Source organism: Neolamprologus brichardi, chromosome 3 (assembly GCF_056152115.1).
Source record: "Neolamprologus brichardi isolate AB-2024 chromosome 3, ASM5615211v1, whole genome shotgun sequence".
NCBI lineage: Eukaryota > Metazoa > Chordata > Actinopteri > Cichliformes > Cichlidae > Neolamprologus > Neolamprologus brichardi.
In genome coordinates this window covers 31,512,317-31,655,085 of record NC_142106.1, presented here as the reverse complement: position 1 = coordinate 31,655,085, position 142,769 = coordinate 31,512,317, and the positions used below count along the sequence as shown (strand labels likewise).

Below are 142,769 nucleotides of genomic sequence, written 5' to 3'. Positions count from 1 at the left end.
TTGAATTAGAGATTTAACAGCTACACACTGAGCAAAAGAAAGATACGTTGATTTAAAAATATTTTGCTTCATCACTGCACCCATGTGTCAGCTGAAATGCAGAAATCCTGGAGCCCTTCAGTCTAAAAGCCAGGATCCCCATGTGCATGTAAATAACACTAAATAAGGCTAATTATGTCCATCCTTGACCCTTGACCCTGATGAGTCAGCAGGAAGCAATTTTTTTTACAGAAAAATGAGTGTTATTCCTGCTAATTGTCATGAAATGATCATCTGCAAAGGTGCAAACAAATCAGCTCAGGGCTTTTGAGAAATCAAGAAAATAAGCAGAAGATGAGATCATGATGAAGACGTTTTAAAAGCTTTTTATAAAAGAATTTAAATCTATTAAATCTATGCTAATTTATGCTGTGCACCACATTCAAAAATAATTCTCCCCCACACAGTATAAGTGTGTGTTCAGCTGCAGACAGTGCCACTGTGTGCCCATCATGACCAGACAGCCTGCTTCCTCTGCTGACATGACCCGGGGACGCTGATCAGCCGTCTGTGCCACTTTGTGCCGGGTTCAGCAGACCGCTTCCCCTCTGACATCATCACTGTAAGACGGTGATGTAGCTGCTGTTACAGGGGACAGGGTAAAAGCCAGCAATGGAGGACTCTGACACCGTGTCTGGAAGGTCGTTGGGCGTACAGTGACTGACGCGTTGTTTCTTCCTCAGTCTTCAACTTAATATCAAGGCAGAATTCACACACTGTGGCCTCACAGCGAAGCAAAAGCGACTGTGGAAGCAGAGTCAAAATGTTATATTCCAAACATTTTGAAGATTAAATCTGTGACTTTCATGTTTTATTTATTTATTTATTTATTTTCTGAGATTTGGGGCTCAGCAGAGAATCAGCAGAGGGGAACCTGTTGAGGAAGAAAAAGCAGAGCAACAGGTGGCAGATCACAGAGTTAGAGTGACACCTACAGAGCACAGGGGGAAAACCTCAAGACGGACAAGGCTGGACAAACATATAACGTAGTTTAATTCAACTAAAAGTGATTTACAGTGTGGGAAACAAATTTTTAATCACTTTTTAAATTTCATTGTCCATTTTTTAACATCCTATGTTATCTAGTAAGGCGGAACAACTTTGGTATCATGTATGAAATTATATGTAAGTTTCAGTAGTGATGAAACTTACATAAAAATTAATTTTTTTGTATTGTGAAAAGGATTTTTTTTCCTATTTTCAAAAGTGTTGCTATTATATATTTCTGACAAAACAAAACAAAATTCAACTCGTAATCACGTTTTCCAAAATAAAATATATTTTAAAACTGTCTAATTGAACGGAATCTAAAATACATTACAGACATCTTAAGAAGCAATCTGTGTGTCTGCGAACATGAAAAGATGAAAAACACAAAATAGGACCAACATTTTAGTCCTGTTGAGTCGCCCCATCTCATAAACAATAGAGCGAGGGATAACTAATATAACAGATGATAAAATGGAATAGAAAACGAGAGCCAGGAAACCGACATTAGTGTAATAGTCGGCTCTCTTTTGAGAGCTGGATTTGCCCGTTTTTGAACTTTTGAACCCGCGTCGTCTTTAAAGTGGTCAGCATGAGCAATATAGTTCACGCATATATATTGCACTCACATTTTGAGTGTTTTCTCTCAGTATGTGTCTGTGTGTAATGCGTGCAGGGGCCTAATCACAGGAGAATATTGTCATTTACTCACTCGAATAGACTCGGTCGACATCCTCTGGTCTGAACTAATGCAGAAACGAATCGCCCCGCTGGGAGCTGACTCACAGGCAGCTATTCTTAGTCAGAGCCAACTGGACTCATACACTCACACCTGCAGATGCAAATATTTGTGTCCAACAACAGTAGTGTAGTAGCGGATTATAAAGCACAGTTCCATGAATGCACACAAATCCATGATAACATCAAGTGGTACACGTGGCCCAAATCCTAATATCCCATTAATCCCTTCTGGCTCCTACCAGATGGTCAAAGGGTAGTTTAGGGTCATAGAAAATTATGTTCTTCTGCTGAAGGTGATGGTGTGTGTGTGTGTATGTTTGGACACAAATATAATGGTTCGCACGCGGCTTTTATGAAAGGGATGGGAGAAAATGTGAGCGAGGATGAAGAAGAAGAAGAAAAAAAGGGAAGTCTCACATCAGAGAGAGTCGGTGGAGCTGGTGGCGGCTTCCCTGTTTGTTTGTGTTTTCCGAGTACAGTGGAGTCACCAGGAGGCCAGCAGTGTCTGTGAGGCTATTCTGTCACAACGCATCCCGTCTCCCATCTGCAAACACACTCCATCTTTGCTCCCTCTTCCCTTTCGCCGGTCGGAGCATCCTCCTCTCTGAATTCCCAGAAATCGAATCTGTCATTGTTCTGCTAAAAAAAAGCAACCCAAAAAACCATTTCCTTCTTACTATTTGTCTCTTAAATGTTTTATTCCCTCCCTCTGCTGCCTTCCTGCCGAAAGCCTTGTCCTAACGCAACAGGTCACAACCCGGCTGGCCTCTTGTTGACCCCAGCCTGACCTTTTGTGGGTTAGCATCTCTCCCTCTTAGCTCCAGCCGTGGTATTGCTAAAAGCCTGGATAATCCAATCACGCTGTCATTAGTACTGAGCGGGCCCCAGAGCCGGAGCAGGTGAGTGGGAGCATTTGTGTAAATGTGTGTGTCCCTTTCCTTTTTTTAATCTTTCCCTTTTGCTCAGATTCAGCTAATTTTCAAGCACAAACATGATGTATGTAAACCAGCAGATAATCACAGCCTCCACACCCCCACCTATATCAGATCAGTGGTGTTTAAACCCCCAATGATCACCTCAGTGTGGTGTTGTATCCTAACCCATGTGAACGTCGTGGACCCTCTGCTTTTTCAAACAGCACAGTCGACGGGAGCGGATGCAGATGAGGGCGGTGTTGCCAGGACTGAGATTTTCATGGCAGGCATGTGTGGCGCTCCAGCCAATCACGGAGAGGATGCTCACAAAGACTCGCAAAATCACCATGATCTCTGCCTCCGTGAAGAAAAACTTTAATCCCCTGAGTGAGAGAGAGAGCCGGTGACTCGTAACGGCTGTAAAGAGCAATTAAAATTTTTAGTAAGACGCTGCTTTTTTAATTGGATCTCTATTATTGTTTTATGGCTTTCACCATGGCAGAGTCTCCCTTTTCGAGCTCAGTGGAACCTACCTGATTAATTATGAATAAAGCAATAATGAGCATAGCCCTCTTTAACCCGAGTGCAACCTGCATATGACACATTCTTTAATTAAACCGAGCACTTTAATTACATTAAAATTGGGCATACTATTTTTACTGTGTAGACACAACTCCTTGCTTTGTTCTTTAGATACTCTTTATGCAGTCTTTTTTTCAGTCCTTTTAGTGTCTCATGCAAGATATAATACTTTATTGGCTTGCTTCTAAAAGACCTGACCAGATCACTGCAAGTGGTATTCTATGTGAATTACCATCCAAGGTCTCAGTGATGCGAAACCTTCTCTGCAAAACGAGTTGAACTCCTGTGGGGAAATAATGAATCATTTATCTATTTTTTGGATGACAAGAAAGTGGTCAGGTCTAAACCACCACTCACATCAGCCTCTAAACTAGCCACCGTGGAAGCGTGAAAATGATAAAGGAAGCCGTTGGCTTCATTTCCTGTATTTTGTTCAAAGTTTTGTAGTTTTGTTTTGTGATAGGCTGAAACACACAAGGCACAAACTCACAGCTGGATGCAGACTACAGCATCCAACCTCCACGTGTATTGCGCTGGAATATTTCAGAGCTGGAAGCAGTACAGGACAGTATCACCGATATCATTATGCGATGAATCATCATTTATTTGCAAATATTCTGAACACATTTTAATGAGCTCTAAATCACTGTGATTTTTACTTTCAACAATAATTATTTTAAACAATAAAACACATTGATATTTGAGGTACATTTTATTGATTTCCAAATAAATTAATGAACATCTTTGTAACACAGTTCAGTGTTAGTAAATATCGATAGTATAAGTCTAGTATCGATCCAGAACTAATAAGGCGCAGGTATCGATGCTATCGATCTGCCCACCTCTGCTGTGTAAGCAGCGGCAGTTACACAGCAGCCCTGTCACATTACACCGTCGAGGTAAATGTCAAACGGCTGCAGGTTTGAGAACGAGCGTGTCTATCACGTGGTAAACGAGCAGCAACTTGAACTTTCGCTTCCTTATCTTCACAGGAGCGGCTCGGTTGACGCTTTCAGCGCCTCCTCGCATTGTCTTTTATCTAAATGTGCTACAGGCAGAACCGTGGGAACGTCCCATCATCATATACCCACTGTTCCGTTTCTAAAACTTGCGCTATTACCTAAGTCAGGATGGCCGAGCGGTCTAAGGCGCTGCGTTCAGGTCGCAGTCTCCCCTGGAGGCGTGGGTTCGAATCCCACTTCTGACAGTATCTTTTCACAAGCAGCGCGAACAGCTCGCTCTCCTCGGGGTTGGTTAGATACTGTTAGTTAACACGCTGCCGTGTTCAGGGTTAAAAATGTCGCATTTTAGTCAGCTGTTCACGGGATGGCATCAAGTGTCATCCGCCAACAGTCTCAAAACACAGGTTCTGGCACTATGTGTTTAAATCTGCTATAACTTCGCTCTGTGAGAATCAAGTCCGATTGATTTTAAGTGATAACCTGTTTATTGAATTTGTTAAGAGGAAACCTGAGCGGCTTTTGACAGCTCTGGCCAGTAACCAGTAGCTCCAACCTAAAATAGAAAACTTTCCAGCTCATGCACACATGCAGGCTGGGAAACACAACTGACAGCATGAAGCACTGTGGCTTTACCCCAGTGAAAGAATGAAAGGGTTTAATGTAGCAGAAATATAAAAATATGATTGTCAACGAGGATAAATAAATAAATAAATAAATAAATAAAGACATTCAGTGAACTAAGAGCATAACAACTGACATAAATAAAAAATGCTGCATTCATAAAACAGTTTGACGGGAAAATTGTGGACCCCTATTATTATTATTATTATTATTATTATTATTATTATTATTATTATTATTATTATTATTTATTTATTTTAATTATTATTATTATTATGCTTCAGTCTAAAAATTCGGAAACCCAAATATAAAGTATTCAGATGCGTTGGGCCTGAAAATCAGGTGGAAACATTCTTATTTATTTACAAAGTAATCCTAAAAATATTTATTGTATGATGCCATTACTTTCTTTTTTTTTGTATTTTATAATATAACATCTTAATAACTGTATATTAAGTTATTGAGGGATATTCTTACATGTGTATTTTGTTATGTTGTCGTTTATCGTCTTTACATGGGGATGCTCACAGCAGGCGTTACAGTTCCTGTGAAAACACTTTTATCTGCTCATGATGACACTGTGGTGAATTTCTTTGTTAAGAGATCAGACCAGTGTTGCCAGTTGGGTCGTTTTAAATTATACGAACGTCGACTCCCACAAGATAGTTTTAAATGCTTGAAGTCGTTGTTGGTCATGCTTTCAACACAGCTGTATTCTATCAGATAATATGAACTAAAATAACCTGCTATAATAAATAATCATTACATGTTGATTAGTAAACTAGTAAAGGAGCATTTCACCAAATCACAGGATTCAGCTTTTTATGTCTAAAACTGTCCTGCACATTTTTTTGTAACAACTTTTCCTCGTGTGTTTGACAAATGAGAGAAAAATTAAAACAAAGAAACATGAGTAATATCAGGACCAAAGGTTGAGTGAGACCCAAAGCCATCATTGTTTAGTCTCTTTGGATGAAAAATAAAACCTGCTGGTTTTCTAATCTGTCTCTATTTAATCAGAAGATTAAAGATTCTGATTTTTAATGAGGTTTTCTGACACTGATGCACACTGTGAGAAACACCAGACAACGGCTAATGTTAAGTGACAATTTCACCTTTATTAACATGGTGAAAAATCATTAGTAAAGGTCATGGTGACAGGCTGGAGGAGGGCTTGGTGCTCAGGTGGTGCCTGTAAAGAGAGCAACACACTGAGAGAGAGAGACGACAAGGATGTCCCTCTGCAGTGAACCACAGCACATCTCTGTACTTGAGCTGCATATGCGCACCGAAAGTGATTGAAAAGCATTTCAATGAGATCCTTTGATTAGCGTCCTGCTTTCATCAGGAATTATTGAAAATAATCATTGTCCCAGTGTTTGTGCTGGAAATGATGAATGCCAGCGTGTCGAGGGATTTAAAGAGAAACTACTTTCTGATTTTAATTGACATAAAATAAAGAAGCCAGTGGACACTTTGCTAATTTATTTCACAAGCTGGCTTCCTGGAGCATTATTTGACTCTCTTCCAACAATAATAGCTGTAATTATGGAATAAATAAAGACTCAAAGAAGTGCTATAGATTGTTTTTTCTTTTACCTTATAGCTTAAAGGAGACAACGAATTGTGGACAAGTACATAACTAGGTATGAAACATAAGGTTTGAAGGTCAATATTAGATAATTTTATACATACATACATACTTCAGAGAGACTACATATATATATATATATATATATATATATATATATATATATATATATATATATATATATATATACATATATATATACATATATATATATATATATATATGTATATATATATGTATATATGTAGTCTCTCTGAAGGCAGCATACTGTGAAAATGCTCAATTTACTACGCTTTAACTTATGACATCTTGTGACAATCTGCTAAAGAACCCCTGTAAAAATGTGTATTTGTTACTTTCAGGAGAAACGAGTAGACTGAGCAGGATGGAAAGCCATGTTTTTTTTTCTTTGCTTTGTTTCTGGCAGTAGGAGAAACACTAAAAATACTGTGATCTCCATGTGACCCCTCGTGCACCCTGAATCATCGACCCGCCCAGCTTGGAACTCCTAAAAATATACTCCTAGAAGGCAGGTGGGTGAATAAAACAGGAGTGAGGGTTCAGAAATTAGAAGTTTCTATATGATTCACAGTAGAGAAATACGTGTCATCAGCATCACCATCATGCTCCCACCCATCGCTGTCATCTCCTGAATTATTACGCAGAAACGTGGCTCCTGTGGCAGATGTCTGATGCCTCAGAGGTCATGAACTCTGAGTGCAGATGCTGATAGAGGAGTGAAAGCAGCTTTGCCTTTGCCTCGGCTCCTTGAGTGACGTTGATCGTGCAGCAGAGAGACAGCGTCCTCCCTTAGAGACCACATGCATGGATTTTCCCCCTTTATATTATATGAAACAAAAAGGGATGGGTGGGGGGTGTTATCTGTAATATCCAGCATCATTATTTGCATTAAGATTTAATCTCATCCTTTTCATAAACTCTGGAGACGTGGTCTTGTGATTAGTAAGAAGCTTTCGGCCGTACGCCAGGGGAAGGTTCCTCTTTTTCGAATCCTGGAAGTGGGGGAGGGTTTAAGCTGAAATTCCCTTTTGCTTCTTTCATAATAAAGCCATTGCTGTTCAGGAGAAAGTTGTGTTTTTGTGTGTGTGCTGGAACGTGTAGCTCTTTTTTTTTGTTTACTAAAGAGCGAAAAGTTGAAAGCATTGCAGGATGTGGGTACAAGATGAGGATGAGGACACTGCGGCTGCAGGTAAGACTCAATAATCTGGCCCTAAAGAGGTGCTGAAGGAGCTAAATAAAAGTTTCAGCGTTTAAAACGTCAGAAAAATAAAATACGTTTACGTTGCGTGGATGTTCATTGTGCAGGTTTTCTAGTTGATGCACATTTATTGTGTTTGATTGTTTACAACAGCTTTTGTTACCAGCTAAATTCTACTGCGTAAAATAAAATAATGCTAAACTTTCACTCACCCTGAATCCTCTGTATAATTAACAAGAATGCAATTCTTATTATTTGCTATATAATTTCAAAAGAAACGCTCCAAAAGGCCCTGCGCACAAAACATGGTCATGCGGTCCAGTTTGGTAGATTTCATTAGAGCAGGTGGGGCCTAGCAGACAGCTATAACCTCCATGACTTTTGATCTCATTGCAGCTAAATCCTTTTTGACCCTCGCACAGCTGTCATGAAGTCGTACAGAGATGAAAAACAGTTTTTCTGCTTTAAAGCTCAGCATTTTAATGTGAGGGTCTGTTGGTAATGACTTGCTTTTGGAGCCGGCCTCTCTGGCAGTGAGTTTCTTACACCTCAGTTTTTAAACAGCTTAAACAAAAGACATATGAGGGATTAATCTGTGACTTTTGGAGGTGCTGCTACACGTGTTGTTTAACCTGCACAAGCAGTGTAGTAGTTTTGGTTTCATAGGTAATGTGCTGCAACAGGAATCACTATTCTGGTCTGACGCTCAGCAAGAAAGAGGATTCTTTATTTGATTTCAACACTGCTGACTCCTTAGTCTGTAGGACAAAGTGAAGTAACAATGGGAAACTTCAGTGAGTCACAGGCCATGGAAAGCGAAAACCTTTAAAGGTTCCTCATGTGATTTCCACTTCCCGTATTCCTCGCAGAGCACAACAACCTCATGGAGTTTCTCTTCTATTCATTCTGATCTTTGGTCGTCTGCCAGTGTCTTTTTTTTTCAGCTGCCATTTCACAATATAAAGTGTCATGTTTTTGCCCGCAGACTCGGATGAAGAGTGTGCTTTCTCCTCCGAAGATGAGGAAGACCTTCAGGTACTGATGTGACTGATACCTTTCACAGGAGGGATCGCTGAGCCCTGCTCAGGCTGGTGTACTGCTAGCTTGATGGAAGGAAAAAATTTGACTGACTCTGGTTTAGAAATCTTCCCCGTGTGCCAAGAGCCTGCTATTATAGAGAAAGGATAAAAATGAAATGACACAAAAATTAAACAAAATTGCCAAATCAAAATGGTCTAAAAAGCGCATAAACGTGATTACGTTGAAACGTAATTTGGCACCTCAGCTGTCTGATAATGGAATAAAATGTGAATAAAAATCAGCTGCGTCAATCTGCCGTTGCTTGATTGATCTCTTTCTTCCGTTTTGCTGGTTGACATTTGATTGCCAGTGGCACATCCTGGAGAAGCAGAGGGACGAAGCCAATCAGAGGCTGTCGGAGTTGGAGGAAGGTGAGACTCTTCACTTCAAATATCAACGTTGTTTACATGTTTTTTAAATGACAGAACTGTGGGACAAATAAATGAGGAGCTTTCGCACAGGAAATTGTTATGAATGTGTTTGTTTTGTGTGTTTTCTGAATGATTGTATCCTCTTCAGTATGCTTATATGAAGAGCTCGTGACTGACCACTGTGCTCTTTATCAGCTTCCAATCAGCTCCTGAAAGAGATCAACGTGCTGGAGATCCAGTTCCAGATAGAGCGCTCCTGCAGGGAGAGCGCTGAGGCACTGGCTCTCACAGTATGTCTGTTAACTACTGGACTCTTTCCTTTCCTTTCCTTTCCTTTCCTTTCCTTTCCTTTCCTTTCCTTTCCTTTCCTTTCCTTTCCCTTCCTTGCACCTGAATCATCAGATCTCTATTTGATCTGGTTTTTCCCCAGGTGACCAAAGAGAACAAAGTCCTGAAGAGAAAGAGCCAGATGTTCATGCCACTCATCGCTGAACTACCTGAGAACCTGCCTGATGTGACCTTTGACCCTGCGGTTAATGGTGATGAGGTGGATGGTGACGAGGTGGATGGTGCCGGAGGGAGCAGCAGCGAGGAGATGCTGCTGCTTGAGAGTCAAGCCAAGATCACAGGTTAGCTGGCACTACCCATAATATGAAAACAGCTATTTTGAAATTAGAATGGGAAAAAATAGAAAATAAAATCTTGTTATTGGCTTTGTTTTGTTTTGTTTTTTGTTCCTGTCATGTGTGTCAGAGCTGCAGGCGTCTGTTGACGGTCTGCTGGCTGAGAAGCTTAAACTGGAGCAACAAGTGGAGGATCTCTCCAGTGAGCAGACGCAGCTCAGAGAGCAGGTAATGTAGACAGTGTTTTTCTATTTGTGGAGTCTGAGCACTTAAAGCAGGGGTGGGGAACTCCAGGCCTCAAGGGCCGGTGTCCTGCAGGTTTTAGATCTCACCCTGGGCAAACACACCTGACTCAAAGGATTAGTTCATTACCAGGCCTCTGGAGAACTTCAAGACATGTTGAGGAGGTCATTTAACCATTTAAATAATCTGTGTTGGATCAAGGACAAATCTAAAACCTGCAAGACCCCCACCCCTGTCTTAAAGAATCCTACCAAACACAGTATGTAAAGATGCCTTAAAGCTACATTCTTTCTAATAGCCAGCAGGGGCCGACTCATCTAGCTATAAAATAAAATGTAATGGAATTAATGGGAAAATGGCCTGTGGCTCCCTTTACCCCGACCCTGAGTAAACACTTTTTCACTCTATGGTCTCAATCATTTGTTTAAAGTCTTATTGAATAATACATGTTGTCCATTTAGCAAATTATGGTTCCAATTAGTGTTCAGGAGGTCAATAAACAGCCTTCTTTCACCCGTTGTGGCTGTTGCAATCTGCTGGTGTGAGCTTGTCGTGCACTTTTTTGATTTTTATCTCCTGGTGCTTTTGCCGTGGCCAGGTTGAAGACATGATTCTGACAGTTTTTACCACGCACAGGAGCTCAAAGATGATTCAGAAGGAGATGTTGAAACAGTATGAATCAGATTCTTTGGAGAAACTTTAAAAAAAGGTTTGCATGACGCTGTAATGAGTGGTGACACCTACCGTCTCTCCCAGCACTCAGAACTGCCCTCGCTCATCAAGTCCAGTTTCAAAAAGCTCAATGCTTTAAAACAAGACTTTGCAAACCAGCGAGTGACATCCATCTTTCATCTACAGTCAAAGGGACTGGCTGCTTTGTGAAAGTGAACCTTACAGCTGCTTCTTTGTTCCAAAAAAACAAATGTAAATCATCAAACCATAAGACTATAACATATCATAAAGTTGAAGTTTGTGTTTTCTCTGTGTATGTTTGTGTGTGTGTGTGTGTGTGTGTGTGTGTGTAGCTTGCTCTGGAGGTTGCAGAGAAGGAGGCCATTCTGAGGAAACTGAACAAACAAAGCAAGACTGTAAATAAACTCAAACGAGGTAAGTCCTGATTAGATGAGACTGAAGACTGAAGATTACTTTCATTATTGATTCACTTAAAAAATCCTTTCATGAATCAACAGACTTGAGATTATTCATTTTTGTGGTTCATTAATTTTTCAGTGTAACAACAGTCCAGCTTTTGAGTGCAATTAAAGGAGCATTTCGCTGAAATTACACACAAACCAACACACACACACACACACACACACACACACACACACACACACCACTTTTTTCTAGTTATGCAATTTTTTTCCCATCTTATAGACATATCTGAGCCATATTTAGTACATTGTGTATTTTTAATTCATAAATGACATTTATCCCAAACCATTATGCAAACAGGAGTCTGCTTGCTTCTAAATCAAAAGCATCATAAATTCGTCATTAATATTTGTTTTGCGTGTCTCCCCCTCCCCCTCGTGTGCACACCCAGTGTCCCAGCTTGTCACCGATGAGTTCACAGAAATGTCTCAGAAGCTGGAGCTGGAGCAGGGCCTCCGGCAACACGCTGAAGTCTTAGCCACCCAGGTGCGAGCGCATGCGTGTGCGTGTATTTGTGTGTGTGTGTGTGTGTTTTCAGCACTGGACAAAACATTTTGTCATATATTCACACCTATATATACTGAGGGTGACAGGTCGTGCCACAGGAACGGGACAAGGAGTGTTAGCGCTGACCTTCGGGCGGGTGTGGGGAACCGACGGACACTCCAGTGAAAGGGGAGGGAGGGGATGCAAACACACCCACCCACACACACACACACACACACGTTTCTGCTGTCGCACCGCAGCTGATGTGGCGGGACAGCACAAGGGGTCTCCATTCATCGTTTCTCACACCGACGACACTTTGGTCAAATGTGCGTCGCCTCTATGAAGAGACAAGACAAAAGCGCACACGCACTTGTACACATTGACGAAAAACATCAATTCACTTAAAAAACACACACATACCCAAGCAGAATACACACAAACACACACACACAGCACAGTTGTTGCAGTCCCAGCTGCTCCCATAATGAAGGGCTTTTCTTTCCCCCAAAAAAAAGCTGTCTCTCTTCCCATTTAGCCCCTCCCTGCGCCATAATTAGTGGTCATCACTGCCGCCGAAGGAGAATAGTGGTCTTTAAGCACAACCTGTCTTCGCCTGACACCTTTATGTTTTGCCGAGCATATAGCAATTGTCGCTTTTGTGCGCAGCCTCCTCCATTTACTGGACAGGCGCACAATGGGCTTCCTCACAGGGGTCCTTACCTGTGAAAAGGACCCCCGACTCTCCACACAATTCAGCCCCTTTACTCTCAATTCATGGTAAAAGACCCCCCTGCGCTGAATGCCTCTTGTGTGCACCACTATTTGTCTGTTTTCATGTGTTTTGAAAACAACAACCATTCACACCTCTCCTATGTGATGCACGGTGGTATAATGATGCGGGGGCCTCAAACAGGAAACGATTTGGAGCTTTTTTTTTTTTCTGTGTGTGCTTCTTTGTTCCTTTGTGTTGCAGTGTGTGTGTGTGTGTTTGTATGTATGAAATAATTGTGCTAATTGCTGTGTGAAAATTGCTCTCTGCTAAAGGGAGCCCACAGATTGAAGCGGTGTAATTTGCAGCGCGGAGCCTCGTGCCACATGCTCCGACACCAAGCTGCTGCTTCAGTTTGTCCCGATAGTAAAAACACAGAAATGAAAACCTCATTTTCTCGCACTTCCTGTTCTCTGATCACGGACCTGCTCTCAAAAAAAATCTAGAAAATCTATCAGAGAGACGCCCATTATAAGCAGAGTGCACCGAGGTCACGTCCCTTGTATTGTTTTGGGGGGAATTAAAGGGTATTAGGGGCAGTTACACACAAAATAACACGTAGCAGGTTTTCTTAGCTGATTTTATTTTGGATCTGGATATTTGTGTCATTTAAATTAACCATCACCACCACACCAGACCATCTCTAAGGTTATAATTATCTCTGTCAGGACACTTCTTTAGGTGTGGTCAGCTTTTTTTTTTGTGTCACTTACAGTGATTTGGTTGGGGAACACATTACAAGATACACTATGTGGACAGATGATATCAACAGCAGCTGCTCAGCTGTGGTCCTGTAATGTAATGCAATGTAACACAGTAGGGTTGGTTCTCGGTTTTGATGTCATTGTTGTTCTTTTCCCATTGTTCATGTTTTGTTTTTGTTTCCTGCCTTTCTTTGTCCTACATGCTTCCACTTCCTGTTTTACTTTGGCAACTGCTTTTCCTTGCGCGTCTCCCGTGCCTTGATTTCCTGTCTCTGTCTTCTCTCTGAATGACTGATCCTTCCTGTGTCTAATTCAACAGTCTGTGTGCATTAGAGGCGGGCTCCTCGATCCAAATATCAATAGCACCGATACCAATGCTGGTATTGGTATTCGATCGATACCAGCATGACACAATTGTGCTAATTGTTGTGGAAAATAAAAACACAGTAATTTAGTGGTTATAAAAATGTGTTCAGAATTAGCATCCAGCTTATAAATCACGACAAACTGCTCTGTCCTACATAAGCTGTCTTTATGGTACTGTTATCGGTATTGGTATCAGCAATCCTGGCTTTGTATTTACTTGGTATCAGATCAATAGTAACATTTGCAGTATTGCGAAGCACGATCATTCTGCACTTCTTTTGGTTACACATGTGCATTACTTCTCTTAACCACTTATCCAAGTTGGGGATAGAGGAGCTTGAGGATCACAGGGGCCCAGCTCACCCTGGACAAGCTGCTGGTTTGTCACATGGTCAACACACGAATACACGAAAGCTCCCAGCCGTTCAGAAGGTTCAAACCAAGAAGGCTCTTGCTGTGAGACAACAGTGCTAACTGTGCCTCCGTTATCTGTTCGAAAACTAATCAAATCTGCTCAAACCCAGCATTTTGCCTATATAACTGTGTGCGCAACTAGCACAACATTAACACATGTCACAAACGCCTGTGCAAAAGAGCAAAAGGTTTGTTTAGAGCACTCTGCTGATTGAGGAGATCTACACAGCAATGATTAAGCACAGCTGGTGTATTCATTTTCCACAGCAGAGAAGAAAGAAGCACATTTTCCAAACGATTCAAGGCAAAGTCTGACATTTTTTTTGTCACAATGCGAGAACAATGATGCTTTGTCTCACAGCAAAATAACCCTGTTCGCATTGCCGCTGCTCTTCAGTGAAGCCGATGAGTAATACGCAACAAAGCTTCCAAGTCATTGTTCAGTCAAACGCTGGTTTGAAAACCACCTGCTGGGAGACAATCAGCAACCAGTCCTTTAGATCTCACTTCATCTTTCCTCTAATTATGGTTCATTGTCAGTGATGTATTTTTTTTCCATTTTCTTAGAAACAAAGAATCCAAATATGTGTTGAAATTGTCAAAGCTCCATTTGTCCCCCATCAGATGATCCTGGAGCAGAAGGCGGCCCAGGCCTCAGAGACAGACCTGAAAATGCAGGTGCAGCTGGAGCAGGCACTGCAACAGATATCCCAACTTAGCACAGCCCTGTGTGACATACAACTCTACTACCAGGACCGGGTGGGTAAACGTGATCACTGAGAGTGTTACGGTAACAGAACATAGTGGAAATAACTGATTTCTTCATCATGCCTCTCCTGTCATCAGTTAAAACAGAGCCAGAGCGCTGTGGAGGAGAGCAGTGCCCTCTCTGAGCTGCAGAACCTGAGAGAGCAGCTGGAGAAGAGCGAGGAGGAGAGGAAGACTTTAGAAACTCAGCTATCTGACGCTAACAGCTTGGTCACCCAGCTCCAGGAAGAAGGTACTCCCTTGTGCCTGAAGATACGACCTTATCTAATCACAACAAAATAACTGTACATGACATGGAATACATTTTAGAAAAGTCTTCTGATGTCTTAGAAATATTCAGGTTCTCTTGAAGCAGTGATCGGAGGTCATCACCTTCAAACGGATGTGCAACCAGTGATTCGCTTCCAGCGTGCCCCTGTGCCTCATCAGTTTGAGCACCGGTGCATTAAAGAGGCTTTTAAGTGTCATCTCAGCTTTTGTTATTTCCCATTCTCTATTCTCTTTCTTTTTAGTGAAAGAGTTACAACAGACACTCAACAGCGATGATAAAAGTGACGAACCAGGAGAGAAAGCCATTCCTGACTCCGTTTCACTGCCTCCTCTCCCTCCTCCGCCTCCTCCACCTCCTCTGCCTCCCACTACTGTTACCAAGTATGAAAAACTAAAGCCATAGCTTCGTCTACTACTAAGAATACAAGTCTAAGTTTCACAGGATGGTTTCAGATATTGAATACACATCAGCTGAGTTAAGTTGGTTGTGATTATGCTGGTGAGGATGATGTTTTAATATTAAATGTCCATATGTAAAACTCAATGGTCGACTGATTTCAGAGACTTAATCCCTTTCTTTGCCTCCCGCTAGCTTTAAGGATTTCCTGAAGAGCAGGAAGAAACATGGTGCCAAGGCTGCTGCTGATTTAAACAGTACGTCTAACCACACGCAACATAACCTTCAGCATAAAGCACTGAGATTTAACAGGGACTCTGCTTTAATCTTAGATTATCGATGAGATCCCTCATCTTGATATATGTCCTGTGTTCTTGGAAAGCATCTTAATTTTTTCAGGCAGTAATTCTACAGCATCTCATCTTTGCATAAAACATTTGATGGAACAAACATACAAAACACGCAAATATACACAGACCCCTGACAGTGCAGTAAATAACACTGATTATGTCTTCATCATGACACCTGTTAGTAGGTGGGAAATATTTGGGTGCAAGTGAACATTTTACCATGAAAGTTGATGCTAGAAGCAGAAAAAATGGGCAAGCGTATGGATTTGAGTGAGTTTGACTGACTGTGATGGCTAGATGACTGGGTCATAACATCTCTAAAATTGCAGCTCTCGTGGGGTGTTCAGAGACTCCAGTGGTCAGTGTCTATCAAAAGCTGTCCAAGGAACAGCGGTGATGCGGTGACAGGCTCATGGATGGCCAAGACTCATTGATTCACATTGAGTGAAGGCTGACCTGTGTAGCTGAAAAAAATAGCTGAAAACGTTCTGATAGAAAGAGAGCATCACAATTTGTTGAGTATCGTCCGCAAAGTCACAGACCAGTCAGGGTGTCCATGCTGACCCATGTCCACCTCTGAAAGTACCAACAATGGGCATGTGAGCATCAGAACTGGAGCGTGGAGCAATGAAAGAAAGTGGCCTGATTTGAGAAATCACATTTTCTTTCACATCACATGGATGACCAGTTGTGTGCATCAGTTACCTGGGTAACACCAGGCACCAGGATGCACTATGGGAAGAAAGCAAGTTGGCGGAGGCAGTGTGATGCACTGGGCAATGTTCTGCTGGAAGACCTCAGGTCCTGTCATCTATGTGAATGTTACTTTGAAATGTACCACCTACCTAAGCATTGTTGCAGACCATGTTCACCCTTTAATGTTAACAGTACTCCCTGATGGCTGTGACCACTTTCAACAGGATAATCTGTCCTGCCACAAAGCAAAAATGATCCAGGAACGGTTTGAGGAGAACAACAATGAATTTGAGGTGTTGACTTGGCCTCCAAATTCCTTAGATGTCAATCCAATCGGGCATCTGTGGGATGTGCTGGACAAACAAGTCCATGGGGGCCCCAAATCACTTTTTACAGGACTTGCAAGATCTGTTGCTCACACAGCTACAGGGTCTAGTGGAGGCCCTGCCTTGATGGGTCAGGACTGTTTTGACATCAAAAGGAGAATATTAGGCAGGCGGTCATAATGTTATACCTAAATAGTGGAAGTTGTCAAAATAGGGACAATACACTACACTGATTTAAAAAAAACTGTCATAGAAGACTAAGAAAGCCATCTCAGCACCAATATTCATTTTCATTACTTAAGAAGCAGCTCCCTTGTTGGACATGAAGGCAAGAGCAGTGGATGAAATGATGGAGAGAATAAAGAAAGGCATCGTCCTGAGACCTATGAAGAGAATACAGGTAGAAAAATCGCACTGTGAATTGACATTTGATATATCAGTGTTTTCCAAAGAAACTGTTAAAAAAGCATAACCTGCAGAAATAAATATAAACTCTGTCTCATAACTACCATCTAACTTCTTCCCACAGGAGGACGACAGTTCCTGGAAGGTCAGTTATCCCGCCGTTGTTCATTTTCTGTTATAACACAGCTGTGATCTGTGTCAGTGACAGATTTTTTTTTTGCAATCCACACTTTTCTTACAGGACCAGAAAAGTGACAACAGAAAGTCAGCCATCCTGGAGTTGAAAGGAATGCTGGTAATAACTATAAAATCAAATTTCACTGTGGGCTGAAAGTCACATCCGTGTTGCAAAAGAAAAAAAAAACCTTACAGCCGTGAGCGATGCATGGCAGCTTGATCTGCTGTGTTTGATCCATCTTTAACTATTTAATACATCAGGACAACATGACGCGTCAGCACCTCCGCAGAGTGCCATCCAGGAGGGGAACTGGCCGAAATGTGGGCGAAGCAGAGCTCCTGATGGTGCTCCAGAGGAGGAGGAGAGCCATGGGAGACAATCAGGAACCACCACCCTCAAATCAACCACAGGGTACACTGACAAGCATGGTGTTTTCTTAACCATATACTATACCTTCACAGTGTGACGCTGGCTAATTATAAATGGCCTGTCTGCCATTAATACATGAATGATTAATGCTTAATTAAGGCTTCAAAGAACAGAGAGTGATTTTTTAAAGGTTTTACAACACTTGTTTTTGGAAAAAAGCATCTATTATCACACAATATCCGATTTTGTTCTATCTAAAACATGAAAACATAGCTGCCAAAACGAATACTGGTTTTGTGCGTGTGCTCCCACACTCAGCAAAATGACAGCTCAGGTGCTTTTATAATCTTATGACCTTCTAGAACTCTTTAATCAGCTTAGATTACAATGAGATCACAATAAATTGATTCTAATTTGTTTATTAGATTGTTTTCTTACATTATTTGTGCTTTCAGGTGCAAAGCACGAGCACAAACAGATGAATACACTTTTTTAGCCTTACAGAACACTCAAAGCTCTTTTAACTACAAGTCACACTTTAACTGTGTGCACTTGAGGCTCTTTATTTACCTCACATCCATGACCAATTTAGATCGCCATTTAACCCAACACGTCTTTGGAGTGTGTGAGGAAGCCTTAGTCTCCAGAGAAAACCTGCTTCAATGGGTTTAACATGCAAGCTCCACACAGAAAAGCCCGACCAAGGATAAACACACGAGTCTTCTTGCTGTGAGGCGACAGTGCTAACCACTCCACCACCATGCCACCAGTTCTGATTGTATGTCTGTGCCAAGGCACTGTCTCTCAAGGCACCCTCTGACTTCTGTGTGTCCTCTGTTGCTTATGTGCACCACATATCATTTCTATGCCAGGTATTTCAAACATAAGGTTGGGGGGACCAGAGTCTCCAATCTGGATTTAGTTCAAATGTTTGTCATATATTAAAATGGGGGCGCATCAACCTGAACTATAAGGGTTAAGTGGATCGGTCTTTGCCTTCCATATGTCCCACTCTGATGTCTCATAAATGCTGTCAGATTGGGCACAAACATTCACTTTGACTCAAAGATGAGTGGAACTTGGTGGTGGACGGTCAGCGTTACTCTGACCTCACAAAACAGCTTTGGACTTTACATGGAGACTTCATTTACCAACTAGACACAATTTCACAGAAATGTCTGATAGTGTAGAACGATGAAGATGTTACCATTTATATCAACCTGCTCTTATCTCAAGACATCGGATCCTGCCGTTTTGTCTGAAGCTGATGATGTCAGAGAAATGCGCACAAAGGGCTAGCGCCTAAACACATCGGCCAGGGCAATACTGGACGTGGGTCCGACAGTGGGTTCTGTTTGATAGGTCGAGACCTGCGAGGAAGTAGGAGTGACAGTGATGCAGATCATCAGTTTGTCAGTGAGCCATTTCTTACCATCTGTTTAGGTTTGCTTTCACTTGCTGTTTATCTTAGCGTTGGAAATATACCCATTAAATCACAAACCCTGCACAGTGAAAAATAATGCATGTGTGTGTTCAATGCACATCAAAACTAACACACCCACTGCATTAAAATGTTTAATAAAGAAGGGTTTCTGTGCATAAATGACAAGCTGGGAGTGACATTTGTCTCGTGATTGCTGTGGGTGGCGTCTTGGCACCAAGACCTAAGGACACCTTTGTGCTTGTCTCCATGTCGCTAGCGGCTTGTGACAAAACTAAAAAGGTCAAAAGTCAACTTCACTGTGGCTACATTTCACATGTGGTAGGGTACTGAATAGGTGACGCTGATTGGTTGTAAAGATCTTCTGTGCTGCTGGGTTGAAGACGTATGCGAGCCAGCCCTTCTGTAGTATTGATGGCTCTGTAGGTACGCATATTTGAAGCATGATTATAACTTAGTCGTCCAAAAATAAATGCACGTGACACGTTTCATTAAACTCAAAGTGTTAGCGCAAATAGCACCTGAGTCTAGGGCAGATGTGAGTGGTCGGTGGCTTACAACCAGGAGGTTAGTTACAAATGCAAAGTGCCTACCAGGATGTAACCAGGACATATGCTTTTAGATGTTTTTCATTAGTTAAAAAAAAGAAGAGAAATTCTAGATGCCAGCTTTTAGTATTTGTTTGCATTAATACTTCTGGTGATCTTCATCCACTTATTTTAAAAAAAGGAAAGAAGTTATGCAAATTCACTGTTAAAAGGGAAAGATACAGACACAAAAGGGAGAAATAACTGGCTCCCTTTCAGGCCGAGAGCCATTTCGCTCCCTCTGACTTACCTATATTTCCTAACCAGAGAAAACCTCTCTATTCTCTACCTGCTTTCAGTGGTTTTAGCCCACCCTTTAGCTCCCATTTTCAGACTCGTGCCTAAAATGAATATGCGGTGATCTCTGTGCAGATGTCCAACCAGGTTTGCTGTGTGTTCCAGCGGCAGGCGACGCTCCCTGGGCAGGTGAGAGCGGCAGCGCCCCTGTGCTCCGGAGGCTGAAGCAGAACCGAGAGAAGAGAGACTCTCGCATCAGAGCATCAGCACTGTTCATCAGTCACCAAGCCTGAGAGCTGTGAGAGGAGGACATGCTGGTTGCTATTATTATTATTATTATTATTATTATTATTATTATTATTGTTATTATGATACTGCAGGTTTATATGACAATAGACCAAAGATGATTGAGCAAACTACGCATGTTTGACTTTAAAAGAATCCATTTGATCTTTACATCTTTGCACTGACTCAGTATTTAAATGCACTGCCTCCTTGGTGTCTTACAACAAACCAGCACTGCCTGACTCTTCTTGAAAATTTTAAATAAAAAACTTTAGCTGTCAGCTCTCTATCCGACAGCAGTTGCTTGTGTTTGTTTTATCTCCTTGAGGGAATCCGAGGGTCAGGATTATATTGTAAACGAACATTAAATTTTGCATTTCCAGCTACAGAAAAACAGAGAAAAGCCTTTTTCAAATGCCGTTTAACCCAGGTCTATAAAAACCTCGTTGCGTGTCAAAGGAAATGGCACTCTTTCAGCCGTATTTAATAGCCAGCATCATCCCTTTCAGAAACTGGAATTTCAGCTGATCTAAGTGCAGAAAATAGATGGAAAATAGCCCGAGCCATTAAAGAAAACACTTGCGTGAATGTGATTGCCTGCTCCTCTCCCAAGGTGTCTGTCTCTTAAAGCTCGATCCAGCAGAAGAATAGTGGCTGCCATTCATTTGGACACATTAAAGCTGTCGCACCGAGAGCCCAGAGGTGCTGCTGAGATAAGAGCCTCGGGTGATCTGTGTGTGTCCCCCCTGAAAGTTTCTTTAAAATGTAGCAGGCTGCCTTTTGTTTTCTCACCTCCACACAGGTCCTGCATATATATCTGCGCATGCATGCATGAATGAATCCATGCACCTTCACACTGTGCTACCTGCCTCCCTGTCTATCTGCGTTTGTTAAAAGCGTTTGAAAAGAGGATGAAATTACTCCCACCTTTGACTTTGACACCATTTTACTGTCTTCACACTGTTTCACATTATATATTTACTTTATTTAGCTCTTTACCAGAAGGTCTGCCTTTTCACTCTTAATCATGCATTTTTTATTGGTTTATACCTCAGTCTCGGAGGTGTCAGGCTTTGAGACATAGTGTGTACTCGCGTCTTTCTAGCTGTTGAATCCATGCACACAAAAGCTCGTGTCTAAGTGCGAGAGAAAGAAATGAAGCCCTCTGAAAAGAATCCTATAGATACAGATGATATTAAAGATGTGTCATTGACTCACACTGAGGTGAGATCCAAATAATATAAATTAATTTTCCTCTTAATGTGTTTTTCTTTAACTATAAATGTGCGCTGATTTCCTTGCAATGAGCTCTAATCGTGGCTGCTATTAAACCCACTTCTAAGTCTACGAATCAAATTTAACTGAGCCAGTGGCCCATTCTTCAGAAACAAACACAGAGATCGGGTCTTCTTGGTTAAAACTAATTTTTGTATTCATCAGCTTCCTACAGGGGAGGCTTAAAAACTGCTTTAAGCTGTGGAATAAAATAATTACACAGATATTGTTCATCTAAAGTATATACAATGTGGCTACTTGGGGACCAAGAGAAACGAGGTTTGACGTCCTACTGCTGCTGATGTCTGTGGTTTGTATATTTAATTAACGGTGGAAATACTTAGAGCACACATTTTCCTCACTTTTTCTTACAGATTTCCCGCCATCATGAGCTATAGTAGGAAAAATGTTGACTTCATAAGGACACATTTGGTCTTACAGCTGTGGAAGTCTGAAACTGCCATAATTAAACACGAATAAATAAAAAACTAAATAAAGAAGTAAAGAATACCCATTAAATAAATCTGCTTCTATTAAAAGCCTCAAAAATATAAAAATGATAAAATCTACATTTTAAATAAATTAATACAACTGAAAATGAAATGTTAATGTCACTAACAGGTGAATTAATGCTAACTCTGAGATTCTATCTCAGCTGTCACGTGGTTGCTGGTCTGCAGCATGACCAACAATCATGCACACTCACACCTACTCTTAATTTAGAATCACCAGTTGACATGAGATGCATGTCTGTGGACTGTGGGAGGAAGCCCATGCAGCCCATACAGAGCGTCCAAACCCGACACAGCTGGCTGGCAGGTTTGTACCACTGTACGCTCGTGCTGTGAGGCTGTAGTGCTAACCACTGCACTGCTGTAACGGTGGAATATAAACATTCATATCACATTTTTGGCGCATTTAATTGCATGTTTGTTTGTTTTTGACCATGCCAGTACAATTTATCACGATTTTGACCTTTATTAAATAGTTGATGTAGTAATTCTTATTTAGAAAGAAATACTTTTTGACTTGATTTCTTAAAGATTGACTTGAACATTTTTGCAAAAATCTTGACTTACTGTATTTTCTTTCACATTTCTATTTTTTTTGTGTATTTTTGTTGTTGGCACAAATAGATGTACATGCTGAAATTTAACATATTATCATAAAAATATATTTGGACGTTTGGAGAGGGTACCCGGAGGACACCCCCCCCCCCCCCCCCCCCCCCCCACACACACACACACACACACACACACACACACATACACACACACAGACACACACAGAGGCACCTGTTCTGGCGTTGCATTACTCCTCCCACCACAGATGGGGCTGTAACTAAACAAGTCTGTCCTTCCGGGCTCTGAGGCCTTTCTTTAGGACTCTCCTCAGCTCGTACTGAAACACCAGGGGGAGGAACTTTGACCAGCGCTAGTTAGCTACCAGCTAGCTGCTCTCTCTATTATTTTCTTATTTTGTGTGCTGTTGCATATGCAGAGCAATGTGGTTTATTTATTTACTGAGCTGGCTGTCGCTGCTCATCCAGATATCCTTCGTCACGTTAGCAATAGGTAAGTGCTTGCTGAAATCCCCCTGCAGCTGTTAGCCTAGTTAGCTCATATTTGCCTGCTAATGCTAGCGGATCAAGTCAGCAGATTAAGGTGCGCCAGCGAGTGATAACTGAGCTCCGCTTTGCCAACAGCTATCGACTCAAAACTAATAATAAAATATGCATGTAAGCCGTGTTAGTGAACGAAGCTGAGTCCTGAAAGCTACCTACTGGCGTCTGGGCTAGTTAGCTTTAAAGGACAGGAAGTTAAGAGGAAGAGCATTGATTAAAAAAAAAAGATATCATTAGATATTTTGTAATGACTACCTTTAAATGTAAACAGACAATCTTTATTAGGTAAATGTTCAAATTTTCTAATTTCAAAGTGTTTTTATTTTGGGCCAGTAGAATCACTTTCTCTTTGTCTTCAACTCCTAATCGATACTAACTGATCAGCCGATTCAGCAGCACAGAGTTCGGCATATTTTTGTAATCTGGTGTGAAGACGGACTCCAACTGCAGGATTCATGCTAATCTAACGTGAAGGCTTTAAATTACGCTCATGTATTTCTGTTTACATCAGAGAGGAGGATGTTAGCGCAGGAGAGGAGCAGCCTACATGTACGAAACTTTTAATGAAGGCTTGGCCCAAAGCCAGAGGTCCGTCCACGTAGACTTTTACCTGGCCACGTAACACCTACTGCATGGCACGCTCAGTCATGTGACCTGAGTGTAATACTGTCAGCAGATGAGAAAATAAAACAGCAAATATTCATGACGTATATTGTTTTCATTTTCAATCAGACAACTCATGAAATGAGTTATCTCATTGTGTCCTCATTTTTTATAGATCAAGGCCAGCGTACGCCAAGCTTAACTGTTTATTAAGTGTTCATTAGTTTTAGAATTATTTGTTTTAATATTTTTGGACATGTAACAGTGTTTGTTATTAATGTTTAAGGACTATAGTTTGAGTAAGTTTAATTGTGTGTGCAAGCTGCAAACACATGGCCTTCAACACACAAAGCCATTACTCATAACTCAGATGCTTGTTCTGATTAATAACGCATAACTCCTATTTAAAAAAAAAATCATACTTTAGCCAATAGTGGTTATAGAAAGCTGTTATATTTAGTGAAAGAAGTACAGACATGTTTTATGTCTTGGCTTCTCCCTCACAGGTAGTATCCAGTTCACACGTATTGACAAGTCTGATCAATTTCCTGTCTGTTTGGCCTTCCTTCCACATGAGCTCAGTAACTGTGGGTCGTGTCAGTGTTGCTCAAATGAACCTACATTATTTGGTCCGTCTTTGTTGCTCTGCCACGGCTGTTCACGGGAGCTAGGTATTGAATGTCGATAAAGCCTTTGCAACAAATCTTGAAAAATATCACATACTCAAAGTTTGCCTTCAGTAAATTTTAGCTGCTCAGGTGTTGACTCCTTTCTCCTCGTGGCTCCAAAACCTAAACTGTACCACCTGCTTTTCCTAAATTTATATGTAAATGTTTTATTTCTTTATTTTTTTAAGCAGAATGATTTACAGCAAAAGCGACAGAACAAATTTAGCAGTCTATAAAAAAAACAAATAAAAACAAAAACAACCCTAAAAGTAACGGTGTCTTAACCCCCCCCCCCCCCCCCCCCCCCCCCCCACCCTTCCCCAAAGTCTTCTTCTTTGGTTGCTCATTACCTTTCATTTTCTCCCAGCTGCTGGCCTCTACTACTTGGCTGAACTAATAGAAGAGTACACAGTAGCCACCAGCCGAATAATAAAGTACATGATACTGGTGAGTATTTGGGTATAACTTAATGATGAGATTGTCTTTAGGTACTTGTTTTAATGATATGCTGTACATGCAGGTCAACAGTGGTTTTTACAGTTTCTGTGGATGTGTCCAGTTCTCTACAGGGGTGCTGGTATGCCTCTATATGTTTGAAGGCTTTCCAATGTTGATGGTGGGAGTCGGCCTCTTCACAAACCTGGTTTATTTTGGACTCCTGCAGACCTTCCCCTACATACTTCTGAGCTCCCCAAACTTCATCCTCTCCTGTGGTAAGCGTAACACGCATTTGCCTTGAATTATTTGGTAAAACTAAGCAAATACAATCTGAATAGGGGGGAAAAGTTAACAAATCAATAAGGATGCCATCTGCTATTAACACTGATCAGCCACAAATGCTTTAACTGTGTTTTATTGATCATATCATTACCAACCAATATTACACTGGAAAGCCTTGAGTTCTGGTAGTGGCCTCCACTGGCAGGATAATGTGCTTCACTGCACAGCAAACACAACAAACAGCCTGAGGTTTTGTTCACAGGGTTGCACTATAAAGCCAGATTAATGGCTTGGCGAGCTGTGTCAAGCTTAAAGAAAAGGTTTTTTGTGTCACAAAAGCGGCTCTCTTTTTCTTGGCTAAATCGCCATGGTAACTCATGCCGAATACTGATTCTTGGTTGGAGCAAAATCATGTTCAATTTCAGATTTAAAAATCACCTGGAAGCGCCGCATTTTTACTGTTTCTTTAATTTAGAGCTCGTTTTAAGTGCATTAAAGATTCTCTGTATGATTTAAATAATTAAATTGTTAAGCTGTACTTTACTACAACTGCTGAGTGAAGCGTAAACTGTGTTTTGCAATGTCACTGGAATGTGCATTTATTAATTTGGTGATGCAGAAAATGTGTAAATGTTGTTGTGCTTGATTTGAATCTGCTGCCAAGTCTCTTTTACTCTACATGAAGTGCAGCTACTCGAACAGAGAACACGCATCAAGAGTACGTGCTCAGTCAAATTAATGTTGCTTTGATCTGCTGACAAGCTTCAAGTCAATTTCTCCTTTATTAGGCATTGGGACAGTACCATTTAGTGGTTTAATTGGATCATTTTATGGTTTCAGAGCTCTAATGTGCAGCTGTCACCTTAGAAAATAAGCACTCAGCATACTCAATGTTAAAATAAATAATTTGAATAAAAATGTTATCATTTTAACACTCTGTGTGACAAATCCCATATGTTGATGTCAATGTTCTGCAACATTAATCTACTATTTGTAAAAAAATTGCATTTTTGATTACCATTTTTATCATCATCATCATCATCATCTAATAATGTCTCTGACTGGAGTAGGTGTCACTCACAGGGATCATTTTGTGCTGAAGAAGAGTCACATGACCTGTGAAATGCTCCTTTGTAACTGAGTGCTGAGGGCCTGAAGCAAACTTAACAGGAGTTTTTATAGCTGCCATTTGTGATAACTGTTGTTGAGCCAGCTAAAGTAAAGAAAGCCTGGCTTTGTCAGACTTCTTGTATAGTACACCCCTCTGGCCTCCAGACTCCCCAGATCCAAATCAAAGGAAACGTATGCAGCATATCCTGAAACAAGCCCAATCCACTTCCCCAACTCTAACTTTCCACTACCAACAGCCCCGTGCCAGGATAGGTCAGAGCTGTTTTGGTGAAACAGTATTTTGCAGGAGGTTTTAATATTTTGGCCTGGTTGCTGTGTGTACATCTAGTCATTTAGTCCTAATATGGACTTCTTACACATTAAACTGTGAGTCAAATGACAGCGTTTGTCAGTGTAATGAGTGTAAATTTTCTCGCTGCAGTGTTGGTGGTGGTGAACCATTACATGGCCTTCCAGTACTTTGCACAAGAGTATTACCCATTCTCAGAGGTAATGTAATCTCAGATTCACAATACTGTGTACAGTTTTGGATATAGATCTTTTTATATTTCTCTTTCTTGTATAATCATGTGCCATTTATGCTCAACTGGACATAGGTGCTTGCCTACTTCACCATCTGCCTGTGGGTGATCCCCTTTGCCTTCTTTGTGTCGCTGTCTGCAGGAGAAAATGTTCTCCCGTCCACCATGCAGCAAGGAGGTAAGTCTCAATCCTGCCGTTGCTTTTAACAGCCCGGCTAGCTCAGTCGGTAGAGCATGAGACTCTTAATCTCAGGGTCGTGGGTTCGAGCCCCACGTTGGGCGTGTTTTTTTTTGCACTTGCTCTTAGTTTCTGAAATACATTGTAAGTTTTTAAAACCTGTTTCCTGCCTTCTATGTGTCAGTGCAGTCAGAGGACTCTTGTTATAAATGACATTTCCTGTTTCCCCCTCCCCCCCTTTTTTTTTAGATGATGTAGTATCTAATTACTTCACCAAGGGCAAACGGGGGAAGAGGTCTGGGATCCTCCTGGTGTTCTCTTTCCTGAAGGAGGCAGTGCTGCCCAGCCGACAGAAAATGTACTGAGGGCTTGAGAGTCTGGGGCGCTGCCTCGGGGGTCGGTGGGGACCTGCGAGTACGTGTTGAAGATCAAAGGGGAAGCAGGAAGGACAGTGGAAATTGTTTCTGGATGGGACTAAAACGACGCTGTGGCCAAATGGGGAAGAAAGGCATGTTAAGAAATAAATAACTTGAAAAAAGGACGGACCAATGAACAGATCAGAGCTTCCTGCTGGACGAGCCCGGCGAGTTTACCCAGGCCACGTCTGTCTGTCTTTGTCTTTCTGTCTGTACTGACTGCCAGCAACACCCACCAGAGACCTCTTTGTGGGGATCCTATGTGTAGCGTGATGCTTTCATGTCAAGTTGGACTCATTTTTTAAAGCTTTAGTAATAAAATATCTACACGTGGGGTTTAAAAAATAACAACCAGAGATAAATACTTGTTTTTCCTTTCTGTCGTACGTGTGTCAAAGGCCTCACACTTCATCTGATTCCATACACAGAGTAGTGTTAAAGATAGGAAGAAATTCTGATGAAGAGGATTTCCTAGATATGAGGCAGATCAGAGGTACTTTATGATTAATTGCTGCTGTCCAAACTTGGATTTTGGTTTAAAAAAATGGCATATTAGTTGCTACAGGTCGCCAAACAAACATTTTAATTAGATTACTTGAAATGAAGAAGTCAAACTGTGGAGAAGTCCTGCTCTGTTTTACAAAGTATGACATGGTATAAACAATATCCCGCCTGGCATATAATATCTCAGAAAATGAATTCAGCAAAGGCACTTGTGAAGGGTCACTTTTAACTATTGAAGTGAGCTACGAGGCACATTTCCTGCACTGGATCTCAGCATGCTCATCAGCATTTGGCCACAGAAACAATAAGATTTGATGTGCTTCTACTCATAAACCACCAGCACTACATATTCCTTTGTTTGTTTTGTTTTTGTTTTGGACTGTTTGTAAGAATTTAAACTGACATACCTGACATCAAAGAGAAATGTAAACACTTGTAGAGATCAAACTTTTGCAGTGACTTTTTTTAAGCTCACTGCTGTTGGGGAGAAAAGCTGCTCAGTGTGGTATAAAGAGACAAACATTAAAAAGGATAAAATTCCTTTTATCAATTCCCCAGTGTGATTCACTGCAGGCTGATATGCTCGCAGCTGTGTAATTAAAAGAGTTTAGTGAAATAACTTTGGATTAAATGGTTATTTTTTTACAGGCTGAAATAAAGGGGACAGAAACACTTACTGATGTTTATTATTTACAGTTAAATCGTGTTATAGCTTCCAGTCTGTTACGTTGTATTTGCACGGTGATGGATTTTCTAACTGCTGTCACGCCCCGACCTGTCAAGTGTGTGTCGGGGCAGATGGCTTTCTTATTTAGATCCCATGTGGCCTAGATCACAGAGTACACCCGGTTGATGCTAGTGTGCACTTTGACCCCCATCAAGGTGTGAAGTGCTCCATGAATTCAAAGGAAGGAGGAGAAAAAATAATGCATGCAGACACACACACACACAAGCCTTCAGCTGACAGGCCACAGCTCAGAGTTCACACTCTAATGCTGTTGACAAGCCCTCACCTGGATCCCGATTCACTTCCCTGGGGGAGATGAGTGAGAGTGCAGGGATACACCTGTGACAGGTGACCCAGTTCACGGAGGTTTTGTCACCTTTCGTTCACCCCTCTGTTCACCCCGCATTTATAAGTTCAGCTTCAGGAGCGGGTGGCATTTTTAATTTTTGTCACTTGCAGCTGAGATTGCGGTGCAGGTGGAAGAGTGGGTTGGCCACCAATCGCAGGTTCAATCCCCCCGGCCCTTCCCACACAGAGTATCTCCTGATCTATGCTGTGGGTGTGAATGATGACGGTTGCTGGCATTTATTTGAAACTCTCAGGTCTAAAAAGTAGACAGGATAAAGAACATTTAACACTCCGGGATGCCTGGATATTCTCAAAGAGAAGGTTCAGTTTTGTGCCTGCTGAAGCTCTTGAAAATCGGCAACGTATCCGTTTTCCCAAATGCTTTTCAATTTCGGGGGGTTGTTTCCAACCAGGGCCCAAAGATTACTAGACACTTTAAATAGTTCCAAAATAAGAAAAATAGCAACAACAGCTTTATGTATTACTTTTTTATTGATATTTTTTACTTAAGTTGATTTAAAAACTATTAAAGGGGACCTTATAACTTTCAAGTTATGAGTACATGTACAGGTAATCCCCTGGAGCAAACGCTCATGTTTCAGAGAATTTCTTTCTGCTCATGCCTCAGTGTGATGTTAATGGGATCAGATATTCCTAATCTAGTCATCTCACTTACATCCATCTGGTTCTGGCCACCAGCTGTCTAAATCTGCTGACGAGGGGCTGCCAATCAGAAGAATGGTGTCCTTAAATGGAGAGGAGCTGAGAACGGCTTGTTTCAGACATGATGATCTGAGGTGCTGCACTAATGTTTAGTATAAGGATTATTATGATCTATGAGTCATGCAAAGCTACCCTAGTAGAGTTCAAGAATGAAAAAATATGAAGCTGGAAATGAGCTTAATAGTTCCACTAAATGTTTTTCACATATGTTGATGTCAAATGTTTCTATTTGAAAAAGCTATTTGACAAACTATAAACATAGTGACACTCAAGCTTTTAATGCATTTCTTCGGAGCCTGTTCCCCAGTTTCAGGTTAAATCTCTTCAGCCAAGACTGGGAAAGTCAGTACTGTCTAAACTCCAGCACCTCAACCAGACACATGGCCACCTCTGTCCAGGGGGAGGTGTTGTGCTCCTGAGGGCATCCTTGATGCTTGACCTCCACGATGTTCTGTGGCTCAAAGTCCTGTGGCCAGGTGATCCTGGAAGGGAAGGCTCTGGGAAACAACACCCTCTCAAGGACATCCAGAGGCAGGTTAGGAGTGGGGCGAGGCGTGCTGTCCCACCTGGTGGTGTACTGAAGTTGCCTGCTGGAGCTGTCCCTCCAAATGGTGACGCTGTCACGGAGGTCGGGTTCTGCGAGGGGTTTCTTTGGCTGGAGGCCTGTGAAGATGCTCCATGGTTTGAAGGGTGGCTTAGGAAGGGTGTTCCTGTCCTCTTTAATGCCTTCAGGCTGCTGCTCCTCACAGTGGGCCTTTGCATGCTTTGACTCACAGCTGCTCTGATCTGCTAAGAAGCACTTGGTGTGATACTTGCTCACCTGCCCCCTGAGGGAGAAATCCTTCAGGAGGGCCACGCCTTTCTTCTTTGCCCACTCAGCCACCTTTTCATCAGTGAGCGTCTAATGATGGAGGGAGAAAGTGCAATCAGCATAAGAAAGCTGTTCATAAAAACCTTGACTCTACTATAATAAAGCCCCCATTTACACTGCAGAGGCCTTCCTGCCTCACGGGAGCCGCAGTTTTATACGTTATGAGCCAGTTTAAGACAAGGCGTTGATAATGTATGTGTATATTCTTTATATTTAAAGAGTATACACATACACATAATATTCTATTTAACTTTCCATGTCATATAAACAAACTCCTATAAACTAACCTTTCTGGTGAGATTATTCTGTTTGGCCATGCCCACAAGATCAGTGTATAAGACCTGAACCAGCACTCTCTCCTTTCTTTCTTTCTCTTTATTCACATGCCACATACAGCTCTTCAGATACCTGCCCACACACACACACACACACACAAAACAAGAGATCTGTTTAAAGGAAGTATGTTTCAACTACAGCAGTTTAAACTTTTATTTTGGTGTGAGCTCGCTCTACCTCGCTACCTTCCTGTGGCACCAGATGCAGGCTGAGTCCAGAGGTGTCTGCCCCAAGCTGTCCTTGGCCAAAACATCTGCTCCGGCCTTCACGAGGATCTCTGCACAGTCGAGAAAGCCCTCAGAGGCGGCCAGGTGCAACGGGGTCTGCCCCAAGTCTGTGGTGCTGGTTTGAAACACCCCCCCCAAAAAACCTCAGCTTTATTTATTATCATCACCATCATAATTATCATCATTGCATCATTATCTCTTTTAAAAAGCTTTTCTTTGGTAATTTGAATGTTGTGTACGCAGCAGCTGAGCGTGAACAATTTCATATTTCTAAAATAACCCAAAATAGAAAATACAGCTGCCTACGCAGCCTTCTTACGCGTTAACGTCGGCATCATGCTCCAGCAGGTATCTGAGACAGGCGCAGGTTCTGGGGAAGCTCTGGTAGGACAGGACCATGTGGAGGGGCCGGCGACCTTGGGAATCACTGCTGTTGATCCACTGTTGCCTGGACTTCACCAGGAGCTGAACATCACCCAACTCGCCATAAAGGCAGGCCACGTGGAGCGGCGGCAGACTCTGGAAGATAACGCTTCTACTCTTAGCACTGCCCTTTAATTTTTGTTTTTATTTTTTAAACTTTTCTTCTAAAATGACCGCCATGCCTTCAAGGTCTTTTATATTTAATTTTATTTTTTACAGAGGACGATTTGATGTCACTGCAGAAAAACGAAAAGGTGTAATTAAGAATATTAATAACAGTTTAGATATTTCAAGTTCAGGGTCCTTGGCCTGGAGAAAATTAAAAATGACTTGATTTTCTTTGCCTGTTTCATCATAGGTAGTGATGTATTTGGAAAGTAATGTTTCTCAAAAATTACATTTTCTCAAAAAAATTTTAAATCCCAAGAATATCATTAGCGTTGTTAAGATAGTTTTGGAATAAGTGTATGAGTGGGTAAAAATTTGATACCTTTTTGTGCAAATGTTTAAGAAAAGACAACATGTTACAGTTTTGCTAATGATATCTTGGTCACAGCTCATTTTTATATACACAAAGCAATGTTTTTCAAAGTTCTTCCAATTGTTGTGACAATTTAAAAATCTTCTTTCAGTCCCTTAAAAAGACAAACTTCTGACTTTTCAATATCAGCAGTTCTAATACTTTGGTCCTAGGAGTCAACAACTAGCTAGCAGACACCAGCTAGCAAGAACTTCTGAGCTGTTCCAGCTGGCTGATTTGGGTAGCTGATTAGCCAGCTGCTGAGCATGGACAAAAGTTTGAATGAGTCCACATAATCTGATCCAAACCAGATAAATGGTTGTTAGGATTATGAGGACGCTCTTGGAAGATTTTCTCCCCTGTAAGGGGCTCCTTTTCCCCAAAAGTCTGAGAACCACTGCTCTAAATCACTTACAATAGCTAGTGATTCACCTTAAGTGTTAATTCTATTTATATTTTAGTTTTCTTTACAAATATATGAATTCCTTTTAGAAATCTGTAATCCCCTCCCTGATTTCTCTTAGTTGTTCTGAATTACCTTTCAGTGTGTTTATTGGCTTGATAGGTATTTTTTTAAAAAAATTCCTTTTAACTCTTCTGTGTAAGGTGATCACGAGTGTTTTGAAATCAACACTTCTCACTCTCTAAGCGTAATATTTTAGGCTAGGTGACAAATCCTCAAGATTTTATGCTTTCGGGTACCCAACACGTTCCTAAATGATGACATCAGAAAAAGTAGAACACATGAATCGCTTTGGAAAACACTAGTTTGCGTCCTTTAACTGCTGGTTAATGTTAGGAATAAGGTTATGGTTAGGGATACAGTTAGGCTTAGGGCTGGAACGTCTATTACCGCGGGACCGTCATTCCACTGGAAGTCAGCCATAACCCGGCGCGGACCATAAGAACGCGGAAGGTCACCTTTCGCTTTCCTCAGGAACGCCGCGGGACGTGATAAAACGTCGGTATGCTACGCCTCGGGAGTGAGAATGGGCTGTTTGAAATATGCCTAAATAATAAAATCTGTTATCATTATTATTAATAATAATGCCTATGTTTTACCTATTTTTCCACAGGATGTTGTAATGTAGAGACAACTACTGCTTTACATTTTCTTATGCACAAAAGTGGTCTTAAGATTTTTGAAAGTCCTAATGTTGATCAGCTGTTAATAACTTTACCTGTTGGTGCAGGGAGAGCTGGTTCTCATTCAGATCACACTTCTCCGGGTTCCCAGGAGCCACAGCTGGGAACATCTGCCTGCTCAGCGCATCATGGGACTGTTTCCTGCAAGATTAATCCACGCAGAAAAAATGCTGTGAGAAGTAAGCCGTGAAACCTCAAATCATCCGAGACATTTAAGCTAAATATTTCCTTACATATCCCCCCTTTTAAAGTTGCTATTAGCCTACTCTTACAAGATATAGTTTTCTATTAAAAATTCGTTACAACGTTTAAAGCGGCTGTTTTGACCAGCCCACGGCGTGAATTTACACTTTAAGTGCATATGCACTGAAAAACAGCACCCAGGCTTTCAGTATTGACAAAGTTTTTACCCTTTTTTACATCTTCCACGTCTCCGTTTTCCGGGCTTGTTGACAGGTTCCATGGTTGCCATGGAAATGTAAGCGGGAAACTAACCCTGCTTTACGACATCCGGCGCAAGAAGGAGAAAAAGCGTTGAATTGTTATATCCGGTAACAATATGTGTTAAATTATTATTTTTAAAACTGTAGTCATGCTTAGACAGTGTTTTTCAACCGATTTAAAGATGTGATGTCACGCGCTGTTCGACACGTGATTTGTATTCAGACCAATGAGTGTATAAAAGTTTTCTACAGTCATTGGTCATTCAAACTTTTTAACCCCTAAAATAGGGGCGACAAACATATGTCCCCAGGATCGCCTCTGGAACAAGTGAGCGCATAAATTCTGGACTTTTAACTATATTTTCCCACTGAAAAAGACCTCTCCCATTCCCATTAAGTAACACTTAAACAATAGAAAATACAGAAAATGTCTGTTTTTTTTTCATTATCAACAATAGAAATTTCTTGTATACAACGAGGCTACAGTAAAAAAACAACAACAAAGAATTTAAGAGAAGAAAAGTAGTACATTTTCTATGAATTCAAGTATTTTTGTTTTATAATTACAGGACAGTCTGGGCAATGAGATACCTGAACTTTTTCTTTAAGTTTAGACTTTTATGTCCTACAGTTTAAGCCCAAACAGTCGCACTGACTTATTTCTTCATTTGCCGGAGCAGTTTTTTTTTGTATGATGTAGAAGAGCTGGCACATACTGTTTAACTTGCTATTCTTTTTCATATCCTGAGATATCTCAGGATATCATATTTGTAATTTAACTTCTTTGCACTGACAGAAGGAGGAGATTCACTGGTCTGGCCCACAATGTAAAACGAGTTTGATACCCTTGCTTTAGACATTAGATACATTCAAGCAAATAATTTTTTCCTCCATATAATTCAATAGAGGTGGCAAACATTAAGCACTACTATCCTAACATTATAAATAAATTCCATTCTCATTTTTATCACAATAAGAGCATGTGAATTAAACACATAAAACCATTTTCAAACTTATTAACATCAATTTTCTATTAGCTGGGCAACAGCTTGTTAACATGCACATCAGAGAGTGATAGTAAATCATTTTGTGATAGCAATACTGGCCAGTGTTTTCATTCCCTGCCTATCTTCCACACATTGTGCAGGCCTGGTCGCTCTCCTTCTCATATCTACATGATATACTTGCTCTTTTATCTTTTCAATAAAACTGAAATTAAAAGTCATTTCTATCACATTTGATAGCACCAGTTATGTCTGAGTGTAATAGCTTGTGACAGATAAAGGTAGATCAGTGGTTGCATGCATGGCAGAGGCGCACTTCTACCCTCTCACGCAGAGTCCACAGCTCTCTCCTCATATATCCCTGGTGTGCTCATATTGATAGTTCATTACGAGTCCCTGCTGGCTCTTGGCCTTAGCAAAGTAGATCAATCTTGCTCGTGCTGCGCAGGCCACATGTGAGGCCGATATAAATTAAACAGTTACTTTATGGTCTCCATATCTCTGTGGCAGCAGGCCTCTCTGATCACAGCTACTGACCAAAGTGAATGTGACGGAGTGCAACTCAGTAGACAGATACAGTATGTGCAGAGAAGGGAGAGTGGACACACTGGACAAAGGATGTTGAAGATGGAGCTGCCAGGCAAGAAGAAAAGAAGTGAGGGCAGATATGCTGAGGGTTGGTGTGACACAGATAGGGTGAGATGGTGGGAGATAATAAACTGTGGAGAACCCTAAAGTGAGCAGCTGGAATAAAAAGAAGATACAGATGTCACTAAGAACTCTGTGCCGTGTCAGAAATACTGAAGTGAATTAACAATTTCTGGAGCAAATTAGAAACACAAGCGTATAAATACAAGAAAAAGACCAAAACCAGTGGTGCATTAATTTTAACATTATAGAGTAGATTTCTTCTTCTTTCAGGGTCTCCATTATACCCTGTCCCTGACATCCTCCTCTGACACACCAACCCTTTGCACGTTCCCTTTCACTGCATCCATGAATCTTCTCTGTGGTCTTTCTCTCTTCCTCCTGCATGGCGGCTCAATTTTCAACATCCTTTGTCCACTATATACAATATAAAACAATACAATACAAATTAATTTAGCTAGCACGTTTAAAACCAGGGGTACACAAAGTGCTTCACAAAGCAATAGACAATAAATGATTACACTGAGCAATGAAAAATTAAAAACAGTAAAATGAAGGATAACAAAAACAAATTAGTGAGTAGAGATAAGGAGAATACATAATAATCTAGGGAAAGATGCAGCAATTAAGAAACGGAGAGAATTAACACTATATCCACTGTCCCTCCTCTACACATGTCCAAAAAGAAGTCGTTTTTAGACAGCAGGGAGGCCAACAAGAAAGGAAAAAAGTACATCAGGTTTTGACTTATGATCAATACATTTGAGGACTTTTATTGTTTAGTTTGGTTCTTTTCATTAGACCTCTTAACAGTAAGATAGGAAAAAAATAGTGGATTAACATAACCTGGAAACAGAAAACTTATAAAACAGCTCACAGAACATCAAGAAAGACCTCTGGCACTGAACAGAAGAAAGAAACGAATCTATGAGGGAATCAGCTTTACCAAAACACAGATCCTGGCAAGTCCTTTGTCAGCTGTAGTGAGACAAAATGACTCATGACTCATCCTCTGTATTAGACATTTTAAATTCATTTCATTTCTTTTTGTAAATACTTTCCCCATTGTAAGAGAACAAAAAGTGGAAACACACAGGCACAGGTGTACTGATAAAAATCAGGCTTTGATTTTACTTCTAAATATTGCTTTAGTTAAAAAATGCAAAGCAAAGAAAACAAGATAACAAGTTGTGAGAAAGACAATTACCTGTGTACACAATGGAAGCAAAGAAAACAGGGACAACTAAAAAAAACTCAATACAAGTAATACAAATGAAAAGGACTGCTGCACCAGGCAGGTCAGTGAAAAGTCAAAGCCCACAGACAAAAAAGTATCTTAATCACTCTTCTTAACCTTTAAATTCAAGCACATAGCCATTCAGTCTGCCTTTACAAGCATTTGTGAATGAACGAATCGGTGTAAAGAGCCTACTGGGATTACTGGGTAACAGGATGCCACTGTTGCAACAAGTCAGTCTGTGAAATTTCTTTCCTCATAGATATTCAATAATCAACTCTAAGTGGTGTTATGGTAAAGTGGAAGTGTTTATGAACCACAGCAACGCATCCAAAAAGGGTAAAGTTACAGAGTGGGGCCACTGAGTGCTGAGCTGCAGTCACAGATCATAAGAATTATCATCAGCATGAAAACTGTGCACCGGGAGCTTCATGGCATGAGCTTCAACAGCTGAGCAGTTCCTGTAGGTGTAATCTGTAGGTGGTCCAGAAGATTTGTCCTTACAGTGTATAAATATATGAAAAAACAATATAAATCATGTTGTTTTTATGTTGTTATTTATGGTACAGTGCAGTGTTCATTATGCTGAAACAATTTAACCTAAAATAACTAACACAACAAACTAAACATGCACAGCAAAAATTAGCTTGGTGTGAAATCTTAAACTCTAAGGTTGTGCGAAGAGTGTGGATGAATATTACCTAATTATACTATCATTATATAATAACAGTTTTTATTATTATATAATTGTTATGTAAATATAATTATTTAAGTCACACAAATACACTTCTTTCAGAGCTTTTCACCTCACATAACGATAAAAACATCATGAAAAATCACAAGTTCGTAACTTAACTAGCTTAAACGCATTTTTATTGACCCTTTTTCACATTCGTGACTCCTCCTTTCACTCTGTGGCGTTCTCTGTTAAAGCGATCAAGGTGAAGGGTCAAGGACGAGCCACCACCCGCTTGTCCTCCCCCCCCCGAGGTGTTTTTCGCCTTTGTCACAACATGGCCTTGAAGCTTTCAGCTACTTTGGTGACGTAGGTTTGCGTGTAGAGAAACAGTGAGTATATGTGAACCTTGTGTGCGTGCGTGTTAATGTATGAACAGTGTTTGTGTGTGTGCACGCCAGCATGTGCCGATTAACAGTAAGAGAGCAGCACAACCCCCCTGTGGCTTTAGTGGCTTCCTCTGACCTCGGTCACATGCCGTGGAGGTTGAGTGGAAACTTTAGTGTAGAGCTCTTTCATGTTTGACTTTCAGCACAAGTCCCTGGACAGTGACCCCCAGCATGACCATTTCCTTTTGACAGCTAAGTGTGTGTTTGTTATGTGCTGTCAAATTCTCTCTGTGTGCCCAGTAAAATAGCTATGTTTCTCTCTTTAACGTTGTAAGGTCTTGACCTTACTGTGTTGTGTTTGCCCTCAAATGACTAAACAAATTTAAGATGAACTGAATGAAATGCTCCCCCCCACAAAAAAATCATAAGAGCTTTCTGACATATGATGGTCTGGAGATTAAGTTACAGATTAGTTTCTTACTCTAAGTTCAAAGGTCAGTTAAATATACTCTCTGATCTTCGTAAATGCTCACCAAATTTTAAATAGTGCAACAAAACCTGTGAATGCATGCGTACAGCTCATCCATTTGGTGCAGTGGAGATTAGCACTGGGCTGATCAGCCATGTAAACCTGCTTAGGGTGAGGATGAAAATTAGATCATATCCCAACAGCCTCGCAGCTGGCTCTCCCATTGGTTTGTTACATCATCCATTCACAACCCATCTGTTTTTCTTGGTTTCACAATACAAGCTCCTTTTTGGCTAGTGGCACTGGCTATTGGAATTGGAAGAAAAACACTCACTTAACTTTTTTCTTTTTATATATTTAAAAAAAATAAATACATTTTTAAAATGGTAGATAGTGCAAGCTGGCTGAAAGTATTGGCAGACTGTTAATGTGATTACAGCTAAGTGAGATGCACATGCAAAAATCTGTGGGTGTGAAAAATGTTGATTTAGTTCTAAAATGATGAGCGCTACTGTGTTATTTATAAATTTAGTTTTTAAAGGTACTGTGTCTAAAATGTCACCACTAGATGTCAGCATATTGCACATTGCAGTCCACTACGTTCTGCTTTCTTTCTTTGAAGATCGGACACCAGCGAGGGAGGATAAGAAGGACAGACGCAACAACATTGTCATCCCCTATGTTGCCGGTGTATCAGAAAAACTCAGGAGGGTTTTCTCCAAGCATGACATCCCGGTGCATTTCAGACCCAGCAACACACTCAGACAAAAACTGGTTCACCCGAAAGACAAAACACCAAAACACAGACTTAACAATGTGGTGTATGCTGTACAGTGCAGCGAGGAATGCCCAGACCTCTACATTGGAGAGACCAAACAGCCACTTCACAAGCGCATGGCACAACATAGAAGAGCGACCTCCACAGGACAAGATTCAGCTGTCCATCTGCATCTTAAGGATAAAGGACTCTCTTTCGAGGATGCCAATGTTCACATTTTGGACAGAGAGGACAGATGGTTTGAAAGAGGAGTGAAAGAAGCCATCTATGTCCACTGTGAGCGACCATCTTTGAACAGAGGCGGTGGTTTACGACACCAACTCTCTGCCATCTTTAATCCAGTTTTGAGATCCCTTCCCAGACGCCTTAACGCCCACTCACACCCTGGGCCATCTGACCTCAGGAATTCGCATGATAAGGTGGGGCCAGGTTTCACAATGAACTCACCCGAAACTCTGGCTGATTGGGACTCACACCCAGTTTCACACCTTGGCTCAGGCGATTAGAGGATCATCAGGGGGTCCTTTTGTCCCTCTGTGGGGGGATACTCCCACTGGGTTTAAATCTGGGACTAACCACCATTTGACCTTAGAACTGAAGAAGCTTCTCGGATGAGAGGTGAAACGTCTTCAAGTAACTTAAAGAAGTCCAAACGCTTTTCTTTGCAAGCTCCTTTGACTACGATGACCTGGATGACTGAGAACCTTCACAGACATCTGTTTTCTTTCCCCTCCCAATTTAAGTGCATTCTAGCTACGATGGCCGATGTAATGAATGTAGCTGTCTGTTACTGTTTACCTCAGCTGTCAATATGCGGGGTGGTATGTCCGGAGGAGGCTGTAAAACATTGTGAAAGGAGTCGAATTCAAGTCATGGAGTGAGTGACCCTTACTTATGTCCAATGACAGTGGTACTAAAGTGTTCAGGATGATGGAACTTTTCTGTTGGTAAGCACTGCTGTTAGCCTCTGTTATCTGCTGTTAGTCTGAGTTAGCTGCTGTTACTAGGCATTAGTGAAACTTTCTTTAAAGTGGATCTAAGTTTCTTGGACTTAGGTGAAACAAACTTGGATCTGAAACCAACTTGGATCCAAGTCATATCAGAGTTTATTCACAAGCTTAGTGAATAAAGTGAGGATGTAATCTAACTGTTTATCAGAGGGAAAGTGTGATTTTTAGGACACCCAAGCTAAACAATAGCTGGCATAATGTCAGGTTACAATTAGCTGTTGTTGTCTGGAGATGGTTAAGATGGGTGGCACGTTTAATCTGTTGACAATAAGTAATTGGGAAAATATCAGGAATTGATATGCATGTTAATGCATGTGCAGTTCAGGAGGTGAGGCTTGAGGAACAAGAGAATGAAGCCAGACTTATTATCTCTTTCCTTTCCATTTTTGCTTCCTTTGGTGAAGGCGACCCCTTCTCAAATAATAAAACCTTAATATCTTGAATCTGAACGGTCAGGCAGAAATTAAACTACTTGAACACCTACAATCTCTTCTCTTTCACCTTTGAACTACGAACTACTATGTATGTGATTGGTCTTTAGTGACAAACATAAAACACGATTATGTAGAACGTAAATGTCCGACTATGTATTTTTAGTACATATAAAGGTACCCCAATTTTTTAAATGGATTCATTCTGAAAACACATCAATTTGTTGAAAGATGTAATTATACACTAATTAATGGATTTTAATATGTGCAATCTTCCTTCTTTTTAATAAATAATCTCAAAAAACCAGCTGACATTGCTATGTGCAATAATACTGACTGATTATAAATAGAAAAACAGATGTAGAAAACACTTAGTAACAGTTCGAAAAAAGCAATGAAGTGGAGAAGTGAACAAGAGAGGGACTGAGCAACAGAGAGGAGAGAGTCCTGAGGAGTTAAGAAGTTATAAAGTGACACTGTGGAAAAAAAAGAGAGAACACAGAGAGAGAAGTAGGAGTTGAGCCAGCACACCCTCAATGTGCCTTCATATTTGATGAGCCCTCTTACAAGGACCCTGTGCCCCTGGGGCTTCCAAACTCTGCGTGTGTAAGTGCGCTGATGCCCTCACTTTCCTCCTTCTCTTCCTCTCTTTTCCCCTCCTCTTTTCGCTGGTTCTCCTCCCTCTTCTGGCTTCCCTGTCTTTCTGCCTCTTAATCCTCTGCTTAGCTCCTCCTTGTCTCGCCTTCCCCCTTCTCCCCCCTCCACTCCTCCTCTCTTTCTGAGCCTCGTGCTCAGCCAGGCGGCAGTGTGCTAATGCACCATGGCACATTCTGCAGCTTCGAGTCACAATGCAACCAGGCTTTATGCAGTGACCGCACAGCGACCTCCCTCAGCATCGCTGCACAGAGGCACTGTGCTGTACCAGGGCCTGTTTAGGGTGAGGATGGAGGCAATGGGTGGAGGTTTAGCGAAGGAGAGAAGAGAGGAGAAGAGTATGGAAAAGAGATGAGGTGCGAGTAAGCAGGATTCTGCTTCTCACAGGTATCACCTCAGATGAAAGTAAGATTAATTAGCTGAAAATGGCTGAAATATCCTGAGCCAAGTGCTTATGTGTGCAGTTGTAACACATAGTTTCTTACTTTTCACCCAGAAGACCCACTCGAGTCACTGGATATTAAACCTGATAAGGATAAGCGGAAGAGAAGCTTATTATTTAATATCTTATTTATTTTTATTTTTCTCTTGCTGCTGCAACAGAAAACTGTTTTCTTTCTTTCTTCTTTGCCTTGGTCAGGTCATGTTCTTTTGTCCCCGAGGTCCCGACAGCTTCCTGCCATCACACCTTCCCATGATCCTGAGTTTTTTTCCCACATCCCTCAGACACGTTCTTCTCAGTCCTCACAGCTCAGCAGAGACAACCAGAGGGAAGGAGAGAGATAAAAGGACTTTGATAGTGAGAAAAGGAGTGGTGAGACCTTAAAGGTCAATATTATGAGGGTGGGTGTGGAGCGCAGGAAGAGAGACAGCAGGAGGGAAATTTATAATTTTTGTGCGTAAGGGAACTCAAATATTTCACGGTAAACCTGTCCTGTTTTATTTATTTGTTGCTCGTGAATATTCTCAATATTGATGGGGAGTCTGTCCATCTTTATAATTGCTCTGCCATAGACAGTACTACTGAGTATTGAAGCTCTACTCCATTTCTCCACAAGTTTTTTTTTGAATAAAAATGATTGTAATTGAGCTACTCTGATTACAGAAAGCTAGTTATACATTTTTAAACAGTACATAATTTGCAGTAATTTCCTGTAAATCTACAGGTGTATTTAGTTATTTGATTAAAAAAACACATTTCCTGTGTTACCAAATCAGTTTCACCCCGGTTCTTTTTATTCGTCGGGCATACCAGAGACGGCACCGGATTCAGTAGTCATTTTCACAAAAATCTTTATTCATCTTTATTCATCTTCATTTAAGCATGCATCTTCTAGAAGGGGAGATGTGCAAGGCCGGTGTCCCTCTGCAAATCTTCACTCCTTTGTTTGTTACAGTCAGCTTTATAGAAGCGACCCCATCATAAAAACCCCCATGGTGTGCTGCAAACTCTGTGTCTGTGTGTGTATGCACGAGCACGTGAGTGCCTGTGTGTGCGCGTACCCGTGTGTCTATGTGAGTGCACGTGAGTGAGTGTGCATGTAGGTGTGGGTGCGTCGTAACAGTCAAAGCACTGTGTGTGTGTCTCTGTATACGTGACTTCCTGGGAGTCATAAAAGTAATCTCCTCACCCAAGCTACACCAAATTCCTCTACACAACATACAAAACAGAGTTAACATATTACAAACACTGAGAGCCCCACTCTGCATCCACTGGGCCATTGGCCTCTTGTTGTCTTACATTTACAGATAAGCATGTGGAGAGTCTCCTGCAAACCTGCTTCTAAGTTATAATAATTATGACCGTTTATTAGATTCAGGTTAAAGCATCAGCAACCCCCAACTGTAGCTTCCTGTCTCCTTTTATGACAGCAGACCCCCAGTGTCCATAAATTCCTTTCCCTCTAAACAATTACACACTCTCAGGCTACAGCTAAGCCAAACTAAAACACACAGACAAATCCTGGACCCTCTTCTCTAAGCAAATTTAACACATTGTATTCTAATAATTGAGTGAGATGTACTTCAGTACTCTTATAACACTCTTGTTCAGCAGATTCGTTTCTAAGTAAACTGTCTGCTAGTTTTTGACGAGGACTTTATTCAAGCAAACAAGCAGCACGTCAGACCATGTTGTTAAAGAAGTTTCATCCAAAAATCCTCTTCAGTTCATAAACTGAAGATGATGAAGAATTACACATCAGTATACATCAACAAAGAAGTGTTTTCATGGCCATTAGAATAGTTTTCAGGTTTTCCAAGTGGTAGCTGCATAGACAGAGACCACCCTCACTAACGTCCGATGAACACCATGTTATTTTGTTGTATAAGCAGGCCTGAAACACGACACAAACTGCTCTGTTGACAAAAGAGCTTCTAGGGTTACCCCGGGTAGGCTTTCAAGAGGGAAAGAGCAAAGACAACCATCACCTGGATGTATAGGAGAGCCTACATGGCTTTTTCAGTCTGAGTAACCACATCTGCTCATTCTAGCTGAAAATGACTGAATATTTGCATCAAGTTCAATCTGAATTATGTAAATACTCTTTTGCTTCTCATTACTTGCTCCACTAGATCATTAGTAAACCATAAATTATAATCCATGTTTTCCTTTTAATGAAATTTAGTGCCAGTGGTCAGGCAATGTCACTAACTGTTAGCAGGGAAACGTGGGTTTTAGCCTCAGGGTAAGATAGCAAACTTAAATTTAACTTGCATTAAAACAAGCACATGTCTCTCCTAGCATCAGGGACTAGTCTGAGGTGCATATATCATATGGTTGCTTTGAAGATGGTAAAAGAACAAAGGAGGGCTTAAATAAAATCAATAAACCATACAAAAGCACTCTGAAGACAGATTTCTTTGAAACTCATTGACTTTACGGTCTCATAGTTTACTCGCTCAACTCCTGCATGCCGTCAGTGTGTGTAAAGCTGCAAAGATCAACCACTCAGCAACATCACAGACAAGGTTGAATTTACATGTACTTTATATCTGTCAGGGGAGTGCGCTTTAGCAGCTGCACTGCAGATGAACCTAAAACGTTGAGACACTAAAATGAAAACAACATGACTTGGTGTACGATAACCAGTCTGCCCTGTATGCAGAGTCATATGTTGTGTTGCAACTAACACTCTGATCCTTTCTTATAGGATCACCTCTCCTCTTCCATCCAGGTCACAGAGCATTGAGTCAGCCCGGGTCATCGTGAGGGCAGCGCTCCACAAAACTCATTGCCCTTCTGACACACATCCTGATTATATTCATAAAATGGTGTTGGAAGGGACACCATGACGCAAAATGCTAATGCCACTCTGGGACAGTGATACCATAACAGCTTCAGGTCAGTCAGCCACTTTATAATGTGTGCACACAACGCTTAAACAAACATGATACAACCAGAAGTGAAAGACACACACAAGCATGCTGGCCAACACAAAGTACAAATGGTGTTTTCTGCCTGAGGTTTTTTTTTTTTTATCTATTCAATTAAAGTGCTCGCATTTTACTCATTTTCTGAAGCCACAGTGCTGGAATTAGGCCAAAGCAAACACAGTGATGTTTGTGGAGGATGGATAGATGTGTGTCTAGTAGATGGACAACTGATATGATGATTTAATTGATTGGATCTCAGAGTGTTATCGCTACAGGGCACGGTGACTCATAGCTAAGGAGTCTGCAAAATATTTGGGTTTTAAAATATTTAGTATAGTAGGATAACTCAGCATAGCACAAAGTCAAACTTCTGGGATATGAATATGTCCAGGTAAATAAATACAGTAAAATTAATTAATCTCATATCTTTTAAGATAAATATCACAAAATCCTTAGAGGCCAAATTACTGCAAACATAAACATAAAAAGTTACAGATCAGGTGGATCCACAGAGCTTCAGAGTCTGAGGGGCATTGTTACAAAAGGTCTGTCACCTTTAGCTTCAGTTTTCAGCCTCGTATGATCATTTCGAGGACTTATTCAGCAGTGATGTTCTGAAGAACCTACAGACGCTCTGAGGAGGTTTTGTTAAGACAAGTGGAAAGAATATCCGAGTATGATCAGTGCATGATGCTCGACTGTGAGCACAGGTCCCACTAAAGGACCTCATGCAGTCTGTTTATGACAGTTTTGATAGAAACATCCAGATGAGTAGCCTGTTGGAGGTCATTGCAGGGTTCTAGCAGTGGTCCTCATGTACCCACAAAAGAGCAGATACCAGTCCTGCCCTGACCCTGTCCAGTTCTGTTTGTGTGGTATCTCCTCCACACTTTGAGGCTGTGATGGGAGGAACAGCAAACTTTCTTTTGATGGATGTGGAAGAGCTGGTCTATCAGTGCAACTTGAGCGGGCAACAGGTACCATGTATATATTTCATGTAGTGAGAAGAATGCTAGCAAAAAGAAAAAATAGAAAAACATCAGTTAGGAAACTCTGATGAGCCACTGTTCCTTTAATTCTTTTGTCATCAGTGTGTATCCATTACAGCCTTGCATGTCATCATTGAGTCAGCAGAAACACTGTCCTCTGTCACTTCTCTCAGACTGCAACAAACCTCTTGGTGTATTAGCAACTAGTAAGCTGGTGGTAAGCACAGAGGAATGTTTGCGTCAGTTCACATGAATCAGCTAAGCCTCCTTTAGGAATAAGAGGAAGTCTGTGAAACCCCCAAAAGTTTGACAAGCCCTCACTTATTCTTAAAAACAAAACCTAAGAGTATTCTGACAGTTACTTGCCACTCACCAACCCCAATCACCCAGTTACCACCTTAAACGATTCAGTAGGATGGAAATTACATGCAAAATAAAATGTCCATTTTCAGGCTAAAATGATGTAGCTTCACACCACGTGTATCGCACGCTGATTGCTGTTTTATTGATGCTGGATGTGCTGCCGGTTTTATCAGATAGAACTGAGGAAGACTAGCATTTCACCATGACTAAAGCGCACATAAATAAAAAAAACAAACAAACTGAAGAAGTGTAAGTGAATAGCATCGCAAATAAAACCTGCTGAATCAGTTTATTGTTGAGCAAATCTTCTAAGGCCACATTTACTTGTGCTCGAAGAACTCTGATTAAACTCACATCACTCCTGCAACATGTGGGAGGCTCAGATGTCTTATGCAGAAATATTTAGCGCACCAAGTTCAGCTGAGGGTAAACTAGTGCAGCTAGTACCGGTTGACTCATGAAAAGCCAACATCCACTTTGGAAAGCAATTTAGCGTGCACTGAAACTGAAACAGTGCATAAATGTGTAGTTCTTATTGCTCTTCATACATCAATCTCTGAGTACAAGTGGCTGGTCTGACCACGGAGAGCAGGCATGTTTTAACTATGGTGCTTAGAATAGAGGGTATTAGTGCTGGGTATCGTCACTGATTTCTAGAATCGATTCGATCCACGATTCGATTCCATTCAATTTGATTTAAATCTGGGAAATTTTGCCTCAGACAGTCAGAAATATTATAATTCAGATTAGTACATTTACATATTTTTGTATCTATAAAAAGGAAGCTGACACTCGCAAGACTTTATCAAAGGTGTGAGCATCACAGCAGATGCCTTTGTGTCAAAATAACTGAAACACAGAAAAACATGAAGGTGATTTTCCTGGGATTTTATAAAAATATTCTGCAGTACATCAAAAACGAAAGAAAACCATTAATCAACACATGAACATTACCTCTAAAGTTACAGAGGTTTTATTAGAGACACAGCTAAGCGTTTTGCATTTTGCATAATTTTAAAAAGTTTACATTTGTTCAGAAGCCTATTGAACAGCAGAAATGAGGCTTTCTTTCCGGAAGTAAGTAAAAGGAAAAAACAATGGTAGACTTGTGCGTAACAAGCAAGCGAATAATGCAGAAAACAGATTTTTAGACGGGAAACTGTTCTTGAAGTATACAGAGAGAGAGAGAGAACAGAAACAGCAAAACAGCAAAAGTCAGAGGGAATTCATGACGATGTTTTTGTGAAGCGTAGTTTGGATCTTCTTTTGCTGCTGGTTCAGTCAATATTGTTTGGAGAGAGATAAAACTAACAGCTTTAGAATCACCACAAAAAAGGGCGTAAACGCTGGCTTTTCTGGGGGGGAGATGAAAAAAACAGAACTTTGGTTTTTAGTTTGACAGCAACCTTTTTTTTTTTGACATTATCAGGTTGATTATGAAAGGGGTTCAAAAATTCAAGAGGTTGGGAAGGGACAGATGTAAAAATAATCAGTAGTGAAGTAAAGAGACTGCAGTTTCAGGCTGCAGAGCACGAGGAAGTTCAAACAAAGGTCTTCCTTTTCTGAAAGAAACAAAAATAAAAGCAGAAATGAAAATTATCAATCCAGCGTTCCTCTGCTGGGCATAAATAGAAGGTCGTCAGTGTTCAACCTGAGCACTCCTGGTGATTAAAAATGCTGAAAACATTTGATAGATTATTCAAAATGTTTTTTTTACTCAATTTGTGTTACAGCTGCTTATTAGTTTGAGGTCACGGTGAGTATTATTTCCACACATATGTAAAAGATTCTCCCAATAATATTATTGTTTCAGTGTTTAAAGCTAGATTTCCCCTTCAGTTTGTATTATTATTGAAAAGTCATTATTTCATAACTGATAAAGACCCATAAAGTTCAGTATAGTGATCAGAGCAGCTTTAACTAACAGTACTGACTCAAATGTGAAAATGTGATACGCTGCTTTCTCAGATACAGTAAGAGGAGCCGGGCTAAGATGTTTTTTCTTCAGCAAGTGTGTGATCCTCACCTCCCCTGGCATTCCCTGCAGTGCCAACGCTGAGGTCTGCCACCCTTCCTGTCCGGCTCCTCTTACCGGGGGTCTCGATGTTGGCGGGGCACAGGGCAATAGATTTTGATGCCGTCTGGCATGTTTGGGTTTTCCTGCACTTTCAGTCAGTCCGCGTGAAGACACCTACAGCTTGGTGCACGTCTCGTTCCTCTTGTGCGTATAGTTGCAACATGTGGTGCTCGTTTACACTGTCACATGATCTGTATATCTGTAGCTGCTTGTATTAATGTGTTGGCATTGCAATATATATGATCTTATTTAATCTAGCCTGAAAACGTGTGGATGCTATGCGTGTGTGGCTTCACACGGTCACTTCTGTCTGTTTCCAGCTTGCGCTGATGGGTTATGACCCATAAATTCAGGTGAGGGTTTCTCCAGATATTTGACCCAAGGTCGACTTAGCAATTGTGATCAAAGTGTGAAAAGAAGTCTGGGCATGAGAAATAAGGGTTGAATCGCACCCTGGACCCGGAGTCTAGCTCCTCTGTTCTCAGGTGTTTTCTCACCTCAGATAATTCTAATGTGCAGAGAAGAGAGGAGCGTTGAGAGGGTGTTTTCATAAAATCAGTGGACAAAGAGACACTGTTAGAGGGCTATTGTTCTCTCACGTTTCTCTCATCTCAAACACCGGCGAGTCACAGATTTGAAAGCAAAGTAAAAGTTTCCCCGGAGACAAGCAGAGTTACATATTATCCAACATTTGTGTGTAACAACTCCAGAGTTGCAGATATGAATATGAATATATGCACAGAAAATAAAGAACATGACAAGACAGAAACGTGCAGGGTGAAGATACAGAGCGGATCATGGGGGAGGATGATGAGCACTGCAGGGTTTCTTTTGAGAGAGGGGGGAAACGTTTTTTGTGGAGAAAGCAGCTTTAATATTTGGTTTGTCCCCACACATATTTAACTTTATAAAAAATGACTCAGAGGTACAGCATGTGCACCATATATAGATGCTAAAAAGGAAAGAAAAACTGATAGAGCAGCTCGTGTTTCTGTTGTCTTCTACTGTGCTCTGACAGTTAATCAGATGTCCCGACATAACCTGGGGTACACCACTACGTCACCGCTGCTGGATAGCCGGTTAATCCACTAGAGGCCAGCAAAAACTGCATTTGCTGCTCCTCACGAAAGTTTAGTTGAAATTAATAGTTGCAAAGATGACGGTTAAAAAGACGAGACACTAAACTCTACATATTTATTACTACAGAGCTGTTTTGGTGTAATCTTTTAAGTGCTTGTTGTGAGATAAAGAGTCATCTTAGTGCTCGTGGTGTTCAAAGGTTATGCACAAAAGGACCTCGTGCAAAAGGACGCCTGCCATTTGTCTGTTTTTCAGATTAATCTACTGTTGACTTAGATTTGTTCTCAAAAGTTGTCACCCTTCATGCTAAACTAAACTAACCAGTTGATGGTGAAGAGGTTTAGAAAACACCTCATTATTTGGCACAGAACTTTCCTGGGTTTACTCAATCCATTAAGATTTTGGTTAATGTGACAGTCAGTTACACAGAGACCGCAGTGAAGCTGGGTTGGATGAAAGTCCAACCCAGCTTCACTGTGTCAGAAACTAGTTACAGCTATATAAAAAACAAAATTTTCAAAGGAGACCAATTCTGAGGAAAATTAACTACACACCATAATTCACATTTAGCAACTACTTGACGCAACCTGAAGTAATTGCTTCTTGTATGTCTCGGAGTCTCTCACATCTTTGTAGAGCAGTTCTGTCCCACTCTTCTTTACAGCATTACTTCAGTTCACTGATGTCTAGTGACATTCATTTATGCACAGCTGTCTTAAGGTCCCACCACAGCGTTTAAATCAGGCTCAAGTCTGGACTTTGACTGGACCGTTGCCTGTGTTTGGGATCATTTTGCTTTTACATGACCTCACATTTGAATCTAGAATACTTTGGTATACAGAGTAGTCCATGGTTCGAGTCAATGACTGCAAGGTGCTTTGGCTGCAGATAAAAGCCAGACTCATCACCCCTCCACCACCATGCTTGACAATTGCTGATAGTTGTTTGTGTTGATATGCTGTGTTAGTTTTTTTTCCTAATGTGGCACAGTGCATCATTGTCAAACTTTAACCTCCTAGGACCTGGCGTCCACATATGTGGACATCACATTTTGGGTTACTTAGACCAAAATACTCAATTTTGCTGCTCTACAAGGGCCTGATATCCACTTACGAGGACGTTATACTGCTACTGTTCTATCAAAATTTTAAACGAATATCCTCATATGTGACATTTTTCTTCAAAACAAAAATAAGGTAAAAAAAAAATCTGGTAATTCGTTGTTTTTACATTCATCAGGACCCAATATGCCCAAATATCAAAGAGAAATTAAAAATGCAAACATTCTTTTTTACATGATGGTCTGTTTTTATGTTGATGACATCTTACTCACTCCACCTCATATTATAATCCCAGACATCCCCATTAGGATAAGCTATATATTATATGTATTATAGGCTGCTAAATGCCCCTTTTGCCTGTTATCTAAAAGTCATTCTAGTAGCACCAGCTTTATTATGTTATGACTTTGTAATTACACAATATTTACCCTTTATTACAGCACTATTATGAAAATATTACCCCACTATTCCCAAGTGGGCTCTACTGTAATGTCCTACCAACAATTCATTTGGTGTTGCTGCTCCTATGCAGCAGCAGCTCCATCACATTCTGTCCGCCCGTGCAAATGTCAGAATATCCTTTACCCTCCACATCATCTGCTCCCCGCCAGGTCCCTTCACCCTTCAGCAGCTGCAGAGGAACCGCACGCTTTTATATCACTGCGATTTTGCTCTCAGGCAGTGAGAGGAAATGACATCTCACCTCACCTACACAGCCAACAACACGGGCTTTTAAAAACCTCCCCGGTCCTTTCCTCAGCTGTGTCCTCTCCAATATTACACCGCCAGCCTAAGAGCTGTGCTCCCTGCTCTGCTCTGACCTAATGGGCTGTAAAGCATTGAGGGCGGGGAGGAGGGGTAGGGGGCTGGCTATCTCACACCTCTGTCTCTCTATTTTCTCCTGTGCATGTTCCGTCTTTTCATATTTTTGGTTCAGTATTTGGTCCTGCCTGTATTTTTCCTGTGAATTTGCTGGTCTACAATTAATCAGAAGAAGAATTCGCCGACAGGCACGCGCTGGGGTGAAGCTACGCGTTTGATGCTTAGAAAGCGAACATTTCACATGTTTGAAGAGATCACAGTCAGACTGGGTTCAGCCTTGGGATGATGGTTGGGGACAGAGTTCATTTACTATTTGCCCCCCTTTTGTGTAGATGTTACCCCTTTGTGGCTTTTTCTCCTCATTAGCAGCGTTAATGAGGGAGATCAATTAATTCACTGCATGACTGAAACAGCACAAACCGATCACGCTGGAAATGCAAGAAGTGATTTGATCCAGGATCATATCAGTCTAAAAGAAATGGAATTTGTTACTTTAGGTGTTTGTGTCGGTATAATCAGCTCATGTAGTCAAATGCATTTAAAAGGAGCAGCCAAAACCTGTATGCCTACTAGATCTTTCAAGACCTGATTTGCACTGGTCTGAAACCCTTTGCTGGTCTATCTATTGAACCAGACTGACCTTGAAATCCATCTTATGAAGCTGTCCTATGTTAATATCACCAGACCAGTCCAGTCTGGGCTCTATGATTAGCTTTCTGTCCGCTGGAAAGAGGATTTGGTTTGACAGCTGTTTGTCGCGCTCTTTAAATGCTGACCTTGCACAATCACAGTACAGGGAAAAGCCTTTAAGTGGCCCTACAAACTAACTGTATTAATAGCAGGACAGCCTCTTCAGTCTTTCTTCCGGCTGGATGGGCAGAGTGGCAAAGATGGCATCATTAGACTAGTCAGTTCAGCCAAAGGCATCAGAAAAGAGATCTCATGATGGATTATAGTGGAACTGAAAGCTTAGACCAAGGGGGACTTTTGCCCGCAGGACACAAACAGCAGCACCTCAGTACTGGTCCAGCTCAATGGTCAAAGTTTGAAGATGATGCCTGGTCAAAGGAGCCCTCTCACATTGGCCTGTTTTTGTTAGGCGTCTGCGAGCTAAAATGACCTGACAGGACTTGATGCATTTCGCTGCCCGGAACATAAGCGGTCTGAAAACGTGGAGCTATTTTTGCTGATGTTAATTTGCTCTGTGTTAGGGCCCTGGTTCACAGCTCGGTCAGCCTTCCCTGATACTATATTCCCGTTTGTTTCTGTAAAGGTTCTCCCGTCACATCGCATTTAGGTCGAGATGCCTGTGAACTGTGAAAGAACCGCACGGAGGGACTTGGCCACGCTGAGGCTCCCGGGTCCTGACGGCCGCCGAGTTCATGGGAAAGTTACTGTGCTGAGGGAGTGTTTTTATAATCATGCCTGAGTTTGCCGAACGAGGAGTGCAATTATTCCCTGTGTCATTTAAAAAAAAAAAAAAAGTAGAAATTTTAACACATATGTTTGCATTCCCATTAGATTATAGAGCCTTAAAAAAAAATATATATATATATATCTATTTAATAACAGTTAATAAAATATTAACAGCAAGCAGAATGCAATAAAATATGAAGGTGACTGTTTTGTAAATTAAAAAAAATACAAATTGTTATTTAAAAGCAGATATTTGTATCTAAAAAATATATTTCCACGCAATATTTCTAAAATAATTATAAGCACTGCAAGTGCTTTAAGGTAAATAAGCTGTCTTATTATTTAAAAAGTATTGGTTAAAATAGATAACAACAAGTCAGGCTGTAAATTGCCACTAAATTATAAATTATGATATTTGTTTGAGGAAAAAATAATAATTACCTGATTTCTGTCTCCAAGCAGCAGCAGCAGGAGCATCAGCAGCCTGAATGTGTGTCCTCTCAGAAAAGGCAGCCTCCTGTCTTTATACCAATCTCTCCTCAGTGGGCAAGCTGATCCCTTCATTCTGCGTCTCGTTAACTCTGATTTCATGAATAATTCATCACACAGTCAGAATCACAAATGATAATTGGTTGCCTTTTTTTTTTTTCAAATATATCACAATCACTATTATTGTTATTATTCCCATCTCTGCTGCGGTGCAATTAAACACGAAATTAAATTAATGTGATGGTGAGAAAAATATTTTTCTAATAGCCCTGCATTAACCCTCTTGTTAATTTGAAAACACATTCTGGGAAATTAATTTCAAATTTGAGCACAGTTTGCGAGGGGAAGACGACAAACTCCAAACAGTTAATTTAAGTATTAATTTGTGTAATAGCTCTGCTTATTTTTGCCAGTGGATATATGCTAATATTTCTTTTCGAGCCAGTGTGTTGGGGAGGAGCCTCAGAGGATTAAATAAAGTCAGCGTGAAGCTAAATATTGAAAACAAATTCTGATCAGCATTTCATGTGTAGGAAGAAAAAAAATGCCAGAAGTCATTTTTCTTCAATAGTCACTTAAGGCCCATATTAGAGCTGCTACTTTAGCCCACTTCCTTCACTTTATGTCTCTTGTAATTCTTTAACGTCAAATTAGCATTCCAGTGGAGTACTCACAAACACAGAGTCGCATTAGTGTGTATTATGTGAGTGTGTGTGTTCTCCTTTAAAACACCCGACAGCTGAGTGTGCGCCTTACAGTGATGCGGTTAAACGGAGGTTAACACGTGTTGAGGCTTAATCCAAACATAATTAGGTCACATTAAGTTCATGACTGAGTAAATATATTTCCTGGATGTACTTTTCTCCCTTCTTTCACACACTTTTATTGTTTTTTTGGGGGGGAGGAGAGATTCGCACTGACATAAAAAATACACTTCAGGTTACATTTAAAATTGATGGAACAACTACACTTACTGCTCGATGCTAAAGGCCCAGCTGGTTTACTGCTACTTCTTTTCTGCGTGCACGGATATGGATGCTAGCTGCATGAAACGTTTCATATGTCGCAACCCGGTTGTATTTCTTATTAATTTGAACTTTTATATTTCATAAGATAGTTGAATAAATGATAGTTTACCCTTTTCAGCGTATCACGTAAATCCAAATTCACAACGTGACCACTTTTACAGCTACTACGGTGGGTTTTTTGAAACTTTCAAAAGATTTCAAATAAATAAAAATGATTTCAAAACCTTTCGGAGGTTAGTTTTTCAATATATAAGATTGACATGAAATGGTGCGTCACAGGCAGAATAGGGACCAAATGCAGGGTTTTGAAGACGCTGAACTTAAACTCAGCTTTTTTGCTGGAACTGTCTTGAAAATGAAGAGCAGCAGGCAGGAATTCAAAATTAGGCTGGAATCCAGGCAGACACAGCACTGAGGGAGGACATCACAAAGGATGAGGGAAGAGGCAGACAATAAATACGCCACGTAATGAAAGAAGAGTAAACAGGTGAGAAACACAGCAGCAACAAATAAGGAAATAACAAGGCAGCAGAGGTAAAACTCAAAACTAATTGCGCGAAACAACAGACTACCAAAATAAAACAGGAACTAATCAACAGCAAGACACCGACAGCCAACATCGAACATCAAACATCCGAATACAGAAACAAAAGGTAAACAAACATGGAGACAAGACTGGGACAGAATAGAAACAAAAGGGATATTACCAACATAATCTAAACCACCATCTAACAAAGGTATAACAATTTAACAAGACTAAAAAGAACTAGGAATGAATACAAAATTGGAAGGATCAAATAATATTGAACTTAAATTCTTTAGCCCCCAAACCCCCAAAGAATCACAAGTCAGATACCAAGAGACCATAACATAGATAGATAGATAGATAGATAGATAGATAGTACAACTGACATATATGGACCTTTAACTAAACAAAACACCCATTATATTAATCAACAGTATATAATGAATCATAGCAATATTCATCTCATTTTCAAATGACCTGCCTATGGCCCATATACTCTCAGTAATCACTATGTACTAAAACATTTATGTTGTGTTAACATTTGCTCATTTATTAACATTATCATATTTATTCTGTTATATTGTTTCAGAACATTCTAGAATAGAGCACCTGAGTTCACCTCTATTAAGAACACTTTCCACAGAGTGTTCTTCAGCAGAACCGGGTTAATATATCAAACCCCACGTTCCCTTCAGGAGCGTGTGAATAAGATGCGTTGCGATGTGTTGGAAAAACACTTGTAATAGTCCAGGTGTGTGAGAGGACTGGGGGACCGAGACCTGCAGAGCTGTAGAAAGGCGTCTAGTTTGCGTCAGACTGCATCAAAATGCACCTGCAGCAATAAAAGCACCCCCTGCTCTCGCGTTCTCGTTTTTATCTGTCCGTCAGATGGCGGTGGCAGCCGCAGGCAGTTACCATGGCAACAGAAGCAGACACAGAGGGGTGTTTCCTGTGTGATGAGATTTGAACTCTTGACCTCTGCCTTTAAAAAGAGAGAGAGAGAGAGAGAGAGAGAGGGATGGCAGTAATGGATATGGATTAATGTATGGGCTGTAACTATGTTGCCTCTGACACAGCTTGGCACCCCATATGCCGCCGTTTGCATTTTTCATGATGCGGGCCTTCTTACTCGCAAGCATTTAATGATTTACTCTGCTCGCCATGTTTAAGGCTCCTCTGCAGCGCACGTTCACTCTGCTTTTGGGCTCTTTAGAGTCAAACCTCTGTCTCCTCCAGCAGGTTTTTTGCAGCCATGTTAAATCTCTGGCTCTGCTGTAGACGAGGATCGATGCAATAAATCAAAGTGTAGTGGAAACAATGCACTGCAATCGAATGCAGAATGGCTGAACCTGCTGAATGGGACACTCTCACAAACATACGTGCACAGACACGCACACACACATCTGAACCCGCTGTAGATCTAATTTGACAGATTGGGATACAAATATGCCTTAATGGCTCTGGGCACAACGTGAGTCACAGCAAAGCTACAGTAACCATAAGGGCCTTCTTCTGCATGCTTTTCAAAGGAGACAATATGCAGTGTGCAGAGGCACTGTGACATCTTACATACACAGACAAGAAGCTGGATGGTTGTCTCTTTTGGTAGCATTTATGTTGTGTATTTAGCAGCAGATTTGCGCTGTATACTGTAATCATTTCCCACGAGTTCACGGGAGACATCAGGGATTATTAAGCCATCATTTTAAAAACTGGCCTCAGGCTGGACTCTAGGAAAGAATCCAAAAACTTCAATTTGTCTGTTGTAATTTATTTAATTAGGTTTCTTAAAAAATGTAATCCTATGTATTCCTATACAGTCAACTACTTAGTGTACATATAGTAAGTCAGAAAGTAAGTAATGTTTTCCTCTACTGTTGCTCTGTGATGATCTTTCTCTCTATTTCATGCCTGTTAACTGACTTATTAAGATTAAAACTGCCTAAACTGCTAAAACGTTAACTAAAAACTGTGTTATTTTCATAGTTGGCCCTCTTATTCACTCTAAATCTTGGTCAGTTCTACAACAAACGCACAAAGAGACAAACCCATTTCTGTCCGGCCACTGAGCCGATTATTTCCCCCACCCATCAGCCTTCCCAGTGCACAGAGGCATGACAGGCCTTGTACCTCTTGGTTTAAACTCTCTGGTTCAGGGGGTCTTGTTTTTATAGTGTTTGAGGTAAGCGACGTCTCGCTCAAGGACATAATAAAAGACACATCGGGTACTGCAGGGGTTGAGGAAATGATCTCACCATTACAGGATTGCTTCTTTTACCACAAGGTCGCCATACTGGATGTTTCAGATATGAATGTCGTTTGCGTCCCTGACAGTAGCCTTGACGTGGTTGCGGATCAAAGTGTGAGGAAAATGTGCGATTCAAAATGAGATGGTATTTGTTTGAAAAAAGCGACATTGACCCGCGGGCGTGTGGCGCTATAAAACGAATCATTTTTTTTTAAAAACTCGTCATTTATCGCTTATAAAGTAGAAGGTGCTGGAGACATACCCTGATGACTTCGTATAAGGTCATATTATAATGGTGTTTCAGGTCAAGGTGGGTTGGAGTAGTATGCAAAAGACTATGTTGGGTTGGTGCCAAATTAAAAGAAAATACAGGGAGATGTGAAAGAGTTATAGAAACGCTAACTAACTATGAATTCCAGGCACCTAACATGAAGTTAAGGTCAGTGTTTTTCTTTCTTGAAATTCTGAAATCTTGAATTTGTGAGGTTTTTTTGTGCTTTCGCTTAAATAAAACTCTGCTGGATGGATGAAATAAAACTGACATCATTTCATAATGATCATCAAGACTGAGCTCTTATGAGGTCATGGGTACTGTTCATAGAAAGCATGGCAGCGTGTGTGACATCCTCACCTTAGATTTTAGCTACAACATAGAAATAATCAGCATCATGTTCAGTAAAATGGCTTATTAACGTTCTGGCCATGTGTAGTTACTGGTATTTATTGTCTCACCATTGCTGATGTATTCAGATTATGATGTGGAAAAAAACAAGGGTGTTTGATGTTCGTTTCTTCTAAAATGCTTCTAACACAAAACTTGGGGTCAGAGAAGTGGTAGGACAACAGGGTGCTTCATCTTGTGAGTCCATTGACTTTATAGGTGTCTGTGAACTTGTGGTTGTTGACTCAGGCATTAAATGTGGCCCTCATCATGCGTGCCAAGACATTTTCAGTTAAACAGCTAGACATTTTTCTGCATGTGTGTGTGTGTGTTAATATCTTCTGTAGTAAGACAACTGAGGGTGGTTCATTTGCAGAACGATTTAGATTTTTAAGACTGCTATTTTTCCTTCATGAACATCAGATGATCTTGCTTGCGAAACTTGTTTTTGTGCATTTTATTCTTTTATTAATTAAACCAAAGCAATAATAAATCTAGAACATGGGAACAATGAGAAACACAACAATTTATACTCAATTATGTTATCTGAGTAGATATATATGAATGAACAACTGAGCTTTATATGGAAAAAACCTGCTCATCAGATACATGGAGTAGATGTTGTCTGGCGGTGCGATTACAGCCATTTCACAACTGTCAATGAAAACATTGAATTAAAAAACAAAACCAAATGGATTTGTTTTTCACAGTAATAATGTGTTCAGTTTCTCTTGTTTGAAATTGCTGTCCAATCGTGACCGTGTTTTACTGAGGGAACAATGTTGTCTCGTCTCTTTTCGCTGAGATTTTTGGTGCATATATGGTGAGATCTACTGAATAAATTAGTGAAATTATTTAACTGAAACTGACTGAAACAGAAACATGTTGCTTGGTAAAATTTGTTATCGTTCAGTTTCGTATGTGGAGGCTTATTTAGTTTTCTCGTTATTTCTAAATTAGGGTCACTGACACATTCAGCCACACTGACTCATGGGCTTCGTTTTACTTCGGGCCACACTTTAACAATGGCACTTGTTGGTGCCTACAGTTTGCATTTATTCATAGTACTGTGCAAAAACCTTGACACGCTCCTCCTTTCTTTATAGTTTGCTTCCAATTAAATTCAGTTCAGTTCAACTGTATTTATATAGTGTCAAATCACAACAACAGTTGCCTCAAGGAGCTTTTATCATAAGGTAAAGACCCTAATATAAGACAGCAGCCAGTCTTCCTTGTCATTTAAAAAAAATGTTTATTAAGATTTTTAATATAAAGAAAAAAACAAAACAAAACAGACAACACAACAACAAGGGCACTCAGAAACTCAGAAGGAGCTTAAAAATGGTCTCCTTTTCCGGAAGAAATGGAAAATTGAGTTCCTTGTCATTTTTAAAGCAATAGTTCTCCGGGTTTTTTCAAAGTTTGCCTTGCTGATGTGTTTTCATTCATTTTCAGTGGAGTCCTTGTATCTGATTATTTTTAAGGGGATATTCTTTCTTTGTTAACTATAACTAGTTAACACAGACCTTCATTCAAACATAAAAGTTATTTAACTCAAGGAATAAACGAGTGTTATGTCTACACATAGATGACTTAACAAAGAACAAAACTGAAATTCTATCTCTATACACTTTGTCATCAGCAGCCTGTCACAAAAATACATCATTTGTTCCCATTTCTTTAGTTGAATTTGCAGTGATTGTCAAAGATGATGCAGTTTCACAGGACTAAAATAGTATTTTTGCACCGATGAGGTTATTCCCAAAGAGCTAAAAACTTGGCATATCTCAATGTGCACTGTGTCCTTAAAAAATCTGAGGGAGCTGGACAAGTGGAGGACAAATGAAGAAGTGGCTGTCTTAAGAACTATCTACAGCAGACGAACAGCATCTGAAAGTCATCGTCTTAAAAAATAGGAAGGAAAATCATTGAGAGGAGGTAAGGAAAGGGATATGGAAGTGAGTGTCTACAGCCACATGGAGGCTCTGTCATGATTCGTTGCTACATTGCAGTCAGTGGTGTTGGAGACCTTGTCAAAACTGATTTGATCCACCATGTAATACCATCTGGAAATTACATATTATTTTCAAAACTTGTTAGAATTATACAATCTCTTGTTTTAAACTGCATTTTATGTATGTTTGTACACGTTTCAGTAAATTACTGCACCTATTTCTCATCTTTCTAGCAAAACATAAAGAAATTGTTGTTGAAACAACTTTCTCATGCTGTTCTTTTTTCACGTAGTTGCAGTTTTGTTTTCCCAGTTCGTCCATTCTTGCAGGCTAATAGATGTACACGACCGGAAGAGTTGGCTCAAGACTCTTGGACAGTAGTTGCATGGATTTATCCACAACATGCAAGCCACCGATACTGTCTACTTAACATGTAACACTTTTGCACACTAAGCAGTGGAAGAATAGTTCTTCTCAAAGTGACTTCAGCATACATGCAGAATTAATCTTTAATCTCCTCACCCTCAACCCAGAGCTGTCACTTATCAAAATTTCATAAGAGTAATCGAGATAAAACTAGAAGAAAAAAAAACCACCCCTCCTTCCCTGTAATCCCAGAGGAAAGGCGAAAGAAAACGTTTTCAAGGTGTTACATGGTGCCAGACAGCTCTCCAACTTGGCTTTTCTACCCAGATATGCAGCCACTAAAATATTCTACAGGGGCCAGGGGAGTGGTCTCTGTGTGTTTCATAGTGCTACGCCTTTCCTGCGTAGAGGGTGGACATTTTGTTCTAAAATGGAATTGAAATTCTTTATCTTTGAGAGATTAAGAAAGTAAGGAGTTCAAATGAGGTAAAAAGCGTCCTTGTCCTGTTGCAGAGTGGAAAAGAGGGCGAGGGCATGAGTAATAAGTCATGTAATACCCCATTACTCCATCACAGAGATCTGTTTTTTTTCTGCTCAGTCTTATATAAAGTAGCTACATAAGGTTACCAGGTCATTCGAGGATATGCTGGATTAGGCATGTGGTGTGGGAGTTTCAGTGTGTGTAACTGCCAGTGACGCGTCAGTGCACAGGAAGAGGCAGAGAAACCGTTTGCAAGTGATGCAAATACGCTAGAATAAACACTGCCTACAGCTGTACATTCATGCTCGCATCGCTACGGTGTATACATCGACAGCCATTACGCAATAAGTGAAACACATTATAGAGCGTACAGTCTGTACAGAGCACATACTGCACACACGGGGATTTGTGCTCGCCGCTGGAGTGAGCTCATCTTCTGTGAATTTTTGACCCCTGCTCCTGGGCATTCAGACAACATCTGTTATTACGTGATCCAACTTTGATGTATTAGGCGAACACGGCAGTACTGGCTTCTCCAAATGCAAATAGAACCTCTGCCAGATGATTAAAGGGGCAACGCAAGCAGTGCCTTGAAGTCATGCAAATTGACAAACTATGAAAGAGAGGAGGAAGAGAAAAGAGAAAGATGCCAACGTGGGTGGAGAAGGGAGAGGGCGGGTGACACAAGAGTGCCAACAGATTCCACTCAAAGACGTGTAGCTCTGATGGCTCTCTTCATCTTTCATCTATTTCTACCAAGGTTAGATCACTAAATTGCACTGCTGCCCCCAGAAACCTCAGGGGTCAGGGGACTTAGGTTTAAAATGCTTTATAAGTCAATCAAATAAATAGGAAGAGATGCATCTGGCTGCTATGTGGAGAGCTTGGCGGGCATTTTACATGTGAATGTCTAAGGACATACAGCTTTAAAACCCATCCAAAACCTTTAAAACCCATCCAAACTGTGTCTTGTCAGACACAGTTTGGATTTCCCCAATATCAATCTGTTTTTCTCATGATTTTGTAGCTATACCATCTTCCTCCTTTGCCTTCTCCCCCTCTTCTGGTTATTCCTGCCGTTTATCAGCCTTCGGGCATCTGCCACCGTGAACTGATCAGAGCACGCTCACCTAGGACTGGAAATGTTCGTCATCTGGTTTTCTTGCATCCTGACCTTCTGTTGTACTCAACTCACAGCTCCAAGGAGGCCACTCAGACAGAAAGGCTATATGTCAAACATGGACTGAAAAAGCTTCAGTACATTTTTAATGTCTTAAACGTCTGTTGTCCCCCTTGGTTTTATTTTTTTGGGGCAAAATGTAGAAAATATGTCTGAATATTTTAGATAATTTCCCCTTGTATGTATGGCCAGATCAAGCAACCGATTTGTGTGGTGCAGCAGCATGAGTAGCTGGCTTGGCAGTCACTGATGAAGACACTATGAATAGATGGGGGTCTTTGTGATACTATCTTTGTGGCTGTTAGGTTTCCCTCCACCCATTGCCGCCCATATAGAGGTGACTACAGAAGTAAAACAGATATTGAGCAACCAGCCATGACTGAAACATGAAAAGAAATAGTACACGTGAACGAGCTAATTCAGGTGAGAACAGAGAACTATGAGACAGAAGGAGGAACGGTTAGAACACTCAGGGAACTAAACTCTAAGATTCCAGATTAAAGAGTTCAAACAAACATTCAAACTCTATGTAGAGTAAATGGCAACAAGAACTAGTGACCAATATTCTGTAACGACAATGAAACAGGAAACCCTTTATCTGTTGACTGAGGTCTGTCTGTGTAGGCTCTTTTCGGCTGCAGTTTCCTGTCACAGTCTGAAGACATGCATGTTTTTGAGATACTATGTTTCGGTTTCAGGATCTTTAACAGGCCTGAAACACTTCCCTTCCTGTCATGTGTAAATACATAACTACTTGCACTACACACTTGTTGTTTTCATTTCTGTGCCCCACGCTCCGCCACTTGTTTTGTAGTTTTCTCAGCATTGTCAATCACTCTCAAATGAGAGCCATTGCTGTCTTCAGTCAGCATCCCAGCTAGCTTGTTGCTCTATCATCAGTTTCATCAGCATCAACATTTGGTGGTTGGTCTCAGTGGTAGTGAAAGGCTAATTGGCCATAGGTGTGAATGTAAGTGTTGTAACCCTTTGATAGACTGGTAACCTGTCCATGGTGTTCCCAGACTCCTCTGGAAAGACAGCTGAGATAAGCTCCGGCCCCACCACGAACCTAAAGTGAAGAAGAAAAAGAAGAACATGGGTGGATAGATTGGCTGATTACAAGACAAACAGAAAATATTTATTAATAAATAGAAAACCCCAAACTTTAAAGAAAAAAAGACTGTCACCATACCCAGTCAACATGACATTTAGCCACAGGGAAAATCAAACAAACTATAGCACAACATTGAAATGACTCATTGCAAAAGCCATCTAAAAGTGGTATTTGTCAGGTCAAGTCAAACCAAGCTTCGTATCTATATTTAAAACAACCTCAGGTGACCAAAGTGTTGTACAGGCTGTGCAAAATATACATACAATTAACAACTGTAATTCAACCAGTACAGAATAAACCTAAATGAAAACATCACCGCATACACCATTTTAGAAATAAATCAGACTATGCTCACGTGATAAAAAGTCATTTATCTTGCTAAAGAACAAGTGAAAGCCTCCGTTTCTCATCTGTTTTTAAGCCTGGATCCAGGAACGTCTTTCTTCACCACTATCATCACCACCTGTCAAGACAAAAGTTTCAGTGTGTGTAAAAAAGTTTCTCTTTGACCCAGCTGGCCAGATCCTGTTCAGCTTATTCAAGTCAAAGTGCAACTATAAAAACATTTGTAGGATGTTCCAGATAAGAGGTTCTGTCTTTAATATGTAGTAAAAACAAAAATATTTTATTTTTGCTGCAATGCCCCTTTTAGAAGTCTCTCTGAATAAATAAAAGCCATATGTACATACTTTTTTTTTTTTTTTTTTTTACAGTGAGTGGAAGTAATTCATATCCTGATGATGTTTTGCAATGTTTTTATGTTCAATGAAGCCTTGAAGGAAGAATGAATTACAGCCCTGAAAAAAAGATCCTCTGTGGACGCATCATAACTCATTCAGCCATAAGAGGGAACCGAAACACACGAACGATACAGCTCGCCTGCTGCAGACACAGAGTGATGTACATGTGCATGAAACTGCTTCAAATAAAAAAGCAGTAAAAAAATGTTGCCACATTTTTACATTATTTTAGATAATTCGACACTCTTATGTGTTACACCAAAAGTTAATAACATTAAAAAAGAAAAAGAAAAATGCAATTGTCTGCCCACAGAGCACCTGTAGTGTGCAAGTTGTTGAGTTTGTCTATATTTATACTGCGCTTATTTAGCTTCTTTACCTTGTGCCACACTGGATATGAATGCTGTGAGTTTGACTCGCTCTGACAGCTGCTCGTGCAGGACTTGATCAGCCAATCATTTGCCTCCTGCCAGGTTTTCAGCCAATAGGGTGACATTGAGCCCTCGGGCTGGGTGGGTAGGTGGTGGTGGTGGTGGGGTGTGGGTCTCATTAGCTAGATTCCAGGACCTGGCTGTGGCCCACTGGAAGCGCTCAGCCAGAAAGGATGCAGTCCAGAGGGGGATTCATCATTTGCAGCATCGTCTCCTCTTCCTTGTTCTCTCTCTCTCTCTCTCTCCTTTTGCTCCATCTTCAGCAGACGAGGAGGAGGAGGAATGCGAACAAACACAAAGGAAAAAAAAAATGGCAGCCTCTTCGATTTTTTTTCTGAAAATCATAAACACACTGTCATTCAACAATCATAATCTCCTCATTTTACACATTTTTCTGTTATAATTAGCTGGTTTCTCCATATATCTACATAACCAATGCCAACAGCGCCTGCCTCTTGTGCTGTTATGTGTTGTTGCACACTAGATCACTGTACAGTTTGATTTTTTAATAACCAACTCTCCCCAACATCCAAAATATGAACAATTCATACATGACAAGTCGACTCTGGTTTCAAGCTCAGCTAAAGTGGCTGCTCTCTGAGACATCTGGCCACCTCTTTACTCCAGCAGGAACATTTTGTGCTTTTGTGGCGCTCCTTTACACTACAACTATTTTGGGTACATACTCCAGAGGGCCTGTGTGGGACCATGGGTGGTTTATGTAACCGTATAGAACGGTCCCTCTCATTTTGAAAGACTAACGCTATCTAAATGCATCCCCTGGGAGGTGGCTAGGGTGGGGAGAGTCAGTAGGGAGCGCAGATTTGGATCTCCTCATGGTCCATCAGGTTCAATAAGGACCGAGGGATCAGTGCTGACCTTTGCAACCACAATCACGCAGATACCTACATTTCAAACTGGAAATGCAACATAGGAGTCATGCTTTCTAATAAATCCCATTAGTTTCACTTCAATTAATTACTAATGGGCAATTTAGATTTAATTTAAAGATGCAGCTATAAAAACACTATAAGACCAAATAGATTTGCATAATTGAATCAAAAGCGTGGGGTTTCATGTCAACAGGCACAAAAGGAAGAAAACTGGCTTGAAACTTTAAATCAGTGCGTCATGGTGATAAAGATACGCTCATTCAAAGCATTCGTCACACGTGACCGAAGCATCAGATTCTTTGTTGTGACTAATCATCCTCGAGCGCGGTGAGCAAATCACTATCTTGTCTTCCAGGTATTCGATCCTCGCAGTGGCTTTGTGCTTTCTGAATGGCACTTTTTTTTTTTTAGCATCAGCAAATGTGCAATCACAACATGAGTTGTCATACACTGGCACCAGGCTGCCGTGCTAATTACGGTGAATCCGAATTAAACCTGGAGTATTAAAGGCACTTGAATATTAATGGAGGTGTTAAAGCGGAATCACATTTATTTCCTTCCTGGGTCAAGTACCGAAAAGAAAAAAACAGAGCTGGAAAGACCATTATTCAAATGAGAGTGCACAGACCTTAATAGAAATCAGCCAAACCATTAACTTCTGTTTTAACGCAGCCCAGTAATTTTGTTTCCAGCATTTGTGGACGTGATTGACTGAGCTGTCCCTGTCTATTGTGGTGGATGTAAATGTGGCCCTCTTCCATATTTTCCAAAAAGCCTCATTCAGGACCTTAAAAGGTTCCAAATAAAGATAAACTAGGGTTAGCATTTTGCCTTAATCTGAAATAATGCCAGCTAAAACCGAAATGAGTGCCCAAGAGTCGTTTCATCAAACACTGTTTTCACCATTCAGTGAGACAATCCTGATGTGGAGCACGTATTCACCTTTGAACTCACAGATATAGTGGTGATTTTTGGATGCCGAGTGACCTTGAATGGAAAGAAGAACAGGCGTGATGGATTTCATGGGGTCACAGTTCACATAATAAACACATTTTATATGCTTCTACTTTTAAAATCCTAAACTTGTAGATTATTAATGTTTCTCTATGAGGTGAAGGCCTGTTTGTGTTTTTTGGAATGCAAGTACCCGCATGTTTGTACACAACCATCTCTTAAGTTGTCAAGAATTGGTCCAAACATAAGAAAATGTTCCCTAAGTTTCCTGAGTGAAAATGCTTTGTTTTTGCCAGAGGTCAGAGAAGAATGGTCAGACTGCTTTCAGATGATTGGAAGGAAACGATAATTCAAATGACCACTTATTACAACCAAGGTATGCAGAAGAGCATCTCAATGCACAGATGGGCTAGAGCAGAAGACCACATCAGGTGCCACTGCTGTCAGCTAAGAACAAGAAACTCAGGCTACAGTGGGCACAGGCTCAGCAGAAGTGGACAAAAGAAGATCGGAAAAATGTTGCTTAGTTTTGATTTTTGTTGCAACATTCAGATAGTAGGGTCAGAATTTGGCATAAACAGCATAAAAACACAGACCCATCCTGGCTTGTGTCAACAGTTCACACTGCTGATGGTGCTATAACGGAGTGACAGACCATATCTATCCATTTACATCCGCAATGTACCCATCTTTTGATGGCTGCTTCCAGAAAATAGGTGCACTTCTTGTCACAAAGCTCCGATCATCTTCAGCTGGTTTCTTAAACCTGACAGTGAGTTCACTGTACTCAAATGACCTCCACAGTCTTCAGAGCTGAATCTAACGGAGCAGCTTTTGGATGTGGTGAAACGGGAGATTCGCATCACGGATAAGCATCCAACAAATCTGCAACTGTATGATTTTTTTTATGTCAATATGGACCAAAATCTTGAAGGGATGTTTGCAGCATCTTGTTGAAACTGTGTCATGAAGAATTAAAGTAGTTATGAAGGCAAAAGGTGGTTCAACATGGTAGTAACAAGGTGTACTTAATAAAGTGGCCGCTCAATGTATAAGTTGTAAGTCTTATGTCAATTTCTGAAATTGTTCAAAGATTGAGTGCTTTCAGAACCAAAAGAGCAACAAAGTCCATGATAGAAAGCAAATTTACAGGACTATTATTTGTTTGCTATAATATTTATGTTACACACGCACAAACATGGGATTCCGGTTTTGGGTTAAAAGACCGAATTTCTTTCTATCTATCTATCTATCTATCTATCTATCTATCTATCTATCTATCTTTATGGCTATTACCATTTTTTCAGAAATGCACTCCAATCAATGCAAACTTATAATCAATAAATCAAGTGTTGTGATATTATAAATAATATATGTAATGATAAATCTAAAGGATTTACAAATGAAAAAGAGCAATGCTTATGGGATATTATAGCTGGGTTTGTGTTGGCTGCCTCATATCTTTAAGACATTATGCTAAATGTATGAAAATTATGTCTCCATCAACTTTAATTTGACAACTTTTTTCTTCCTAATTTCCCCCCAGACGCTTTGAAAGCAGGCCTACCCTGCGGAGATGATCAAAAGAGCAGAGCTCCATCTTGACACAACACCCTCTCATCTCGCCTCTAAAGGCAGCTCGCATTGAATGGACAGATTATAAAAACATTGCTGCCATGTTAGCTACAGACCAGCACTCACACTACATAATTATTAGCCTGATGATTGCACACAAGTGTTTTTGGATGCTGCATCTGGCTCGGCGGATGATGGAAGTTGTTGTATGTATCCACCCGCATTTTTCTGGCTGTCAAAAATTGCATTCTGAGAAAGCCGTACTCCTCTCATCAAGAGTCATAATTTACTTGTCAAAGCAGGAGTCCTCTCAGCATGTGGGAGGCTCCCTGGGGTTATAATTGCGAGACGGTTTGGTTCTCCTGAAATGCCTCCAGTCAAGATGGAGCACGGGCCTGCTACTCAGGCTTTGTGTACTCTTTCCTTTTAAAAGTAGCCATTTACACAGAAAATTGTAAAACACGGTAAAAAACAAATAAATATATATTTTTATATATATTTTTATATATATATATTTGAGTAGCTTCACTATACTTTCACCATCAACTCCTTATAATCTGTGACTTTCAACACTGATTACTTTGGTAATCTCTACACTGACACAAGGTCTCCACCTTGTGGATGAAGTATGAAAGTGACTTAAATGCTGCCTGCAGGTCAGCCAAGGTTCATCTGAAAAATCATGTCCGATTATTTTATATATAGAAATATGTAAATATACATGTGTATGTGTGAGACCATGTTGGATAATTTTAGATGAATATTTATATACGCATATGTATTTATCCATCCAACCATCCATCTTCTTTTGCTTATCCAATTCAGGGTCACGGTTGGGCTGGAGCCTAACCCAGCTGTCACAGGGCGAGAGGCAGGGTGCACGCCGGATAGGAGATATATACTGTGTCTATCTATCTATGTATATCTATATATCTATATATAGATATATAGATATATATAGATATATAGATATATAGATATCAATATAGATATATAGGAAGATAAAGATATATATAGCTTTATTAAGAGATATAAATAGCATGATGTATAAGTTTAACATGATGAAACACATATAGATGAACTTTAGCTGACCTGCAGGCAGCATCCCACATGTTTCAAACACACCGGTGTTGTGTCGTCGTACATTTTACTCTTACAAATTTTTAACAGCCATAAAGGTTTTAGATTAAGATTTCACGTTTATCCAATAAATGACAAGCTTTTAAAACACTTTGTTCTTTATCGCTAGTGTGACCTCATAAAAACAGGAGACCACACACTTCCACCGAGGCTCAAAATTCCCCTGACGCCACGCTCAGACTGAATCCCTGGATCCAGAAGGATATAAAGGGTGATGAATTTCACAGTCTTCTTAAGAAAATAAAGATATTCCCAAGCGTCCTTGTGTCACATTGATAGGTATTTGTGAAGCTGTGATGTCAAATGTTCAGTTTTGCCTTATATCACAGTGAGAAATAATACATTAAAAAATTCCTAAGCTAAGACCTAGCTCTGAAAATATTTCCGTCCACATCCATCCATTACTTTCTGAGTAATCCTGGTAACCTCCTACACACACAGTCAGTCTCATGGCTAATCCTGAGTTAGTCACAGAATGTGGTGCTTGTTCATGTGCACACACACAAAATGCCTTTTTTGTGACAGTCAGCACAGCTTTGGAATAGATGTGTTTCAGTGGGATGTGTTTTTTTTCTATGTGTCACATATTTTTTCACATTGCACTTATCTTATGTTAAATCTAACCCAGGCGACACAGAGAAAAGATTTTTAAACTTAGAGGCATGAGCTCTATTTTAACCCGAATAATTCCAAACCTGGAGATAAACAAACACCAAAGTATAAATGCAGCAGACCTGTTTGGATCTAGCGGTTAAATGATACTTGCTTTTTCAAACTACACTTATTGTCCCACATGAATCAGTTAATCAGTTCATTGTGTGGCCTGACACCCATGAGACTGTGTTATAAATGCAGCAGCTCGATCAAACACTCTAAACTCGAGGCTTGAAAAGGTAAAACTAATCAGACTGATTACAGATTATCTGTAGCAAAAATCCAGATGTGAGAGCTTATTCTTCCTTTAGTCACATTTATTCAAATATTATTACATATTAGGAGGAAATATACATTATAACATTTTTATTTTTTGCATGATGAATTCAATCAGTTCTGTAAAAGTTTTACACTGGAAACTGCTCTCTGCTGGTCAGGGTAACAATGTCATCCATCTTTTCGAATAAGCCTTCAATCGCGGCGTTATTCTTTTTGCTGGTCAGCACATGGTACCTGCCCCCGCAGCGCTCTACGAGCCCCATCAGTTCTCCGTTCCTGAGGATGTGCTGCTCTGCGCTCTCCCCTAAAATCTCCCCCCATGTGAACAGCACCAGAGCGCGCTGCCAGATCTCCTGTCCGAGCAGGCTCATGTGCTCCTCCACGGCTCTTCTGTACTTCTGCGTGCACGTCAGGAAGGCCGGCATGAGCAGCAGGACGACATGGGGACCCGGGTGACACCAGGAGATGCTGTCGAGAATGCCTTTCAGCTGAGAGGCGTTTGCCTCGTCGGGTCCGTCTCGCCACCTCAGGCCGAGCGGCTCTGCGACGGCGAGGCGCCTTCCGGCTATTTGGCCTTTCCACGACCTGAAACTAGAGCCGCTGAATTTGGGCGCTTCTCCTCCCAAGATGGTGACACCAGCAGGGGAGCAGGAAGACCAGGTCTCTCCCAAAACCATCACCCTCAAATCTGACCCGGGAGAGCCTTTGTTGTTTGCTCTTGTGCGAGGTCGAGACAGGAGCTTCAACTCGCCGATCACCTTTGCACTTTCGACCGCTTCTTGTCTCACTTTTGTCTTCTTTGTCTCCGTCAGCGTTTCGACTTTTAGTGTTTCGAGATGACAGTTATTGCTCTCTGCAGCTGACAAAGTTGTTTTCCTCCTCTGATCTTCATTATCTGAATCTTTTCCTCTTCCTCTTTCCCTCCTCTCGCTGACCTCTCGGCACTCTAAAGGCGAGCCGTCTTCCGATCTCTTATCATCAGTCCCGTGTTGTCCGTTCTCCAAAACGCTATGCTGTCTCCGGCTCAACTCTTCCTCTCGCTCTTTGAGGTTCTGCTCCCACGTGCTCAGTTTTTTCAGCGACTCCTTTAGATTCCTCTCCTTCTTGCGAAGCTCTTCCTTCAGCAGAGTCATTTCCCTGCCCATCTCATTCAACTGCTGTGTTGTGTAGTTCACGTGCTCGTTCTGCATCTGCAGCTCCGACTTCCAATTGAGCAACTCCTGTTCTTCGTTCTTCAAGTAGTACTCCCTGTCTTTCAGCTCTTTCCCTTGGTCTTTCAGTCCTCTGACCTTCTTCTGTAGATCGTGACCGTGATAGCTTAGCTCCTTTTGTCTGCCCTCCAGGACTTTCAGTAAGCTTTCCAGCTCCCTCTCCATTTTCTCAACATTCTGCGCCTTCTGCTGCACTTCTTGCTCGTATTTATCCTTCTCCTCTCGTTCCTTTTGTTCTTTTATCTGCAGACTCATTTCCACTTCTCTAAGTTCTTGTTCTTTACTTTCCAACTTTGCCTGTTTTTTCCCAAGCTCCTCCTGTTGTGCGTCGATGTCGTGACGTCTTTTGCTCAGCTCTTCTTCGCTTCGTAGCAGAACTTGCTCCCTTTCACTCACTTCCTTCTCCCTTTTTAGGAATTTCTCTTCGAGCTCCTCATCCCTCGTTCTCTGTTCGCTTTGTTTCTCCGTCATCTGCTTCTCAAAATGCTCTCTCAGCTCATTCATCTGCGCCTTAGTCTCATCTTCTCTCTCCTTCACCATTTCTAGCTCCACTTTTAGTTGGGCATTGACGTCTTTTAAAGGCCCCAGCTCTAGATCTTTCTCTCTTAGCGTGATTTGGATTTCCTCGTATCCTCTGAGATATTTCCTGACCTCTTCGTCACTCTCCTTCTTCACTTCCTCACACTTAGCTCTGAGGTTGTCAGTCTCTTTTCTCATCATCTCATTTTGCTCCTGCAGCTCCTCAACTCTCTTCTGACTTAACTTGTATTTCTCTGTGATGACCTGAATGCTCTTAAGCGTTTCTTCCTCTAGCCGACTTATGGTGCTGTCCTTTTCCTGTGTGATTGACTCAATATCCTCATCTTTCATCTTGATCTCCTTTTCGTATTCCTGAATCATGGCCGTCATCTCCTTTTCCATTTTCTCAGTGAGCTCCTTCAGCTCTGACTTTGTCTGCTCGATTGTTAGCCTCAGCTGGACGGTCTCCTTCTCATTTTCCCTGTCTCTTTGCCTGAGGCGGTCAAGCTCTTTCTCTTTCTCCTGCAGTTTTTCTGTCATTTCCGCATCCTTTTCCCTCTCTTGGTCTCTTTGCCGCTGCTGTATCTCGTCGATAGCGGATGTTTTGCGGTCGTTGCTTTCTTTCAGCTCTTCTATTTCTCTTAAGAAGCTTGCACATGTCTGTTTTGCCTCATCGATCTCGCCGTCTCTCTGTGCAAGAAGACTTTGGGCTTGTGTCAGTTCCTTTGTCTTCTTGTCGATGATCTCTATCAGCTTGTTCACCTCGTTCGCCGCTTTCTCATCCTTCGCCTTCTGCTCTTCCTTCCATCGTGTCTCCCTGGAGTCGGCCAGCTGTTTGGCGCCTTCAATGTCAGCCTCCTTCTCTTTCAGTTTTCTCTCCATGTCACTTAAAAGCTGCCGTCTCATCTCCTCCATCTCTCGTTCTTTGTCTTGCAGCCGTTGCTCTGCCTCTTTCTTTTGGCTGAGAATGATTTCCCCTCTTTCTTCTTCCTTTCTTTGCAGGATCTCATCAATATCTTTAATGTGCTGTTTTAACTTTTCTATCACTCGGCTGTTTTCTTCCGCAGATTGCTCCATCTGTTTCTCGTGATTTAACTTGTCTCTTTCTCTTTCCTCTTCTGTCTGCTGCAACCGTTGCTCGAGCTCCTTTAAACGTTCTTTTAACCTTTCTAATTCTGCCTCTTGTTCCTCCAGTTTTTGCTCCAAAGCTTTTTTGTAGTTCAAATAATCATTTTCTTTCTCCTCCATCTGTCGAAGCTTCTCCTTCATTTCCATGAGTTTGGATTTCATCTCCTCTGTTTCCTTTTCCTTTTCTTGCAGCTGTTGCTCAGTCTCTTGCATGCTTTTTAAGTGATCCCTTTCTTTCTCCTGCTGTTGTTGCAATTTTTCTTTCATTTCTTCCACAAACGCTTTAAACTCCTCGATCTCTTTTTCCTTCTCCTCCAGCGTTTGCTCCATCTCTCTCTTGTATCGCTCTTTGTCCTTTTCACTTTCTTCGATTTCGTTTTTAAGCTGACACTTTAACTCCTCTGTTAGCCGATCTCTCTCTTGCAGTTTTTCCAGAACATACTTTTCATGGTTTTGATTCAGGATTTGCTTTTCTTTTGCATGCTTTAGCTCTATCTCTTCAACTTGGGCAGCATATGTTTCTTCCAAGTCTCTTATCTGTCTCTGTCTTTCCTGCAGTTGTTTATCTATTTCTTTTGCGAACTGTTGTTTCAGCTCTTCGGTCTCCTTTTGCCTTTCTTGCTCTACGCCCCTTAGTTTTTCAGTGTACTGTTGTTGGATCCTCTCCACATCCTCCTCCTTTTGTTTCACATTTTTATGAACTTCCTCCTGGTGTTGGGCACTTCTCGTCTCCATCAGATTTACCATCTCACTGATTTTTAGCGTCATCTCTTGATGCTGATGTTTTAAGGCCTCTATCTCCTTTTCTTTGTCCCTCATCTTTTGTTCCAGTTCTCTTTTGTGGTTTTGATGAATCATCTCTTTGTCTTTTTCATTTTCCATCATCTTTTCTTCCATTTGTGCACGGCACTTTTCTTCTATATCTGCTATTGCTTTCTCTTTGGCCTTCACACATTCCTTCTTTTCTTTAGCAAACAGCTCTTTCAGCTCTGCGGCCTGCCTTTGTTTTTCTTGCTGTATGTTCTTAATTTCATCACCGTGCTCTTGTGCCATCCTTTCCAAGTCATCAGCTTTTTCTTTCAGCTTCTTTTCATATTCTTGCTGTTGTTGAACTTTTGCTGTCTCCATCGTTTTTTCTATTTCATTAATCCTTGTGGCCATCTCTTCCTCGTGCTGCTTCCTTATGTCTTTTATCTCTGCTTTCTTCTCCTGTATTTTTACCTCAATCTCTTTCTTATGCTCTGATTTGATTTCTTCCAATTTCCTCTCCATATCTGTCTCATGTTGTTTTACGTTATTGAGAGTTACCTGTTTTTCCTCCAAGGCTTTCTTCCTCAGTTCTTCCATCAGTTTGTCTTTTTCGAGCAGCTTTACTTCCATCTCAGTCCTTAGTTTTTGTTCCATCTCTGCCGTTTCCTTGTTTTTTTCTTGTACTGTTCTCTTTAGAGTGTTCTCATAGTGGGTTTTAGTCCGGCTGATTTCTGCTATTAAAGACTCGTGTTTTTCAGTCCAGTCAGATATCTCTTTGTTGAGGAGCTCTATGGTCTGCCTCAGTTTCTCATATTCTTTCATCCATTCTTGTGTCTTTGCTCTAAAAGCATCCTCCCTTTGTTTCGTCTCATGTTCCTTTTCTACGCTGGCACGCTCAAGGTCGAGAAGCTTAATTTGCTGCTCCTCGGTTCTTTCCTGCAGTTCCTCAATCTCTCTCTCTTTTATCTCCAGTTTGTAAAGCAGCTTTTCCCTTTCTTGTTGAGCTTGGCTCAGTGCTATGCGGATTCTCTCCTTTTCCAGGCTCAGATCCTGAATTTCTTTCTCTCTGTCCTCTGTCAGCCATTGCATCCTCTCCTCCAGCTCACCGAAATCGTTCTTCCTCTCGCCGACCCTCATGTCTTCATCCTCCGCTTCTTCCTTTTGAATGTCAGCTTTTCCTGGAGATTTCACCTTCTTCCTTCTATCAAAGAACCATCTGATGCTCTTCATCTCCCTGTCCCTCATGTTCTTCAGCTCTGCCTCCTGACGAAGCATTTTATCTGCCATCTCCTTCAGACGCTGGTTGAACTTTTCATTTCTTTGTTGGCTCAAATCCCTGACTTCTTGCACCAGACCGGAAAAAGCCTCGCATCTGTTCATTGTTGCCATCTTTTCCACTTTCTCTAGCAGCTCTGTCACCTTACTGGAACCTCTACCTCCTCTTCCTCCACCATCTACACTGCTGATGACGTGGTACCGCCGCCTGCACTTCTCCAGAAGCAACTGCAGGTCCCTGCCTCCACTCTGGATGTGCTGCTCAATATCCACTCCCTCTCTGAGCTGATCTCCATGGGTGAACAGCAAGATTGTGTGTCTCCATACACCTTCTCCCAGAAGTTCCAGATGTTCTCTCACATGTCCCGCTTTCACCAGTGTGTCCACCCTCAGAGTCAGCAGGAGTGCATGAGGACCCGGAGGGCACAAAGATACGCTGCAGACAATCTCTCTCTTCACTCTCTCTGGAGTTGCACCTGCCACACCCGCCTCCCAGCCTGGCGTGTCCACCACAGTCACCAGCCGCATGGCCACTTCCGCTTGTTGACGAATGCACTCTTCTGTTACGGCTCCCGACTGGAAGAACCCTGGTTTTCCAAGGATGGTATTCCCAGCAGAACTTTTTCCAGTTTCACGCTCGCCCAGTAGAACCAGTCTGATCTCAGGAAGACGTCGAGGGGATTTGGAGAAAGACTGATGGGCATCCAGCTCAGAACCCTGTGGACCATCGCCTGACAGGAAAAAAAGGGGACATTTTCAGTAAAAGAGAACTATTTTAATGCCATAACCCAGCTGTAATCTCCAAATATTTCACGTTCGTACAATATTGTACGAACGTGATAATTATATTGTACGAACGTACGAACGTGATAATTATATTGTACGAACGTGATGATTATGTATATTGTAATAACGTGATATTATGTTGTTCAAACGTGAAAAGTATATTGTACAAACAGGAAAAGTATCTTGTTAGAACAATAAACTTTTCACGTTATAACGTGATACACTTCTATTTTCCTTTTGCCTGGGTGGCAGCTCTACGCTTCCGTAATTCTGTAATGGAATACATTTTAAAAGTAACCTTCCCAACACTGTCAAGCAGTAACTACAGCATTCCAAAGCAAGAGGTGGGGATATAACACTAACTACACATAAATGTTGGCCAATCAAAAGACAATAATCAAAATGTTGCAATATAAAACTCTGTCTTCTTTGTCTGTGTGTAAATGAAGACGTTTCTGAAACACTTTAATGAATGAAATCTCTATTTTTTGTACAGTAAACAAAGCTACATTTACCTGAGTACTCTATGTGTTAGTACAGGCTTTATTTCTTTACAACTTGGGACTGACTTTCTCTGCTGTGCAGGTAACAAGAGAGTCGTTCATCAGAGCTTTCAAGAGGAAAATCAGGTAAAACTCAGCCTTACAATAAGAACTAAGACAAAAACAGGCTCTGTAAGCCTGTGGAGATCTGTGTGACTCCCTGTGATTTTGGTTATAGTTAGTAGTGTTACCACTACTTACACACTAGAAAACATAGAGCCACACTCATGTTTCTTTTCACTTTAAATCTAATAATCACATTACTTTAATGACTTCAGTCTCTGTCAGCTTCTGAGCTTCATCCTAGCAAATACAACCTACCTAAACACAAATCAGCACTGTTATTTAGAATTGCATTTCTGGTCTGTGACGTTTTATTTGTGCCAAAATTGCCAAAATTATGCACAATGTCTATGTCTGAACTGAACACATTGAAAAAACATTTGACAATCACTTTTTCACTTCCAGCTGTAAAGATGGATACTCTCTGTGACGACAGTGATGGCTACTTCTAGCAGGATAACAAACAATTGTCACTGGTTTCTTGAACATGACGATGGGTCCACTGTATTTAAATGGCCTCCCAGTCACCAGATCTCAATTTAATAGGGCACCTTTGGGATGTGGTGGAACAGAGGTTAATATCGCAGATGAGCAGCAACTGTGTGAGCTTATCATGTCAATATGAACCAAAATCCCTGAGAATTCTTCGAGTACCTTGTTAGATCTGTGTCACAAAGAATTAAGGCCGTGCTGAAGGCAAAAAGGAAAACGAAATTAATACTAGCACTAACTAATGAAACTAATGCAAAACCTTTAAAGTGATGAGAAGTCACTTATCAGTGCTGCTTCTGTGTAAAGATAAACTCTAAATCCTGACTGAAGCTCTTCCTACAAACACATTAGGTCCATTCAAGGTGGGGGTCAAACATGGTGCTAGCAAGGTGTACCTAATAAAGTGGCTGGTGCAGACAGTGTGGATCTCAAGATAATTTTGGCACAAATTAAACTTTGTGTTTGCACCTGATGCTTGTTGAATATCATCATTTATAATTCCTCCATCTTTGTGATGCAGTGACGACTGATATTAACTTTGTTCTGGTCTCGATCAACCTTTTTTCTGGGCCTTCTAATCATATGAAATGATTTCATAAACTTAAGAAAACTTGGGAAGTGTTATAAAAATAAACAGACTTACTAATGAGAGTGGCTTTGATGGTCCCTCTCTGCATCTGCGCCTCCATCTGTCGCTGTTTCTTTCTCCTCTCCCTGGCTCTCCTCTTCCCATCGGCCTCCAGCCCCAACACGACGGTATCCATCTCTAAATGGTTGCTTCCATCCTTCTTCTTATCTACCATCTCCTCCAGCTTCCTTATCAGCTCTTTAACCTGTGTCCCATCTCCTTTGCTCCGGTTATTCACAACATGGTATCTGTTTCCACACTTCTGCAGGAGTCTCTGGAGCGACGGGCCGCTTGACACGATTCGTTGCTCCATTGTGCCCATGCCCAGTTCGTCTCCTCTGGTGAACAGCACCATAGTGTGCTCCCACACGTGTTTCCCCAGCGGCTCCAGGTGTTCCTCAATCTCTATGATGTAGTCATCTGTCACAGAAGCACAGGCCCGCACGGCCAGCAGCACAGCGTGAGGCCCGGGAGGACAAAGCGACACGCTTCTCAAAGTTTCTCTCCTCACCCAGTTTGGAGTGCTATTAAGCGGGTAGTACCACTCCCACCCAGGTGTGTCCACCACTGTGAGTTTTCGCCCCACCACATCAGCTCGCCTTTTCACACACTCCTCTGTGGGCTTCCCGCTCTCAAATCCCCCCACTCCTCCCAGTATCGTGTTGCCTGCGGCGCTCTTCCCGGTTCCTTTCCGGCCAAGGAGGACCAGCCTAAGTTCCTGAAGAGCAGGGGGGCTACTGTCTGAGGCAGGGGGGTGTTGTGGCTTCATGGTGGCCTGCAGGCTCTCATCTGTGAAGAAAGGGAGAAGTACTTCCTCAATGCACCGCACCGGATAAGCTGAATGACACAGACACAGAAATGCGATAATAGTCAGACATCTGCTCACTACTTTACTCTTAAAACTGCACCTGAAGCCCTCAGTTTCAACACCCAGTGTTACCCGACATCTGTAAGAGGACTATTATACTATGCTTGCAAATTATATACTGATTGTAACACGTTAAAGCACATCTGCATCATCAAGTGAGACTGTTTATCATTGTCGTTATCAGTCTGTCTTCAGCGTCACTCAAAGGGGCCAGAGTGCAAGCTAAAATAAAAATTACTGTTAAAATTACTGTTTTATAAAAAAGTAAAACATCTACAAGAAACTCACCACCAAATGTGCTTACGGCTGGACTGCAGTTCTCATCTGTCATGTCCATCACCCCTGCGTGCACTTTCCTCCTCTTCTTCCTCTTCCTCTTTTTTAGTTCCTGTGTTTTTTTCTACAGCAACGATTTCTTCACCATCATTACGAAGGGAAACACAAAAAACCCCTCCCCCGCTTGCTAAATAACTGACCCAAGCTGATGATTGCAGTCACACAAAGTGAACAAAGACTGTCTGAGGGAGGCAGACTCGCTGCCTCACGTGACCTGTCTGTGGTTTTTTAACTTGCTCTCATTGAACACGACAGGAAGTTAGACGGGTGGCACGGTGAGCTTTTGTGACAGTCCATGTTTGCAAAGTAAACGCAGGCAACACGTCTCTGCTCCTGCATGCCGCACACAGATGCAATGGTTCACACATGTATGCACATGGTGCACATACACAGAACATGCTTCTGCATGCACACATGAGCAGATGCATGTGTTATCTTGAGAACTGCAGAGCTCCTTACCGTCAAATGGTGCTCTGTGGTTAAGAGTGTGGAACTTCGGTTTCCTCTACCCATGAGCGACAAGAGACGACTCGAAATAAGATAACTGTCATCGCCACAGAGGTTTTTCATACTGAGGAAAAACATGCAAACTTTAATTTAAGATCCCGTTTTATAAAGCACAAAGGATGAAGACAGGTTTGCATTTATTTAAGATGCAGAATTTTAATGTTTGTTTTCTACTTCAGAACCGTGTTGCTAACTGAAACTAACTGTGTCGAATAAGGAAGAGCATGTTTCATCAAGTTTATCAGAGCACCACGATGCACTATGTTCCTCATTTTACTGACGGCTACACTACACTAAACTGAAGCCGCCAAACATCCTACAATCACTTCCCCATATTTACATCATGCAAATTCAGAGTGAACTCGGAAATGGCAGCTGAGAGAGAGGAAAAAAAACAACATCTAAAAAGAGCAAATGTTTCCGCTGTTAGTGAGTAAGGTTTTATGTAAATAGCGCTTCTCAATAACGACATTCACAAAGTGTTTCACAATACAGAATAAGATGCAACAATTAAAATAGCATAAACAGATAAAACTAAATAAAGGCAAGCCTCTTTCTTTACTTTAGAAACATGAACAGCTTCAATGAGTCTTACGTCCAACGGAAACAAGTGCCATGATTTGGGGTCCACAACCTCAAAACTACAGTTATCTTTTGTCCATAACTTGGATGTTGGTACAACCGACAAATACTGATCAAACCTTACAGATCTAGTCCGGTGGGTCAAAAATTAGGCGAATAGGGCCAGCAAAGACTTCAACCTGCTGGACAGCTTTGGAAAAGGAGGCCATAAATCTTTGAACTTTTAACATCATCAAGTTTTATAGACCAAAGCCAGTTACGCTACACCAAAGTAGTTAAGTAATAAGTAATTAAATGACAGACATGAAAACCAGTTTCTGTTTTTCACTGTCTAAACATCTTTACACTGACAGAAAGTGCAGTTTCATTCATCCCACTCCAGATCAAAGTACGCTGTGTGTGGACCTCAGTGTACCATGAGTGTGACATCCCTGATTTAGACATGGTGGGCTCTGAGGACAAGTCTTCAAACAGCTTAGAGAAAAATTATGATGATTGTCATGACAGCTGAACAAGCTGTTGATTTAGATAATGACATACAGAGCCATGAGAAAGACTCTGCTCCAACTACAGTTTTCTTTAGTAAAGTGTTTATGGAACCATTTTACTTTATTTTTTCCTCTTTTTTCAGCACCGGCACAAACTCACTGAGTCGTAAACTTTATTTATAGTTAATGAAGAATAACTTCCATCACTGTTTAAAATCAACAGTGGACTACACATACAACGCATGTCTTGAAATAGTGTTTATCATTAGCTGTTTTCTATCTGGTTTCATTATGCTTCTGTGTGGTTTTGGTTTCATTTATTGTTTAGTATTTGTACCCTTTAGTCCTTGTATTTTAGTTCTGCTGACTTTTTGTGTTTATGGAGTTTATTTAGTTGTTAAAGCATTTCCCTTTGTCTTTCTGTCCTTTCTGGTAGCGGTTCATTTGTATTTAGCATTCAGCATTCTTCCCTCCTCCACATCCTCTCCCCTCTGTTTGATTTCACTGTGATTCTATGTTCTTAGTTTTATGTCTGTTTTTTGCTGGTTTGGGGTTTTGATTTTTATCTTTTGTTATACTTGATTTCTAGTTGCTGTTCATAAGTTTTTTATTTATGTTTCTCTGGGGCTCCTTTTGTACACTGTAGTCTGTCTCAGTATTAAGTGGTCATCTCTTGGGTATTTTCCTGTTTTTACTTTGTTAGCAAGTAGTCTCTGGTTTCTTTTTTACAATTTTCTAGGGATGAGTTTAGTTTTTTTTATTTTCTGGTGCTTGGTTCTTGTATTTGTAGTAACAGTAATCCCCCTGCTCTGTCTCGTCCTCCCATATTTCTTCCTCTATTGATTCACTTATCTTTCTACATTATGTTGTTTTAGTTGTTTCCATGTTTTAGTTAGAGTTGTACTTCCTCTTCTGGCAAGATTTGGCACAGCTGTGCATCTTTACCCTCTGGTATTCCTGTTCTCAGTGTTGTTTTGTCCATTTATCCCTGGTTATTTATTTTCTGTGGTTTTATGGATCTGAACATCTTGACCTTAAGTTCTGTCCAAACTAGAAGTGACATGGTGACCTGGTTGCACAGAAACTGAATGACATTCAGAAGCATCGAGCAACTATGGGAAAATTAACCGCTAATGTTGAAGAACTGAGATAAATTATAATCAATTTCCATGTGAGCGACTGAAGTAACTACCAATTACAGTGAAGAATGGCTCTGATATATGACCTTGTTGTAAAATACCAATTTGCTGACAAATTGACAGCTGATCACACATTCCAGACTCCAGTCGCTCACCTGGAAGTTGAGAAGTTTATCTTGGCTCTCACCCACTTCCCATTACCAACACTTATTTCTCCCTTACTTGCAGAATCTTATTCACATTCTGTGGTTTCTGGTTTCCACGTTGCTTCCAGTGAAGCTTAAGAGCCTCCTCTAGGCAACTGAACTTGTAATGTCTACAAGTGACTGTCCATCAGCTTCAAAGTGATGCTTGACCAACAAATCAAAGCTACAGCCATACTAGGAGGGTTTCATAATGATATGAACACCAGAAACTACAAAGAAAAATGGTGGCATGGTGACCGGGCAGGTCAAATACAGGCAAGATCTGAAAACTGCTGTTCACAAACGCTGTCCATCTAATCTGACTGAGCTGGAGCTGTTTTGCAAAGAAGAATGGGCAAGGATTTCAGTCTCTAGATGTGCAAAGCTGGTAGAGACATACCCTAAAAGACTGGCAGCTGTAATTGCAGCAAAAGGTGGTTCTACAAAGTATTGACTCAGGGGGCTGAATAATTACGCACACCCCACTTTGCAGATATTTATTTGTAAAAATAAATCATGTATGATTTTGGTTCCACTTCTCATGTGTACACCACTTTGTGTTGGTCTTTCACGTGGAATTCCAATAAAATTGATTCATGTTTGTGGCTGTAATGTGACAAAATGTGGAAAAGTTCAAGGGGGCCGAATACTTTTGCAAGCCACTGTATTCCTATAACTTCCAGATGAGTGAGTGAAGTGATTGCCAATGAGTGTAGGATAAAGACCTGGTAGTAAAAGACATTGAAGGATTACCTAAGCAACCGTGTCCTGAAATATCCAGTAGCATCCAACCACCTTCAAGTGATGGACAACGAGGTGATGCACAAAGATTTTGTGGGTCTTTCGGGCTAACTGACAACAAACTTAGGCGATATGATAGAAAAGCTAGAACAGCTATTAAATGGGCCTCACAGAGAGATTATTTTCCCAGTTACACAAAAAGCAGGAGAAAAGAACTGAGATTCTGAGATGAAAATATTGAAATAATGGACTGAACAGAATTTTTCCCATTTCTTCAGTTTGTTCATAGGCAGACATATTATACATGCTGTATATATTTTATTTTTACTTAAATATAGTATGAGAGAGAAGCTAGATTAGCACAGAGGAAAATAGCAATTTAGCTTTACCCCAGGTCAATCTGAAATACGGGATGCATTTATTTCCTAACAGGTGTTGTATTGTGTCCCTGCACCTTGGCTGTGTGGCCTCTCTGGGTATACACACATGGTGCACCATGTTCTCCTGTCCTGTCCAGTGAGCACCATGAAAACACACACAAATATTAGATCATGTTCTTTATGATTCACCCTTTCCTCCAGCACTGCTCAGGGTTAATAAAAACAAACCCTGTTTATGGAAAGGACTGAATCAGCCGTATTGATTTGGCACCATTAACCCAAGCGGAGCTGTTTTGAGGTCTGTTAAGTGTTCTGCGAGTATTACCATGATGGATGCCTTTTGACACGCGCGCTGCTTTTTGTAAATGTCAAATGAATTACTTTTATTGGACTCCCTGCAGCAGCGGCAGCAATCCCCTCCAAATGTGAGGCTGTCCAGCATCTAAAAGAGTCCATATCATGAATAAAAAATCAGCCCGAAAAATTCCACCATCAGCGCTGGAGCTCTCTTTAATGTATCATGTAAATTTCCATCGGCATTTGCTGATTAGTTTGCCCCTGAAATTAACTGGTCAATGGAGAAGATAAGTGCTAGTGGTGGAAATGGGAAACACAGAAATGTACAGTGCCGTGTTCCCTCTGTAATTTTAGTTGAACCGTGAGGCTTGTGGGGTTTCATTTTTAAAGTAAAAGAACTGCGGCCAATAAAGTTTCTTTTTATGGCTGATTTAAGAGTGCATGTCTTTCCAGCTCTGAAAATTAAACCATATTTTATGGTTTGAGTACCACTGATGGAAAGTCTTTCTCACGTATTAATGAAAGAGAAATTTTGTTCATGTACTAACCACCCACTCCTCGGAAGTTTTGACTTCTATTGTTTTTGGACTCGTTTGTTGCTCTTTATTAACCTTTGACACAATAGACTATGTGCACGTTAGCATATGCTACTTCCGGTGCGGAAACTCCTGTGGGGAGCTTTGTTTCCGGTGTCCTATTCGTGCCTTGTTTACGGTCCAAATCAAGTTAAGCAAATGAATGAATCAAGTCACAATGTGACGTAAAAAAAAAAAAAAAAAGCATGCAAACTTGCACTAAAAAATCTGCGAAACAGCGATGTGAAAGGTGAACCGCGTTATTAGCGAGGTAAGTCACAACATACCCTTTGTAAATACTAATGTATAGAAACCGTTACCAGCAATCATTCATTTTTTGTGTGGCTTTTTTTCACGGTTTGTTAACATGCTGTGTGGGTGTGTACTTGACTAGCTGATATCGACATAACGGGGAAACATCTGGTTTGACTATTCTTCACCTGTAGTTTGAATGCTGAACATTTGCCTGTTTAAATCATAAGACCAGTCACTATACAGAGATGTGCTTCTGAATGTGGACGATGTGTCTTCTGCATGCGGTGATGCAGTTCTGCTTGTGTTGAGTGATGTAAACAACCGATCGATCTAAACTCTTTAAACGTCAAAATTGATCATTAGATTTTTTATGACACACAGTGGTGAGTGTTCCCACCTTCTGCTCTTTGTAAGTTAACGCGATCTTTCCGTTTTCGAGTTTTGGACATGATTTTGGAGTATATCTTCGCAGTAGCGATTGACCGCAAAGTAAAGCTACCGGAAATGTACAACCTACATTTGGTCTCAAACCAGGAAGTTAGCATTTTCTCGTGCACAGGGTCTATATCAGTGCCAGTATGGAAAACTGTTTACATCTAGTGACTCCACAGCAACATGTTAATGCTAGAGCAGGCTAACTGTGACTGCCAGCAGCCACAGATGTAGCAGTGTTTGCAAAGGTGGTAATACCATATTAGCAAAAATAGCAGTGGTAACATTAGCAGCATACAAACTGGAACATAGTGATGTGTCAGTTGCGAACGAAACGGCTCTTAGAGCCGGGTCTTTGACTTGAATGACGCAAGCCGGCTCCTTATCGCGAGCCATGGGTTTTTTTTTCCTTCTCTCACCCTCTCTCTCGCACTTTTTTTCCACTTCACTCCGCATGCGAGCCTTGTGCTTGGCGCTGGGAGGAGGGGGGAGGGGCGATAGTTACACTCGCAGTAGCACAGGAACAGAGCAGGAGGGAGAGAGAGAGAAAGAGAGCCAGGGACAACAATGTCACATTAGAAAGGTATAGTTATCATCCACAACTATTTTCAGTTGAAGATGAAAAAGGATTTAGAAAGTTTATTCATGCAGGTCCATATGACAGAGAATATGCATCTTTTTTTTGTTTTCATATTTTAATTTATATTTAATTGTGTTGTGGTTTGCAGTGTTTTGTGTTGTTTCACTTTAAATTTGTTTAAAAGGAAAAAGCTGAAAATTTAAATAGTTAAATGTGAATAGTTGATTTTTGTATTATATGATTTATTTATTACATTTTATGTGGAGTGAATAAATAAAAGTATATTTACGGTGGCCCTGAGAAACAAAGCACGTAAAAACTCCAAAACACGTAAAAACTCCAAAACACATAAACACTCCAAAACACGTACAAAACACAACAGAAGTGCTCCAGGATGCTAGGCGCAATGTTGAGCTTTTGTTATCTAGAGGCTACAGAAGCCAGCAACGACTGGATTTGGTGTGTGGTAGTAAGAGGTAAATGAACATTTTTATTATTTGAATATATATGAGTGCTTGTGTATAAATACACAAACAATACACATATGCTTTCAATTGTGTAATTTAAGTGATCTAGGGTAGCTCTGTTTTGGAAGTTCAGTTAACGCTAGAAATGTGTTTTGGAGTTTGTACGTGTTTTGTCTCTAGGGGCCACCACATATGTATATATAAACATATATAAATAAAACCACTTTTTTTACATTAGTAATTCCTTTTGTGCATAATTTTATATTATTGTTAATAATAAATTAATTAAAGCAACAAAACAACCTGAAGAGCCGGTTCGGAGCCGAAAGAGCCGGCTCTTTTTAGTGAGCCGAGCCGAAAGAGCCGGTTCTCTAAAAAGAGCTGGAAATCCCATCACTACTGGAACAGTACTTATAAAGCGGTGGCCAAACCAAAGGTGATATTTGCTCATCCCTGCTGATATATCCTATTCATAGTGCTAGTTGATAAGCTGCTATAGGGCTCACATTTGTTGCATTTGTGCACAGATCCATTGATCTCTTTTCTCCTAGGTGTTCTGTTTTCTTTTCACTTTGTTCACCACTATTCACCATTTTATTCAAGAAGGTCAATAGAGAGAAAAATAAAGCTCTTTTAGCTAGGAGTTAGCAAGTGTGTTAGCTAATTGGCTTAGCCTAGGCTTTATTAACTCGACATAGCTAAAATGTATGGGATAACTGGCTTCAAGTAGTTTGTGCTCAGCTGAGGCCAACTTCCTTTTTTAAATGAATCTTTCCAAATGTACCAGACATAAAATCTGATGTTTCTTTGGAGTGCTGAATTTGTATTTTATAACTTTTCACTGTAGATCTCAGTGCAAGAGAAGGTCAAAACCAAAACAAACCTAACAGAAAGTCAGCAAAATCTTTACAAGTGGCCAAATCAACAATCTGCTTGTTAAAAAGAATGAATCCACCGGGCAGTGCGGCAAAACCAAAAGCCCTGAAATACCAGAGAAGACAACTAAAGCACAAGATGCCAGAATTATTTCCATGGTTAAGAAAAACAACATCATAACATTGAGCCAAGTCAAACTGTAAAAGCAGCCAAAGACTTTCTCAAGTTAAACATATGGGATGTTCTTCCCTGATTATGTCAGTCACCTGATTTCAAACCCTTTACAGATTCAGAAAGAGTCACAACCAAAGAGTGGCTGAAGATGGCTGCAGGAAAGGCCAAGCAGAGCATCTCAAGGGAGCAAAGCATTTGGTGATATTCATGGGATCTGGGCTTTGTGCAGAAACTGACTGTAAAGGATTTTATCCAATAACTGAAAGCAAGCCTTTTTTTTTTAATCCATTTTTTTACTGAACTACTAAAATTATGTGTTTGTCCAACCAATTATGGGCCCAACTTTAACTATTTTGTTTTTTTCACTGTTGTGGGTAAAAATGTCACAATCCTGGGTCTTTTGACCCAGCGTTTTGAGTTTCACCTTATTTTGATGTTTATGCTTTATGTTTAAGTCCTTTAGGTTTTCTAAGGTCATTCTACTGTGCCTAGGTTGCCATTATAGTTTTTTAGATTGCCCTTGTGTCTTCTACCCCTGTGTTTTGGTTTCCCTCACCCTTTATGTGTTTCATGTCTGGGTGTCTTATGCTGTCAAGTTCATGTTGTCATGTCTTCATTCCAGGCTGTTTACTATTTTACTGTGTAATAATAATAATAATGGATTGGATTTATATAGCGCTTTTCAAGGCACCCAAAGCGCTTTACAATGCCACTATTCATTCACTCTCACATTCACACACTGGTGGAGGCAAGCTACAGTGTAAGTTCCTTTCCTGTGTGCAGTGTGTCTTGTTTTGCTTCCCCTTGTCTCGTTAGGTCTGATTTGTCCCAGCTGGGGGGCCACCTGTTCCCAATCCTCTCTTTATCTTTCTGTGTATTTAAGTCCTCTGTCCTCCTTTGTTTAATGTCAGGGCGTCTGTTGTCTTTTGCGACATGTCTATGTCATGTCAAGTATCTTTGTATCCACGCCAAGTTTCATGTTTAGGGTTTTTCATGTTTTATTTTTAGTTTCCCCAGTTTAGGTTATTGTTTGTTCTCGTCTTTGTTTGACTTTGTATTTTTCCATCAGCCATATTAAACGGCTCGTTTTTTTGTTGACTCAAGTTACGTTCCACGTTCTATTTTGTCTGCACTCGGGTCTACTGTTCATACTTCACACAGTCAGCTACTCAGCCAGACTGTGACAAAAAAAATGTATGCAACTTGAGATTCAACAAGTGTGAGGCTGAAGCAGTGTAGAAATGTCCCAACAAGTAAAGCAAGTACTGCCGTAGTTGCCTTAGTGTTATGTTAAAATAGGAATTTTCACCCAGTGACTCCAGTGGATCATTGGGCTTTCAAGAGTTAAAATTTTCCCGTGAGCCAGTTTTAGAAATAACAGAATAAATAGCCTTCAGGTGGTTTTTTTTTTTTTTAATTTTCTTTTATTTTGCCATACCGTCTAACCTTTTTTAAAAACCCCAGACCACGCTCTTACAAACATAACCAGGTATGTTTTTATTCTCCCAAGCTGAACAGGCTTTAACCCCAATTTTTCACATCAGGATTTTTCTTTCACATCTGATATGGTTTCTACATAAACTTTGTATTCCTGCCAGCAAAGAAAATGTTATGCTTTTTTCTTGGAGTCATTTGACAAACCAAGAAGCTTGATTTGTGAAGCTATTTATTATATATATACAAATATACTTTAAACACAGCACAAACAGACTGAGATTGAAAATACTTTTTAGTTGAGTAGCAGAGTTATCATAACCTTGAAACAATAACAAGCCAAAGCCAACACTTTCAATAAAACTACCACATGAGCAAATAGCAACAACAAACAGAGTCACAGCTATTAAAAGTGAATGAACATGCAGCACAAAGACCACATCTTACACTGAGTAAAAGGGTTATATTAAAAAAAGAAAGCTAAAACAAATCACATTTATTTTACAAACACACTGAAATAGACATCCTCCATCAAAATGCTTTTGAACCAACAATGAACCGACATAAGTGGGAGGAAACTATAAATAATTTACAATGCTAAATTAATGCATAACAAACATAACACAAGGTCGACAGCTACTTTTTGTGACTTAAATTTACTATTAATTTCAGAAGCACTTATGTTTAAGTCTAGAGTGAACCTTCTAGGAGTGCAGTACTGTGCAAAAGTCTTGAGCCATTCTCATTTCTTTAGCTTTGAAAGTAGGAAATAGGTGCAATGATTTAGGGATAACACACAAAGTGTTTCATTCTGTGTGTTTTTCAATCCAGGTATGCTCTTACTGCTTTGACAGTGTGTTTGGGATCATCGCCATGATGAAAAATGAAGCTTGTCAATCAGACAAAAATGTGTAAATTTTCCTAATTTTTTTAAGATCACACTGCCTAACAGAAACTGTAATAATACCTTTTTAATACTATTGTTATATATTTTAAACTGCATGATGTGTGATGTAAAATGAGCTAGAAAAAGGTGGGTTTATTTGAAGCATTTCTGAAAACAAAATAAAATAAAAACATTCTGAATTGCTACTTTGTCACATACTACATTTACTTTTATGACTGTAAACGGCAACATTTAAGAAGTGTTGTGTTTAATAACAGTTTCTGCAGTGTTCAAGGTAGAAAAAGTTAAGTGCAGGTTTATTCATGTGAGTCCTCAAATATCTCAAACCAGAAACTTAGTCAGTGACTTTATGTGCCTGAGCCGCATCCATCCGTGGGTTGCATGAAGATGGTACATTCCACATCCTGTTTCTAAGCTGGACAGCACAGTTACACCCATAGAAGAAGTCTTTCTCTGCAGATGTCTTAGACACACACGCACACACACGCGCGCGCGCGCTTTTCATTCCTTCAGTGGGGTATATAAGGAGAAGCAGAAGACTCCTGCATGGGGCAGCAGCAGACCGACTCCAACAAACAACAGCTTTTCTTCAGCTGACGTGTGTCTGTGTCCGCTCCACATTTTGAGCTCTTTCCATATACGAAGATTGACTGGTAAGTAACAGCTTTGGTGAAACTATTTTACTACACTAAAATTCCTTTGCAGTTTGCCAAATGTTTGTTTATAACTTCCAGATGTGAAGAAATGTATTTCCATCTGAGAGTCATTTAAGAACTGTTGTTGTGCAATCACAACAACTCTGAGTGACTCTAACAAAGCTTCTAGCACATCACTATATGCCCTATCATCGCTCTTACTGATACTCTTTGTTGCATTTTAATTTAGTTATGTAGTTGGATCACATTTTCCACCAAATTAACTAAATGTAATAACCAAGTGGTTATAACCTGAACATTATCAGTGGGCAGTAACTGTGAGAAAATGACCAGAGTTATTAATATATGTGCAAATGAAAAAACTAACTATAACCAGAGGTTAATCACTAACTATGAACATGCCTCTACAAACCATTTAATGCATCCCAGACTTAGTCTGCTTAAATAAAGGCTTTAACGAGAGTCTTTGGCTGTTTTCAGGGTTTTATTGTTTTACCTGCAGGGTTTTTTTTTTCTGTGTCAGCAGTTGCCCCAAAAACACTGAAAAAAACAAACACATTAAGCACTCCAGTGTTATTTGAAAACAGAGAAGTAGTGTTGTAAAGTAACAAAACAGGTTTAATTATGATTACAGCTATTCATTTGATGACAGTTTTGCAGATTCCCTTCAGCATTCACAGTGTCATACTTTATCCAATCCACTAACTTTTTAAGTTAGGTTAATTGTGTCCTTTTTGCTTTAATATATTCATTTGGTGGGTATTATTACTCTCCCAAGTTAATATTTTACTAAATATGACCGTATAATAGCTCAGCTGCAAAAAGAGAAAAGGTAATGACCACTGTGGTGACTAATCAAACTGCTGGATTCAAACTTGGCCCTAGGTGTGAATAAAGCAAAAGGATGCAAACAGAGACAGTTGGTGTACTCAGTGACTCATTAAATCCACAAAACAAGAAACAGGACAAAAATGACATCAGCCCTTCAGCCCAGATGGGAGTTACCAAAACCCTGCTTGCAACAGGCAGAGTGGGCTGCCACTGCTGTGCAGGAAGGCGTGCAGCTAGTGCCATAAAGATTACATAAGTATAGGAAAGGCTGATTTAAGCATTATATACACAAGTGCTGCTTTCATAAGATACTTGCAGGGTGCACACTACGTGGAGTCTGTGGTAAAAACACCTGGCTCAGAGTAAAACCCACTGTTGTATAATGTGGGGGTGTGTGCTGGATGACTCATCATACAGCACAGTGAGCGCTCTGTTTTCACCTGAACCACCAGTGGCACAGTTTGCCTCATTGGGATGCCTTGGAAAGACAGAGTGATGCAAAGTATCATTAAGCCCAATATAACCTACACAATTTGAAATATCCCATGCATCATGGCACAAAACTTAATGTGGGAGGACCTCTTGGAGTGGGCATGCTGGTTGAACCTTTCATCCCCAGTAAGAGGAAATACATGTCAAACAGCTCTGCTAAGTTATACCTCTGTTTTTGCCTTTACTGAAGTCTCAAGTCTAAAAGCAAGGCTCTTAGCAACAGTAGTTGCATGATTAAGCCAAAAACAACCCGAAGCCTCGAGGGTGTGAGGGGTGTGACTTTGACATTAAATAAACCCATCTGTATTTTCTTTTTATTGGAAAACAGTTTATCTACACGTGGATTCAAAAGGTCAAACGTGCAAACATGCAAGTTATCTCTTTATGCATCATAAAGCACAACCTGATATTCCCATTCATCCTCATCACAGTTCTTATTCTGATGACTTAACCTCTCCAAGCAAAGGGTAATTTACTGGGAACTTCCAGTTGAGCCGGTGGATATCCAATCAAATAATTCCTATCCTGGCCACCATCTAATGTTTATGAATGCAGGTCATTTTAAAAAGCTAACAAAAGGCACATTATCATCAGACAACAACCACTGCATTTGAGATTGGAGTTCAGCAAATGCAATCCTCATTTTACTCACTGTTTACCAGCATGCAAAAAAGCCTGCTCTGATGTGATTGGCTAACTTGTGGTCTACAAGTGGCTGCTGAGAGAAACCACACGTTTCCAGTAATGAAAAGCTTCTCCTTTGTCCTTAGATTATGTATGTGAATGCAAAGAGTAGCAAGCTTACAACCATAATCAGAGAGCTTACATTGTCATAAACAATGGGCGTCGCAGGGGGGCTCAACCCACCAGCTCTTTGGTTGAAACAGAAACAGGCTGAACTACGAGGCTGCAGAGTGTGCTGTGTCTTCCTGTCTAATGTGCCTTTATTTGCTCTTAAGTTATAGAAGCTGTATCTTTACATCTTCTCTCTCATTATTGATTAAACAGCCAGGCTCTGTTAATCCACAGCTTTATTTCCTGAGTTTTTGTATGAAGGTTTTGATATCTGAACTAAGAGTGACTGCACTGCTAAAGCAGGAAACTTTCATGAGTGGGCTCAAACCACAAAGGTAACAGTCGAATGTGCTGACCTATTACCAAAGAAACAACCGCACTTTGAAAACACTGAGGTCACAGTGTGGCTTACTATTAGCACCACAAAGACACCTCTATACGTGGATTAACCATGAATTAAAAGCAAAAGGTTATCGATTTTCACCAGTGGCATCTTGCTTTATGTCACAACCTTTATGTAATCTGACCTGATGTTAGCAAAGAACAACTTTGAACAACTACAGACTGTTCCCTTTTCTATAAACTCAAACAGACTCAACCTTTTGACCACCAGTGACAGATATGACTGGCTCAATAAGTTAGAATATGTAAGATATGGATATAAAATGCCCCAAACCACCTAAACATTCAGATTTAAAAGTAAAAAAATATATATATATATATCACAGTAATAAAAGCATGCAGTTACATTTCAAACATTTGGGGAAAAAACTACTGCCACTGTATAACATACAATCACTGGTACTACTAGTAGTAATAACACATACCCCCATTTTTAAATCCCCTCATAATGATTTCAGGAGCTTTGCTTTTGTTTTCTGCCACAGCTCAGCTTCATGTACCTTTATCATCTACAATATGTTGTCTTCTTTTAGTCTTTCCTTGGTATTAATAACTAATCAGTATCTGTCTTAATTAATTTATTAATTTGTTTATTTAGTCAACTCTATCTGTCAAAGCACTTTGCAAACTGACATGTAAATAAAGTCTATTAATATTATTGCCAAACTAAGTAATCTTACTTCAGTAAACACACTGAAGTAAGATTCTTTGTGGTTTCCATTCGTGACTGGAATAAGTTTTTTTTCTTTAAACATGATAAATGCTCTGTGCTGAAGCTTATGTCATTTTTTCCACATTCTGTAACCACAAAAACAAACATTATTTGTGGAGTGAAAATAAATCACAAAACACTAAAATTGTCTTTCTTGATCAGGAGCTTGCAGGAATGGAAGTGACTATAAACCAAGTCTCTATCCAAGCCACAAACACACATGCCAGCCATATGTGACATAAAAGATATAACCCGCCGCAGTATTTATCGAGGCATGTGGAAGGTTTGGTTACACCCCAACTTCATCTTAGCATGTGATCTTTTTGGACTTTAATCTATCTATATATGTATGAAAATCTTTCCCCAAATTTCCAGAGGTGGAAGGCAGATCAATTTGAAAACAGGCCTTTAGGATCTTGACAGATGAACTGGAAAGAAAATAATTTTACCAACAGTAAATAAAACAATGTAATGGTGTCGGTCTTTAATTCTGTTATGGAGGTGAGCACATTCTTCTTCACTTTCTTTATGTTCTTACAGATTCTGCTTCAGTCTGTGGCATGTGCCCAGATTTGGACTTGTTTAAAGTTGCATGACACTGACTCTAATATTTTACCCAGCATTGCTAATAATTTAGTATTCACACATCCTCTCTTCCCTCCTAGTTCCTGTCTGAAATCACCCACCCTGAGCAATCACTATCATGTCTGATGAAGCTACCATCGCGACTCCTTCTCCTGCTCCTCCCGCTCCCACTGGACCTCCTCCCAAAGTGACAAACCGTGGCCGCGCCGCAGCTCCGGCTGCCAGCGCCAACTCTGAGACAAGCGACATCCCCGAGTATGAGTACTTTATTCAACCAGGCCCCAGGGGATACCCTCCTCTGACAGGTGACGGAGGAATTTTGTGTGTTTATGTATGTGATACGTTTCTTGAAAATATGCATGCATTGAAGTGAGAAAAAAAGTCCAGTAAACCCAAAGGGGAAGACGCTTGTCAGATCATCTAAAGAACTGGATGAGTCTGTTCTTCTCGACAGTAAGCTGTTATTTATAGAAAATTTAAAAAAAATGTTATTTGAAGACACAGTGGGTCTTCTGTGGAGAAGATAAAGCCCCTTTCCTGTCAGTCTCCAGTATGTTTTACGCATGACTGACACATGAATGACGTCCAAAGGGGATAAATTCTGCTCACTTCCTGCTGCGTGTCACTGCACTGCAGTCTGAATTACCGTCAAAGAGCTGCACACACAGAGATATCCAGATGTAACAGGAATTTATGAAAGCAATGACTGGAATTACATCAGTAAACAACTGCAAATGAACAGTCGATTGAATTTCCCTATTGACGCAACACTTGTGTTTTTAATAAGGAGAGAACAGTTCAGACTGTGTTCCCAAAAGATAACTTTTCATCACATAAGCTGTTGACTACGACCATCCAAAGGCTTTCTGTGGGAGGCAAAGCACAAAATAAGAGTGACCTTTTCAATGCAGAGAGCAGGACTGGGGAACCACTGAAGTGTAATATTAAGCCAGAAATATAACCAAGTTAAAGTTTTCAGATAAGGTCATTTGAGGACTTTCAGCTCAGCCGTGAATAAGCTTGATAAAGTTTTGAACTTTTGAAGAACATACTGGGTTCTGAATATCACGTAGGTCAGAAATAATAAAAAAAAAATATACGTTTTTCCAGAAATATACAGTTTTTTCTGGAAGCATGATCAGCATCTGATATCCACTTTCTCTACAGATGCTTCTCTTCATTTTCTGTCACTCATCTGATTTCCTCCAAAGTGTGGCGATCACTGTCCTCTTGTGGTAGGAGAAAAAAAAGAGAAACATTGAGAATTTATGCATCCTGTGTCTTCTCTCTTTGTTTCTCCCTGTCTGTTCAGAATATCTGGACATCAGTGAGGTGGACATGATGAAAAGGCCCGATGAGAGCAACAAGATAGCTCATCACACCGCGCTGTACCACTCTGACTATCTAATCGTGCGCAGAGGACAAGAGTTCCAGGTCATGATCACCTTCAGTCGTCCCTACAAACCTGCTGAAGATAAGTTCGCTTTGGAGTTTGTCATCGGTGAGTCAAATCCACTAAGTACTACTCTTATCTGTGGTCCCCATGGAGCAGGTGGTAAAGTCGTTTTAAAGTAAACAACTAAGGGCTTAAAGGTACTTTTGTAATTACCCTTTACAGTATTTAACTAAAAACATCACTACCAGGGGACAACATTATACCAGATAGATGTGTTGCAATGCAAGAAACTTGATTCAGATGCAGATCAGATTCTCTTTTTAGGATTTCCTTACCTGGATTATTTGGCATGCATCAAGCTGGGGTGTCGACATTTTCACATCTGTGCTTCTCTTCAAGTTTTAATATTTCTTTTCAACCAGCCTGATCTGTTTCTCTCCTAGTGAGGCTTTAAATTTCTTCCAAGCCACTGTGACAAATAAAAATTCAAGGTGTTCTTAAATGAAACTTTCACTGATTCGCTGCACCATCTAGCGGTACAAAGTGGTATTACATGCAAAAGTCAACACGTTAATAACGGTACAATACTCTGTTTTTGGTAACTATAGTCCTTGATGTAAATATATAAAAAATTGTGTACGTTGCTGTTCTGTGTCATGTTTGTTTGTATATGTGTCTTTCTTGCTGCTGTTACAACCAAATTTCCCCTTGTGGGACAATTAAAGGATTATTCTATTTCTATTCTTGGTGCTACCTCAGTTTTGCATCCTGTTAATAATATTTACTCCAAATAAGTTTGGAGTATTTCTAAATAGTTTTAGACAAAAGGCTTTATGTGTCCTTGACCCAACACAGCTGATTTAAATGGCTACATTACCTCCACAACATGTCTTGAAGTTCTCCCGAGGCCTGGTAATGAACTAATCATTTGATTCAGGTGGGTTGACCCAAGGGGATATCTAAAAAAAAAGACACCGGCCTTTGAGGCCTGGAGTTCCCCACCCCTGCTTTAGATGAAGGTGTGTTTGAAAACCACATTTTTTTATTATTATTATTGCTTTAGGAACAATCAGAGCAGACCTGCATAAACATAAATCACCAGAATATATTTACTTAAAGGTGATCATGTAAATGTGCTGATATTTGCTGCTCCCTCAGGCTCCAGCCCTCAGTTCAGCAAGGGCACCTACGTCCCTGTCTTCCCCACAAAGCAGCGTCAGACCACTTGGGAAGGCCGCATCACAAACAACTCTGACAACATGGTCACCATGGCCATCACCCCAGCAGCAAACTGCATTGTGGGGAAGTACCAGATGTACGTTGCTGTGGTGACACCTTATGGCATCCGCAGGACCAGGAAGGAAAGCACCAGGGACATGTACATCCTCTTCAATCCCTGGGTGGCAGGTGTGCTGTGTTGTTTTCTTTTTTTATGTGTACGTCTTTGAAAGTCTGAACTGTAACATCCCGGTTTGGCTTTCGTCCTACTCAAGCACCCCGCATGTTGTCTTCCCTCAGAGGATGCTGTGTTCCTGGATGATGAGACGGAGAGGCAGGAGTGTGTGATGACCGAGATGGGGATCATCTATCACGGCTCCTATGATGACATTGCTGAGAGGGACTGGAACTATGGACAGGTAGGAGAAAACAAGACTGAGGCACTTCAGGGCTTATCAGTTAAGTCTTATGACTGACCTGAGGGTTTTTATGCCTAGTTCAACTATGGAATCCTGGACTCCTGTTTGTACATCATGGACCGGGCTGAAATGCCCATCACCAACAGAGGAGACCCCATCAAAATCGCCAGAGTAGCCTCTGCCATGGTGAGAGCAATGCTAATATGAATGCTGCTTTCCTGTACCCTGTGTTTAATCAGAGCAGTGGATATCTAAAGCCTTGTCTTTTTCCTTGCAGCTGGACTCTCGGGATGATGAAGGCGTTTTGGTGGGGAACTGGACTGGTGACTACACCTACGGAGTGGCACCCACTTCCTGGACCGGCAGCACGGACATCCTGCTCACCTACAACAGCAGCAAGATGCCTGTCTGCTACGCTCAGTGCTGGGTGTATGCTGCTGTTTTCAACACCTGTGAGAGCTTTACTGGATCTAAGTAGCTCAAAAATGACTCTCCATTTCAAACTATTTATTTATTTATTTATAAGAAAAACAAATCTGTTAAGGAAGGTTCAGCATAAGATATATATATATATATATATATATATATATATATATATATATATATATATATATATATATACATATATATACATATATATATATAACAGCATAATGGCCACTACTCAGTGACTGCTGTGGTTGGAAAAAGAAAAGGGAAAGCCCTCTGGCTCCCTTCATCTTTGACCTCACAAAAAATGTTCATAATGAGTTTATGATCTCTAGTTCCTTCAGATTCTCAGTCAGGTCCAACCCTGTCTTGGTATGTCTGATTTTATTAAAATACATAAATAAATAAACAAAATATAAACTAAGACAACTGCCAAAATCCTTAGTTTGGGGGTTTAAACATGATGTCTGCTCATCATTGGTTGATGTCACAGTCGATGCCTTTTACATACAGTCTCCTTTGACTCTGCACCAGCTCACTCAGTTTACAACCACATCTCTTAAGCTCTTGACTCCCGCCCTTGTTTTTGATTTGACTGTAAGTTCTGCCTCTTCATTTCAGTCTTACGCTGCCTGGGCATCCCATCTCGGGTCGTCACCAACTACTACTCAGCTCACGACAACGATGGAAACTTGAAGACTGACATAATCATGGATGAAAACGGCAGGATCGATCGAAACAGAACCAGGGACTCCATCTGGTACTGAAACTTTCCATTTAACAGATATCCTGAGATTTCTTTACTTACCTTGGTCTACATGTTTTGCGCACCTGTTGGTAGGTGTCTGTTAACACACTTCAAACGGTAGTACTCAGAATCAGATTTTTTTGTTCTCCAGAGAATTGCAACAAAATTTACTGAGAAATAAATTTACAGTATTCTCGCAGGAGCACCAGATAATCAAGATTAAGTAATTGATTCTGAAAATATACCTAAATTAAATTATTAGATACAAACTAAACTGGATTATATATTTACCACTGTTTCTTTTTTTGTCAGGAACTATCACTGCTGGAACGAGTGCTACATGTCCAGACCTGACCTCCCTCCTGGCTTTGGGGGCTGGCAGGTTGTGGATGCAACACCACAGGAGACCAGTGATGGTGAGCAAAAATTTAGCGAGGATTCCCAAATTAATAAGGTTAGGGAATTCTATAATCTCCTCCCTTGGTTTTCCCAATACTGTAGGGTTAGGTCAAAGCAATGTAAAAGGAGAGGCAATTGTTTTCTGTGCTTTGAGTCACACTGATTTTTTGATTTTTCCTTTGTAATCCATAAAGGCATGTACAGATGTGGACCTGCGTCAGTCCAGGCCATCAAGCACGGACAGATTTGCTTCCCATTTGACGCTGCGTTCGTGTTTGCCGAGGTGAATGCCTTTGAATTACTCTCTTTCTAGAATTACTGAGAATGTGTTTGTATTTAATGACGTCGCTCGCTGGTTGTTGTGTTTTATGACCAATAACCAGGCAGTTTGATGACAGAAGGCACACAGTATTTGTTTTTACAGTGCCTATTTCTTTCCTTCTACAGATTAACAGTGATGTGGTGTTTCATTCCCGGAGGAAAGATGGGACCATGGAGCCAGTCAGAGTGAACCGAACTCACGTAGGCCGCCTGGTTCTGACCAAATCTCCGGGAGATGTGACCCGCCGCAACATTACAGATCAATACAAATTTGCTGAAGGTCAGGGACTACATCGAACACAAATGTCAGTGTTTCAGGAAGCAGCAGATCTGTTTTCTGTGCTGGAGCCTGAGCTCAGAATGCCACAGTGAATGAAGGAGCAGCTTTAAAATGTGCAAAATGAATGCAGTCACCTTGACATCATGAAATAATGAAAAAAAGAAAAGAAAATGGAAACACTTGAGCAGAAACACACTGTTAGGCTTAATTTTTACAGTGATGGATTACCCTGCCCCGCCAGTCTCTAAGTCAGTGTTTAAATCCTTGAAGCTGAAATGCCAGGTGGCAAGTTCAAACGGGAGAACAGCTCATTGTTGGCACTCTTGAATGCTGTCGGGCATCATGAACTCCAATACGGTTGCCAGATTAGGCAGTGTTTTTAGGAAAACACTGTGAATTTGAGTTCTTTTCATTTGAAAATCAGCTCCATTTGGCATCATGCTGTATTGTTTTTAACCACAGTTGGTACTCTGGACCAAAAGACTCCTGGTGCTTCATTTATCACAAACTGGGCAAAGATTAGACAATTCTGAGACAAGACCATTTTAAAAATGCAAAGCAAATAAAAAAGGACATCAGAATTTATTCTGTTAATATACAAACACACTAATGTATTTCAAACGCCCAACACAGGCAGCACAGAGGAGCGGACAGTCCTGGAAAAAGCAGAGGAGTATGGCTGCAAACGAGAGAAGTCCAGCCCTCCCACAGCTGATGTGGACGTGATCCTGCCCAACCTGGAGATCAGCGTGGGTGACAACTTTGAGCTGAACGTGGAGTTCATAAACAAGAGCGATGAGCGCCGCACTGTGGACGCCTACATCAGCGGGAGTGTGGTGTATTATACTGGAGTTGCCAGCACCGAGTTCCTGTTCCTGACCCCCAGGGTGGCGATTGAACCCAAAATGAGTGAGTCAGGTGTACGGCATGGAAATGAAGAGGCATAGTCATGAAACCACAGATGATTACCAAATGTAGACAACTGCTTCAGTGTAACCCTGAGTTATGCACAAATGTCTGCCTCGATGAGTATTTAATCTTTTATCTTATCTCTAACTTTGATTTAAGGAAATATACACACATCAAAGTAGAAATATTTTTATATTTAACAGATAAGAAGGAGGTGGCGATTGTGGAGTCGAAGAAATACATGAAGCGTCTGGTGGAACAAGCTAATCTCCACTTCATTGTTACGGGGAAGATCAGAGAGACCGGTCAAATCATCACCGCAATGAAAGTCGTCACCCTGCGCAACCCCAAACTCATCGTAGAGGTCTGAAATGATTCCTTGTGGTGGCCCCGAGAGATCAAACGCACTGCGTCTTAAGGAAATGCTAGCAAATAGAAAAACGCTGGAAAAGCACACAAACACAATGGAAATTGAATAAAAAAAATAACAGAAGCAAAACAAAGAAATACCACAAAATCAAAAAAAAAAAAAAAAAAAGAAATAATAAAAAAAAATCATAAAACAAAATGAAGTGTTTCACAATTATGTGATGGAACAGCTGTGAAAGTGACAAGCTAACAGTAACGGCTAATTGCAAACATATGACTCGTGTGGTTAAAACACACGTTCCCTGCATCCTTTCTTTCCTCTCAACAATGATGAACCCTCTGCTTCTTTTAAGTGTGCCTCAGTGTAACACTGCACGTTTCTTCACTGCTGCAGTTCGTCCGTCATGTTATCATGTCCCCAGAAACACTTTCTTTCACAATTTATTTTGTTTTTGTTCTTAGAGTTTTTTTTTTCTATTTCTGATGTGTTTTGTGTGCTTTTGCAGCATTTTTCTCTTTGCTGGTGTTTCTTCAGTTGCAGTGTGCATCCTACATCACATTAAAGACAAACCTGGTTGCACTCAGGCAGTTTACTTTGCTTTTATTACATGTTTGATGTCCTATCCAGCAACTGTTTATCATATACAAAGTTGGATTTTAGGGGTGGATTTTTTACATTTTCTGTGTGTACTTCAGGTGTCTGGTAGAGGCAAAGTGAGTGAAGAGATGATAGCAACTGTGGAGTTCACAAACCCCTTCAGCTTCAACCTGGAGAACGTCTACATTCGCATGGAAGGACCTGGGATGATGGAGCCAAAGTCCAGGTATTACAGGTGAGTGATGATGAACAACTGTTTGTATAAAATATTTCCACATAAAACCAAAACAGGTTTCAGTTTCATCTCACCCCTTTGGATGAGATTTTATAACCTCCAAATAGTAGCAAAAGAAAAAAAAAACACACCTATTTCAAAGGTTTCTGCTTCTTGCTTTAATATTTTTGACGTGTTTGTCTTTTCTCAGGTTGGTCATGGGAGGCTCTTCTCTGACCTGGACTGAGTATTTCACTCCGCAGAGGGCCGGGACAAGCAGGGTGATCGCCACTCTGGACTGTCCTGCTCTCCGGCAGGTCCAAGGCCAGGCGTCTGTCACCATCAACCCCTGAGAATTGCTACGTTCACAAACGCCCAGTATTATTTAGCCTCAGTTATTCTTTTACCACATATAGGCCTATATCATTGTTATGCAACTACAGTTTTTCAGCTACATGGCTTCAGCATTGCTTTCAAATGCTGCACAGATAGTAGTCAAATTAATAGCTAGCTGCTAAATGGCTTATATTTTATATAATATAATACATATAATAGATTCAGTTTTATAGTAAATGAACTCCAAAGGAAACATATAAAGCCCTTTTCCTGTAAAACACATTTAGCTGTGGACAAAAATGCCACAGACAAGAATGATTATCATCCCACTGGAGCTTTTCTCTCTTCACTCATGTTTTTAACTCTCATTTTAACACAGTTAACTTTTTAAACTCTTCTACCAGATGATTTACTATGTTTAACAGTTACTTGATTATGAATTAAAATATTTTTTAGATGTTGTTTGCATAATGTCACCACAATTCAAATGAAATTTCACAGTTTACGAATGGACCAGGCAATCATACAGTAAATCTTTATTAGAGTATTGTGACATGTTCTTGGACTAATTAGATGTGATTCAAAGTGCTTTACACTTTACAAAGTGAAGATGTAAGATGCAAATGTCAACCAAATCAAAGATTAAAAACTGCATGGTTGTGTAACATGTTTCCAGTGTTTATGTACACATATGTAACTTTTCTAATTCAGTCACAGGTCAATAATTAAGCTTAAAATCAGACATAATTCTATAATTCAAACTCGAAATTTCACTGAATATAACTGTAGTGTGAAATGTGCATATTAGTTTTATTATTTTTCTTTTTGGATTTTTCAGACACCTTCGTTTGTAAACAGTGGAAAACTCTTTTCCTTTACTCTCACTTGAATGTGATGAGGTAGTCAGGGTACGCTTGGTTGTCATGAAACACAACATACATGCTGGGGTTATCTATTCTGTCTACCACACTGTCATAGCGGTCGTGAGGCTGCTGGGGGTTTCGAGGTGGAGGCACCTTCATATCATGTCCGCCATGAGTGCAGACGCCTGTGAGGACTCGGGCGACGAACATTAACTGAGAACCATCAGCAGCTGGTTTGGAGTAGGTGGGCTGGGCCGAGTAGTTGGCATCTACAGCAAAGTAGGTCCCGAGACCGTATGCAGTTGCTGAGGGTAGGAAGAAAAAAAAAAGAAAATTAACAATAGCTGATCCCATTTACACTGTAGTGTCTTGCAACATAAATCACACGATACCCCTCAGCCTTCTAGCAGTAGATCCTTTAGGTGTCACAAATACCCTGGAAGTACAAGCTGTAGAACACAGATTTACTAGTTCACTAAACCCTCCTTTGTTACATGTACTGCTACTTTAATATCTTTCACCAGGTGTTTTAACTACACTGTTGATTGTAACTGACATGTTTTATTAGTGCATGCAGGAACATGAAAATCTTTCCTTTCAGCCCTATAAGGAATCAAGCGCTGTTATTGTACTAGACCTGAAAACACCTCCACAATCACTTAAGCCCAAGGTTTTATGTCACGAAAGCCACAAATGCTTAACAAGATTAAAAAACAACAACCCCCCCCCCCAAACTCAATACCTTAATAATTAAATCATCTTTAGCAGCAATAACTTTAAGTAATCATTTCCTGTGTGGCTTTATCAGTCTCGCACATTGTTCTGGTGAAATTTCAGCCCACTCTTCTTTAGCGCGTTGCTTCAGTTCATTAAGGTTTGCAGGCATTCATTTATGCACGGCTCTCTTAAGGTCCCACCACATCATTTAAGCAAGGACACTGGGCCATGGCAGCATTTGCAGCGATTCTGTTGTAGATTTGCTGCTATGCTTGAAATCATTGTGCTGTTACCTAATCCAGTATTGGATTTTTTTTAGCTGTCAGACAGATAGCCTCACATTAGACTCTCTAGAACAGAGGTGCTCATGTTGACTTGTGGTTACAAAAAAAAAAAAAAGAAGAAGCAACCCTTACAAACAACACACAGTCAACAAACAGTCTGTTTTTAGTTGTACAGTCATAAACTTTAACATTTAACATGCTAATGAGACCTGCAGGGTCTGAGATGTAGCTCTCGGGTGTTTTGCAATTTCTCTGAGCATTCCAAGGTCCTGACATTGGGGCAAGTTTGCTGGGACGTCAAGTTATTGGCACTGACAGTTTGCACTTGTGGATTATAAAAAGATTATCACCATTTTGCCCAGCAAAGCGCCTGTTGAATCCAGTTTTCATTATGGAGTTGCAATTGTCCTGGGTCGTCCCATGGTACAGAAGTTTCTCCCCTGCTCCTCCTTCGTGTGCATTCTTATCAGAAATGTGCTTCTTCTGTGCTTCATAGGCACGATGCAGGTGAACGTTCTGCAAACGCTCAATCTGACAAGAGAGAAGATGGACAAAGGATCAACAAGCTGCCAAACAAGGTAATCCAGGATATTAATTACATCTGAGGGGTAGCTTTATGCTTATATTCTGTGGGCCATAAATTGAGGTGTGCATCTCAGGTTTGAGAAGATTCTGTGTTGTAAACATCGATCAATTAATTACCTTAAATCTGCAAATCTGAAAAACTGAAAACATGATGATTTGCAGGCAGGTTTTACAACTGTATTGAAACATCTTTCTTTGTATTGTGAATGAGAAAATTATTTCATCATCAATTCAGTGGACTTCAGGTATATGAAACTAAAACTAAAATCCAGAATGAATGAATACAATTAAAAAATAATAAATCATATCTTTCAAATGGTGAATTTTTTGTTTGTTTGTCTGTTTATATAATGTGACATTGACTGATTTCTTGTAACTCGGAATTACATTATGATTTTTTACTCTTAAAAAATTTATTTATTTACTGATAAATGAAGTTTTTGCATCTATGTTGGGAGTGAAGCACTGGAACAGACTGACTGAGGACCTGAAACAATGTCCCAGCATGACCACTACAAAGATACGGTTCGTTCCCACTCGCTTTTTACACAAACACTGTGTTTATAAATGTGTATGTGTGTGCACATGTATATTTGCATCAGTATGTGTGTATATGTATGTATATATCTCTGGGCATATTACTGGGGTTACAAAACCAAATACATGCAACAAACTTCAAGGTAGAATTTATGATAGGATATGTCATAAAAAGGAAGCAATAATAAATAAATAAATAAATAAATAAATAATGGGAATTACTGTAAATAATATACCTAAATACACATAAATATTAAAGCAAATAAGAACTTTAAAAAAAAATTTTTTTTACACTTTACACTTCATTAATAACATTTACTGACTACAAAAGAATAAAGTAGTGATGAAGCATATAATAAAACAGGTAATACAATTAGAAACTGAAACGTTCTTTTACGCAGGGAGAGCAACCCACCTTCATCACAGTTTTGGCGACGGTTCGTTTGAAGGCCTCCTTCACTGTTCGGTACTCTGCAGAAGAAGACTCCAGGGGAATGACAATCATATTTTCACTGGCAGCCATGCTGTCCCAGTGCAGAGGGAAAGTAAAGTCTGAAAGAGACAAGCATATACAGCATACAAACGAGAAGACACAGAAAGAGCCTATGCTAAGCTTTATTATTTGCCATTTACTACAAAATCTTGTAGTAAATTCTCATTCCCTCATACAATGCATCAACCATAGATGTGGTGTCTTGATGGAGGGTTGTGGGTAGCGTAGGTCACAGTGGGTAGAGCCATCTTCCTAGACCCCTGTTTCACAAACCCACACACATCTGCCGGCTACTGGGCAATTCTTGGGCACCTTGAGCTTGGCTCACACTAGGGTGGCCAAAGTCTAGGAGGGTCGGTTGCCTGTTGCCTCTAGCCCTCTGGGACTCCCACCCCTTGGCTGTGAGCTGCCCATTTAAGGGCCTCCTTTCTTCTCCTGCTGGCATGGAGGCACAGATATCGCTGAGATGTGTGGCCTCAGGTCTTTGGTACTCTTAGGGGCTTGAAATGGTTCTCCTGGATCCATCTCTATCTGGCTCTGGCTCCTGAGAGGTGTTATTGCAGCTTCCCACACTCATTTTCGTGTATATTTCGTGACAAAGACGCATACACAGTCTCTTCTCTCTCACTCTCTCTCTCTCTCTCTGTCTGTCACACACACATGCACACACAGATATTTATGCAGCTGTGCATTTTCAAGTTTTTATGTTTTGTGTTCGAGGAGTTGTATGATTGTTTTTCTTACAGGTGCGGCAGGTTGCGATACATTATGCATTTCTATTTGTACTCCATCCTTTCATTACATCTTATACACTTTAACATTTGTTTCTTTTGAGTTTGTATTACTCTCAAGCATCAAACTCCAGTATCAGTCGGGCTCATTTTGTAAATCATTGAGAACTTTCTTCTCACCTGCGAGATTCTCAAGTCGTTTCAGCTTCGTTGTCTGTCTGCTCAGTGATTGTGTGGCCACCATTCTCTGTAGATTAACCTCCCATGTGAGTCCCTGTGCATCTGTTATTCCTTCTGTTAATTCGTCGCTTTCCAGTTGGTGATTGGCTGTTCTGGGAAGTCTTTCCCAGTTTCCGTTATGTGCCAGGATGCACCAAACAACTCGGAGGTACAAATCCTCCTCCTCCCTGACTCTTACCTCTCTGGCAAGAGCCATTAACTGACACTGATTCATTTTCTGCATCACCCGGGTGACCCCGTCTTTTAGCCCGCTCACTGTTAGGGCGCCAGACTGATCAGTTTGCATGAATAAACCCTCAGACTCCACCAGCTCCTTCAGCTCCATCATGTCATCCTGGTCGAGGGGTTCCAGTTCCTCCTTTGAGAAGGTTTTACTGGAGCACTGTGTGTGATATTGATGCTTCAGCTTTTCCATGGCATCGTCAACGTCCTTTTTGGAAAGACCCAGGAACGTGAAGACAGACTGCTGACTTGTAGAGTTGATTTGGAGACTGCTGAGGTATGCACTCACAGAAGGAGGAGGCTGTTGTTGCTGTACTTGAACTGGAAGTACTGAAAGTACTGGAAGTACTGGAACAAATCAGGAAAAGTTTTCAGTAAAATAATTTTGAATCAGTTTTTATTTTAAAATTCACTACACTAAATAACTACACAAAATGTCAGTTTGTGAATATTTCTGTCACCTCTGTTGATGACAGCTGGGGAATACATCTGCATCGCTTCCTCTTTAAAAGTCAAGAAGACATTGATCTTAATCAGGACGAGGCGGATGTCAGTGAGGCTGGTCATGAATGATGCAGATGACTTGATTCCTCGAAAAATGGCTCCTGCCACAATCGTAGGATCCAAACCTCCAGCTCCTGCAAAAACACCCCTTCCTCTTAGGTGTGTGTGTGTGTAGCACAACAAACAGAATAAATAGAAATGCTGAACAAAATACTTACCACCACACATGCCAGGAATTGCCACTGAATTGTATTTATGTGATTCACAGTAACAAATGATATCACATACAAGTTGTTCAATGAGGACTTCATCCTGTTCTCCATGTACATGTAAAATAGCTTTACTGGGGAAGTTTCCAGACTGGGTCACGAAAATTTCTCCTCGATTCACTGTTGCTGCCACCTGTGGTTGAGCTAAAGTTGAGATGTCTTTGCATAAGCCATATATAGAAGAAGAAAAAATATATTTTAAAGGATGTCAGTGAAGGCAAGTTTGTGCTACATGCTAATCCTGTGCTAGTTTTAGCATGCTAAAACAGCTAATCAGCACCAGGACTGATGATTCTGATGATGGAGGTTACAAACCTTTACATAACTATTGCCATCTATTTTGGTAAATGGTAAAAAATGGTAAATGGCCTGTATTTGTATAGCGCTTTACTTAGTCCCTATTGACCTCAAAGCGCTTTACACTACATTCAGTCATCCACCCATTCACACACTGGTGATGGCAAGCTACATTGTAGCCACAGCTACCCTGGGGCACACTGATTTTGTTAGTAACATGCCAAATTTTGCTACTGTAATGTTTAGGGTCAGTTGCACAGTTGAGTAACAAATACATTTTGATTTGTTAGCATGTAATAAAAATCACAAATGCCTATCTTATTGTAACATTAAAAGAAAAACTGGGGTTTCAAAAAGAGTAGGATAATCTTAGTAAAATGAATGTTTAATGCCTATTGATTAAATATATTTAATAAATGTATTTAATTAGTAAGTGCAGCTTTGGAAATAGCAACAACAATAAAGCCACAGTTTCATCTTAAGTTCCAATTTGTGTCACAGTTGGATACGTTTCCTGAATACAGTTACTCATCAACCCTATATTCCCAAATCAATCCACATGCATTTATGGGAAATGGTACTCAAAGGTAAGTCAAAGGCTAATCCCTGCCAAACTTGCTTGGCTGAAGATCAAACATTTCTCATGCTGAGTTGACACCACAGGCAGCGTACCAGTTCACCTGTTCATCTCTGTTCCCTGCCAGACTGTCACTGAGTCACTTGTCTGTGTTACAGTTTGATTGCTTTCCATCACCTAGGCCTGAGAGTTTTACATTTTGCCATCCACTAAGCCTGTTCCTGTTGAATGTGCCTAATTTGCACTAGATTTCATTATGTGAAACTATAACCATAATAGGTATGAGATCCAAAATATAAGAAATTATCTAGTGTTGCATCTCCATATGCATTAGAAATTAGTGGCTTTCTAATACTTATGATGTTCAACCATGACTATCTGTTAAGCTCTTCGTAATTATATGGTGAGGTTTTTAGCTAATGTAAGTGACCTGCTGATAATGCTAGATGAAAACTTTGATCCTCAAAGATTATATTCATATGGGCATCCCAATTTTTGAGCAGATATTCATGAACAGCTGTTTGACTTTGCCATAGTGAACTATGCTACCATTGTGGCTAAAACGAACTTTACAGTTACAACATGATCCTCCTGCTCACCAAGGTTACTTACCAAAGTTAAAACTTTGGGAGTCTGTTGTGTTCACCACAGCATCTGTAGTCTCATTAGTGATGTCACCAAACACCACGTGTAGTTTAACTCCACTTCCCACTGTAAGGATGATGTCATCTAGGTCGCTGGTGAGGGACCTGAAGATTGCTGAGAGGAAAAAGACCACACATTAGATTTTGTTTGACATTTAATCTGATGACTGAGGGTGATAATGAATATGGTAAAATATAACACTGGCTGAATGCTTTTTATCTGCTCACTATGCATTAATGTCACATAATGAAGACAGTCTGAGTAGTGCTAGTTTACCTTGGCCTCCCTGATTCATATATAAGCTGAGCTGTTTGTAGACATCGTGGTAGCACTGTAGATAAAAACAAAGAATAACACGATGAAAGATGGATGCCTTCATGTTACATATCAGATCAGGATATATTGATTGACACTGACCGCCTCAGAATCAGGGTAGCCAGGTTTAATCACAATGTGGATGTTTGTAAGAGATCCAGAGGATGCAGATAACCCAAACTGGTGAATGATGTCAGTCAACACTTGAATTGCTTCTCTCAGCGGGTATTGTAAAACAATTCCTGGCCCAATGATTGGAATGGCCACTGAACCCAAATTCAGCTGTACACAAAGCTCCAGACACCTCTTCAGACCGTTACCAAGAGCCTGCAAAATCAAAAGTTACATATTTTCAACTATGTTTTCAAACTCTTGGATTGCACAGTGCAACTAACAGAGCACACATGGAAAACTGTGAGGCTTTGGAGGATAAATCCTCCCTTGCAGTCATAGGTACAGTTAATTGACTAGTTTGTGTGTTAATGCTTTTACTTTTCAGTTAAATATTTTATTATCTTTTCTTTTGTCTGTTCCTCTAGTTTTGAGCATACATGCTTAGATATCATCTGATTATTCAAATTAATCCTTTCAAGTATGTACAGCTATAAAGTGCATTTCAATGGTTTTCTGAAGGTAAATTAACCATGAATTTGTCACGGCTGGGGCGGCAGTCGTGTGGAGGGTGAGAAAGGAGGATCCAATAGCAGACAATGGCGGAGGTGCAAGTGGGTTTTATTTACAGTGCACAAAACCAAGGTGTGGGCAGAACCGAACATAAACCTAAACTGGGAAAACTAATACAAAATGGAGGACATGGAGCGAGGAGCAGAGAGACATGAAGAAACATGGAATAATGTAGACTACACGGGAGGTTCACAGAGAAATACAGAATACCTAGAAACACAGACGACGCGACGAGAAGCACAGGCAGACACCAACTATAAATACACACACCAGGTAATCAGGAAATGGCACACAGGAGGGGACACAGCTGGAACTAATGGGCATAACGAGACACAGACCTACAAAGTAAAACAGGAAACACACAGACTGTTTTACACACAAAACTCGGGGACCCGTACAGAGCACAGAGGGAGACACAGGTAGGGAAAACAAACACGACAACCAAACCCCAACAACAAATACAAAATCAGAATAAACTAGAAAATAATAATCACAAACTCAAAGCGCTGGGTCACCAACCCGGGACCATGACAGAATTAGTTCTTTTCCATCACCAGAAGTGTTAATAAAAGTCCTTAATTTTACCTGAACACTCTTCCCTCTTACTCCGTCCCAAGGCAAGCACTCAATGAAGAAAATCTTGGAGCAGCCCAGAGATGGAGGTGCATCAACCATCTGAACATCACCAGGGGCGAGGGCACAACTGGCTAAGGCTGAATCAAACATTAACATTAATACATTCCCAGCTTTGGCCAACAAACTCTTGCCAATATTTGTAGAAGTCAGCTGCTTGTTGAGCATGGGGACCACCAGAACATCCACCTGCAGAAATAATATTGAATAACATGAATATTGATATTTTATTTTGGGATTATGGGAAATAGAATTGAATGGAAATAATCAAACCTGTTCATTTTCTAAACTGCTGAGTTTGATCTTCAGGTTTGTTCTGTTGATTGCAGAGTTAACAACTGTGCTGTACATGCTGCTGCTGTAGCTGAGAGATCTAGGTGTATCACTGAGTCTGCTGGTGTTTCGTGGTCTTTGCACGTTTCGGGTGGCTGCAGTTTGCTTATCTCGGATAATGACGTAACAGGAACCCTCTATCAGCTCTTTAGTCACTTTACCCTCTTCCTGGAAGTACTGCTGAGCCCCTGGTCCATCTAGAGTCAAAGTGTCTACTATAACACTGTCTAGAGTTGATGTGAGGGCCTCCTTGGCCTCCTGAACATGATATCGAGGACCAGACACAAACACACAAGGATTTGGAAAATGTGAGGCTTGTAAGGTCACCTTGGTCTGCTTCATGCCAATCAAGTCTAAGATTTTATTAAAACAGTCGACCATTTCAGGATGAAGCAGATTGATGGTTTCTTGAGTTGAAACTTGATTCAACTGGAAGTCGTGAAGAACTTCATTGAGCTTGGCCACATTTTCACTGTAGCCCACCAGTTGGACTTTGGTTGTTGAGGTTCCCCTGGCGCCTGGCATGTAGCTGATGTCCACTCTGAACTCTCTACTGTTTGCCTCGTTCTTGGCTTTCGTCAGAAATTCTTTCAACCTGTTAAGATCTATTGCACCCTGCAGCTGCACAGTGGTCACTTTAAGGTCTCTCATTACTGCTGCCTCGGCCATATTTAAAGCATCAGAGGACAAACTAGACAGAACCAGATCTGAACCCACCTCAAAAAAAACAGGGTTTCTGAGCCTTTGCTTGAAGCGAGTTTGGTATTTTGGGATGGCATCACTGGTCTTCATGAAGATAAGCAGAGCTGTAGGGAACTTAACGATCTTCTCCTTTACGTTCTTAATCAGTTCAACCAGTTTTGCAGCTCCTGACTGCACATCTTTGTCAGGGCCCTCCAAAGTGATCATGGCACTACCTCTGATGATTGTAACTTCTGGACAATTAGCACGCATTTCTCGATTGAACTCTTCTTCTATGAGCTTGAACTTCTTCTCCACAATCGGCACTTCCTTTTTGGTGGGTAGGCTTTTTTCCAGAATTGCAATCTTCTCCTTCATGGCATCAACCTCTCCCACAACCACAGCGTAGCCACTCTCTATGTAATATTTGATATCATCTGTCTTAAAGGCCGAGTCCTGCAGTATCATTTTCACCAGTTTTGGCTCAAGCACATGATAGCAGAGGTAGGTCTCCGTAAGCCGAATGAAGACCCGATCCACTTGGCACTCCCATTTCTCTGCAGCACCACCAAAACCTCCTCCTGGACCCTTGTCAACCTCCCCTCTAACCAAAACTTCCTCTTCATCAAAATTTAGCTCCACTGTGCAGCCGATTGACGACAGTTGTTTTTCAAAAAATCTGTATGCTTTACAGTTGTCTCTCAGGAAAAACAGCAGGAAAACATCTATCCTGAAAGTCTTCTCAAGACCCTTTATGTTTGGGTTTCTAGAGCTCTGAAAGAGGGAAAGAAAAAAAAAAATCTGTCAATTTATGATATACGATAGGCTACTTATTGTAAACAGTGGGGGTGTACCACATAGGGTTGGAAACTAAGTAATACATAACCCTTACTCAAAACCTGTATTTTATTTCTTTTCTCTTTAAATCTGTTAATAATTCATCCATTATGTACTATGTTATCTATGTCCAGTCTACAGCATACACGAGATCCATCACGGAGTAAACATGAAACACTGAGCCCACTGCTAAATAAAAATTCAGTGTTTGTTGTTTGGACACATCAATCATTCATTATTCAAAGTTGAGGAATAATGTTCAATCATAATTTTGATTTAACGTCATGTCACCCAGCCCTAGCACCAGAACATCTAACACTCAAACACCAATATTAATCACCACCTCTTAGGAGAAAAAAGACAAGTCTAAGTATTTGTTTTCTGAATAAACTAGTTCTACAAAAAAAAAACCAAAACATTGATTTCATGGCAGTTGCCCCAATTCACACAGTCCTTTCTGTTATGTAGGTAAAACCACATTAAATTAATATTTTTGTTTATATGTTTTTCTTTTTGATTGTTATGTGTGACTATGACACTGTGTTATAAAAGAAATATGCTACAGCCCTGTTTCTAAAACAGTCTGGGTATTTGTGTACAATGTAAATGAAAGCAGAATGCAATGATTGGTGAATAATCTAAAACATGATGTTGAGGTTTTTTTTTTAATCTGTGTGCAAACGAGACGCAGTGTCCATGGATTCCACAATGAATTTAAAATTTTGTATGACCAAACCACACAGACAAACAATCTCTGGCCACTATATTAGGTACACCTGTTTAAGCTTATTAATACATAAGGATAATCAGCCAATCACATGCCACTAACCATTTAGACATGGTCAAGGGGACCTTCTGAAGTTCAAACTGAGCATCAGAATGAAAAATAAATTTGGGCTGCTTTCATTTATTTATACTGGGATTTTCCCACACAACCATCTCTAGGGATTACAGAGAATGGACTGAAAAAGAGAAAATATCCAATTCTCTGCATGAAAATGTCGTCTTGATGTCCGAGGTCAGAGGAGAATGGCCAGACTGCTTCGAGTTGATAGGAAGGAAACAGTAACTCAAATAACATCACAACATTATAATAAAAAATTAACAGCAAAGATTTAAAGCGGCACTGAAGTCTTCCCTGTTACTCTCAAGGTGTACCTAATAAAGTGTCCAGTGAGAGTGTTACCATCTGGCTTTTTATGACCTATGTTTTAAAAAACAGTATGTCACAAAACGACTGTGTGAGGGAAGGAAAAGGACCCAAACAGAAACTCACAGAGATGAAAAATGTGAACTCAAATACACTGCTTTATTGCAGGTGTAGAGGTGATACAAATAGAAATAAACTAAACTGCGACAACCTAAGAATATAAACTCATGGGGAGACACAGGGAGGATCGAGGGTGACGCTGACCTAAATACACAGAAGATAACAAGGAAGTGAGAACACACGAGGAGCACAGCTGATACGAACAACCATAACGAGACAGGGGAAGCTAGACTGAACAGAAAAAACACGGGACCTTCACAGTAAAACAGGAAACATGATATGGGAGTGGAGGAGAGGCAGGTGGGAACGAGGGAACACAAGAGACAGCACAGGCAGACGTCCTGGGGAAACATGATGGAACACAAGGAGGGGAAGCAAGGCACAAGGACTCACACAAAGAAATAAACACAGAGGGAGACACAGGGGGTAAAGACACGAGGGGAATCTAATAATCAAAAAGCCAAACAGAACAACCAATTATAGAATAAACACAGTGGACGTAAAACACAAATAATAACACCAAGTGACAAAAATACAAGAGAACTCAAAACACTTTGTCAAAAGGACCCAGGACCATGACACAGTATCTTTGATGGTATGGAGGTGGAGTAACATACATGGCATTGGTTACTTCCTTGTCTATAAAGGCTTTAATGCAAAATAGTATGTAAAGTATTTGTATTTGTATCTACATACTGTGCCATCCACACGATGTATTTTTCAGGGAAGGCTTTCTTATTTAAACAATGCTGAACTACACTGTGTATTTACACTCTGTATTAACAGCACGACTGTACTGTACCAGTGATTGGCTTGGCGATGGCTGGTCAGAGGTCTGTGGTGAACTTGTCCGGCTCACGGTCAGCTGCACTTCTCCACTAGGAAGAGTGATGGTGTGAAACTTCCTCTGCAAAACTCTGTCTTGATCTGTAAAACATCCATAAACAGAGTCACTGAAACAGCCTGCAATTAAACACAAATCCCCAAAAAATATTTTACAAATGACCGACTGTCCTACCTTCTTTTTCCTTGAAACAGATTTTATAAACGCTTCCTCCGAGTTTTTCAAGATTTCCGCAGTCGCCACCCCCGGAGTCTCGCCTTTTCTGAAAGTATCTCCTCACTTTCTCCTTCTCTCTGTCTGTAAAGTCAGTGGCTTCAAAAAACAGTGGATACGGATATTCATCCATTTTATCTGCAATTCTACACTAACAAGAGAACTTTCAGCGCGTCAAACACTCGTTTGTGCCGCTCTGTCACTGCCCGTTTTTGTTTCAGTTTCAGTTTTCAAGAATCGCATCCTCGTGTTTACACTTCCACGCCCAGCAGTAGGAAAAGTACACACCCTGAATATACAGGAATCCCTCCGTGTAAAACCTTCCTTATATCCTGCAATATTACCACACCGACCCTGACTCAACGAGTGTCAGAGGAATGAAACTTAAAATCTTGACATCAGTCCCAGTTTTTGTACCTGTATCTTTCATTTTTCTGTCTCAAAGAGTTTATTTTAAGAGCAAACACAGTGTATCTAAAAATTCACAGGGCAAAAAAGCGTTATTGATTTAATAAATTTTGAAACAGTTTAAAATTTTCATGAAGCTACTAAACAAACTCAACATCCTTTAGTATTCACTGCTGAGGAAATTAAACATCTTTCACTTTAGTGTGAAACGCTACAGTTACTTTTGTGCTCTTATAAGTCATCAGTTACAGATTTTGTCTTGATCTTCCACATTCTCACATGTAGTTTCAAGTGGTAATCTACAAATATCTAAAGCTCAGAACCCAAACTTTAGAGTTCAATTGAAGTAAGCTTAGTTTATTATGCATTAACAAATAATGACATGGTTTTTCAACATATGGTTTGAATAACATTGTTGAAATGCTCATATTTTTTGGTGTAAATTGTCAGAAAGACCAGAAGTGACCACACATAAATTGTATGTCTCAACATCAACAGTGATCTGTGCCTCTTTAAATATGTCCTTCCCATTCAAAGGTGCTTCAGCAGCCCCGCCTACAAGGGCTGGGAAAATCCACCTCTTCTATTTCCATCTCACGTGTTGGACTAAGGACCCAGACTGCACTGTGGCAGAAGCAGCTACACAAAGTAAAACTTGTGCTATGATGAACAGCCAGTTTTCCTTAAATTTAAGTTCAGGAATTTAAACACAGAGATGTTTGAAGATGGATTTATGTGCCGTTAATGTTGTGTAGTTGACAGAGTGACTATTTGATTGGCTGCTCAGTTAATAGTAAGTTATATAAGAAGATAATAATAATAATAATAATAATAATAATATTAATAATAATAATAATAAGATCATTAGAGCAAAAATGTTGTTCAACACAAAACAGACAGCCCCCTATGAGCAAACGGTTTGCTTTGCTTTCATTACGTTTGATGTCCTGTCCAGCAACTGTTTATCATATACAAAGTTGGATTTTAGGGGTGGATTTTTTACATTTCCTGTGTGTACTTCAGGTGTCTGGTAGAGGCAAAGTGAGTGAAGAGATGATAGCAACTGTGGAGTTCACAAACCCCTTCAGCTTCAACCTGGAGAACGTCTACATTCGCATGGAAGGACCTGGGATGATGGAGCCAAAGTCCAGGTATTACAGGTGAGTGATGATGAACAACTGTTTGTATAAAATATTTCCACATAAAACCAAAACAGGTTTCAGTTTCATCTCACCCCTTTGGATGAGATTTTATAACCTCCAAATAGTAGCAAAAGAAAAAAAAACACACCTATTTCAAAGGTTTCTGCTTCTTGCTTTAATATTTTTGACGTGTTTGTCTTTTCTCAGGTTGGTCATAGGAAGCTCTTCTCTGACCTGGACTGAGTATTTCACTCCGCAGAGGGCCGGGACAAGCAGGGTGATCGCCACTCTGGACTGTCCTGCTCTCCGGCAGGTCCACGGCCAGGCGTCTGTCACCATCAGCCCCTGAGTATCCGTGAACATGAAGCTAAATAAACGGATATTCATTTATCCGTTCATTCTTCAGTTATTCTTTTACCACATAGAGGCCTATATCGTCATTATCCAACTCCAGTTTCTCAGCTATATAGCTTTAGCATTGGTGATATTTTTTTCAAATGCTGCAGATAGTAGTAAAATGAATAGCTAGTAGCTAGATGGCTTATATTTTAAACATAGATTCAGTTTTGTAGTAAATGAAAACACAAGGAAGGTTGACTTGCTTTTTTGATATATGGGAAAGCTATCTTTTTGACCCTTTGACAAAGTGAATAATTTTTTAGCTCTAAAATTAGAACATTTAAATACATTTTTGATAATTTTTTGGCCACTAGGGGGGAGAATTACTCCAAAAGAAACATCTCAAGACACAGACAAGAAAGATTATCATCCTTTGGAGCTATTATGTCATCACTCATGTGTTTAACGCTCCTTTTACCACAGTTAACATTTTAAACTACTATACCAGATGGTTTGCTATGTTCAGCAGTTACTTGATTATGAACTGAACAAGTTTTCATATGTGTTTGCTTAATTTGATCACAATTTAATTAAATATCACAGTTTCTTTTTAAATGTTGATCACCCACGTCCTCTAATTTTTCCTTTTTCAAGAATGGACCACACAGTCATACAGTAAATCTTTATTAGGGTTATGTGCCATGTTCTCAGATTAATTAGGTGTGATTCAAAGTGCTTTACACTTGGCAAAGTGAAGATGTAAGGTGCAAATTTTTGCCAAATAAAACATTTTAAACGGCATGATTGCGTAATATGTTTCCAGTGTTTATGTACATATATGTAACTTTTGCAAGTCAATAATTAAGCATAAAATCAGACAGAATTCAATACTTAAGAAATAAACTCGTAATTTCATTAAATATAATTGTTTGTAATGTGAAATGTGCATATATAAGTTTTATATTTTTCTTTTTGGATTTTTCAGACACCATCATTTGTCAACAGTGGAAAACTCTTTTCCTTTACTCTCCCTTGAATGTGATGAGGTAGTCAGGGTACGCTTGGTTGTCATGAAACACAACATACATGCTGGGGTTATCCATTCTGTTTACCACACTGTCATAGCGGTCGTGAGGCTGCTGGGGGTTTCGAGGTGGAGGCACCATCATATCACTTTGGCCCAGAGTGTAGACGCCTGTGAGGACTCGGGCGACGAACATTAACTGAGAACCATCAGCAGCTGGCTTGGAGTAGGTGGGGTGAGCTGAGTAGCTGGCTTTTACAGCAAAGTAGGTCCCACGACCATATGAAGTTGCTGAGTGTAGGAAGAAAAAAAAGAAAGTTAACAATAGGTGATCCTCTTTAAACTGTAGTGACTTGCAACATCAATCACATGATACTGCTCAGCCTCCTGGCAGTAGATCTTCAGGTGTCACAAATACCCTGGAAGTACAAGCTGTAGAACAGAGAATTACTAGTTCACTATACTGTTACTTTCATATCTTTCACCAGGTGTTTTAACTACACTGTTGACTGTAACTGACATGTTTTATTAGTGCATGCAGGAACATGAAAATATCTTTTCAACCCAATAAGGAATCAAGTGCTGTTATTGTACTAGGCCTGAAAACACCTTCACAGTCACATAAAACACCTGTTTTTATGTGTCCCAAAGCCATAAATGTTTAAACAAACACAACCCCCCCCCCCCCCCCCCCCACAAAAGACAAATCCCTGCCTTCCATGCCATCCTTGAAACATCAGTGTCACCAGAAGTGAAAATAATTTATTCAGCCTTAATATATGAATGCTCTCATACTCACAGTGTATTCTTACCTGCATTGTCCTGACAGTATACAGGACCAAATAGTGTAATACTTGATGGGCTGTTACTTGTCAAAGGTCTATTTAAACACATTCATGCTCATCATTTGTAATTAATAACAAATACTGTAATAAACACTTAAATCTATTCACCATTAGAGTCAGTTTTGTGAAGCGTGGAACATCAGACAACAAGATTTTTAATAGAGACACCTATGGTATCTATTTCACAATCCTATGTCGCCTCGTTTTGTGTTATGGTGTTCACGAAGTGGGTTGCTCATGCCAAACAATGCTTGCCCGGTGGGCGAAGGCAGTAAAAAAAAAAAAACTATTATTACATAGAGGTTTTTTTTTTTTTCATGTGCCACTTCATAAGGTAAAAAAACTGATCAAGCTAAGTCTCATACAGGATGTTATTATTTATTTAACAAAAACTAAACCAGAATGCAGAAGCAGTGAATAACAAAACTAAGTACAAGCTATGACTCAATACCCTAATAATTAAACCATCTTTAGCAGCAATAACTTTAAGTAGTCATTCCCTGTGTCACTTTATCTAGCTCTAACATTGTTATGGAGAAATTTTGTCCCGCTCTTCTTTACTCTTGCTTCACTTCATTGAGGTTTGCAGGCATTCGTTTATGAACAGCTCTCTTAAGGTCCCACCACATCATTTAAGCAAGGACACTGGGCCATTGCAGCATTTGCAGCCATTCTGTTGTAGATTTTCTGCTGTGCTTGGGATCACTGTCTTGCTGCATGATCTATATTGGATATGCTTTAGCTGTCAAACAGATAGTGTCACATTAGACTCTTTAGAACAGAGGCGCTCATGGTTTACTCAATGACTGCAATGTGCCCAGGTCTTGTGGTTGCCAAAAAAAAAATGCAACCCTTCCAAACAAGTCACACTCATTCAGTTGTTTTCTAGTTGTATGGTGATGAACTTTAATATTTTAACACGCTAATGAGACATGTAGAGTCTGAGATGTAGCTTTTGGGTATTTTGCAATTTCTTTGAGCATTGCAAGATCTTGATCTTGGGGCAAGTTTGCTGGGACGTCCAATCCTAGGAAGATTGTGGTATTGTGTTGACACACACCTGAATACTCTAGCGGTCCCCAACCTTTTTTGTGTCATGGACTGGTTTATAACCGACAATATTTTGTGTGTCGGTCCGTGAAATACAACAAAATAAAACCAGTACTGGTACCCCCCCCCCCCCCCCAAAAGAAGATTTATTCATAACACAAGGGAAAAGACCCAGGGAAACCAAGTTAATGATAAAAAAGATAAAAAAATAACGATAAAAACGATTGCCAAAACTTCTGTTTTTATAAAAATACTTTATAAAGGGGACACTTTGGCTTTCATACACTGCTTGCTCCTTTTGGCTTAATTTTTGTTAAATGAATAATAAAACTTAATATACCGTGTTTTCTTTCTTTCTATACCTTATATATCTTCCTGTCATCTGAGGTTTTATTTACTTAATTTCAAGACTGCTAATGACAAGGTTATTTTTATTATGCCGTGATAACTAAAGCCTTTTAATGTAAAGACAATGTTTTTTCTTTCAACATTTAATTGTAACTCTACTTGTTTAGTTTAACTGCCATAAATGTAAATTATTTCAATTTGTTTAATTTATTGTGTTTATGTATGTTTTCTATTTCCTTTATTTATTGTTGTTTCTTTTGGGGTAGGGACTATGTTACTTTCTGTGTTGCGCATAGGCCCCTTTAAGAGACGCAAAGGGAAGTTAAGAAAACATGTGCAAAGAAGCTAAGTTGTAAGTTAAATAAGTCACAAAAAAGATTAAATAATCTGTTTCAAAGTGAAGCGAAGCATTAAGAAGAGGTGAAAGAAGTTGGGGAGTGTTTTTTTGTTAAGTATTGTTTAATTCCCTCATGGTTACATGCAGCCAGCGAGGTACAGTAACTGTGTTTTGTTTATCGCATATTTGTTAACTTTGATTTAAATGTTTATTTGTAATATTCATGCCTGGTCATTCTTTACGGTTATGTAATGACAGTTTGACTGTGGATTTTATGGTGGTTTGGAGGAGAAGTGTGACGGAAGAATAAATCCATCTGTGAATGAAGAACCATGGTGTTGTGTATTACCTGGAGGGAGTGATATTTAGTGTTTTGCAAATATTTGTGCAATTGTAAGAAGACTCCAGTGTTGACTTTGGTTAGAACATGGTTTTGGCACTGACAGATTGCATGTGGTACTTTCCAAAAGCTTAAGAGATAAATGCTGGCATGTTCTGTAGTTGTGGGCTATAAAAAGATTATCACCATTTTGCCCAGCAAAGCGCCTGTTGAATCCAGTTTTCATTATGGAGTCGCAATTGTCCTGGGTCGTCCCGTGGTACAGAAGTTTCTCTCCTGCTCCTCCCTCCTGTGCATTCTTATCAGAAATGTGCTTCTTCTGTGCTTCATAGGCGCGACGCAGATGAACGTTCTGCAAACGCTCAATCTGACAAGACAGAAGATGGACAAAGGATCAACAAGCTGCCAAACAAGGTAATCCAGGATATTAATTACATCTGAGGGGTAGCTTTATGCTTATGTATTCTCTGGGCCATAAAATGAGGCGTGCATCTCAGGTATGAGAAGCGTCTGTGTTATCAACAGGAATCAATTAATTACTTTAATACTGCAAATTATGTCATCATCAATTCAGTGGACTTCAGCGATATGGTGGACTGAAACTAAAATCCTCCTAAAATCCCAAATGAATGAATAAATAAATACAATTGAATTAAATAAAATGGGGAAATTAGTTTGTTTATAAAATGTGACATTGACTGATTTCTTGTAACTTGAAATTATATTATGATGTTTTACTCTTCCATTTTATATGTACATTAATTATTTAAATATAATTTATTTATTAATAAATGAAGTTTTAGCATCTCTGTATGTGGAAGTGAAGCACTGGAACAGGCTGAGTGAGGAACTGAAACAAAGTCCCAGCATGACCACTCTGACCGGTCGTTCTCACCCACTATTTACACAGACGGTGTGTATATACGTGTACGGGTGTGCGCATGTATGTTCATGTATATTTGTGTCAGTATGTGTTTATATGTACATATATCTGTAAATATGTATATCTCAACAAACTGTGAGGAAGAATTTATGATAGGATATATCATAAACATGAAGCAATAATAAATAAATAATGGTGAATTACTGTGAATAATATACATAAATATTAAAGCAAGTTAAAACAGAAATATCTATGTGTTCCACTTCACTGTTGCATAATATTTCATTAATAACATTTAAGAAGAATAAAGTAGTGATGAAGCAGCATGCGTATAATAAGACAGGTAATATAAGTAGAAACTGATGCAGGGAGAGCCACCCACCTTCATCACAGTTTTGGTGACAGTTCGTTTGAAGGCCTCCTTCACTGTTCGGTACTCTGGAGAAGAAGACTCCAGGGGAATGACCTTCATACTTTCACTGGCAGCCATGCTGTCCCAGTACAGAGGGAAAGTAAAGTCTAAAAGAGACAAGCATATATAGCATATACAGCATACACATGAGAGAGCCTAGGCTGAGATTTATTTTTTGCTATTTACTACAAAATCTTGCAGTAAATACCAATCAACAAACAACAAATCAAAAAATCTATATTTTCATGGGATGGTCTGTGAATAAAACCAAAATGAAACATGTAATAGAGCCTGTCTGACAATAACATAACACTGCTTCTAAATGAGACATTTAAACATGAAATAACAGAGCAATATGATCCTCAGTTATCTGCTGATGTGGGATTTTTATATTTCTTGTTTAAAAATGAACTGTTTAGGCTTACTTTCATATTGACTTTTGCAACCTTCTTTACTTCAAACTGTTTTTTATCACTCATACACGTAGTGTCTTAATGGAGGGTTGTGGGTTGCGTTTCACACACCCCTGTTTCATACCCCCACATACATCTGCCGGGTACTGGACAATTCTTGGGCACCTGGAGCTCAGGAACTTGAGCTTTTTTGCTCGCACCACAGTGGCTGGCCTCTAGCAGGGTCGGTTACCTGTTGCCTATAGTACTCTGGGACTCTCAGGGCTCTAGAGTGTGACCAGTTTGGTTGCATATGCGCCTTAGTTTTTCCATGGTGTGACTAAAAAAAATCCTAGGTCGCACCGGTGTGACCAGCCGTTCAGTACAAAAAAATAAAAAGTGTCTGCAATTCCGAAAGTCTCCGTGTGGTCAACAACAGACACACATTATGCCCATATTGTGGTCTAAACCAATCAGAGATAATTGGGGCGGGACCTCTGTGATTGGCTGTGGTCCAGATATTCCTGTAGTCCTTTGCGTGTGTGCGTTTGAAAGTGCAGGTGAATAGAGGTGAGTACCTTGAATGAAGGGATAAAATGACTTCCGACAAGAAAGCCTCATTTCTGCTGTTTAATAGTGAAGAAATTTTAACTTTTTAAAATTATGCCAAATTGTGAAACCCTTAGGTGTGCCATTAATAAAACCTCTCTAACTTTCCTCTGCTTCACTTCAGCAGCATCAGGAAATGTTTATATGTTGATTCATGGTTTTCTTCAGTTTTTTTGTTCTACTGCAGAATATTTTTAAGGTTATCTGCTATAAAAAGCCAGGCCAGGAAAATGTCCTTCATTTTGTCTGTGTTTTATCCTCAGTTTGTTATGGGACAGCTGTGTGCAGGCAGGAGTGGTGATATGAAGGACCCAAAATGCAGACTTTCGGAAATCAAAGGTGAACTTAAATACAGCTTTAATGCTGAACTCTAAAAACAGTAACAAAACTGAGACTCCAAGGTAAACACAGACAGAACACACAGCAAAATAAGGGTAGATCGCAACAAGGACAGAAGAAAACACAGGGCTTAAATACACAGAGGGAGCAATCAGGGAATGGGTAACAGGAGGTAAACACAGCTGGGGCAAATCAGGCCTAACGAGACAAGGGGAAGCAAAACCAGATACATTAACATCAGACATGGACCTTCAGAATAAAACAGAAAACAACACAGACTGAACTAAAGACACAGACTCACATGCAGGCACTGCAACAGAGGGAACAAAGACATGGGACCAGGGCAGACAGACACTGACTGGACATGGGGATATAGCAACTAAGGATTACACAGAGACATAAACCATAAGACATAACTAAAGAAGAAACCAAAGAATAGAAATGATAAATAATATATAAACTCAAAACCCTGGGTCAACGACCCAGGCATCCTAACACAGTTACTTTGACTGAAAGGCATCTCCTGTGATGCTCACACCTCTGATGAAGTCTCACATGTATCAGTACTGATAAATGATCAGAATTACAATATTTCTGGCTGTCAGAGTCAAAACTGAATTGAACCGAATTGAAACCTTGTGAATCAGAATCAAATGGATTATAGAAATTGGTGACAGTGATACCCAATCCCTAGTGAGTATTCTAGGCCCAACAAAGGTGAATGTAGCTGTGGGTAATGAGAAAAGATGAAAAGAACGATTGATAACTTTTTTGTTAAACCCTGATCCGTCTGAAATTCATAGCCAGTGCTCTCACATTTAGCCATAAACCTCTGAACGCTGAAAAAACACAGTATATCCAGAAAACATATTATATGCCGCGATAAATGCACTGGCCAAGTGTGCCCTCTCCCCACTGCCTTTCACCGGCAAGCAGCAGCAAATAGGTCGTCAGAGGACGCCGAGATTATGCCAAAGCACTTTAAGCACAAGCACTTTTTCAGTAATTTATCTTTCTTGTAGAAATGTGCACCAAATAAAGAACTTTGTGTTCACAAGATTATTTACAAATCAATACTGTCTGTATGGACAGCAATTAAAAAAAAAAGTGAACATGTAAAACTGTGGGGTTAAACGATGTGGTTGAAAAATTTGGGTGCGCTTAACTTTTGTGCTGGTGGACCTAAGAAAAAAAGTTAGGCGCACCAGTGCAACTGAGGCAAAAAGTTAATCTAGAGCACTGAATACACACTCTGTTCTCACTTGCTCTCTCTCTCTCTCTCTCTCTCTCTCACACACACACACACAGATACATCTATGTATTTGTGATTTATGTACCTGTGCATTTGCAAATTTCTGTGTACCAGCTGTTGTATGTTTGTTTTTCTTACAGGTGCAGTAGTTTGCTATACATTTTTCATTTCTATTTCTACACTGTCCTTTCATTAAATCTTGATTGACATTAAATCTTGACATATTGTACATTAATGCCTATGTTTTGCACATGTCTCAACCAACTCTGTATATTTTTATATATTTTATTTTATTGTTTACTCTATTTAATTTGTAAAATATGTACACACACACACACACACACACACACACACACGTGGAAAAACATTTAGTATACACATCCAGTAATGCATATACTATTATATATTGTACATATATTTATTAGTCTCAGATTTAGCCATTCTTGTATTTTGCTTGTTTTACGTTATTGTATTTTTGCACAACTCTGTTGCTTGTGAAGCTCCCACACAAGAATTTCACTCACATGTACTGTACCAGTGTACCTGCACATGTGATGTGACAATAAATGTGATTTGATTTGATTTCATTGAAATCTCTTTAATAAATCATTAAATCAAAATCTTAACAATTGTTTGTTTTAACTTTATATTGCTCTCAAGCATCAAACTCTAGTATCAGTCAGGCTCTTTACATAACACTGAGATCTTCTCACCTGTCAGATTCTCAAGTCGCTTTAGCTTCATCGTCTGTCTGTTCAGTTGCTGTGTGGCCACCATCGTCTGTAGATTAACCTCCCATGTGAGTCCCTGTGCATCTGTTATTCCGTCTGTTAATTTGTTGTTTTCCAGTTGGTGATTGGCTGTTCTGGGAAGTCTTTCCCAGTTTCCGTTATGTGCCAGGATGCACCAAACAACTCGGAGGTACAAATCCTCCTCCTCCCTGACTCTCACCTCATTAGCAAGACCCATTAACTGACACTGATTCATTTTCTGCATCACCCGGGTGACCCCGTCTTTTAGCCCGCTCACTGTTAGAGTGCCAGACTGATCAGTTTGCATGAATAAACCCTCAGACTCCACCAGCTCCTTCAGCTCCATCATGTCATCCTGGTCGAGGGGTTCCAGTTCCTCCTTTGAGAAGGTTTTACTGGAGCACTGCGTCTGATATTGATGCTTCAGCTTTTCCATGGCATCGTCAACGTCCTTTTTGGAAAGACCCAGGAACGTGAAGACAGACTGCTGACTTGTAGAGCTGATTTGGAGACTGCTGAGGTATGCACTCACAGAAGGAGGAGGCTGTTGTTGCTGTACTTGAACTGGAAGTACTGGAAGTATGGGAAGTACTGGAACAAATCAGGAAAAGTTTTCAGTAAAATATTTTTAATCTGTTTTTATGTTAAAATTCACTACACTAAATAACCACACAAAATGTCAGTTTGTGAATATTTCTGTCACCTCTGTTGATGACAGCTGGGGAATACATCTGCATCGCTTCCTCTTTAAAAGCCAAGAACACATTGATCTTAATCAGGACGAGATGGATGTCAGTGAGGCTGGTCATGATTGATGCAGATGACTTGATCCCTCGAAGAATGGCTCCTGCCACAATGGCAGGATTCAACCCTCCAGCTCCTGTTAAAACACCACTTGCATTTAGGTGTGTGTGTGTGTTTGTGTTTCACAACAAACAGAATAAATAGAAATGCCAAACAAATTACTTACCAGCACACATGGCAGGAATTGCCACTGAATTGTATTTATGAATTTCACAATAACGCATGATACCACACACAAGTTGTTCAATGAGGACCTCATCCTGTTTTCCATGCACGTGTAAAATAGCTTTACAGGGGAAGTTTCCAGACTGGGTCTCAAAAATTTCTCCTCGATTCACTTTTGCTGCACAGAAAGTGACAGAGCATGGATGAGTGAGAGTCAGATAAGTAAGATGAGAAGGTAAGTAGCAGCTTCTCTTTTTTTCACCTGCTTTCAGTTTAGCTTCCACCTCTGGTCCAGCTACAGTTAAGATGTCTTTGCATACTCCATCTGTAGATGACGAAAAATAAGAAAAATATATATTAAAGAACTTACAATTTGTCAATAAAGGCAAGTTTGTGAAGCTGTGCTATATGCTAATCTTGTTCTAATTTTAGCATGCTAACACAGCTAATCAGCACCAGGACTGACTGGTGATGATGGCAATAGTTATGATTACATAACCATTGCCATCCATTTTTTTAGTAACATGCCGACTTTTGCTACTGTAAAGTTTAGGGCAAGTTGCACAGTTGGTTAACAAATAGATTTCCATTTGTTAGCATAAATAATAAAAATCACAAAAGCCAACCTTATTAGGGCTCCAAAAAGTCTAAGATAATCTTATTAAAATGAATATGTAGTGCCTATTGGTTAAATACTGATATATTTATATATATATATTTAATAATTGTATTTAATTAGTAAGCACAACTTTGGATCAACAGTAGACAGCAACAACAATAAGACACTTGATGCCACAGTATTATTTTAAGTTCCCTTTTGTGGCACAGTTGAACACTTGCAGTGTAGTATCAGACATTCTACCCATTTAATTTCTTAGTCTTGCTTCCTGCTTACAGTTACTCATCAACCCTATTTCCCCAAATCAATCCACATACATTTATGAGAATTGGTACTCTAAGGTATGTAAAAGGTTAATCCTTGCCAAACATGCTTGGCTAGAAATCAAACATTACTCATGCCGAGTACACACTACAGGCAGCATACCTGTTCACCTTTGTTCCCTGCCGAACTGTCACTGAGTCACTTATTTTTGTTACTGTTTGATAATCTCAGTCCTGATTGCTTTCCAGCACCTGTGCCTCAGAGTTTTGCATTTTGTCATCCACTAAGCCTGTTCCTGCTGAATATGCCTAATATGCACTATGGGCTTTAAAATGTGGGCCGTCAGAGGCCTGTGCAAAGTTGCAGACCTATTTGACAAGGACACCCTACCATGTTTTAATGGCTTGACACAGAAATTTGGCATTCCAACCAAACATTTCTTCAAATTTCTTCAAATCAGAAGCTTCATTTCAAAAACTCAAAAATCCCTAACATTGCCCACTCTAAACTCATTAGAGGACATAGCAATAAACCATCAGCTGAAGAAGGGTTTAATATCCCGTTTTTACAGCAACCTCAGAGATGGCTCTCAAACATCCTCAAAAAAAGAAAGACTCGCACAGTGTCAAGACTTAGAGTGTAGAATAACTACAGAGGAATGGCAAAAAGCCTGCTTGAAAGCCCAAACACAATCTATAAACACCCAATTTAAACTAATCCAGTGTAAATGGCTAATGAGAACATATATCACCCCAACATTATTAAACAAATTTGACCCCAAAACTCCGGACATATGTGTTAAATGTGGGGGAAAAGGCACACTGATGCATTGCCTGTGGGAATGCTCAGAAATCCAAAAGCTTTGGGAAGAAGTTTTAGATGTAATTGCTCATATTACAAGTGTCAAGCTGAATCTATGTCCTAAACTATGCATCCTAGGAATTTTCCCCGCTGAAATCCGGGGATTGTGGGTTTTTTTTAACCAAAAAACCACAATCTTCTGCCTGTTACAGGCGAAATATAGCATAGCCAAATCATGGAGATCCATTAGTAGACCACACTTGAGAACTTGGTTGTCGACACTGTCAAAATCCCTCGCTTTGGAGAAACTTATGTCTATGATAAAGGGTAAACATGCTTCCTTTAAAAAAATGTGGGGAAATTTTTTGTTATTTTTGGAAAGTGAGGAGATGATCGATAGTGAACAGAAATGACTATATCCATTTAATCTGTATGGGAGAAGTAGTGTTGCAGTTGTTAAAGAGAACCTGGGGGCCTGCGAGTGCTGGACTGCTCAATAGAAGGAGAGATGTGAAATTAAATGGACTGGAACTGAAGAGGACACAGCTTATCATTGCAACCGTTAGGTCGGATGCCTCTCTAACTAACTTGACACCCTTGGACTAAACTTCAGCCCGAAGCCCTGGAATAATGCACTTAAACCTAATGTCTCATTGTGTTATACCTGTTTTTTTCTGGAGCACTGTCTGTTAACCCTTGTTTTGTTTTGTTTTTTTTGTTTTTTGTTTTTTTTTTGGGGGGGGGGGGGGGGTTGTTTTGTTTTACTTATCTATATTTTTTTTCTTTCTGTAATAATATCTGAATGATCTACATGGGAGAGTATGTATAACTATATCTATGTGTTTCCCCAACACTGTTCATACATGATGTACATACATTACTATTATACACTCAAATTTTTTTTTTTTATTAATTTCCTCCTCTATTTTATTTGAACTCTCTCTTCCTGTTGGTTAAAATGTTGTTGGAAAAGCAATAAATAAAAATCTTTGAGAAAAAAAAATGCACTATGATTTCACATATGTAGTTTCACACATATAATATGTAGCTGCTGGGTTGATGACATTTTTATATAATTTGGATCAATTTGGATCATTTCTTTATCTTGTCAAGGTCTGTGTCATTGTTGTAAATTGTTTAAGATGTAGATTATTTATGTTATGTTATTTTATGTAGTTAAAGTTATGGTACTTTTATTTTGAAAGTCAAGCTTGTTTACAAGTCTTGCTTTTTCCTTTCTGGAAGTCGGGGAAACACCTGTAAGTGTGGAGCAAGAATGAGCCCGTAATGTTCTTTATTGAAAGTCACGTTAAGTACAATGAACTTTAACTACACGCTTAAAAGGAAACCTCTGAAGAATGGTGACTAATTCCTTTTTTGCAGCCAACGTGTCACGGTCTGCCGGGGCAGGCCGTATGGTGATTATTTAGGACCCGGAAGCGGCAGCTCTGGTGCAGGTGAGTATTTATTTACCAAAGTAAACACAACAGAAATGGCACGGGTGAAGCTGTAACAGAACCTAAACTGTGCAAACTAACAAAACAAACCAGAACAAAGATGCAGGGAGGTCCGGGGAAAATATACACACAGAGAGATGGATGGAGAAACGCAGGGAGACCGAGGGGAAACAACACAGACGAACCAGCAACGACTATGACAGAAGACACGACTTAAAAACACTCAGAGAACACAGGGAGATTACACACAGGTGGGGGACACAGCTGGGAGTGATAAACGTGACGAGACTAGGGAGGCAAACTGAAAACACTCACATGAGACGCAGACCTTCACAATAAAACAGGAAACACACATACGCAAAGACACAGACTAGGAAACGTGGACTTAACACAGGAATAGATGGCAGAACAGAATACACTAAACAGGAGGAACAGAACCAAAATCACTAACAGAAAACACAAAACGCTGGGTCAACAGGACCCAGGATCATGACAGTACCCCCCCCTCAAAGGCTGGCACCAGACAGCCCAACAAGAAACAAAACCACCAAAAAAAAAAAAAAACAGAAAACAACCCAACCAGGGCGGGCGGCGGGGGCCCAGGACGGAGGGCTCGGAGCAAAACAGAACAGGCGCACAAGAGGGACAAAAAAAAAACAAAAAACCAAACAAAACACGAGCCAGCACCAAAAAGCAACAACAAAAGAACACACCGGAGCCCAAGAAAACAGTGTCCAAAACAAAAGCGTTCAGGGGGCCGGCCAGGGGGCTGACAGCACAGGAGCCCAAACAGTTCAGGGGGCCGACCGTGCGGACGGCAACGGTGGCGACGTGGAAACAGTTCGGGAGGCCGACCGTGCGGAAGGCAACGGCGGCGACTCAGACGAAGGGGGTCCGGGGGCCGCTTAAGACGGCGAAGGGGCCCGGCCAGTGGCCAGGAAAGTGGCCGGTTAGCTGCAGCCCCAGATGAGGCTGCGGCTGGGGGCGAAGAGGCTGAAGAGGCTGCGGCTGGGGGCGAAGAGGCTGAAGAGGCTGCGGCTGGGGGCGAAGAGGCTGAAGAGGCTGGGGGCGAAGAGGCTGAAGAGGCTGGGGGCGAAGAGGCTGAAGAGGCTGGGGGCGAAGAGGCTGAAGAGGCTGGGGGCGAAGAGGCTGAAGAGGCTGGGGGCGAAGAGGCTGAAGAGGCTGCGGCTGGGGGCGAAGACTCGGAGGCTGGACCAGACGAGGGCGAAGACTCGGAGGCTGGACCAGACGAGGGCGAAGACTCGGAGGCTGGACCAGACGAGGGCGAAGAGGCCGCAGGCGGCGTGGATGATGAGGCCGCAGGCGGCGTGGATGATGAGGCCGCAGGCGGCGTGGATGATGAGGCCGCAGCTGGCATGGATGATGAGGCCGCAGCTGGCGTGGATGATGAGGCCGCAGCTGGCGTGGATGCCGAGGCTGCAGGCAGCGGCGTGTGAGCCGGAGGCGGCGTGGGAGCCGGAGGCGGAAGCGCTGCAGGCGGCGGCGTGGGAGCCGGAGGCGGAAGCGCTGCAGGCGGCGGCGTGGGAGCCGGAGGCGGAAGCGCTGCAGGCGGCGGCGTGGGAGCCGGAGGCGGCGTGGAAGCCGGAGGCGGAAGCGCTGCAGGCGGCGACGTGAGAGCTGGAGGCGGCGTGGAAGCCGGAGGCGGCGTGGAAGCCGGAGGCGGAAGCGCTGCAGGCGGCGGCGTGGGAGCCGGAGACGCAGCAGGCTGGACGGGTCCCTCGGACCCTCCAGCGTAGACAGGAGACAAAGGCCGGACGGGTCCCTCGGACCCTCCAGCGGAGACAGGAGACAAAGGCCGGACGGGTCCCTCGGACCCTCCAGCGGAGACAGGAGACAAAGGCCGGACGGGTCCCTCGGACCCTCCAGCGGAGACAGGAGACAAAGGCCGGACGGGTCCCTCGGACCCTCCAGCGGAGACAGGAGACAAAGGCTGGAGCGGTCCCTCGGACCCTCCAGCGGAGACAGGAGACAAAGGCCGGAGCGGTCCCTCGGACCCTCCAGCTGAAGCCATCACTAAGCCAGCAGTCATGGAGGCTACTAGCTGACACAAAGGCGACCGGCAATGCACTGGGCATTGGCTCTGCCCAGGCAACGCTGACACGGCACAGCTCTCAGGTGGCTGCTCAAACCTCAGGGGTCCAGAATCAGCTGGGAACTGAGACCTAGCCTCTGGGGAAGCCCTGGAGCGGCTAACTGGGCCAATGGCAGCTAAACCACGAAAAGCACCCTGAGTGGCAATAAGACTTTCTCCCTGCATGGAGTGAACGAGTGAAATTGGTAATACCGGAGCCTGAACTACAGGTGACACCGGAGGCAGCGGTGACAGTGGAGCTACGGGTGACACCGGAGGCGCCGGAGCGCGAGCTACGGGTGACGCCGGAGGCGCCGGAGCGCGAGCTACGGGTGACGCCGGAGGCGCCGGAGCGCGAACTACTGGAGGCGCTGGAGCGTGAACTACTGGAGGCGCTGGAGCGTGAACTACTGGAGGCGCTGGAGCGTGAACTACTGGAGGCACCGGAGACCGAACTGACAGTGGCTGCCGGGCGGCTGGCTGAGCTGACAGTGGCTGCCGGGCGGCTGGCTGAGCTGACAGTGGCTGCCGGGCGGCTGGCTGAGCTGACAGTGGCTGCTGGGCAGGCGGCAAGCTGTTCATACCATCATCTGCCGCGCAGAACACAGCCCCTGAATGAACAGTCACACAGTCAAAAAACGGAAAAGAGTCCCCACTCACCACAGCCGGCGAATTAGAAGTCCGAACGTCCGGCTGTGGGGTGGCGCGCCGGCGGCGCGATCGGCGTTTCCTCCCCGCCGACGGCTCCGACGGGCCGGGCAGGATCACATCCGACGAGTCGGGCAGCGAGGCAGGAGTGGCTGAGAGAAGGTGGGGAGTGTGCTGGAGAAACGCCTGCATGGTCGGAGGAAGTGATTTCAAAAGCCATGGGAGGCCGGAAAAGAGCTGTTGTAGCCGCTTTTCAACGGTGCGGCGAAGCTCGTATGGAGGGTTCTCCAGCCACAGCCCGAGGAGAATTTCCACGTTGTAGCTGATGTCATCCTGGAGCTCCTCGGACGGATCGAGTGCCGCAGGGTCCATGTTGGCTGGTTCGTACTGTCACGGTCTGCCGGGGCAGGCCGTATGGTGATTATTTAGGACCCGGAAGCGGCAGCTCTGGTGCAGGTGAGTATTTATTTACCAAAGTAAACACAACAGAAATGGCACGGGTGAAGCTGTAACAGAACCTAAACTGTGCAAACTAACAAAACAAACCAGAACAAAGATGCAGGGAGGTCCGGGGAAAATATACACACAGAGAGATGGATGGAGAAACGCAGGGAGACCGAGGGGAAACAACACAGACGAACCAGCAACGACTATGACAGAAGACACGACTTAAAAACACTCAGAGAACACAGGGAGATTACACACAGGTGGGGGACACAGCTGGGAGTGATAAACGTGACGAGACTAGGGAGGCAAACTGAAAACACTCACATGAGACGCAGACCTTCACAATAAAACAGGAAACACACATACGCAAAGACACAGACTAGGAAACGTGGACTTAACACAGGAATAGATGGCAGAACAGAATACACTAAACAGGAGGAACAGAACCAAAATCACTAACAGAAAACACAAAACGCTGGGTCAACAGGACCCAGGATCATGACACAACGAGGTATTTATTGGTCTATTTTGTTTTGTTGTACAGTGTTATTTTAGGCGCCGTGTCTTACGTTGAGTCTTTATGTTGTTAATACTGTGTAGTTTTCACGGTGGCTTTGGAGAGCAGTCTTCAAATAAACCAGTGACAGAAAACCAATAGCGTTGGTCTGTGCTTCGAGGGAATTACATAATATGTGAAACTATGACCATGATCAGTACTAGATCCCAAATACAAAAAATTATCTAGTTTTGCTGGCCCATGTGCATTAGAAAGTAGTGGCATAATTACTTATGCTGCTGGACAATGACTATCTATTGTATTTTTGATGTGTATATATAATTATATGGTTTTTATACGTGAACTACTGATAATGCTAGATGAAAACTTTGATCTTCAAAGATTATATTCATATGGGCATCCCCATTTCTGTGCAGATATTAATGAACAGCTGTTTGCCTTTGCCATCCGTAAAGAGCTATGCTACCATTGTGGATAAAAATAATTTTACAGATGCAACTGGGTTGTCCTGCTCACTGCACCTTCTTGTCTTCCCCAGCTTCACCTACCAAAGTCAAAACTTTTGAAGTTGGTTGTGTTCACCACAACATCTGTAGTCTCATTAGTGATGTCACCAAACACCACGTGTAGTTTAACCCCACTTCCCACTGTCATGATGATGTCATCTAGGTCGCTGGTGAGGGACCTGAAGATTGCTGAGAGGAAGAACACCACACATTAGCTATTGTTTGATATATTTAATCTGATGACTGAGGGTACTAATGAAGATGGTAAAATATGGGACAGGCTTAATGCTTTTTATCTCCTCACTATGCATTAATGTCACATACTGAAGACAGTCTGAGTAGTGTTAATTTACCTTGGCCTCCCTGGTTCATAATTAAGCTGAGCTGTTTGTAGGCATCGTGATAGCACTGTAGATAAAAACACAGAATAACATGATAGATAATTGATTCCTGCATGTTACAGATCACATACAGGACATATCAACTGACACTGACCTCCTCAGAATCAGGGTAGCCAGGTTTAATGACAATGTGGATGTTTGTAAGAGAGCCAGAGGATGCAGATAATCCAAACTGGTGAATGACGTCAGTCAACACTTGAATGGCTTCTCTCAGCGGATATTGTAAAACAATTCCTGGCCCAATGATCGGAATGGCCACTGAACCCAAATTCTGCTGTACACAAAGCTCCAGACACCTCTTCAGACTGTTACCAAGAGCCTGCAAATCAAAAGTTACATATTTTTAAACAATGCTTTCAAAGTTAACTCTTGTATTGCACACTGCAACTGAGCACACACGGAAAACTGTGGGGATCCACAAAAAAGTTCAGTTTGGTTGCATAAATCTTCCTTTGCAGTTATCTGGTTTGTGCATTAATATTTTCACATTAATTTAGTATTTTATTATCTTTAATTATCTTTTCTTTTGTGTTTTCCATCACCAGAAGTGTTAATGAAAGTCCTTAATTTTACCTGAACACTCTTTCCTCTTACTCCGTCCCAAGGCAAGCACTCAATGAAGAAAATTTTGGAGCAGCCCAGAGATGGAGGTGCATCAACCATCTGAACATCACCAGGGGCGAGGGCACAACTGGCTAAGACTGAATCAAACGTTAACTTTAATATATTCCCAGCTTTGGCCAACAAACTCTTGCCAATATTTGTCAAAGTCAGCTGCTTGTTGAGCATGGGGACCACCAGAACATCCACCTGCAGAATTAACATTGAATAACATGAATATTGATATTTTATTTTGGGATTATGGGAAATAGAATTGAATGGAAATAATCAAACCTGTTCATTTTCTAAACTGCTGAGTTTGATCTTCAGGTTTGTTCTGTTGATTGCAGAGTTTCCAATTGTGCTGTACATGCTGCTGCTGTAGCTGAGAGATCTAGGTGTATCACTGAGTCTGCTGGTGTTTCGTGGTCTTCGCACATTTCGGGTGGTTGCAGTTTGCTTCTCTCGGATAATGACGTGACAGGAACCCTCTATCAGCTCTTTAGTCACTTTACCCTCTTCCTGGAAGTACTGCTGAGCCCCTGGTCCATCTAGAGTCAAAGTGTCTACTATAACACTGTCTAGAGTTGATGTTAGGGCCTCCTTGGCCTCCTGAACATGACATCGAGGACCAGACACAAACACACAAGGATTTGGAAAATGTGAGGCTTTTAAGGTCACCTTGGTCTGCTTCATGCCAATCAAGTCTAGGATTTTATTAAAACAGTCGACCATTTCAGGATGAAGCAGATTGATGGTTTCTTGAGTTGAAACTTGATTCAACTGGAAGTCGTGAAGAGCTTCATTGAGCTTGGCCACATTTTCACTGAAGCCCACCAGTTGGACTTTGGTTGTTGAGGTTCCCCTGGCGCCTGGCATGTAGCTGATGTCCACTCTGAACTCTCTACTTTTTGCCTCGTTCTTGGCTTTCGTCAGAATTTCTTTCAACCTGTTAAGATCTATTGCACCCTGCAGCTGCACAGTGGCCACTTTAAAGTCTCTCATTACTGCTGCCTCAGCCTCATTCAGAGCATCAGAGGACAAACTGGACAGAACCAGATCTGAACCCACCTCAAAGAAAACAGGGTTTCTGAGGCTCTGCTGGAAGCGAGTTTGGTATTTTGGGATGGCATCACTGGTCTTCATGAAGATAAGCAGAGCTGTAGGGAACTTAACGCTCTTCTCCTTTATGTTCTTAATCAGTTCATCCAGTTTTGTAGCTCCTGACTGCACCTCTTTGTCAGGGCCCTCCAAAGTGATCATGGCACTACCTCTGATGATTGTAACTTCTGGACAATTAGCACGCATTTCTCGATTGAACTCTTCTTCTATGAGCTTGAACTTCTTCTCCACAATTGGCACTTCCTTTTTGGTGGGTAGGCTTTTTTCCAGAATTGCAATCTTCCCCTTCATGGCATCAACCTCTCCCACAACCACAGCATAGCCACTCTCTATGTAATATTTGATATCATCTGTCTTAAAGGCAGAGTCCTGCAGTATCATTTTCACCTGTTTTGGCTCAAGCACATGATAGCAGAGGTAGGTTTCGGTGAGATGGACAAAGACCTGATCCACCTGACATTCCCATTTCTCTGCAGCACTACCAAATCCTCCTCCTGGACCCTTGTCAACCTCCCCTCTAACCAAAACTTCCTCTTCATCGAAATTTAGCTCCACTGTGCAGCCGATTGACGACAGTTGTTTTTCAAAATATTTGTATGCTTTACAATTGTCTCTCAGGAAAAACAGCAGGAAAACATCTATCCTGAAAGTCTTCTCAAGATCTTTTATATTTGGATTTCTACAGCTCTGAAAGAAGGAAAGAAATCAAACAAATTTGTCAGTTAATGCTTAAAGAGTGGCTACTTATTGTAAACAATTTACCACATAGGGTTGGCCATAAGTCAAAAATGAATCATATACTTCATCCATTATGTACTATCTCTGCTACAGTGGGGCAAAAAAGTATTTAGTCAGCCACCGATTGTGCAAGTTCCCCCACTTAAAATGATGACAGAGGTCAGTAATTTGCACCAGAGGTACACTTCAACTGTGAGAGACAGAATGTGAAAAAAAAAATCCATGAATTCACATGGTAGGATTTGTAAAGAATTTATTCGTAAATCAGGGTGGAAAATAAGTATTTGGTCAATAACAAAAATACAACTCAATACTTTGTAACATAACCTTTGTTGGCAATAACAGAGGTCAAACGTTTACTATAGGTCTTTACCAGGTTTGCACACACAGTAGCTGGTATTTTGGCCCATTCCTCCATGCAGATCTTCTCAAGAGCAGTGATGTTTTGGGGCTGTCGCCGAGCAACACGGACTTTTAACTCCCGCCACAGATTTTCTATGGGGTTGAGGTCTGGAGACTGGCTAGGCCACTCCAGGACTTTCAAATGCTTCTTACGGAGCCACTCCTTTGTTGCCCGGGCGGTGTGTTTTGGATCATTGTCATGTTGGAAGACCCAGCCTCGTTTCATCTTCAAAGTTCTCACTGATGGAAGGAGGTTTTGGCTCAAAATCTCACGATACTTGGCCCCATTCATTCTGTCCTTAACACGGATCAGTCGTCCTGTCCCCTTGGCAGAAAAACAGCCCCATAGCATGATGTTTCCACCCCCATGCTTCACAGTAGGTATGGTGTTCTTGGGATGCAACTCAGTATTCTTCTTCCTCCAAACACGACGAGTTGAGTTTATACCAAAAAGTTCTACTTTGGTTTCATCTGACCACATGACATTCTCCCAATCCTCTGCTGTATCATCCATGTGCTCTCTGGCAAACTTCAGACGGGCCTGGACATGCACTGGCTTCAGCAGCGGAACACGTCTGGCACTGCGGGATTTGATTCCCTGCCGTTGTAGTGTGTTACTGATGGTGACCTTTGTTACTTTGGTCCCAGCTCTCTGCAGGTCATTCACCAGGTCCCCCCGTGTGGTTCTGGGATCTTTGCTCACCGTTCTCATGATCATTTTGACCCCACGGGATGAGATCTTGCGTGGAGCCCCAGATCGAGGGAGATTATCAGTGGTCTTGTATGTCTTCCATTTTCTGATGATTGCTCCCACAGTTGATTTTTTCACACCAAGCTGCTTGCCTATTGTAGATTCACTCTTCCCAGTCTGGTGCAGGTCTACAATTCTTTTCCTGGTGTCCTTCGAAAGCTCTTTGGTCTTGGCCATGGCGGAGTTTGGAGTCTGACTGGTTGAGGCTGTGGACAGGTGTCTTTTATACAGATGATGAGGTCAAACAGGTGCCATTCATACAGGTAACGAGTGGGGGACAGAAAAGCTTCTTACAGAAGACGTTACAGGTCTGTGAGAGCCAGGGATTTTCCTTGTTTGAGGTGACCAAATACTTATTTTCCACCCTGATTTACGAATAAATTCTTTACAAATCCTACCATGTGAATTCATGGATTTTTTTTTCACATTCTGTCTCTCACAGTTGAAGTGTACCTCTGGTGCAAATTACTGACCTCTGTCATCATTTTAAGTGGGGGAACTTGCACAATCGGTGGCTGACTAAATACTTTTTTGCCCCACTGTATGTTCAGTCTGTGTCCACTCTGTGGCATGCATGACCCCCTTCATGGAGGAAACTTAAAACACTGCCAAATATAATTACCATTTCCATTGTTTGGACATATATGTGGCTATAGTAAAGACAACATCAAACAAAAAGAAGACGACTATGGGAAAATACCAAAACTATCTCAGTTTTAGTGGTTCAGTATATTTACAGCACAAACCTAGTTTTTGTGTGCTTGCCTTAAAATCATAATCATTCATTATTCGAACCTGAGGAAAATGTTTAATTAATCACAATTTTAAAATTAACGTCCAACCGCCCAGCCCTAGCTCCACAACATCCAACACTCAAACACCATTTTAATCAGCAACTCTTAAGAGAAAAAAAGACATGTCTTAGTATTTGTTTCTTAACCCTTTAAAGCTGGTCGGAGCGGGCACGCTTCGTTTTTCATAGCTATTTTTAAATCCCGGTAGCGCTGCAACCAAGTAAGCTAGTGCAATAATTTTTTTTGCATATGAGGCCGGAGGAGTTGTACTTACATCTTATGCCATCAGCTTGTCCTAGGTCACAGTTTCCTTCCATATATAGCTTTGCAAAAACTGCATAAAAAGCACTTGCAGCAACAAAAACATAATATTCCAGAAATACGCTTTGCCTATCCGATCACCTGTTTGTAACACTTCCTAGTCCATCAGCGCGAACTATCGCATGTCCGCCATGACCTGCCCAAAACCGGAAGTGACGTCATTTTGCGGAAATGTCGTTTTTTTTTTTACCATCAGGGTCTTATGAGCATATGGTCGTGTCCAAATTCATGGGCTGCATCCTCCTGAGGCCGCATTTGTAGACCGATTACGTCACAGCGACGCGCCGAAGGCTGTCCAAATTTGTAGACTTTCGCTACTCAGGTTAAACGTAATATATAAGTCACTTAGACAACCTAAAAATGTTATTGTTGCGCTTTTTTCAGTGTTTTGTTTGTTCGTGAGAAAATCGGTTTGGCTGAGGTTAAAGTTATTAGATTAGATTAGATAAAATAAAACTTTATTAATCCCCCGGGTGGGTTCCTCCTTGGTTTTTACATAGCTGACTAAACGTCAAATAGAAAACTGATTAAACAGAAGTATGAGACAGTCGAGAATTTACGCCAGTGTCCTGTTATATTTTAGATAGCAAGGAGCAGACGGCCGAGTTTATTAAACTCCACCGAGACAGCGGTGACGCTAATCAGAAGGCTAGACCATCCAATTTCCCCAGCCGTTTACTTCCGGCCTACCCGACCTCCTGAGGACCCAGCAGGATGCAGCAAATGAATTTGGACATGACCTAAACTTGTGTTTTTAAAGTTATGTTTGACTTTATGACTTTCTGTGTCGTTTCTGGGATGCTTAGGACTCATATTGCACTGCTGGAAATAATTTATTTTGATGCATATGCTGTTTTTTCGCAAATTTGCATTATAATATTTATTTTTGTTTTTCCTGCAGTATATATAAATTGGTGTATTTCAAAAATAAAACTATGAAGACACTTAAAATAAATTTCCTGTGGTGGGAAACTATTTTTTGCAACTTTTTTGTATTTACAGTTTTGAGGGATAAGCCTTTTAAATTTCTCTAACTAGAAATATATGTTAAAAAAACAAAAACGATTTTCAATTTTTTTGTAGTTTATTGCACTTTTTTGCAATTTATGTAATTACTATGCACTTAATGCATACATATTATTAAAATTTGGGCTATAATGGTTGTATTGATGTATAGCAACTTGAAATGCTCCCAGAAATGGCTCCACAGCATGTAAAAATATAATATAAGCTCTGGCGGACTTGGTTCTATGGTAGGTCTTAAAGGGTTAAATAAACCAGTTCTAAAAAAAAGTTGTTGAGCAGTTGCCACAGCATTTGCCACTGTGGAATTAAAGAAATTATTTTGTGGCTACAATATATTCTGCATCATTAATGATATAATCTATAGTATTGATACTGCATTAAGATGTTTATTAAAACCTGCTGACTTTATATTAACCTTTTTATTACAGGTACAGCTAAGACCATTTTATACACATTGCATTTTGTGCTCAGTAAAGAGTTAAAGCTCAGTCAATTAAAGGTCTCAAGCTTTGTTTGGCGCGAATGTCCAGGTAATCTATTGTGTAGGTGACTTAGAGCAACAGAAGGTTAAAACTGCATACACGCTTACAAAACACATATAGTACATATAATCTAGAAACAGGCTTGAGTGAAGGCCTGAATGTATTCAGCTTCTTGTTGCAACCTGTGGCATTTGAGTTTACTTAGTAACAGGTGACAGAAGATGGGTCAACAGGAGGACAAGTCCACGGGGACCTCCAGGGCCTGAAATCATCGCCATATTTGGGAAAAGATGTTAGAAAGAGGAACTTCTGTGTCTGACCTTAGCTCTAAAAATCATCTCATTGTCTGTACAAGATGCAAATGATGTTCTTAGAAATACAAAAATATGTTATAGAACGCAAGAGGGGGCGTCAAACCCTGATGATATATAAACCATTCTCTGTGTATTTTTGGGCAGAAGACATATGCTGATGTGATGCTGTGTACTTCCTCCTGCATGTGTGTTCTTAATAAACTCTTCATCTGATTGCACTCTACTGGGGCCTCCATTGGTTTGTTTTTGTGCCACTTGTCGAATTCGGGACAGATTCATACAGTCCTATGTTGATAAAAACACATTAAATTAATATCTGTTTATATGTTTTTGTTTTTGATTGTAATATCTGACTCTGACACTGTGTTAGAACAGAAATATACTACAACCCTGTTTCTAAAACAGTCAGGATATTGTGCACAATGTAAATGAAAGTAGAATTCAATGACTGGTGATAATTTAAAACACAATATTATTTCATTTGTGTGTTAACGGGATGCAGTGTCAATGGATTCCACAAAGAATTTAATATTTTGTTGTATTTCAGATATATATATCTACTGGGATTTTCCTACACAACCATCTCCAGGGATTACAGAGAATGGAATGAAAAAGAGAAAATATCCAATTCTCTGCATGAAAACGTCTTCTTGATGATGTCAAATATTTGACTTCAAATATTTAAAGCAGCACTGAAGTCTTACCTGTTACTCTCAATGTGTACCTAATAAAGTGTCCAGTGAGAGTATTACCATCAGGCCTTTTAATACCTATGTTTTTAAAAACAGTATCTTTGATGATATGGCAGTGGAGTATCATACATGGCATTGGTTACTTGCTTGTCTACAAAGGCTTTAATACTAAATATTATATCTGTATCTGCACAGTGTGCCATCCATATGATGTATTTTTCAGGTAATGTGTTCTTATTTAAACAATGCTGAACATGTATTTTACACTCTGTATTAACAGCGAGACTCAGAAGTGAAAGAAGCCTGAGAACTATCAGTCACTGAAAACACTGAGGCACAATGAAATGAAAACTATAACAAAGAAATTGTTTTTGTCAATATTGTCCTCAGCTGTCCAACTTTCCCTGGAGGCTAACTCACTCCTTTTAAACTGGTTTGGCCACATTATTCTGGCACTCAGTTTTTACTGTAACCAAACGTCATATTTGAAAGGGCAGTGAACTGTACCAGTGATTGGCTTGGCGATGGCTGGTCAGAGGTCTGTGGTGAACTTCTCACGGTCAGCTGCACTTCTCCACTAGGAAGAGTGATGGTGTGAAACTTCCTCTGCAAAACTCTGTCTTGATCTGTAAAACATCATAAACAGAGTCACTGAAACAGCCTGCAATTAAACACAAATCTAAAAAAAATATTTTACAAATGACCGACGGTCCTACCTTCTTTTTCCTTGAAACAGATTTTATAAACGCTTCCTCCGAGTTTTTCAAGATTTCCGCAGTCGCCACCTCCGGAGTCTCGCCTTTTCTGAAAGTATCTCCTCACTTTCTCCTTCTCTCTGTCTGTAAAGTCAGTGGCTTCAAAAAACAGTGGATACGGATATTCATCCATTTTATCTGCAATTCTACACTAACATGAGAACTTTAAACCCGTCAAACACTTGTTGTGCCGCTCTGTGAGTGCCCGTTTTTGTTTCAGTTTCACTTTTCAGGTATCGCCTCTTCGTGTTTACACTTCCCCACCCAGCAATGGAAAAAGTCCGCATTTAATTCTCAGGGGCTTTTCTCGTCTCACCTGCTCTGCAGGTACTTTACAAGGTGTTTCAATTGGCAGAGTATAACTCAAAATTATATGTCCCGCTCCACTGTACAAGACAATGGTTACCTGAAGGGATGTACCACTGTGAGAGGGGGGGCTATGGAATAGTCCAAGTGGTAGCAGCTGTAAGCGGTTTCATCAGTATTTCAGTGTTGTTTCAACATTGGTTTTGTGTTGACATTTCAACCCTGACGATTCTGATGGTTCAGATGGAAAATCAACATCTGTTCAATGTTTCCTTGCTATCTGGGTATGGTTTTCAGAAAGACATTTTACTAGTAATTATACTGACAACAAATTAGGGTTTCTATTTTATGCTTCATCTGATCTGCAAATATATTTCACATAAACCCATTCATCCATCCATTCGTCCTCTTGCGCTTATCCCTGTCTGGACGCAGTGGAGCTGGAGCCTATCCCAGCTACCATAGGTCTGTAGAGGCGGGGCACACCCTGAACATACAGGAATCCCTCCGTGTAAAACCTTCCTTATATACTGCAATATTACCACACCGACCCACTAGGTGTCATTATAGACCCAAAACTGTGTCGGTGCAGTGAGACGTAATAATAATTACATTTAAGGTGTTTTTATTCATGTTTTGCTTCATGTGACATTTCGGTTTAATTCATGAAGTGGCTTTCAGAGTGAAAGAAAACATATGTAATAGAAATAGAGTCATTTCTAAAATGTTAATTCGTTAATACGATGAATGAAAAGATGTTATTTAAAATGTTTATAGAAACTATGAAACCGTTTTAAGAAGTAAAGCACAATTATTGATGCACTGATAAAATACATTTATGTAGGTGTTACACTGTGTGTTCATTAATGAAGCAGCTCGCTGTGAAATAAAGATAAATTTTCAGTTTTCTCTCCCAGCACTTTCTTCCTGTATTTAAAGTAGAAAGCTCAGGGCATAAAGGTACTTTATGTAATTACCCTTTAAAGTATTTAAATACAAACTTTACTGCAGGGGACAGACTTTTACTATGTGGATTTGTTGCAATCTCAGAAAAATGATTCAGATCCAGATCAGATCCACTTGTATTTTGTTACCTGGAATTTTCGGCATTTGTGTGTCAAAATTTTAAAATCTGTGTTTCTCTTTAAATATTAATATTTCTTTTTAACCAGACTGTTCTGTTTGTCTCCTTGTCAGGCTTTAAATTTCTTCGAGGCCACTGTGACAAATAAAAATGTAAGACTGTGTTCTTAAATGAAGCTTTCACTGATTCGCTGCACCATCTAGGGGTACAAAGTGGTATTACATAAAAAATTCAACGTGTTTCTGGTTCTACCTCGTTATTGCAATCTGTTGATAATCTTAGTTAAGTTTGGAAGATTTTTAGATATTTTTAGACCAAGAGCTTTACAATAAGCACCTTCAAAGCTACTTTATGTTGAATTAAAGTAAAGCTGCGATGCTGTGTCTTCTTAAGTAGAGACTTAAAGGTGTGCATCACATTATAAATTGAAATGTCCCATATGTGAAACTTTTAGCCTGCAATTCTAACAATAACAAAAAAAACAATCTCATCGGGATATTTGGGTATCCTCTGTTGTGTTGTTTTAATTTTTATGTGTGTGTCTTTTAAAGTCTGAACTGTAACATCACAGTTTGGCTCTTGTCCCACTCGGTCACCTGACATGTTGTTGTCCCTCAGAGGATGCTGTGTTCCTGGATGATGAGATGGAGAGGGAGGAGTGTGTGATGACCGAGATGGGGATCATCTATCATGGTTTCTATGATGACATTGCTGAGACTGACTGGAACTATGGACAGGTCAGAGAAAACCAGACTGAGGCTCTTAAGGACTTATTTACCAGTTGTCTTATGGCTGACCTGAGGGTTTTTATGCCTAGGTCAGGGGTCGGCAACCTGCGGCTCCGGAGCCGCATGCAGCTCTTTAGTCCTTATAGTGCAGCTCCGCGTGGTTTGGGAAAATAAATTTGAAGTATTTAGCTGAAGTGTATTTTATTTATGTTTAGTTCTTTTTTAACTTGTAGTTCTAGAAATATAAAAATAAAATTATATTCTATCATTGTTTCATCGCTCAAAATAAGCGTCATACCCGCTGAAACGCCGTGCATTTATCGAGACTTTCAACCCCAGGTAGGCCAATTATGGATCTTCGGATCCACATTATGTCAGCAGCTCCACCATGAACTATGTTAAAAACAAACACCGCTCACGCCTCACAGATGACAGCTTACAGTCCTGCGTAAAGATGAAAGTGACTTTGTGCAGCCCCGATTTGCAGATGCTGTGCCCCGAGGTTCAGGAGCAGAAGTTCCATTGTAAACATATCACGGCAGACCCGACGATATTTCCATGAACACGCTTTTCAGCATCTCTTTATTGACCACTTTTCACACACAGTTGCTGTACGCATACAGCCGGCTGTAGCTTTTCAGCTCACAGCCCGACACATACCAACACAACAGCATAGAGAGCACAGACGTTAAGGCGGCGAGGCGTGATTGTGGGTGCCGCTCAGGTGCGTCGCCTCCCCTGCAGCGGTGCTGCAGACCACGCCCCGCCACACACATTAACCAGGTAAAATACATATTTAGGCAGAATTTTGCAAATTTTTTTCATTTTTTTTAGCAGCAATAATTCTTTTTTTCCAATTACTTTTTAAAAGTCAGGTCAAGGCTTCAAAAGCCCAAAGGCGATATAAGGGTGGCGGCTCACAACAGTTTTTCTTTGCTACATGGATCATTTTAGTTCAGCAGGGTGTCTTTCCTCTTGTTATATTTCTTTAAGAGTTCAAAATGTGTTAATTACATAAATAAAATGTAATTAAAAAAACAATATATACAGTGTTATCTTCATTTTAGATGTCAAAAAGTATTTGCGGCTCCCAGTGTTTTCTTTTGCGTGGAAACCGGGTCCAAATGGCTCTTTGGGTCTTAAAGGTTGCTGACCCCTGGCCTAGTTCAACGTGTTCATTTCGCA

At 40.7% G+C, this 142,769-nt stretch overlaps 8 protein-coding genes and 2 non-coding genes across 11 annotated transcripts; 6 read left to right on the top strand and 4 right to left on the bottom strand.

The window, feature by feature from the left end:
• Nucleotides 1-4,387: 4,387 nt before the first annotated feature.
• Nucleotides 4,388-4,470, top strand: trnal-cag (transfer RNA leucine (anticodon CAG)). The gene has a single exon. It is a non-coding gene; the product is annotated as a tRNA-Leu (tRNA).
• Nucleotides 4,471-7,514: 3,044 nt separating this feature from the next.
• Nucleotides 7,515-20,467, top strand: shtn2 (shootin 2). 2 transcript variants are annotated; one of them, XM_087836556.1, is made up of 17 exons: nucleotides 7,515-7,647; nucleotides 8,642-8,691; nucleotides 9,047-9,107; nucleotides 9,303-9,397; nucleotides 9,538-9,736; nucleotides 9,861-9,958; nucleotides 10,999-11,080; nucleotides 11,520-11,614; nucleotides 14,495-14,629; nucleotides 14,717-14,870; nucleotides 15,151-15,289; nucleotides 15,501-15,562; nucleotides 16,980-17,077; nucleotides 17,207-17,227; nucleotides 17,324-17,377; nucleotides 17,521-17,671; nucleotides 20,060-20,467. In XM_087836556.1, exons 1-17 carry the CDS (start codon nucleotides 7,608-7,610, stop codon nucleotides 20,185-20,187), a joined length of 1,662 nt encoding a protein of 553 aa, XP_087692682.1. In that variant the 5' UTR covers nucleotides 7,515-7,607; the 3' UTR covers nucleotides 20,188-20,467. The 2 variants fall into 2 exon arrangements, with proteins under 2 accessions (XP_087692682.1, XP_087692679.1); XM_087836553.1 differs by having other exon boundaries at nucleotides 20,030-20,467.
• Nucleotides 20,468-22,835: 2,368 nt separating this feature from the next.
• On the top strand, nucleotides 22,836-27,666 carry tex261 (testis expressed 261). Its single transcript, XM_006805509.3, has 6 exons — nucleotides 22,836-23,028; nucleotides 24,717-24,796; nucleotides 24,909-25,062; nucleotides 26,622-26,689; nucleotides 26,797-26,899; nucleotides 27,149-27,666. The coding sequence occupies exons 1-6, from the start codon at nucleotides 22,959-22,961 to the stop codon at nucleotides 27,262-27,264; spliced, it is 591 nt and encodes a 196-aa protein (XP_006805572.1). The 5' UTR covers nucleotides 22,836-22,958; the 3' UTR covers nucleotides 27,265-27,666.
• Nucleotides 26,931-27,003, top strand: trnak-cuu (transfer RNA lysine (anticodon CUU)). Its single transcript has one exon. It is a non-coding gene; the product is annotated as a tRNA-Lys (tRNA).
• Nucleotides 27,667-29,358: 1,692 nt separating the features above from the next.
• Nucleotides 29,359-33,612, bottom strand: ankrd53 (ankyrin repeat domain 53). Its single transcript, XM_006805508.3, has 6 exons — nucleotides 33,551-33,612; nucleotides 33,176-33,281; nucleotides 31,371-31,570; nucleotides 31,002-31,166; nucleotides 30,776-30,896; nucleotides 29,359-30,518 (listed from the first exon to the last, which is right to left on the bottom strand). The coding sequence occupies exons 1-6, from the start codon at nucleotides 33,610-33,612 to the stop codon at nucleotides 29,961-29,963; spliced, it is 1,212 nt and encodes a 403-aa protein (XP_006805571.3). The 3' UTR covers nucleotides 29,359-29,960.
• Nucleotides 33,613-68,859: 35,247 nt separating this feature from the next.
• On the bottom strand, nucleotides 68,860-77,117 carry si:dkey-185m8.2 (uncharacterized). Its single transcript, XM_006805507.3, has 3 exons — nucleotides 77,111-77,117; nucleotides 76,186-77,007; nucleotides 68,860-74,390 (listed from the first exon to the last, which is right to left on the bottom strand). Exons 1-3 carry the CDS (start codon nucleotides 77,115-77,117, stop codon nucleotides 68,905-68,907), a joined length of 6,315 nt encoding a protein of 2,104 aa, XP_006805570.3. The 3' UTR covers nucleotides 68,860-68,904.
• A 10,796-nt stretch (nucleotides 77,118-87,913) lies between these two features.
• f13a1b (coagulation factor XIII, A1 polypeptide b) lies at nucleotides 87,914-100,167 on the top strand. Its single transcript, XM_087836540.1, has 15 exons — nucleotides 87,914-88,046; nucleotides 91,947-92,171; nucleotides 93,179-93,367; nucleotides 94,421-94,669; nucleotides 94,781-94,899; nucleotides 94,978-95,085; nucleotides 95,177-95,351; nucleotides 95,950-96,088; nucleotides 96,389-96,492; nucleotides 96,670-96,758; nucleotides 96,923-97,076; nucleotides 97,710-97,985; nucleotides 98,189-98,349; nucleotides 99,051-99,187; nucleotides 99,378-100,167. Exons 2-15 carry the CDS (start codon nucleotides 91,985-91,987, stop codon nucleotides 99,517-99,519), a joined length of 2,229 nt encoding a protein of 742 aa, XP_087692666.1. The 5' UTR covers nucleotides 87,914-88,046; nucleotides 91,947-91,984; the 3' UTR covers nucleotides 99,520-100,167.
• Nucleotides 100,026-112,437, bottom strand: LOC102789462 (protein mono-ADP-ribosyltransferase PARP14-like). Its single transcript, XM_087836677.1, has 13 exons — nucleotides 112,238-112,437; nucleotides 112,022-112,146; nucleotides 108,372-109,886; nucleotides 108,051-108,287; nucleotides 106,884-107,108; nucleotides 106,743-106,797; nucleotides 106,434-106,580; nucleotides 104,897-105,106; nucleotides 104,636-104,812; nucleotides 103,893-104,522; nucleotides 102,904-103,040; nucleotides 101,717-101,897; nucleotides 100,026-100,670 (listed from the first exon to the last, which is right to left on the bottom strand). The coding sequence occupies exons 1-13, from the start codon at nucleotides 112,407-112,409 to the stop codon at nucleotides 100,384-100,386; spliced, it is 4,098 nt and encodes a 1,365-aa protein (XP_087692803.1). The 5' UTR covers nucleotides 112,410-112,437; the 3' UTR covers nucleotides 100,026-100,383.
• A 1,245-nt stretch (nucleotides 112,438-113,682) lies between these two features.
• On the top strand, nucleotides 113,683-114,175 carry LOC148104205 (coagulation factor XIII A chain-like). Its single transcript, XM_087836694.1, has 2 exons — nucleotides 113,683-113,844; nucleotides 114,034-114,175. Exons 1-2 carry the CDS (start codon nucleotides 113,738-113,740, stop codon nucleotides 114,173-114,175), a joined length of 249 nt encoding a protein of 82 aa, XP_087692820.1. The 5' UTR covers nucleotides 113,683-113,737.
• Nucleotides 114,176-114,833: 658 nt separating this feature from the next.
• Nucleotides 114,834-139,599, bottom strand: LOC102782394 (protein mono-ADP-ribosyltransferase PARP14-like). The gene is made up of 14 exons (XM_087836511.1): nucleotides 139,428-139,599; nucleotides 139,219-139,337; nucleotides 132,364-133,878; nucleotides 132,043-132,279; nucleotides 131,564-131,788; nucleotides 131,422-131,476; nucleotides 131,111-131,257; nucleotides 123,980-124,042; nucleotides 123,719-123,895; nucleotides 123,452-123,628; nucleotides 122,710-123,339; nucleotides 119,375-119,511; nucleotides 118,296-118,476; nucleotides 114,834-115,480 (listed from the first exon to the last, which is right to left on the bottom strand). Exons 1-14 carry the CDS (start codon nucleotides 139,597-139,599, stop codon nucleotides 115,188-115,190), a joined length of 4,128 nt encoding a protein of 1,375 aa, XP_087692637.1. The 3' UTR covers nucleotides 114,834-115,187.
• Nucleotides 139,600-142,769: the final 3,170 nt, after the last annotated feature.

What these genes read in the sequence shown, in the direction of transcription:
- shtn2 (XM_087836553.1), top strand. Translation starts at nt 7,608, where the DNA reads ATGTGGGTACAAGATGAGGATGAGGACACTGCGGCTGCAG. An exon ending in AGACGCAGCTCAGAGAGCAG is followed by an intron (nt 9,959 to 10,998) that starts GTAATGTAGACA and finishes GTGTGTGTGTAG; the next exon opens with CTTGCTCTGGAGGTTGCAGA. An exon ending in CCTCCCACTACTGTTACCAA is followed by an intron (nt 15,290 to 15,500) that starts GTATGAAAAACT and finishes GCCTCCCGCTAG; the next exon opens with CTTTAAGGATTTCCTGAAGA.
- tex261 (XM_006805509.3), top strand. Translation starts at nt 22,959, where the DNA reads ATGTGGTTTATTTATTTACTGAGCTGGCTGTCGCTGCTCATCCAGATA. An exon ending in AAACTTCATCCTCTCCTGTG is followed by an intron (nt 25,063 to 26,621) that starts GTAAGCGTAACA and finishes TTCTCGCTGCAG; the next exon opens with TGTTGGTGGTGGTGAACCAT. An exon ending in GTCCACCATGCAGCAAGGAG is followed by an intron (nt 26,900 to 27,148) that starts GTAAGTCTCAAT and finishes CTTTTTTTTTAG; the next exon opens with ATGATGTAGTATCTAATTAC.
- ankrd53 (XM_006805508.3), bottom strand. Translation starts at nt 33,612, where the DNA reads ATGGCAACCATGGAACCTGTCAACAAGCCCGGAAAACGGAGACGTGGA. An exon ending in TGCCACAGGAAGGTAGCGAG is followed by an intron (nt 30,897 to 31,001) that starts GTAGAGCGAGCT and finishes GTGTGTGGGCAG; the next exon opens with GTATCTGAAGAGCTGTATGT. An exon ending in AGAATAATCTCACCAGAAAG is followed by an intron (nt 30,519 to 30,775) that starts GTTAGTTTATAG and finishes CTCCATCATTAG; the next exon opens with ACGCTCACTGATGAAAAGGT.
- si:dkey-185m8.2 (XM_006805507.3), bottom strand. An exon ending in CATCAAAGCCACTCTCATTA is followed by an intron (nt 74,391 to 76,185) that starts GTAAGTCTGTTT and finishes TTTTCCTGTCAG; the next exon opens with GCGATGGTCCACAGGGTTCT.
- f13a1b (XM_087836540.1), top strand. Translation starts at nt 91,985, where the DNA reads ATGTCTGATGAAGCTACCATCGCGACTCCTTCTCCTGCTCCTCCCGCT. An exon ending in CCAGAGTAGCCTCTGCCATG is followed by an intron (nt 95,086 to 95,176) that starts GTGAGAGCAATG and finishes TTTTCCTTGCAG; the next exon opens with CTGGACTCTCGGGATGATGA. An exon ending in AGAACCAGGGACTCCATCTG is followed by an intron (nt 96,089 to 96,388) that starts GTACTGAAACTT and finishes TTTTTTTGTCAG; the next exon opens with GAACTATCACTGCTGGAACG.
- LOC102789462 (XM_087836677.1), bottom strand. Translation starts at nt 112,409, where the DNA reads ATGGATGAATATCCGTATCCACTGTTTTTTGAAGCCACTGACTTTACA. An exon ending in TATGAATCAGGGAGGCCAAG is followed by an intron (nt 106,581 to 106,742) that starts GTAAACTAGCAC and finishes TTTTCCTCTCAG; the next exon opens with CAATCTTCAGGTCCCTCACC. An exon ending in CCCAGCTGTCATCAACAGAG is followed by an intron (nt 104,523 to 104,635) that starts GTGACAGAAATA and finishes GATTTGTTCCAG; the next exon opens with TACTTCCAGTACTTTCAGTA.
- LOC148104205 (XM_087836694.1), top strand. Translation starts at nt 113,738, where the DNA reads ATGATAGCAACTGTGGAGTTCACAAACCCCTTCAGCTTCAACCTGGAG. An exon ending in CCAAAGTCCAGGTATTACAG is followed by an intron (nt 113,845 to 114,033) that starts GTGAGTGATGAT and finishes GTCTTTTCTCAG; the next exon opens with GTTGGTCATAGGAAGCTCTT.
- LOC102782394 (XM_087836511.1), bottom strand. Translation starts at nt 139,599, where the DNA reads ATGGATGAATATCCGTATCCACTGTTTTTTGAAGCCACTGACTTTACA. An exon ending in CTGTTTCAAGGAAAAAGAAG is followed by an intron (nt 139,338 to 139,427) that starts GTAGGACCGTCG and finishes GATGTTTTACAG; the next exon opens with ATCAAGACAGAGTTTTGCAG. An exon ending in TATGAACCAGGGAGGCCAAG is followed by an intron (nt 131,258 to 131,421) that starts GTAAATTAACAC and finishes TCTTCCTCTCAG; the next exon opens with CAATCTTCAGGTCCCTCACC.